The sequence below is a fragment of the Ovis aries genome, chromosome 5 (genome assembly GCF_016772045.2).
Source record: "Ovis aries strain OAR_USU_Benz2616 breed Rambouillet chromosome 5, ARS-UI_Ramb_v3.0, whole genome shotgun sequence".
In the NCBI taxonomy this organism is placed as follows: Eukaryota; Metazoa; Chordata; class Mammalia; order Artiodactyla; family Bovidae; genus Ovis; species Ovis aries.
The window spans coordinates 98,826,011-98,970,189 of NC_056058.1; the positions used below are offsets into that span (position 1 = coordinate 98,826,011).

A 144,179-nucleotide genomic window follows, 5' to 3' on the forward strand; every position below is an offset into this window, starting at 1 on the left:
ACAGCCACTCAGCTCTGCCATTGCAGTGTGCAGATAGACATAGACAACACATAAATGAACAAGTGCCATGGGCCAAAAAACTTTCTTTACAAGACCAGCTGGCAGATGGACTGGGTCTAAGGCCATGGTTTGGATTTCTCTGCTCTAGGGAAAATTTGCATGGGGCCACGCACAACCTGACATGTACGGAATCTAATGTCATTATTAGCAGAGGGAAGCAGAGAGGCTAAGGTGCCCCCTCGTCTGTGAAGGGGCATCAGCTTTGTCTTACCCTGATACAGAGACTCAAAGGACTATCAAAGCATGTGGGACTGGGATCAGAGAAAGCTAAGCATAGACACCTCATGACTGGCGGCAAAAGTGGCAACCATGAACCCCAATAGTAAGTTTCAGCACAGTGCCCTGTTAAATTAATCAAACAAGAGGCTGTTAGACGGAAGGGGCTTAATGCCCTGGCTTCCTGTGTAAGCAAACCAAAATCTAAGCCTAGATGGATAGGGAAGCCTGGCGTGCAGCAATCCATGTGGTCGCAAAGAGTGGGACACAACTGAGCAACTGAACTGAACTGATAAGCGCCTCAAGGTTACAAAATTGAAACTTAAGGACAACCAATCACAAACAGAAAATAGGCTTTAAGCTATAGATAATCAATAATTTCCTTTCTTTGTGTTCACCTTTATAAAAACCTCTCCCCGAAATCCTGTCAGTGGAACACTCCTAACCATTTCTGGTTTGGAACCGCCCAATCGAAATTGATTTTTACTCAAATAAAGTCCTGGAAATTTGCATTATGCCTCCATTTATGTTTTAACACTGAAACATCCATGGATCAACCATGCGTGATGGTCACTAACTCAAGGAATATATAGGACTAGTCACCCCACAAGAACTAGAGAAAGTCAAGAGAAAAATCACCTGATGCCACAGAACTTGTCTCCTAAAAGAATGAAGGGATGGAGCCAAAGCCAAAACAATACCCAGTTGTGGATGTGACTGTGATAGAAGCAAGATCCGATGCTGTAAAGAGCAATATTGCATAGGAACCTGGAATGTCAGGTCCATGAATCAAGGCAAATTGGAAGTGGTCAAACAAGAGATGGCAAGGGTGAACATCGACATTCTAGGAATCAGCGAACTAAAATGGACTGGAATGGCTGAATTTAACTCAGATGACCATTATATCTACTATTGCGGGCAGGAATCCTTCAGAAGAAATGGAGTAGCCATGATGGTCAACAAAAGAGTCCAAAATACAGTACTTGGATGCAATCTCAAAAATGACAGAATGATCTCTGTTCATCTCCAAGGCAAACCATTCAATATCACAGTTATCCAACTCTATGCCCCAACCAGTAACACTGAAGAAGCTGAAGTTGAACAGTTTTATGAAGACCTACAAGACCTTTTAGAACTGACACCCAAAAAAGTTGTCCTTTTCATTATAGGGGACTGGAATGCAAAAGTAGGAAGTCAAGAAACACCTGGAGTAACAGGCAAATGTGGCCTTGGAATGCGGAATGAAGCAGGGCAAAGACTAATAAGAGTTTTGCCAAGAAAATGCACTGGTCATAGCAAACACCCTCTTCCAACAACATAAGAGAAGACTCTACACATGGGCATCACCAGATGGTAAACATCGAAATCAGATTGATTACATTCTTTGCACCCAAAGATGGAGAAGCTCTATACAGTCAACAAAAACAAGACCAGGAGCTGACTGTGGCTCAGATCATGAACTCCTTATCACCAAATTCAGACTCAGATTGAAGAAAGTAGGGAAAACCGCTAGACCATTCAGGTATGACCTAAATTAAATCCCTTGTGATTATACAGTGGAAGTGAGAAATAGATTTAAGGGCCTAGATCTGATAAATAGAGTGCCTGATGAACTACGGACTGACATTGTACAGGAGACAGGGATCAAGACCATCCCCATGGAAAAGAAATGCAAAAAAGCAAAATGGCTGTCTGGGGAGGCCTTACAAATAGCTGGAAAAGAAGAGAGGTGAAAAGCAAAGGAGAAAAGGAAAGGTATAAGCGTCTGAATGCAGAGTTCCAAAGAATAGCAAGAAGAGATAAGAAAGCCTTCTTCAGCAAACAATGCAAAGAAATAGAGGAAAATGATAGAATGGGAAAGATTAGAGATCTCTTTAAGAAAATTAGAGATACCCAAGGGAATATTTCATGCAGGATGGGCTCGATAAATGACAGAAAAGGTATCGACCTAACAGAAGCAGAAGATATTAAGAAGAGGTGGCAAGAATACACGGAAGGACTGTATAAAAAACATCTTCACGATCCAGATAATCATGTTGATGTGATCACTAATCTAGAGCCAGACATCTTGGAAAGTGAAGTCAAGTGGGCCTTAGAAAGCATCACTACGAACAAAGCTAGTGAAGGTGATGGAATTCCAGTTGAGCTATTTCAAATCCTGAAAGATGATGCTGTGAAAGTGCTGCACTCAATTTGCCAGCAAATTTGGAAAACTCAGCAGTGGCCATAGGACTGGAAAAGGTCCATTTTCATTCCAATTCCAAAGAAAAGCAATGCAAAAGAATGCTCAACCTACCGCGCAATTGCACTCATCTCACATGCTAGTAAAGTAATGCTCAAAATTTTCCAAGCCAGGCTTCAGCAATACATGAACCGTGAACTCCCTAATGTTCAAGCTGGTTTTAGAAAAGGCAGAGGAACCAGAGATCAAATTGCCAACATCTGCTGGATCATGGGAAAAGCAAGAGAGTTCCAGAAAAACATCTATTTCTGCTTTATTGACTATGCCAAAGCCTTTGACTGTGTGGATCACAAGAAACTGTGGAAAATTCTGAGAGAGATGGGAATACCAGACCACCTGACCTGCCTCTTGAGAAATCTGTATGCAGGTCAGGAAGCAACAGTTAGAACTGGACATGGAACAACAGACTGGTTCCAAATAGGAAAAGTAGTACATCAAGGCTGTATATTGTCAGTCACCCTGCTTATTTAACTTCTATGCAGAGTACATCATGAGAAACGCTGGACTGGAAGAAACACAAGCTGGAATCAAGATTGCCAGGAGAAATATCAGTAACCTCAGATATGCAGATGACACCACCCTTATGGCAGAAAGTGCAGAGGAACTCAAAAGCCTCTTGATGAAAGTGAAAGAGGAGAGTGAAAAAGTTGGCTTAAAGCTCAACATTCAGAAAACGAAGATCATGGCATCTGGTCCCATCACTTCATGGCAAATAGATGGGGAAACAGTGGAAACAGTGTCAGACTTTATTTTTGGGGGCTCCAGAATCACTGCAGATGGTGACTGTAGCCATGAAATTAAAAGACGCTTACTCCTTGGAAGAAAAATTATGACCAACCTAGATAGCATATTCAAAAGCAGAGACATTACTTTGCCGACTAAGGTCCATCTAGTCAAGGCTATGGTTTTTCCTGTGGTCATGTATGGATGTAAGAGTTGGACTGTGAAGAAGGCTGAGCACCGAAGAATTGATGCTTTTGAACTGTGGTGTTGGAGAAGATTCTTGAGAGTCCCTTGGACTGCAAGGAGATCCAACCAGTCCATTCTGAAGGAGGTCAACCCTGGGATTTCTTTGGAAGGAATGATGCTAAAGCTGAAACTGCAGTACTTTGGCCACCTCATGAGAAGAGTTGACTCATTGGAAAAGACTCTGATGCTGGGAGGGATTGGGGCAGGAGGAGAAGGGGACGACAGAGGATGAGATGGCTGGATGGCATCACGGACTCGATGGATGTAAGTCTGAGTGAACTCCGCGAGATGGTGATGAACAGGGAGGCCTGGCGTGCTGCGATTCATGGGGTCGCAAAGAGTCAGACACGACTGAGTGACTGAACTGAACTGAGCTGTCTCCTGAATCACCATGAGGTCACATAAGCCCAATGTTGGGTGTATCAGAAGGCATCTTGGCAAACAGCTGAAAATGATTTAAAAAAAAAAATTGAAATATCAATTCATCCCAAAGAAAATGTTACCAGATTATATAAAGAAACTGTGGAAGAAGGCGAGGGTGGGATGATTTGAGAGAATAGCATTGAAACATGCATATTACCATACGTGAAATAAATCGCCAGTCCAGGTCCGATGCATGATACAGAATGCTCGGTGACGGTGTATTGGGATTACCCAGAGGGCTGGGATGGGGAGGGAGGTGGGAGGGGGTTTCAGGATGGGGAACACATGTACACCCATGGCTGATTCATGTCAATGTATGGCAAAAACCACCACAATATTATAAAGTAATTAGCCTCCAATTAAAATAAATAAATTATTTTTTTTTTAAAGAAACTTTAAATTGCTGAATTTGAATGAATTTACTGTAAGAGCTTCCCAGGTGGCACTAGTGGTAAAGAATCTGGCTGTCAATGCAGGAAAGGAAAGACATGTGGGCTCAATCCCTGGGTGGGGAATATTCCCTGGAGGAGGAAACAACAGCTCACTCCAGTGTTCTTGCCTGAGAAATCCCATGGACAGAGAAGCCTGGTGAGCAGCCCGTGGAGCCATAAGTGAAAGTGAAAATGTTAGTCACTCAGTCATATCCGACTCTGTGACCCCATAGACTGTAGCCCTCCAGGCTCCTCTGTCCATGGAATTCTCCAGACAAGAATGCTGGAGTGGGTTGTCATTTCCTCCTCCAGGGGATCTTCCTGGCCCAGGGCTTGAACCTAGGTCTCCCACATTACGGACAAGACTCTTTACCAGCCGAGCCACCAGGGAAGACCTATGGAGCCGTAACAGTCAGATACAACTGAGCGACAGCACACAGCACACACACGCACTGTTATTGTAAACTAACACAGTAAGGGAGGAGAGGGCGGACCCGAGGCCTCTGTTCTACCCTACAGCCAAGGCATTGCAAGGAAAGCCAGACAAATTATGGTAAGTAAAGAAACATTGCTAGTTGAGAAGATCAGTATCAAAAATAGTCAACCCTATTACAGAATTTCACACGAGGTATTTCTTATTCCTTGAACATTTATTTTGTGAAAAAAGGATTAGTTCAATGTATATCCTCAAAATTCTGCATCCTTCCTCTGTGTGTGTGTGTGTGTGTGTGTGTGTGTGTGTGTGTGTGCTCAGTCATGTCTGACTCTTTGCAACCCCATGGATTATAGCCCACCAGGCTCATCTGTCCATGGGATTTTCCAGGCAAGAATACTGGAGTGGGTTGCCATTTCCTTCTCCAGGGGGTCTTCCTGACCCAGGGATTGAACCTGTGTCTCTTGCGTCTCCTGCATTGGCAAGCGGACTGTTTACCACTGAGCCACTTGGGAAGCTCCCAAAATAGAAAAATAATCCCTATGTAACTTTTCATCCTTAGGTCAAAGACTGATCAAGGCTTAGACTCTGACAGGAGGAAAAAAATTGAACAAATAATGCGGTCCCAGAGAAAAAGAAAAAAAATATTCAAATAGCTTGATTTACTTTCAAACTTAGGGATCTGCTTTACTTTTAATACTAGCTTCTCTGTTCTAAATTTCCAGCGATAAAATGCAAATTCAGGAATACTGGGAAGGTCAAAAGGATTTTTTAAGCACATGATTCTAATCAAAGCTAGATGATACATTAAACTGAAAGGGAAAGTTTGATTTGACAAAGTAGCTTTTCCATTTGCAGGAGGCTGGTCCTTGCTTTTATGACACTAGTGGGCTTTCTGCTGCACTAAGAAGGCACTTGGTTTCCGCTTTAGATTAAGCAAGTCTGGTCCTTGTTCCTGACGGGTCTCCATGTCATTGTACCACAGTGATGTTATGGAAGAAAACACCAAGTCATATCATTCCAAAGGCAATTTTTCTTTAATTATCCATTGATGGGCCAGTTTCTAACATAGCATAACTGAAAATAGAAATCAAGATCCATTTTCCCGATGACTTGTAAAATGTCAATGATAGAGATAAGCAACAAGAAGTATGCCAATGCTTTACAGCTAGAATTTATTTATTTATTTATTTATTTTTCTTTATTTCTGAAGCTTCTCTATTAAGATGTTCCTTTAGGGCTGCGCTGGTGGCTCCGTGGTAAAGAATCCATCTGCCAACGCAGAAGAAACGGGTCTGATCCCTGGTCCGGGAAGATCCCACACAGATGGAGCGAGGAAGCCATAAGCCTCATCTACTGAGCCTGAGCTCTAGTGCCCGGGAGCCGCAACTGTTGAGCCCACGCTCCGCAGCTAGTGAAACTCAGGAGCCCTGGGGCGCGTGCTCGGCGACAAGAGGAGCCACGGACACGGGAAGTCTGCACATCGCGGCTACAGAGCAGCCCCTGCTCATCACAACTGGAGAAAACCTGCACAGCAACAAAGACCAGCACAGCCGAAAATAAGTGGATACAAGTTTGTCTGTTTTTTAAAAAGGCATTCCTTTAAAGGCTTAGTCAGTAATGTCGCAAACTTTCCAGAAACCCCATACTCTCTTTGCAAAGACTCCTGCTATTTATTTATTTGCTACATGAAGAGAAGGCCTATTCCTGAAAGCAGACATTCTGACTTGATTTTTCTAAGCCATCAGGATATTGTGAAAAATAAAAAGAATAGATCCCTGGGTCCCTTAAGTGACGGGTAACTAATAGTATATGAAGGAAACAGGGCCAAATATTCAAAACAAAAGATCAATACCATATCATTATGGTAATTATTATCATAGACAAAAATTAATAGTGTATTGTTATGATAATACCATATTTAGTTACAAAAATCCATATATTTTCTCATAATTTCACTCTAACTGAAGGGTGAATGGCATGCAAGCATCTAGGCTCTGATCTATGGCTACTCTTAATGAAGCCTTTTAAATCTCACCATTAAATAAAGAATAAAGAATGATTTAAGAATTCATTGTATTTAAGGGCATAGTTAATTAAAAATAAGAGTGCCCTTAATTGAGAACTCAATTTCCTAATATTTATTCCTCTTAACTACCTAATTCCACAGAAAATAATGTATCTCATCACAAGAAAAGAAAGATAAATCATCAGATCTTTCAAGCTTGGAATTTGAAATTTTCAATTAATTTTGTTTTCAGGCATAAGATAAGGAAAAACAGGTCCTTCTCCAGTTTCAAGTTTGCAGGATATTCTTCCTAAGAGATATTTGCAGGGTATGAAAACAGAATCTTGTTCAACTCAAGTCTTTCTTCTTTTCTTTGAAAAATGTCAGCCTATGAAGAGATTCCTAGCTCAGCTGGTAAAGAATCTGCCTGCAATGCAGGAGACCTAGGTTCGATTCCTGGGTCGGAAAGATCCCCTGAAGAAGGAAATGGCAATCCACTCCAGGATTCTTGCCTGGAAAATACCATGGTCAGGGGAGCCTTGCAGGCCACAGTCCACGGGGTTGCAAGAGTCGGACACGACTTAGCAACTAAACCACCAAACCACATGAAGAGATAAACTTAAAGTGAGATGATTGAGGAAAGAGCCAAATCTCCCAGAGGATTACAACCCTCAGTATTGGAAAGTGGTATATTGAGAAGCAAACCTACGGGAAAAGAAGTCAAAATAGTGCCATTTTCTGCTCTGAGAAGACAATGTCCCACAGAGTGAAGGTGAAGGTGAAGTCGCTCAGTTGTGTCTGACTCTGCGACCCCGTGGACTGTAGCTCACCAGGCTCCTCAGTCCATGGAATTTTCCAGGCAAGAGTACTGGAACGGGTTGCCAGTCCCAAGGAGTACCTCTAAGAATTTTCAGCATTTTCCAACTCTTCATATTTGTCATGTGAAGTGAGAATTCAAGAGAATGGATTGAGAGGGTGGGGAGTTCAACTGGAGATTGGGGGAAGATGAAAAGGTTTCTGGCATGGATGCTAGCATTCCTATTTCCATTCTAAGTCCCCTGACTGGGGCCATGCCAGGTTATTTATCTTCAATGACATACAACTTCATTATCGGTTAGTTCTATGAAGAGAACCGAAAGTTACGACAGGCAAATAGTGGTTATAACTGATGCACTTCATGCCGCTGTTTCTTTCAGGTTATCAGGGGTAGGGGGAAGCCAAATGTTGCAAAATAATCTAAATGATTTCCTATATTCTTCTGCTTACCCAGGGTTTCTGTTGGTATGCAGTAAATTTTATGATGTATACTATTATGTCTAAGTATTGAAACTTGTTTCCTGAAACATGCTTAGTTACAGAGCTGACCAGAACTATTATTTACTGGCTCTAAGGCTGCCCCGTAAAAGATACCTTTTATGTGTGTTGTAGGCAAGAAAGAGACAGTGAGGTCTTCATGTTACTCTGCCAACATACCTCTAGAGTGTGTTCATTCATTTCTTTTATAGTGGTTAGTTTGAATAACAGTCATTTAATCTTCTCAAATCTCCATTTCTTCATTTATTAAACCCGTCCCGAAAGGTTGTCTGGACTAAAGAAGTTAATATACAGGAAGACACTTGGTTTCAGGAACATACGGGTTCTGAATTTTTCTAAACTTTACTGAGTCATGAAGTAGCAGCTATGAGATAAGTGACTTGAATCAATGCAAAGATATACATGATGGATTCTCTACCCTACGTTTCTGAGGTACATTCATGACTAGGTCAGTGACAGAACTTAAAGCATGCGACCCCATGGACTGCAGCCCACCAGGCTCCTCCATCCATGGGATTTTCCAGGCAAGAGTACTGCAGTGGGGTGCCATCGCCTTCTCCGAATAAACTGAGCCCACAGTAGCATTCTGTCCCTGACGATGATTTGTAAGGGGTCTCTTCTATACTTCCTGCCGGGGTTATGGGGATACTTTCTGCCAGGAGCTCAGGACTCTTTCAGCACTGACTGGCCAGCGATAACAGCACTCTCTCTGCACAGGACGACCCCAGATCCCCTGGGCGGAGAGTCTATGCAAGGCGCCAGCACTGAGGTTCCCCACGCTTCCCTTCTCTCCACTCGTGGTACTCCTTCATCATTCTAGTCACCACCTGGCCTTCCTGCTTAGGAAAAGATTACTAACCAGCCATAGATAAGCTCTACAGAAAACAGCAAGCTCGTAATAAAGATGTCATGGAACAAAATGACCCGCAGACAACTCCCTGGTATGGGAAGCCGAAGGATAGGTGACCCACACACTGGATCTCTGTGACAAGAAGTGCAATTTTTATGACTGAAGGCAGAACTTTTCACATCTTCTTTAGCAACAATGGATCATATGATCCAAGACATACATATGTTATGCTAGGACTATGAGGATACTTCCGCGTTTCACTTTCTGACAAATATTTTGCAAATTTCTAATATTTCCATAAATTGCTGGCTGAGTATACAAAATTGTGATTATGTAGTCTCTGCAAAATCAAATGAAAGCTTCTTTAGGTGACTAACTTCAGAATTTTCAAAGTATGCATATTCCATATATTTTAGTTTCAATTATAAGCAATCAGTCCCTGGGTACTTCCAGCCTGCTCTATACCTGACTCAGACTTGCTCCATGACCAGCAAGGAAGACAATGGACGGTAGGTAAGCTCCTCCGGGGGTTGAAGGAAGGGGCTGGGTGCTGACTGTATCCTGGCACGGTAAGGTGGAGTCTGTGCCTTAAGATGATTTGAATTTGTGTGATCTGAAGCAAATGATGGAATAAGTATGGTCAGAAAGAAGAGTATGTGTGGACTCTTAACCTTGTTTTGATAGCACCGGGTATGTGATGCTAATGGAACATTTGAAAATGCGTGGATGGGACTTGAGAACTGATGTGGCTGAGTCTGATACAGCGTAAACCAGAAGATAGGCTGGGGGTAACTCCCTGGCAGTCCAGTAGCTATGACTCCATGCTCTCACTGCCAAGGGCTCACGTTCGATCCCTGGTTGAAGAACTAAATATGCCAAATGCCAGGTGGCATAGCCAAAAAAAACCAAATGTCTGGAACAAAAGAAAAGCTGGCATCCAGGAGACAAGAAGGGCCACCTTCCCCCACCCCCAGGAAAAAGAGCAGGCTAAAAGGTTGAGGAGGAACCAGATATTAATGAATTGGCATTGAACTTGTAGTACTATGCCAGTTTTACAATTTTAGAATTTTTTATCCAAGATAATTTGCTTCTAACATTAATTTGGAGAAGTATTGAAAGTTTTGGTTCTACAATATTAAGTTTCATTCATCACTGATGCACAATTATCTATAAGAGGAAATGCACAGACTAATTTTTACAAAAGTGGACATTGTTTCCTGAGACTTCAGTTTTCAAACACTGCTGAATAAATACTTTCTTCAACTCTCAGAAACCATACCCTCAGGAAAGCCTGAGAACAAATGTGAAAAACTCAAGTCAAAACTAGGTTTTATTTTAGTTCATCCCAAGTGATTGTAAATACGGTATTTTGTTGAAAGCTAGTTTGTAAACTTAGTTATTGTATTCATTATCATATACCCCATAATAACAGAGTCATTTTGTCCAAATGACTTTCCCTCTTTTTGGTTTAATAAAAATGCTGCTCCAGTTGTTCCTACTGCAAAACCAGCCTGTATAACATTGCCACGGCAAGGTCAGCCGCTGTTGGGATTGCAAAGTTTGCTCTCCTGGCCAGGATCAAACTTCAGGTCCAGATGTATCTCATTTCTGTGACAGGAAATAGATGACGCCATCAAAGCATGTCAGAAATGTACCCGCAGAGGAAAGAGAAGCAAGACTAGGAGGCTCTTCCAGGGAGATTCTTTAGGCTTACTATCTCTCGTGATCGTGTCTTAACAGCATAATGAACTGTTTTCCTCGTATTAGTTTAATGATAAAACTTCTGATATCTAGATATTACATGAACTCAGTGATGATTTTACTAGACGCTAATTTTCTCAGTGTTATATAGCTTAAGGGTGCTTCTCAGTAACAAAGAAAAATGATTACTTTGATTTTCAGAGTATGTTAAAGTCATACACATTTCTTTTATTAACAAAGCTGCGGGGCACATAACTTTAAGGCACACAGTGGCTAAAATTTACCCCATGTGAGTGAATCACAAAGCTTGCCTTTCTCACCAACCTCTGATTATTTTCATGCCATAAGCTGCCAGTATTAGGTTTTCAATCAATTGAATTTAGAGTTGTGCCTGTAAGCATAAAAATGAAATATTGTATTTATGTGGGCTTATATTACCGTGGTCAAGAAGCATTTTTAAAACTCAGGATTTGACTATGAGAAAAAATGTGTGCGTGTGTGTGTGTGTGTGCACACACACACACACCCACGCATCTGTGTGTGCAGTGCAAAAAAAAAAAAAAAAGCTTGGAGGTCTATTTAACTATTCAATAGCAAATGTATTTAAAACACATTAGTAGAAATGCTGGAAAGCACTACATTGGTATCTATACAAGATGAAAAAAACTTGGCAATGAACCAAGACTTTTCGCATTCCCTTGACTAAATTCTTCCCTTTTTAGCTGATTATTCTGGCATCCTGTGCAGACATAGTGTACCTATTACAAATTTTTAGACAAATAACAAATTTCAGAAAATCTTCACTCCGTGTGTTTTACTTTGAGATCCATCAGTCTCTGCATCTTTTTCATAAAAACATGGGTGAGTAGAATGAAGAAGGATTCACTGTGAAAGGGCTACCAAAGTTTAGGTGATTGTACTGAAGGAAAATGTTAGACCTTCCACTGAAAAACCCACAAAACTCTTTGTAAGTCTATGTTTTTGCAAAAATAATCCATTTTCCTGTTATGAATCAAAAGGCTTTAAACTTTAATCTCTGTATAAATAATATACACAGAGAGTTTGAAATGTCAAATAGGGCTGCAAACTTAATAAAAGCAAGGTTTGTGAAATGTCAGACAAAGACAGAAAATGCATGATTTCAGTTCTATGAGGAAAATAAAAAACAAATGAACAGACATAACAAAATGGAGGCACAGATACAGAGAACAATCAGGAGTTTTGCCAGAGGGGAGGAAGCTGGGACGAGCGGGATTAACTGTAATCTTCCAGTTCCAGAATAAATGAATCATTGGCAGGGAAAAATGCACAGTTGGGGAAGACAGTCAGTAAGTATGTAATACCTTTGTGTGGTGACAGATGATAACTAGCCTTAACATGGTGATCATTTTAAAATATATAGAAATGTCAAATCACTGTGTATAACAGGAATGAACACAGAGTTGTAGGTCAATTATACTTCAAAAACAAACAAGCAAACAAACTCTTAGACAAAGAGATCAGATTTGTGGTTACCAAAGGCTTGGCAGGGTGGCAGGGGGAACCAGAGAAAGGTGGTCAAAAGTACAAGTTGCAAGATGTATCCGTTATAATTGGAATAAATACTAGGGGTGTAATGTACAACAAGGTATATATAATCAGCATACAGATGCATGTTATATTTAAATATTAGGGAATTCTAAGTTCTTAACACAAAGAATTCTTTTCACATTTCTTTATTTCTGTTTCTGTACAAGATGATGCTTGTTTACTAAACAGTGCGATAATCATTTTATGATGTATGTAAGTCAAATCATTATGGAGTCTCATCTATGTAATGTTTTTTAAAATGCTCTGAATTTGGCAAACACCGTCCTGCAAGAGAGTATCTTTCATGCTTTTAAAAAATTAGTATGTTCTTCCATGATTACTGCTGGGTGATTTTCAAAAGCTGCTAGTTCATCTTTATTCCATTGTGATCTCTTCCCCTGAATGTTCTGCTTAAAATTTGTTATTCCTTAGAAATTTTTCTAAGATATTTATCTCAGGTCTATTAAGTTGGACGACATGGTTTCAAAACTATTAAAAATAAAATGTTTTCTCTTCTTTTGATTTCCTTCATTTTCATGTTCTGAAATCACTTTATGTTCTAAAGTATCACATCTACCAGTTTAGGCTGTATTGTATATCTTCAGGTACGATGGTTTATCTCATAATAACTGATAGACTCATAAAATTCATTTCTGACGTCTGATGCATCTTGTATTTCACTCAAACCCATTTAAATATATTGACCTGTCATATTATTTTTTATATTATGGAAAGAAAGAATAAATTAATCATGATAGTCACACACCAAAGTCAATGTCTCGCTAGATAGGTTAGTTAGACAGTTAGACCTATCTAGCGAGACATTGACTTTGGCCATAATATAATTTAAAAAATGGGGGAAAGTAGTATAAGATTTGCTTTAGAGTTTTATAAAATAAAACAGACAAATGAATCAGTAAGAAAACTCTCTGCAAATGTGTGTGTGTGTGACTAGGAAAAAATTTGAAAACCTAATGCATTTTCACAGCAGTTAATTAAGCGAGTTGAATCAAGAGACGTGGGAAGACTGAGCAAAGAATGGTGAAGGGATAAAAAAATTATTGGATTTGTGTCCATAGTCACATAAAAATGTTATAATTTAACCTAATACAGAAAATATAGTCTCCTGAAAAGAAAATTCCAGAAACTTTCTTGAACCTGGCATCACCTACTCAATGGACATGAGTTTGAGTAAGCTCTGGGAGTTGGTGATGGACAGGGAGGTCTGGTGTGCTGCAGTCCATGGGGTCACAAAGAGTAAGACACGACTGTATGACTGAACTGAACTGAGCTTGAACCTGAGTTCTGATGTCTTACATATTTTAACACACAGGAAGATTTTCTTGGTCATAATGTAACCATATATCTTCTTTGCTAGTCATTTAAAAAAAGAACATTCTTTCATGAAGCTGTGGAAAGTATAATGATATATTGAAATTTAGGTATTGAGTTGGACTGTTGGGCAAGCCACATACTCTGAGTTTGTTAAAACAATGTAATAATGTGAAACAATGGTTATCATACTCATCCTAGGTACAAACCTTGTACCTTTTCTGGCAACTAATGTCATCCTTGTTAGATTCCCCTTTGTGTCTAAAATGAATTTTTTTTTAAAGTGTGATATCTCCCTTCTAACTGATAGAAGGTTGTGGTAATGTTATGGGATATGAATTATCTAACATATAAAAAAGTGAAAATGCCTGTAAGTATAAATCGATAATAATAACTTGTAATACTTGAATCAGGTCAACAACGGCAGATTACAAACTTTGCATCTAACTAAGCAAAGAGGAAAAATCTTAGGAAATACAATTAAAAGCAAAATCTCCTCCATACAGGAGGAGACAGAAGGAAGTAACAAGTTCATTTTTCAAAGGCCCAGTGGGATACTTAAAGTTTAAAAGGAGTAAGTCAAGGCTGTCTATTGTCACCCTGCTTATTTAACTTATATGCAGAGTACATCATGAGAAACCCTGGACTGGAAGAAGTACAAGCTGGAATCAAGATTGCCAGGAGAAATATCAATAACCTCAGATATGCAGATGACACCACCCTTATGGCAGAAAGTGAAGAGGAACTCAAAAGCCTCTTGATGAAAGTGAAAGAGGAGAGTGAAAAAGTTGGCTTAAAGCTCAACATTCAGAAAATGAAGATCATGGCATCCGGTCCCACCACTTCATGGGAAACAGATGGGCAAACGGTGGAAACAGTGTCAGACTTTATTCTTTTGGGCTCCAAAATCACTGCAGATGGTGACTGCACCCATGAAATTAAAAGACGCTTACTCCTTGGAAGAAAAGTTATGACCAACCTGGATAGTATATTCAAAAGCAGAGATATTACTTTGCCAACTAGGGTCTGTCTAGTCAAGGCTATGGTTTTTCCTATGATCATGTATGGATATGAGAGTTGGACTGTGAAGAAGGCTGAGCAACGAAGAATTGATGTGTTTGAACTGTGGTGTTGGAGAAGACTCTTGAGAGTCCCTTGGACTGCAAGGAGATCCAACCAGTCCATTCTGAAGGAGATCAACCCTGGGATTTCTTTGGAAGGAATGATGCTAAAGTTGAAGCTCCAGTACTTTGGCCACCTCATGCGAAAAGTTGACTCACTGGAAAAGACTCTGATGCTGGGAGGGATTGGGTGCAGGAAAAGGGGACGACCGAGGATGAGATGGCTGGATGGCATCACAGACTCGATGGACGTGAGTCTGAGTGAACTCCGGGAGATGGTGATGGACAGGGAGGCCTGGTGTGCTGCGATTCACAGGGTGGCAAAGCGTCGGACACGACTGAGCAACTGAACTGAACTGAACTGAACTCAGTATCTGTTGTACTCTGTACAAACTGCTAGCGTGAGAAATTCAAAAAGTCTTAATATTTGATTGTACTATATTCCTTTACATGATGACATATCCTTGCAAAGCCGGGTTTTTAGCAGTCACTATTAAAGTGCAGAGACATCGCTTTGCCCACAAAGGTCTGTACAGTCAAAGCTATGGTTTTTCCAGTAGTATAGATGTGAGAGCTGGACCGTAATGAAGGCTGAGCACCTAGGAATTGATGCTTTCAAACTGTGGTGCTGGAGAAAACTCCCGTGAGTCCTTTGGATAGCAAAGAGATCTAACCAGTCCATCCTAAAGGAAATCAACCATGAATATTCACTGGAAGGGCTGAAACTGAAGCTGAAGCTCCAATACTTTGGCCTCTTGACGCAAAGAGCCGACTCATCAGAAAAGACCCTGATGCTGGGAAAGACTGAGGGCAGGAGGAGAAGGGGACGACAGAGGATGAGATGGTTGGATGGCATCACCGACTCAATGGACATGAGTTTGAGCAAGCTCCAGGAGATGTGAAAGACAGGAAAGCCTGGCGTGCTACAGTCCATGGGGTCCCAAAGAGTCTAAAATGACTGAGCAACCGAACAACAACAACAATGATAATAAAGCAAGTACCTGTGAAAAGCAAAGTAGGAAAGCAAACAAGGATTGCAGTGTCCAATCCAATGCTAAGCTTTAAGGAGATATGCCCAACAGGTGTATATACTAGTAATTCTGATTACTTTTGAAGAATGAAATAAAAATATAATTTTCTTTCAATTTATGTATGCTTTTTTTCAAATAACTATTTTAAAATATCTATTTATTTGGCTGTGCCAGGTCTTAGTTGCAGCACACGGAATCTTTAATCTTCACTGCAGCATGTGGGATCTTTGGTTGAAGCACATGAACTCTTGGTTGAAACACATGAACTCTTTATTGCAGCGGGTGGGATCTAGGTCCTTGATCGGGGACCGAACCCAGGCAACTTACATTTTGAGCATAGCGTCTTAGCTACCGGAACACCAAGGAAGTCCCCAAATAACTGTTAAATTTATAGGAAATAAATATTTATTAAATTTTGAATCTTTCTAGTTAATAAACACAACTGTTAGCTATTTCTCTGGATCTAGATGTGCCATGAAAAATTTACTGAGATACTAAGTTGCTTGTGAACCATGAAAGCTTGGGGCCTTCTGGATCAGCACCCAATCTCTGCAAAACTACTGTGCTATATATAGGAGTACAGTAAAGTCACCTCAGTCTGTGCCTCTTTTCCTGAGACTCAAGTGCATATTCATTAAAATGGGAATAATTCTAAGACTATCTTTTTGGTGTTTTTTTTTTTCCCAGTATTTTTCCAGTAGTCATATATGGATGTGAAAGTTGAACTATAAAGAAAGCTGAGCACTGAAGAATTGTTGCTTTTGAACTGTGGTGTTGGAGAAGACGTCTGAGAGTCCCTTGGACTGCAAGGAGATCCAACCAGTCCATTCTGAAGGAGATCGGTCCATTCTGAAGGAGATAGTGAAGTGAAGAGTTGCCTCATTTGAAAAGGCCCTGATGTTGGGAAAGATTGGAGGCAGGAGGAGAAGGGGACAACAAAGGATGAGATGGCTGGATGGCATCACCGACTCAATGGACATGAGTTTAAGTAAACTCCAGGAGCTGGTGATGGACAGGGAGGTCTGGTGTGCTGCCGTCCACGGGGTCGCAAAGAACCAGACACGACTGAGCAACTGAACTGAACTGAATTGATCTTTCTGTTTAGGTCAGGTAAGAAATGGCACCATATTTAAGTTTTGTTTCCCCTCCCTAATGACCAGGTCCACTGCCATCTTTTTATCTTTTTGTGCATGTGAATTTATATACATATATACATATATCTCCTCTTTTTTGGGGGGAGGGCGGACACTCTGCATCCGCAGCATACAGGATCTTAGTTCCCCAACCAGGGGTCAAACCGATGCTACATGCTGTGGAAGAGCAGAGTCCTAACCACCAAACCACCAGGGAAGTGTCACTGTATCTTTTCATAAGAATAATAAAGCATATTATTCACATTTATATGTGCATGAGAATGAATTAATTAAAAAAAATTATTTTCCACCAAAATTCAGACATCTACCCAACAGAGGGCCTGACTTCCTGGGCCTAACAATTCATTGAATATTGAGAAGACAACCCTGCTCTGACAACCCATCATTTCATTACTTCAGTTCAGTTCAGTCACTCAATCATGTCCGACTCTTTGCAACCGCCAGCCCTCCCGGAGTTCACCCAAACCCATGTCCATCGAGTCGATGATGCCATCCAAACTATCTCATCCTCTGTTGTCCCCTTCTCCTCCTGCCTTCCATCTTTCCCAGCATCAGGGTCTTTCCCAATGAGTCAGCCCTTCGCATCAGGTGGCCAAAGTATTGGAGTTTCAGCTTCAGCGTCAGTCCTTCCAATGAACACCCAGGACTGATCTCCTTCCTTAAATAGTTATTGATGTCCACATCCAGCAGTGTTTTGTTTGGTAAAGAGGACATGACATTGGGCAAGTCGTGTCTTCAGCTCATAGCGTCTCTATTCTTTAAGGCTTCAGTGTACAGAATTGTGTATCTGCAGGTAATTAATTATCTTAAGCATTAAAGAAAACAGAAAAATCAAAGAAACAAAGGCAAAAAAAAAAAAAAAAAGCTCACCTGTATACCACCAATGTGTCTTGTGTTCTCTTATAAATACTGGATTCATGAACCATTGCCAAAGAAGGTCATTCATTTCAACTGGAATGAAGCACACTAGCAATGTAATTTTCTTAATCTCCTGAATGGCTTTCCTTCCACGCGTTGCATTTCCATCCCTCATTTCTTTTGTCTCATTTCATGTCTTCTATTATAGTGGCTTTAATATGCTTACTCCCCAATCTCTTATTGGCCCACATTCAAACCATTTTCTGTAAGTAATTAGCTTTAGTGTGTCTGAGCCTGTGTTATCTCTGCCTGTTCACAGCAGTCTTTTATATGTAGTCTTCTCATATCAGAATTTTAAAGAGTCAGAGTAGGATCAATGTTTGCTGAGGACATTATACAGCTTCGAGGAACTAATTGCTCCACAGCTCTTTGAGTAAAAACACAAATCCATTGACAGATATATCATTTAATTAAAAAGAGGTTAAATTAGACTAGAGTTTATGAAAGGTTATTACTATATTTCAGAGTCCCTAAGTTCAAAATCAAATACCAAGTGTTGAATTTAAAAAAGAAAGTTACAATGTGAGAGCTGGGAGTAAAGTTTTATTTTGGGCAAAATGAAAAGACCCTGACACTGGGAAAGATTGAAGGTGGGAGGAGAAGAGGACGACAGAGGATGAGATGGCTGGATGGCATCACTGACTCAATGGAGATGAGTTTGAGTGAACTCCGGGAGTTGGTGATGGACAGGGAGGCCTGGCGTGCTGCAGTCCATGGGGTCGTAAAGAGTCGGGCAGGACTGAGCGACTGAACTGCACTGAACTGACTGAAGACTACATACAGCCCAGAAGACAGCTCCTCAAACAACTCTGAGAAACTGCTCCAGAGGTGGCAGGGAAAGGTCAGTTCCTATGTGGCTTTGGTGAATGTGGGAGAACATGCCGCCAAGCCTGTTTATTTTTTAGAAGGTGTCTGCTGGTCTCGTGAGGCCTCTGCTAGTCATGAGAAACAGTTGTCGCCATGAAGGACTTTAGTGCTTTTCTAGACCTGAGGAGATTCAAGAATTGGGTTCATAAAATCAGCTCCCGAGAATACCTAACTACCTGAAGACCTGTCCTGCCGGGTTTCCCCCCAACCCTGAACAGGAGGCCGCATTTCTGCTCTCCACTCTGCGCTCCTTTCAGAGGGCGTTGGAGGTCACCAGCTGCAGGGCGCATGACATAATCCTTGTAGAGGTAGACGGCAAGCGCCCAAGGATGGCAAGTACCACTATGTAGCTGGCGCAAGCAACCATAAAAACGCGCTGTATAAAATTGTGCTCAGACAGGGTTAAGGAAGATCGAAATAAAGTCAAGGAAAAAAAAAAAGAATTTGCCTCCTTTTGACAAGGACAGCCTCAACATATCCCTCAGCTTGACTGATCTTAAAAATTAAGCTTCTTCCTAATTCTAGGCCCTACCTTAGAACATTTACTTTTAGAAAATCGGTCACTGTAAATTCTTTCTCTGCTCATTTGAGATGTAAACATTTTCTTTCTTTTTTTTAGTTTTTTTGCCTATTTTACAACCTAGCATTGTCTTTCTCAACGACTTGAGAGATTTCCCCTTAAAATGCGTTATCAAGGAAGAGTCTATTCATAATGAGTTGAAGAGATGAGGTTGGTAGATAACTGTTAGACAGGATCTCTTTCCCACTGAAATGGAATGATAAAATATGGTATTATTCATCCCTCCTTCACCCATTTCTGTATAAGGATTGGAGCCTAACTTCAGTGGGTTCCTTGCTCTGAGTAGTAAAACTATCTCACTCACGAAAAGACTAGAAAGTTTATTCTTCCTTGGGTTAAAGCCAGTTGGCAAACACAGATGGCCTACAATCTTCTCCTCACCCCACCTCTTACAAGCCACCTTTTCTTTATGCAGAGCTGAGTTCATACTGAGTTTGGCATCTCTCCTCGCCAAAAGTTGACAGCAACCTTGGATAAAGTCTTTCTTCTGGTTTAACTTTACTAGAGCAATTTTTGCTTTGATACCCTAATACCACTCCATGGTGACTCAGCTGGTAAAGAATCTGCCTGCGATGCGGGAGACCTGGCTTGATCCCAAGGTTGGGAAGATCCCCTGGAGGAGGACACAGCTACCCACTCTAGTATTCTGGCCTGGAGAATTCCACCTGTTAAAGTTATTTTAAAATATATTCAAAATTTTCGATTTTGTTTGATATTTTTTCCCTATCTCTAGCCAATCAGCCGGGTATTGTAGAGTTGGGAAAGAGGATTCAAGAGAATAACCATTTCCATTGATAATCTATATCAGCAAAGTAATTCATATTTCAGATTATGAAATTATCATATATTCATAAAAGAAATGTTTGAAAATAAAATTGGGGCTAAATTTAGTATTTTATCATTCTTGGTGGTTTAAAAGTCTATTGTCTCTTCACAGTAACAAATATATATGAAGAAATAAAATTTACTCCAGATGTAGATATGGCATTTTGTTTATTCTGCTTTCACAGAGTACGATCCAACACATATTTATTGAAGAAATTTAAAACTGTTTCTAAGTTTATTATACATTTGTATGTTTCAGATCAGTTCAGCCACTCAGTCGTGTCTGACTCTTGGTGACCCCATGGACTGCAGCCCACCAGGCCTCCCTGTCCATCACCAACGCCTGGACTTTACTCAAACCCCTGTCCATTGAGTCAGTGATGCCATCCAACCACCTCATCCTCTGTTGTTCCCTTCTCCTCCCGCCTTCAATCTTTCCCAGCATGAGGGTCTTTTCAACCAGTCCATCAGATGGCCAAGTATTGGAGTTTCAGCTTCAACGTCAGTCCTTCCAATGAATATTCAGGACTGATTTCCTTTAGGATGGACTGGTTGGATCTCCTTGCAGTCCAAGGGACTCTGAAGAGTCTTCTCCAACATCACAGTTCAAAATCATCCATTTTTTGGTGCTTAGCTTTCTTTATGGTCCAACTCTCACATCCATACATGACCACTGGAAAACTATAGCTTTGACTAGATGGACCTTTATCAGCAATGTCTCTGCTTTTTAATATGCTGTCTACGTTGGTCATAGTTTTTCTTCCAAGGAGCAAGCGTCTTTTAATTTCATGGCTGCAATCACAATCTGCAGTGATTTTAGAGCCCAAAAATGTCTCTCACTGTTTCCATTGTTTCCCCATCTATTTGCCATGAAGTAATGGGACTAGATGCCATTTCTTAGTTTTCTGAATGTTGAGTTTTAAGGCAACTTTTTCACTTTCCTCTTTCATCAAGAGGCTCTTTAGTTCTTCCTCACTTTCTGCCTCACTCCTTCTTCCAAGGAGTAAGCGTCTTTTAATTTCATGGCTGTAATCACCATCTGCAATAATTCTGGAGCCCCCAAAAATAAAGTCTGACACTGTTTCCACTGTTTCCCCATCTATTTCCCATGAAGTGATGGGACCAGATGCCATGATCTTCGTTTTCTGAATGTTACACTTGAAGCCAACTTTTTCACTCTCCACTTTTCACTTTCATCAAGAGGCTTTTGAGTTTCTCTTCACTTTCTGCCATAAGGGTGGTGTCGTCTGCATATCTGAGGTGATTGATATTTCTCCTGGCAATCTTGATTCCAGCTTGTGTTTCTTCCAGTGCAGCATTTCTCATGATGTACTCTGCATAGAAGTTAAATAAGCAGGGTGACAATATACAGCCTTGATGTACTCCTTTTCCTATTTGGAACCAGTCTGTTGTTCCATGTCCAGTTCTAACTGTTGCTTCCTGACCTGCATATAGGTTTCTCAAGAGGCAGGTCAGTTGGTCTGGTATTCCCATCTCTTTCAGAACTTTCCACAGTTTATTGTGATCCACACAGTCAAAGGCTTTGGCATAGTCAATAAAGCAGAAATAGATGTTTTTCTGGAACTCTCTTGCTTTTTTCATGATCCAGCGGATGTTGGCAATTTGATCTCTGGTTCCTCTGCCTTTTCTAAAACCAGCTTCAACATCAGGGAGTTCACAGTTCACGTATTGCTGAAGCCTGGCTTGGATAATTTTGAGCATTACTTTACCAGCGTGTGAGATGAGTGCAATTGTGTGGTAATTTGAGCATTCTTTGGCATTGCTTTTCTTTGGGATTGGAATGAAAACTGACCTTTTCCAGTCCTGTGGCCACTGCTGAGTTTTCCAAATTTGCTGGCATAATGAGTGCAGCACTTTCACAGCATCATCTTTCAGGATTTGAAATAGCTCAACTGGAATGCCATCACCTCCACTCGCTTTGTTCGTAGTGATGCTTTCTAAGGCCCACTTGACTTCACATTCCAGGATATCTGGCTCTAGGTGAGTGATCACATCATCGTGATTATCTGGTCATGAAGATCTTTTTTGTTCAGTTCTTCCGTGTATCCTTGCCACCTCTTCTTAATATTTTCTGCTTCTGTTAGGTCCATACCATTTCTGTCCTTTATCGAGCCCATCTTTGCATGAAATGTTCCCTTGGTATCTCTAATTTTCTTGAAGAGATCTCTAGTCTTTCCCATTCTGTTGTTTTCCTCTATTTCTTTGCATTGATCTCTGAGGAAGGCTTTCTTATCTCTCCTTGCTATTCTTTGGAACTCTGCATTCAGATGCATATATCTTTCCTTTTCTCCTTTGCTTTTCACTTCTCTTCTTTTCACAGCTATCTGAAAGGCCTCCTCAGACAGCCATTTTGCTTTTTGTATTTCTTTTCCATGAGGATGGTCTTAATCCCTTTCTCCTGTACAATGTCATGAACCTCCGTCCATAGTTCATCAGGCATTCTCTCTATCAGATCTAGTCCCTTAAATCTATTTCTCACTTGCACTATATAATATTAAGGGATTTGATTTAGGTTTAATAGAAGTATAAAGTATGAGATCATTTTATGTTCTCATATCAGATTTTCTCTTTTTCATTTAATTTTGAAGAGGTCTTATTAACACTGATTGGATGAAATGTCAGCAAAAAGTAAAAAAAAATATTAATTTCAGTATGTACTGAATGCATGCTGACCAATGAAAAGACAACTTGAACAAAATTTTGAAATTTTTTTTTATTTTGGGGTGTTTTTTCTGTTTTTAAAGGATCAAATTTTTTTATGAAAGATAATTCAGATAGCTAGTTGGCATTTTAAAATAAAATATAGAATAATATGAAAAATTCACTCTTGGTCAGTACTTGGATAGAAAACTCATGAAATTAGAAATACGTGACATCCTATTTCTAACCAAGTAAAATCAGCATAATGAAAACTGTTCTGTTGCACTCACCAAATAATTCTTGTTAGCTATTAAATAGTTTCTTTTCTAACTGGAAACCTTTCCAATGATATGCAATGAGAAAATAATTATGTAAAAATTATTAAAAGATAGGAAATGAAAAACTGCAAATGTAATTTTTACCAAATACCCAGAAATACTCCTCCATTAAGAAAAGATCCAAACTGTGGTGTTGGAAAAGACTATTGAGAGTCCCTTGGACTGCAAGGAGATCCAACTAGTCCATCCTAAAGGAAATCAGTCCTGAATATTCATTGGAAGGACTGACGCTGAAGCTGAAACTCCAATACTTTGGCCACCTGATGTGAAGAAATGACTCATTTGAAAAGACCTTAATGCTGGGAAAGATTGAAGGTGGGAGGAGAAGGGGACGACAGAGGATGAGATGGTTGGATGGCATCACCCATTCAATGGACATGTAGGAGCAAACTCTGGGAGATGGTGAAGGACAGGGAAGCCTGGCGTGCTGCAGTCCATAGGTTCATAGAGTTGAACAATACTAAGCGACTGAACAGAACTGAAGAAAATGTTCAGGGACTTCCCTGCTGGGCCAGTAGTTAAGAATGTGCCTGCAAACGCAGGGGACACAGGTTCAGTCACTGGTCCAGGAAGATCCCACAGGCCGCAGAGCAACTAAGCAACTTTCCAGTTGCTCCTGCAGCCCCAGAACCCTAGAATCCATGCTCTGCAAGTAAAAAAAGTCCCCTGTGCAGCAAGGAAAACACCACAGTCAGAAACTTAAAAAAAAATAAAATTCTAAAAGCAACGCACTTTTACTGCAGTAGCCAGGTCAATACTACCACCTGCTGGTACAAACAGAAATTGCAAGCCTGGAAAGGATATGAAAGGGTTTAAACTAAACACTTTTTCTGGAAAGTGAAGCGAAAGCCACCCGATCCAGTCTGACTCTTCCCAACCCCATGGACTATACGGTCCATGGAATTTTCCAGGCCAGAATACTGGAGGTGGTAGCAGTTCCCTTCTCCAGGGGATCTTCCCAACACAGGGATCAAATCTGTCTCCCACATTCTTTACACGCTGAGCTACCAGTGAAGCTCAGTACTGGAGCGGGCAGTCAATCACTTCTCCAGGGGATCTTCCCAACCCAGGAATGCAACCGGTGTCTCCTGCATTGCAGGTGAATTCTTTACCGGCTGAGCCACCAGGGAGACCAAATTATTTTCATGTCTGTGTACCTGATACTTGCTTACCAACAGTAACTTCATAAAAATTTTGGAGCCAAAACTCAAGTTCTAGCTCTGACCACTTACTAGCTTTTCGGCCTTGAAAACTTAATTTCCCTGCATGTTAGTTGTCTCACATGTCAAACAGCAGAACTGTAGTGAGTATAAACCATATGTATGTCCAGCTCATACCCAGGAGATAATAGTAACTGATTTTTTCAGGCAAGAGCAGCCTCATTTTCACTAGAATTATCTGATCTCTGCTATTTTTTTTAAAAAGTGTTTTTATGGGTAGTGTTATCCAACAGATTTTGCTGCTGCTAATTTCAGACCTTGAAATTCCTTGTCAAAGATCCATGATAATCATCATTATACCACTTATAGAAACAGAAAGCTAACAATAGACTGATTTAACCTAACCAAGGCAAAAGAGGGATATATATTAAACAAGGAAAAGAGAGAGGAGAAGGGGAAAACATTCAGACACGTTTGAATCAGCGATTCCATTTTTCTTTATCTTGGACAAGCTTCTGCTTATTTATCTTCTGTGCAGAGTACATCATGAGAAATGCTGGGCTGGAAGAAGCACAAGCTGAAATCAAGATTGCTGGGGAAAATGTCAATAACCTCAGATATGCAGATGACACTACCCTTATGGCAGAAAGTGAAGAGGAACTAAAAAGCATCTTGATGAAAGTGAAAGAGGAGGGTAAAAAAGCTGGCTTAAAGCTCAACATTCAGAAAACGAAGATCATGGCATCCAGTCCCATTACTTCATGGCAAATTAATGGGGAAACAGTGGCTGACTTTATTTTGGGGGGCTCCAAAATCACTGCAGATGGTGATCACAGCCATGAAATTAAAAGACTCTTACTCCTTGGAAGGAAAGTTAGGACTAACCTAGACAGCATATTAAAAAGCAGAGCTATTACTTTGCCAACAAATGTCCGTCTAGTCAAGGCTATGGTTTTTGCAATAGTCATGTATGGATGTGAGAGTTGGACTATAAAGAAAGCTGAGCACCGAAGAATTGATGCTTTTGAACTGTGGTGTTGGAGAAGACTCTTGAGGGTCCCTTGGAATGCAAGGAGATCCAACCAGTCCATCCTAAAGGAAATCAGTCCTGAATGTTCATTGGAAGGACTGATGCTGAAGCTGAAACTCCAATACTTTGGCCACCTGATGTGAAGAACTGACTCATTTGAAAAGACCTTAATGCTGGGAAAGATTGAAGGCAAGAGGAGAAGGGGATGACAGAGGATGAGATGGTTGGATGGCATCACCGACTCAATGGACATGGGTTTGGGTGGACTCTGGGAGTTGGTGTCTTTGGATCTTTTCCTGGGTCAGTGATGTGGGGCAGACGTGCTCTTGCCACATGAACAGCAATGGCAACCGCTCCCAGTCAGTCACCTGGTCACAGAGGTAGACCACTGATACACTTATAATCATGCTAAAATGCTAAGATGTTTTGATCTGCTTCACCAGATCTGATTCTGATTGCTTAGCTATTTTAGATGACTTACATGAAGTCCCAGTACTTTGGCAACCTGATGCAAAGAGCTGCCTCATTCAAGCAAAAGACCCTGATGCTAGGAAAGATTGAACGCAGGAGGAGAAGGCGATGACAGAGAATGAGATAGTTGGATGGCATCACCGACTCAGTGGATATGGGTTTGGGTGGACTCCTGGAGATAGTGAAGGACAGGAAACCCTGGCATGTTGCAGTCATGACATGACTGAGTGACTGAAAAACAAGTTTAACATTCAGCAAACGAAGATCATGGCATCCGGTCCCACCACTTCATGGGAAATAGATGGGAAAACAGTGGAAACAGTGTCAGACTTTATTTTGGGGGGGCTCCAAAATCACTGCAGTGGTGACTGCAGCCATGAAATCAAAAGATGCTTACTCCTTGGAAGAAAAGTTATGAGCAACCTAGATAGCATATTCAAAATCAGAGACATTACTTTGCCGACTAAGGTCCATCTAGTCAAGGCTATGGTTTTTCCTGTGGTCATGTATGGATGTGAGAGCTGGACTGTGAAGAAGGCTGAGCGCTGAAGAACTGATGCTTTTGAACTGTGGTGTTGGAGAAGACTCTTGAGAGTCCCCTGGACTGCAAGGAGATCCAACCAGTCCATTCTGAAGCAGATCAGCCCTGGGATTTCTTTGGAAGGAATGATGCTAAAGCTGAAACTCCAGTACTTTGGCCACCTCATGCAAAGAGTTGACTCATTGAAAAAGACTCTGATGCTGGGAGGGATTGGGGGCAGGAGGAGAAGGGGACGACAGAGGATGAGATGGCTGGATGGCATCACCTACTCGATGGACATGAATCTGAGTGAACTCCGGGAGTGGGTGATGGACAGGAAGGCCTGGTGCGCTGCGATTCATGGGGTTGGAAAGAGTCGGACACGACTGAGCGACTGAACTGAACTGAACTGAATGTTATTGTCTGAAGTACAAATAGGCTAAAGGAACCTGAATGTGTTAAAGTGAAGGGAAAATATCATTACATCTCAAGTTAATGACCAATGCTTTAAAGATATTATACTGAGTATTTTGATAATCCATGATGAATTAAATGTATAACCTTTTGAAGACACATTACTTTTGGTGTCAGATACTTCAAAACAAACCATCTGTAACACATACCCGTATTATATCAATCCTATATATTCATCTGCCTTACATGGAAACTGTTGTGTGAAAGAATCTTAGTATATATTTCACAATGAATGGCTTATACTGAATTAAATACATCCACTGAGACAGCAGAAATCATTGCATTAAATTACATTCGCAAGTTCAACAGGTCAGATTTTCCCTCTCCCAACCAACAAATGTGCGTGTATACATAAACAGAGATAAATCATATTTTAAAATCTGTGACTTTAATAAGATTAAACACTTAAACAAGTACAAACATATTGATATTTAAAAATATATAGATTTTACATAATTATTTATAATAAAAATGGAAAAAATAGAGCTAAAATTTTATTTGCATTTTCCTCCAATTTACACAGCTAAACAATTGTACAGTTCTTTCCATATATAAAGGTTTTACATTTGTATTTTCTACAATTAAGAAAATTCAAATGTTAAATTTTAAGACATACCTTCAATTATGTATAAAAAATTACAAACTTAAAAATCATTATAAATTGTGAAAAATACATATTATAAAAAATTATGTTCTGAAAGTAGCATTACACCAATTCATATAATCTAGGTAACTCCAAAAGAATAAACAATGTTTAAAAATTATAGTAGTGTCTATATTGCCCTAGCGTAAGAGGAGGTATTCTTGGTAAATATGTATGTTATAAATGAGTCTGACTTCTTTCAAGTGCCAAAATTATTTTCACTTTAATCATTTTCATTACAAATTTTGTAAGAATGTTTATCATCCCATAAAATTGAGTATGCTGAACACAGTGAAACCCTTGATAACTAAAAGTCATTGTGAATGCCAATCATTTAGTGACTTATTCATTCAACTATTTCTATGAGTGGCGTGATTTTTTTCTTTTCTCTCAAGTGGCTTTAGACTAATACGTTTTATAGTTTTTGTTTCCACTCTATAAATGAGTTACTGAGGATTTGCTGTTATATTACGTCTAGAAAATGTTTCCACTCAACTCCTAGTTTCCACATATAGGATTGCTGCTGTTTAGCCGCTAAGTCGTGCCCGACTCTTTCGCAACACCCTGGAACTGTAGCCCTCCAGGCTCCTCTGTCCATGGGATTTTCCAGGCAAGCATATTGGAGTGGGCTGCCATTTCCTTCTCCAGGGAATCTGCTCAACCCAGGGATCAAACCCACGTCTCCTGCACTGGCAGGCAGATGCTTTACCACTCAGCCACTGTGGAAGCCCCACACACAGGATATAGAAAGCCTAAAATCTGCCTTTAGCCTTAGCTCTAAGAAACATTTAAAATATGTCTGAGTGGCACTTCCCTGGTGACTCATTATAAAGAATCTGCCTCCCAATGCAGGTGACGTGGGTTCAATCCCTGGTCCGGGAAGACCCTACGTGCCACGGAGCAACTAAGCCCGTCTACCACCACTGTTGAGCCTCTGCTCTAGAGCCCGGGTCTGCAGTATTTCAGTGCATCCAGGAGGCTATGCTCTGCGAGAAGCCACCCCAATGAGAAGCCTGAGTACTGCCACTGCAGAGCGGTTCCTGCCCCCAGCAACCAGGGAAACACCTGAGCAGCCACGGAGACCCACGCAGCCGAACTAAAAATAAACAGTAAGCTAAAATGCGTCTGGCTGGGTAGGAGGGAGGCTGCTTCTGAATTGGGAGTACCACGTGTTTGTACCCCTGTCTACCTTGCACTGTCTCTTTGGTTGTTACACATTTCCTGTTTCTCAAGCACCTGGGTTTTGGCCACCCACTCTGGCTTCAGCCTTTGGTGCTTACGTGTTCCTAGTTTAAGTAGATCTGTCTCTCTGATGAGTGACCCACTGCTCCTCCAATTCCCTAATATTCACGTGTGCTTGCTTGCCTCACTTCAAATTCATTCCTTCTTGCATCTCAATCTATAAATGCTACTCAATTCTTGAATCGCCTCTGGCCACCAATTACTACAAAATATAATTCTTCAAAACTCTGTGAATTACTAGTGCTTCTGATCCTGGTCTCCAATCAGGCCTTTACCCATTTCGTTACTCAATAACGCTGATTGTAAACAGCTACCTGTTTTCTTAATCAGTAAAGTTCTTGACCAGGTAGAAGTTACTTTTATTGATGTTTACCGATGTATTTCCTCCACAATTCTGAGTACACAAAGTTAGCTTAAGTCTGAGCTGAAAAAATGGAATTATAATGCTATATATGTGAAATACTTAATCTTTAAATAAACAGATTAGTTAAAAGTAGAGTTTAATGTTTTAACCAAACAATAATACATGCCTACTATAAGCAAAGCACTGCTTATGTGCTATAAGTAATATATTAGGTGATCTGTTTTTCAAACGAGAAAAGTTGAGCTACTGAGTATATAAACACTGATCATAAGTTCATGAAGAAAGCTTTTTAAAGAAAATCAATACAATGGACATAAGCCATTTTTTTAAAAGAAATATTTTCCTATCTAATTGGCACTTTACTGAAGCTGGCACCATCCTCTGGAAGACATGGAACTGAATAATACTATCACAGAATAATAAAAATGTTAAAAATCAGCAATATCAACAAATCACTTCCTGGAATTCTTGAGTTAAAGTTAAGTTATGTGTATAGAATGCCAATATTTCTGAATGCACTATGTACTGGGACACAAAAAAGATAATTAACCAACATTCTAACAGTTCACTAACTGTCTATAATAAATCAAGGACAGACTAGTACATATAAATTTAAAAACAAATAATATTATTTAGATGGTTTTAAATTCATGTTCTTCCAATAATAGTTCTTGAAACTTAGAACTTAGACTAGATATATTTAAATTTTTACACCATGAATTTTCTTAAAAAGGCCAAACTTTTGACAACGATAATTAAAATAAAATAAGTTGTAAGAGGGATAGAAACATCGCTTTGGTTTTAAAATATAAACTGTTAACTAAACATTGGCTTTTTCTTTCTAGTATTGTTTATTAGCTGAGGATTTCATCTATGTGTGTGTGTGTGTGTGTGTGTGTGTTTTGAGGCTTTTGATGCGCTTTGAAGGCACAGGTCTGTTTCTTATATTAAAACAAAAACAAATTCAGAGTTCACACATACACAGGAAACACATTTAATTATAAAAAAACAATTTCTAAACTATGATTGTCCATATTGGATAGTTAATGCTGCAATGATAACATGCATTCTTACAAATGCAGGCCAATTTTCAATCTTCTCTTTTGCTGTCTCATCCGTCATTCCCTGCTTTGCTGAGATCACATTCTAATGAAACCGTAGTCAAAACTGAATTCTGAGTTTGAAATGCCACATCTTTGACTGATGGTGGCGGTTTATACAAAAAGACTGCAAGTCCATTGAAGAAAACAGTGATAACTTTACAAATAACACCTACATAGAAAAACAATAATTAATCATGGATTTTAGGCTTTAAATATTACAAAAATTGATCCTCATTGAAAATTCTTCATGAATAGAATCTCACTACATAAAGAAACTTTCACTTTCATGTAAAAAAAAAGGAGTATACAGGCAATTAGTTTTATTTTTTTAACTTTTAAAACTTTAGTAAGAAAGGTGATAGTTTTCAATAGAACATTGTCTACAAATCAGTGAATGAGTCTTATTTTTCTAAACAATGAAAATATATAATAACTATTCTATTTTTGGCTATGATTGTACATTCTTCTGGAGAAGGGCATGGCAACCCACTCCACTATTCTTGCCTGGAGAATCCCATGGACAGAGGAACCTGGTGGGCTACAGTTCATGGGGTTGCAGACAGTCGGACACGACTGAAGCCACTCAGCATAGCATAGCATACACAGCATGTGCATTCTTAACCAAGGAAAGATACTGATAGCTTACATCATCATTGCACCTGAATAAACAGTTGCAACATTTTTGTGTCCATGATGAAAAGTAATTCTAAAAATAAAAAAAGCTTCAGAGTTCTTAGGAGAAAGTGTCTTTGGGAATATATAATATTCAATACTTAATATTTACCTTTAAGCATCAACTTAAAATATTAAACATTTAGATTCACATCACAGGCTCCAATTTACTTTCAAAGAACTCTGAGGGTTCTTTGAAAGAATATCACCTTTCTTACCAAAGTTTTAAAAATTTTAAAAGAGGCTCTTTCTCTTTAAAGAAACTAGTTCTGGTCATAGTACAAGCATCTAAGTGCTAACTAAATATATTAAATGACCTCACATTGTAGTTTTTGCAGTAGCTAATTTATATTAATCATTAATATTTTACTCAAACTGGGTATTTGAGAAACAGAAATACTTTGAGCTAAGCATTTCTATATTTAGACTAATTATAGGTACTATTATTGTAATATTTTTGGAATATTTAAAGGTACATATGTTTCTGGTGGAGGAATTCTCATATTTATCACTGAGTAGGTAAAAGAAAAATTAATTATTTACATTTTTGGTCAAAAAGTATAAACATAACCACTTAAATAATTTTTTAACATAAAAATACACTGAATAAAAAATGTTTCTTAACAGGTAAAAGTGATGGGAAGATTAATTTTGCCCATTTTAGTCAATATTTATCATCTCATTGTTTTCCTAGATTTATGTATTTATTTCTTCAGTGGATACTTTATTATTCTGTCATTATAAATTCAGAGAGTATACTCTGAATTTAAACACATGTAGGAGAAATAAGGGGCTTCCCTGGTAGCTTAGTTGGTAAAGAATGCACCTGCAATGCAGGAGACCCCGGTTTAATTCCTGGGCCAGGAAGCTCCCCTGGAGAATGGACAGGCTACCCATTCCAGTATTCATGGGCTTCCCTGGTGGCTCAGACAGTAAATAATCTGCAGTGCAGGAGACCTGGGTTCAATCCCCGGGTTGGGAAATCCGCTTGAGGAGGGCATGGCAACCCCCTCCAGTATTCTTGCCCTGAGAATCCCCATGGACAGAAGAGCCTGGTGGGCTACAGTCCACGGGGTCGCAAGGAGTCGGACATGACCGAGCAACTAAGCACAACTTCTCAGGTTGTTTCTCAAATTTTCTAATTTTATCTACTGAAGGCAAAACGGGTTAAACATCACGGCCAAACTGTTATATCATAAAAAGGTCTCTTAGGAAGTACGTTAGAGCCAAGAATACATCCTGACCTAGGCCCTATGTGCTCTCCAAAGCCCAGGTGCTTAATGACAGTCATTCCACTTTCTCAGAATTCTCTTTTAGCTTTTTGTTATACGTTCCAAAAAAATTGAGAAAAATTGTTAAAAGAAAATTATATAATATATGATGCAAGGACAGCTAAAATGTTACTCCCTCCTATCTTGGGCTGTGCCTCACAGACTCTAGGCATGGCCTTTTAAAACATGCTTTGATAACTAATCTTTGCTTTAGGACTAAAGCACAGTCCAACTGCCTGGACCAAAACATGTCAAAACCTAAGTAAGTAACAATAAGATATCTTTCTCTTGTCATACTCCATTTACTGTAAAGTTATCAAGAAGTCACCACTTACTTATGGCCACTAGCATATAGGCCATCCTGACGTTATTATAAATCCAGCAAGCTCCTTTACTTCCACATTCGTTAATATCCCAGAGAATACATGTGCTGTCTATTGTGCTGCCAAATATAATAGGTCCAGGTATGGTGCCTAAAAGAAATCACATGTAAGATACATGAGTGAAAATTATAGTTTACAGTAACAGGGTTTTCTACATAAGTGGGAAACAGGTATTAATCTGTCTATCCTACAAATCAATCAGTTCATGTGCAAGTGATAGGAATATAAAGAAACACAGATAAAACATTCTAAAATAATTAAATATAATTATTAAATATTTCCATTAAAATTTTTATTTTAATAAACATCTTATTAATCTATATTAATACATCAATAAATATTAATGTATTGGATTAATATTTAGTTAAGGAAATATTTTTGTTCACTGCTTTTCTAATAAATGTCTTTGAAATTAACTATTATATTTTTAAAAAATCAAAATAAATATCTGATGCATGGAATAAGTCTCCTAAACTTCAGCATATGTATTATGTGTACATAAATTGCCAACATCCGCTGGATCATGGGAAAAGCATGAGAGTTCCAGAAAAACATCTATTTCTGCTTTATTGACTATGCCAAAGCCTTTGACTGTGTGGATCACAAGAAACTATGGAAAATTCTGAGAGAGATGGGAATACCAAACCACCTGACCTGCCTCTTGAGAAATCTGTATGCAGGTCAGGAAGCAACAGTTAGAACTGGACATGGAACAACAGACTGGTTCCAAATAGGAAAAGGAGTACGTCAAGGCTGTATATTGTCACCCTGCTTATTTAACTTATATGCAGAGTACATCATGAGAAAGACTGGCTGGAAGAAGCACAAGCTGGAATCAAGATTGCCGGGAGACATATCAATAACCTCAGATATGCAGATGACACCACCCTTATGGCAGAAAGTGAAGAGGAACTCAAAAGCCTCTTGATGAAAGTGAAAGTGGAGAGTGAAAAAGTTGGCTTAAAGCTCAACATTCAGAAAACGAAGATCATGGCATCTGGTCCCATTACTTCATGGGAAATAGATGGGGAAACAGTGGAAACAGTGTCAGACTTGATTTTTTTGGGCTCCAAAATCACGGCAGATGGTGACTGCAGCCATGAAATTAAAAGACACTTACTCCTTGGAAGAAAAGTTATGACCGACCTAGATAGCATATTCAAAAGCAGAGACATTACTTTGCCGACTAAGGTCCGTCTAGTCAAGGCTATGGTTTTTCCTGTGGTCATGTATGGATGTGAGAGCTGGACTGTGAAGAAGGCTGAGCACTGAAGAATTGATGCTTTTGAAGTGTGGTGTTGGAGAAGACTCTTGAGAGTACCTTGGACTGCAAGGAGATCCAACCAGTCCATTCTGAAGGAGATCAGCCCTGGGATTTCTTTGGAAGGAATGATGCTAAAGCTGAAACTCCAGTCCTTTGGCCACCTTATGCGAAGAGTTGACTCATTGGAAAAGACTCTGATGCTGGGAGGGATTGGGGGCAGGAGGAGAAGGGGACAACAGAGGACGAGATGGCTGGATGGCATCACGGACTCAATGGACGTGAGTCTGAGTGAACTCCGGGAGTTGGTGATGGACAGGGAGGCCTGGCGTGCTGTGATTCATGGGGTCACAAAGAGTTGGACACGACTGAGCGACAGAACTGATATGTATGCGTGTGCATGTAAACTAATATGGGTGTGTGAGTATACGTATATATATATATATATATATACTGTATATACATACATACACTGACATGTATGTGCATGGGAGTGTACATGCACAAACACATTCACACTAACATGTTGAGTTCACCATTAATTGTGCAACTATAGGCAAATCCCTGAATCTCTCAGGTCCTTAATTTATTCATCTAAAAAAGGGGAAAATCAGTCTAGGGGATCTCTAATGTTCCCTGCTTTTGGTTTTCATTTTTATAAACAATTGTAATATTATGTGTATAATGTTATATGTAAAATTATACACACAAATAATTATGTGTAAGACATGTTTCTGTCTTATTATTCTTCCTATATCTGGAATCTTAAATTTTGGGGAGCTTAAGTTATTTCTTTCATCAATTTTTAACTAGACACAATATTTACAGTGCAGTTTTTATTGAAACATACAAACTCATTATTTTTCACTGCTAATGCAAGATTATGTCCCAAATGAAGTTAAATACAGGGAGAAAAAGGAATTACAATGGCTATAAATAATATTTTATCATAATTTATGTTGGTAGTAGGTTTTATGTCAATAAACAAAAAGTTTGTCTTTTACTGTGCTCTATTAGAAATGTGCTGGTGATCATATGTTATATTTTAAATAAAGATAATATACCCTTTAGGGTTATATTTGCAACAGAGTTGGAAACAATAGGGAATCAATCAGGTAAAAAGTAAAGTCTATATCTTTTTATGTGATATATAAATAATACATCTTAAATAGTGGAAGATAGTTTTCTTCAAAGACAATCACGTAGTTGTCCATTACAAATAAATTAATTGTTTTATTGGCACATATTATAAGTACATAAATCAATAACAGTAAGGAATAAAAATAGCCCGCAGTTACCAATGCTCTTAGAAAAATGACATACCTAATAATCGAAGCAAGGTACACTGTATTCCCAATGCTAGAGATCGCTGCCTTTGATTAACACACCTGGAGATATTTAATGCATAGGAAACAAAAAATAGTTGTATAGTATATTTACTCTTTGAGAAAATTCATTTTTATATGAGCTTAGCATTTCCAGATTAAAGTAAACATTATACATAAGAAGTAAACAATTATTTATAACAGCTTATATACAGGTCAACCTTTCTGGAACTGTAAGAGCAGAAAAATTTTATCTAAACTAAAATAGTGCAAATAATACCAAAAAGAGTCAAATGAGTTTTAACAAATATACAGAATATGTAGGAATAACACCAAACATAAAGGAGAAAGGACATTCATTAACCAGACTATTTCTTCTTGACTATTTGATTATTCTGTATGTTACAAGTCACATGACTTAAGTTGCAAGCAAATAATTCTTACTCTCTTACTAACACTGAGACAGAAATTACACCTGTGAGTTATAGTTACAAATTAGAGTCAGTGTAAAACAGTTTTTGATACTCGATTTGATTCCACAATAAGTCTTTTCAGTAATAACTCTCAAAGATGGACGAGACGTGATGTTAGCACACAAGAGAGTTAGACAGGATATAAAGGAGATCAAGCAGTCTTTAAAAAACAAATATGTAGGTAAATGGTGATATAGATAAAATAGGTGTAATATTAACAGACAACTTAATGTTTTGAGACAAAATCTCTGAAGTTTCCATTTGTCAAAAAGTATGTGGAAAGGTAGTGACTGAGTATCAAGAAGCAAAGACTGAAGAGGGAAAAAAGCTAGTTTGTTAGGAAATATAAAAGAAAGGCTGACGAGTTTATAAAAGGGCAAACAGGAACTATTTTATAGCTCAGATGATAAAGAATCCACATCCCAATGCAGGAGATTTGGGTTTAATCCCTGGGTTGGGAAGATCCCCTGGAGAAGGGAAAGGCAACACACTCCAGTACTCTTGCCTGGAAAATCCCATGAACAGAGGAGCCTGGGGGGCTACAGTCCATGGGGTCACCAAGAGGAGGTTCAAGACGGAGGGGATATATGTACACCTATGGCTGATTCGTGTTGATGTTCGACAGAAAACAACACAATTCTGTAAAGCAATAATCCTTCAATTAAAAAAGTAAATTAAGTAAAATAAAAGAGTCAGACCCAACTGAATGACTAACTAACACGCACACAAAAAGAAGGAAGAGGCAATGAAACTGTGAAACACTGTGAAGAGCCCGGTGACAGGCAGCGTTTTTACTGTTCATGGGAAGGTTTACTATAACAGCACCTACTGTATAAGGCAGAATGCCCGTCATTCTGATTCTGACATGTGGAACGCACTGCCATTTCCATCATACTCAAATACAATTGATCACAACCCCAGCTTACAACTGAAGCCTCATTACAGGAGCAGAGAAAACAGCATTGAACAGATGTCAAGTAGGTAACATTAAGACACTTTCACAACCACGATCTCATTAAAGCCTCAGACATCTCAGGTTCAATGAGGTAGCTCTTCCAATGCCATAGAACTAATGATCTAGTGAGGGCTGAATTAGTACTGGAACCGAAAGTCAATATAAACCCCAAATGCATCCCTGAGCCCATTTTCTTTTTCATTCAACACGTTGCCTTAGGGATAGCAAATTTCACAATGTAACACATACCTTAGGATGGACACAGTTATAGGAGTACCAGCCATGAAGGTAAAAACTATTGCAGCAAAGAAAATGCCAAGGAATGGGGGCAAGTTTTTACACTGACTTGAACACTTTCCAGCTTGAGCTTCAAGACTAACACTTGATGGAGTAGGTGTTATATCAATTTCCCCTTCAATACATGAACAGTTATAATATACCTAGAAATATGAGACATAAACATATGGAAAGTGCTTATCTTGAAAACATATTTTATCATTGCAAATTAAGTGATTTCTAGATATGGCAAACACTCTTATACAATCTTAATTCAAAAACAAACAGTGATGAGAAACAGTAATCGCCCTTAAGAAATTAAGCAAGTGAAAACAAGGGACCATATTTACAGAGTAGAATACTCTGTATTTGACTATGTGTCTATGATTTTAATTTGTAATCTGGTATTGATTCATGTCTTATAAGACAAATTGACAAGAATATAACTATTAGATGATCTAGGGGGCTTCCCTGGTGGCTCAGATGCTAAAGAATCTGCCTGCAATGCTGGAAACCCAGATTCAATCCCTGGGTCGGGAAGATCCTCTGGAGAGGGAATGGCAACCCACCCCAGTATCCTTCCCTGGAGAATCCCATGGACAGAGAAGCCTGGGGGGCTACAGGATGGGGTCACACAGAGCCAGACACAGTGGGGTGCTCACACACACACGTTCTAGACTGCTTTCAACAGAACGATTCAATTGCTCCAACAGTTTTCCTGCTAATTTTCTTCTTTTCCATTACTATGATACAAAGAAAAGCATGCATTGTGACAATCTCACTATCTATGCTAGCTTGAAAGAATGAACACAATATAATTTTAACCATTGCCACAGTAAAATTAAATAATACATTACAAGAGTTTGGGAAAAAAAATACTGCTTTCAACTGAACTTTTTACTATAATTTTCTGAAAAAAAAAAAAAAAACAAATTGCATCCCTCTTAAGGTGACATATTTACCATAAACAAAAAACAGAAGCTATTATATTATCCTAAAGGCTATTTTACATATAAAAAATTAACTATTTAATATATGTATACACATATACACATGTATATACATGTATACTATAATAGCATGATATGTTGGAAAGTAAAATGTTTTAAAAATCACAAGTATTGCTTTTGTAGGAAAATAATTCAGGTGTATGAAAAGTGAGGCATAATCATTTTGTGCAAAGGCTTTTTACATCTCAACTTTATCCTCACTATAAATCTTTTTCTATGTTTAAGGCCACAGTAAAGTCAGAGCAGAGCTAGAGAAGTCAAGGCGAATCAGCGCTTCTATTGCCCCGAAGGCCAGAAACCCCTGGGACTGATTCAGGAAACCCAGATGTGGAGGTGGCATTCCTAAAATGACTGTTATGGACTCAGCAACCAGATATACCAAATAATGAAATAATGGAACCTTTAGAAATATTTAGAAGAAAAACTGAAAACAGTATTTTCTATCCTAATGAAATTTTACAACTCCCTTATATAAAAAAATATACAGTTGCCTATAACATAGTTAGCTGTTAGTTAACATCTGTTTCTGTCATTTAGACCACTGGTACGAAATATATTCTATTTCTGTGAACAAACGTGTACAGTTCTTTATTACATTATCAATGCATTTTTGCCTATCTAAAATATTTCATTTAAAAAATCCAGTAAAAAAAATGAGTTGTTACATGGATTATCTGGGCGTAAAAAAAAAACCAGGACAAACTGGTGTTTTGGGAAAATAGAAAATTTGGAAGTCAAACTAACTTGCTTTTCTAAAACAATCCCTAGAAGACAATTTACTGTTTAAAACGGTAATGATAATATTTGGTGACAAATACAAATATTGAATTAACCATGTCAAAATGACCAATACCATTTCAGGTGTGCTCAGGGTATTAGAATTTTTTATTTATTTACTTATTTATTTATTCATTTATTTTGGTTTCCTTGTGCAGGATGTTATTTGTGTCTATACATTTTGATATGTGGATAAAACCCTTCCAACAATTTAATTCTTTGTCATAATCTTCTAATTGAAGTTAATCAGTAGCACTTATGGAAATTTTTTGATTATTTTAATATACAGGAAAAAGCTACCTACTTATCTGCTTCTCAAAGGAACATTACCTTCTAGATAGTTCTGAATCTATGATATGTACCATGCTCACTTGCGGAATTTGATTCCTTATAACTGACACAAATACCTAATTTTTTCAACCTGTTTTGAAACTAAAGCCTCCCCAGATGTCCACAGATTTGAAGGTATGATAACCCTCAGTTCTGGGACTTTAAAAATCTTCCTGATGTCTTTCCTAAGTTTTTATAGGAACTTTATTGTAGTGATCTAATTAATTAGTTTTATTCCAAGGATTAAAACTGCACATGTCAATGAAGTCTATTAAATCTGCTATGATTTATCACATTTTTCTGCCACATTTTCAATATTCTTAGACAACTATTTTTAAACCTAGCAAGCAAAATTTAAAATAAAATCTAGTAAGCTCCCGGAGTTGGTGAGGGACAGCGAAGCCTGGCGTGCTGCAGTTCATGGGATTGCAAAGTCGGACACAACTGAGCGACTGAACTGAACTGAAGCTAGATAATATGAAAAAAAATGTATATTCTTTCCCACATTCTAGTTTACTCCCAGCAGAAAAATGAAATCCTACATCTCTGCTGAGATAAATGTTCAATGTATTTATCACACACAAAATCATTAGATATGTACACATATGCACAGACATATTTATGTGTGTGTATATATGAACATATAAATACGTATAATCACACACACAGATATCCATGTTAGTTCTAAAAGAAATATGAATCATTGTTTTGGGGTGAAATGTCCTATAGATATCAATTAGGTCTAACTGGTCTATTGTATCGTAACCTCCAATTAAAATAAATAAATTTATATTTAAAAGAAATATGAAGTAATTTTGTGATCTTAAACTTATCTTCATATAGAAAAAAAAGAATGTCATATCACTAATCCATATTTCAAATAACTAAGATTGTGCTGTTTTGTCATATAATTCTTACGTATCTTATTCATTATAGTCTTTTGTATCATATATTTCCCTCAGATCTTTTCAAAGTTATCACATTATCTGTTAATATATAACATAACCTATTATGTAATACTAGTAATGTGAATATTATTTTTCCCAAGGCTTTTAAATTTAATGAAGATAAAATTTTTAGATTGTAGATGTAGAACAACAAACTTCTATGGAATTTTTTTAAACTATTTAATTGAATTTAAAATAAATCATATTCAGGTAAGTTAATACACATTCTAATCCACTACTAAAAGTAACTTTGCACTTGAGAATGGGTTAGTGATTTGTATATTTTTTAATGTGTCCATCATTTATCAATTAAAAACAACAAATATTTATTCAGTTTTTATCATATACAATGTACTTAGTAAGAATAAGAGAGGTTTCCTGACTTCAAGAGACATATAGTATAGTTGAAAAAAATAAAACAATGTAAAAAGGTAAATAATATTTCGGAAGTGATGTTTAAAGATATATGTGAGGAACTGCCATGACGGTAATTGAATCTGAGGCATAAAACATGGGGGTGGTTGGGGCCTCTTTTAAAAATTAAGGCAAGAACAGCAATGAATTCTAAGTGCATAATGCATTATTGTTGACTGTAGGTACAATGCTGTACAGCAGAGCTCTAGAGCTGACTCATTTCACTCGACTGAAACTTTATGCCTGGCTTCTGAATGGAGGAGGTAGGCCAGGGAGAAGGGACTGGTCGTAGCATAGCTCCACTAGAGGAAGACAGGAGGGCATCCAGAAATACATAAACATACTGCCGCACACGGAAGTAAAGGAGCAAACACAAGTTACCTTCGGCTGTCTTTTGGAAACAGACTGCGTACAACCTGCATAGCAGGGAGAAAAATACTGGACTCCATTTCCTCCACAGACAGGATAATAATACGATCGCAGGCAGTTACAGTCAGCATTACAAGGAGCAGTCAAGTTCCCCAGTTCTCCTGTCCTGTCAGCGTGAAATAAAAGATGGATAAATTATCTACGTTATAACTTTTAATGAACAGATCAGAAGCAAGCATTGCTGTATCCTGCCATTCAGTCATTTATTCATTCACTTAACGCTTATTTAATTAGCGAACAAATAAACAAAATATCTGCCTTTTCACATAGAGCTTAACTTCTTGTGGAAGAGATGGGAAGTAGAAACAACAGCTATATAATAGAATGTCTGTCAATGTTTTAAAAAACATAGGCAGAGTAAACAAAGCGGCTTCTCATTTGGTACCAGATAATTTTTTTTTTTTTTTTTGGTGGGGACTGGGGAGGGCTGGTTCTGGGGATTTTAAGACGTTTCAGCAGCATCCCTGACCTCTACCCAGTGGATGTCAGTAGCATCCCCATAGCTATGACAACCAAAATGGCTCCAGACACTACCGTATTTCCCTAACATGAAAGACAATGAAGTTGCTCAGTCGTGTCTGGCTCTGCGTGGACCAATCAACTGTAGCCTGTCACACTCCCCTGTCCACGGGATTTTCCAGGCAAGAATACTGGAGTGGGTTGCCATTTCCTTCTCCAAGGTATTTCTCTAGGGAACGGGTAAAATGTTAAACCTGGAAGGATGAATACAGTTATAATGTTGGGCATACTCACTTTATCAATGGGAAAACTGAGGCCTAGAGAAATTAATTGACTTAACTTTCTCTGCCATCTAATATTCCTGGTTCCCAGGTTCACTGTTATTCCATCCTGCCTCTTAATAGGAGGCAGCCTCTTTTAAGATATAAAGGGTTACCCTCGGCAAAGCTGGGCTTCCCATGCGGGGCAGTGGTAAAGAATCCATCTGCAGTGCAGGAGACACAAGAAACCGCAGGTTTGATCCCTGGGTTGGGAAGATACCCTGGAGAAGGAAATGGCAACCCAATCCGGTATTTTTGCCTGGAAAATTCCATGGACAGAGGAGCCTGGTGGGCTACAATCTGCACGGTTGCTAAGAGCTGGACATGACTGAGCACACATGCAGAGACAAAGGTCTTTCTCCAATCCCTTATCTATTTATTCATTAAACGAACATATACTGAGCAAGTGCAAGCCGCTATCCTAGGAACTGGGACTATGGAGCTGATAAGGTGGTTGTCATCCTCAAAGATTTCACAGTTCAGGAGAAGAGATGGACCAAATGTATACAATAAGATGGTTATAGACTGTGGTTATAGATGTCAACAACATGCATTTTAGATACCTGCGCTGAGGAATGATGCTTAAAACAAGCCACAGTTTAGGTAAGAGGGTTGAAGGGCTGCTACTCGAGTCTTAAACAATGAGTCAGTTAGCTGGGTAAATGGGGAAGGCGAAAGGTACTTCAGAGAAGCTGATAAAAGGCATAAGGATGGGAAACAGCATTCTACATTCTATATGGAGAAATATGAATGACGTCTAAGGCAGAGAGTAACAGGAAATCCAGTCGGAATATAGTCATGGATCAGATTATTGAGTGCCTCATGAGCCTTGTTGGAAACAAAGGGCTTTAACTTATTTTGAAAAGGTAATCAAGTATTTTAGACTGAAAAATGACACTGTTAAAAGTACATTTTAAAGAAATAACCCTAGGAGTTATACAAAGTTTGCAATTACAATACCCCAGGCAATAAGTTATGACAATGTGTAGTAGAACTGAAACAGAATACTGAGGAAAGAAAACAGATTTGAGAAATATTTTGGATGTAGAATCAGTAATATTCGGTGTTTGGCTGACTGGAGATAGGAACCGAATGGAAGAGTTAAGAATGACTCCTAGTGTCTAACCTGGCATTTTGGCAGAAAAGAACTAGTTTTGGGGAAGAGACGATGGGTGTGGTTTTATAAACGCATATTGAGATTCAGAGTCCCAAATTCGGTGAAGAAATCTGGTCTGGAGCCAGGTATCTTAATATCCATTTGCATATGGATGTAGCTGAAACTACGAGAATGATAAGATCAACCACGTAAAGAGTGGGAAGAGTACAGAGAGGTCCTGGGGGTTCATGTATTTCATGAATACATAACGAGCTCCAATTATGTGCTAGACTTAAGTAGTAGACGTAGATCCAAAATAAATAAAGAGACAGAAATAAAGATAGAGAAAGAGAGAAAGGAAGGAAGGAAATGAATGGAAGTCAGGGGGGAATAAAGTTTCCTGCCACCATAAAGCAAAGTTTTTTGCACTGGGGATGAAAGCTTATGAGTGATTTATCTAACTATTAGCAGAGAGTAACTGCTATACTGCAAAACGGTGACACTTAAAGAGTAGGTGGAAAACACGAAGTTCATACAGGAAATAGATTAAAGAGAAGGACATGAACAGGAAGATCACCAGTGGGGAATCTGAAGGAAAGGGTGATCAAAGAGTCAATTTTAGGTAATCCGTCTCCTGCTTGGAGCCTCTCCTTCAAATCTATTCTACCAGCTGCTGCTAGATTTCTTTATCAAGCATGATTCCATTCATGAAATCAAGCATTACAATCTCTGCTCTCATCTAGTTCATAATATATATGTAGAAATAAGGTGACAGAAAAACTATCCCTGCAACTCTAGAAATAGTCTCTACACAGTAACTTTTAAATTAAAATATTCTTATAATTCCCACATTATTGATAAATGATTACTAAGAACATCAAAGTTTAAGACAGTCATGTAAACTACCATAGAAACAAAGAAATATAGAATATATTCCTTATTATCAAGGATTAGTCACTGTAGCCTATATATTTGTAAACATTTATTTCATGAAGTGAAGGGGGGACTATTATCAGGAAAAAAGCCAATGTTTGTTAAGTTTATGGATTTTTTAAATTTTTAAAATATGTAAAATATTTTATTTTAAAAAATTGAATATTTAAAAATTTTTAATACTAAATATATACAAAATATATTTTAAGCATTTTAAAAATGCACGTAACTGTGTGTTTATACATATACATATGTAGATATAAGAAACATGTTTAATCCAAATAGCTGAATTTAATCATTAATGTTTTATTTGAATCCAAACTATTATTCTACAAATATGCTTCTACAAAAAGCAAAGATTTCCCTAAATCTATTGCAACTCCTTGATGGATATGCCGCTTTAAGGTGCTGTTTCAGATAAGCAATGAAATTACAGCTTTAGGCTATAAAGGGAAAAAATATTGTGCGTACTTACTAAGTATAAAGTAGAATGCAAATCACCATAACCAATACTGATTACCAAAACAGACCCAAAGATCTTACAGATAGATTACCAAGGTGATACAGGACAATGGCAAATTTTAATAACTACCAGAGTTCTGGAAATACTCTTTGACAATCTCCTTTCAACTGAATTTAGTGTTGTACTCGTGTGTGAGTACTCAGGCGTGTCTGACTCTTTGAGATCCCAAGAACTGCAGCCCACCAGACTCCTCTGTCCATGGAATTTTCCAAGCAAGAAAACTACAGTGGGTTTCCCTTTCCTCCTCCAGGGGATCTTCCTGACCCAGGGATCAAACCTGCATCTCCTGTGTCTCCTGAATTGGCAGGCAGATTCTTTATCACTGCCTCACCTGGGAAGCCCAGTGTTGTGCTCATATCAAACATTTAATAACACATTTATTTGAAATATTATGAATATTACAAATATCCCCTGAAATGATCAGTATTACTGATCTTAAACTTTGGATATACTGTTATATAGGACTTTGAATGAACCTTACAATAAGCCTAATTCATTAATTCAGAGTTATAAAAGCTTTTTAATCATCTATGGTTACAGAGCAAAGGGTGGAGATTCTTGGCATCACTCTACTAGAAATCCTGCATCTTGACTACCTCTCTTTCTCTCACTCACTAAGGAGGTATTTCTTGAGCTTCCAAGTCTGTTTTATCCACATACTTTTTCTTATGAGTGAGTTTCTTGCGTAAGGTTATTATGACTAAGCTGTCTACGATATGGACACTTTAATGTGCAGGGTACAGAGGTAAACTAAGAATGTAGGACCACAGAGAAAAATGATCTGACGCTGTCACACCTCTGTTGTGGCTTGGCTTTATCTCTATATTAGTACAATCTACACACACAACACACATCCCATGCGTATGAATGTATGTGTGCATGTACGTATGGGTTTTCCCAGATGGCTCAGTGGTAAAGAACCCACCTGCCAATGCAGGAGATGCAAGGGAAATGGGTTCAATCCCTGGGTTGGGAAGATCTCCTGGAGTAGGAAATGACAACCCACTTCAGTACTCTTGTCTGGAAAATTCCATGGACAGAGGAGCCTGGTGGGCTACTATCCCTGGGATCACAAAGAGTCAGACATGACTGAGCACACATACACACCTGTGTGTGTGTGTGCTCACTTTTAGTCTTTTCATCACTAAGAATGTGTATGTAATTAAGCACAATCTCTACGTCCCAGATCCTGATATCTCTCCATGACCAGTCCCCACAGACACCTCAAACTGATACCACCTCACTTGCCCTCCCTTCTGAGTAAGCTAAGGATAAGTCATTGGGTAGTGACTCTTGTTTAGGTAGAAAACACCAGATGGACTCACATCCACATCATTTGTTTGCCAAGGTGATAGAGTAGTAAGTTTCTGTACTTCTAAAAGGAACATACAAAAAACTGTGGTTTCTTGGAGCACATCTGGGTGAAGTTTATGGGTGTCAATTACCCTCTATCTACCTTTCAACCTTTCCAGGTATTTCCCTCTTATGTCCAGACACATGACCTAAGTCCCATTCAAACCGGTGCCTGAACCTAGCCTTCACTTTCTAGCATTTATGCTTTGGCTTAACATATTCCTCTGCATTCCCTCTCTCCAAATCTTTCTCTCTCAAACTTTTTGTATACTTAAGAGGATATATTAGCCCTATTTCTCTATTGTGCCATGAAGCCTTACCTAAATCTAAATTAAAGAAATTGAAAAGCTCTCTTTTGAATTCCATAGCCCTTTATATCTCTCAACACCTAACACACTTTTCATTCACTGTTCTGTCTCCCAATCTATGCAGCTACCCAGGAAAATCCTTTAGAGTAGGAATTTTGCTGTAAAAGTCTACCAGAGGAAGCAGTCAGTAAATGCTGAATAATGGTAATAAAGCTGAACCAAACACTGCTTTAGAAGATTTGCCATTTTTCATTAATAGAATGACAGACATAAACAGTAGCTACAAATCATGATAAATGTTATTGACAAACTTTTCTCTATATTTATGTTATCTGAATCCATATTAATACAGAATTATAGAGTCCCTGACCTGGTGCACCATCCCCTTCAACAGTCTCAAATACATATATTCAAACAATTAAAGCAGTACTGTTGGCTATAAAACACTCTGCTGAACAATGTCCAGATCCTCTACTTATGGCTTAGGATTTTAAAGCAGAATAAACCAGGCAAAGAAAGATAAAATAGTCAAACCAGTTAAAGGCAGAAACATGTTTATAGGTCAGAAAAACAAGAACTTATGTCTTTAAAACAAACAAACTTCTATAGTAAATACAATGATTACCATCACCTACTTCTAGCTTCATTTTAATTTCTCTCCTGCTCTATGTTCAATCTACCTAATGAAAGAATTTCATTGTAAGGAGTTTCAAAATTTAAATCAACAGGAACATATAACATGAAATTCTCCCTAGGATGTTGAATCCATTATGGACAAAGATTCTGTAATATTGATCTTTGTATCCTTGAGCATAGTACTCAGTACAGAACAGTTGTTCCTTAAATTTTTCCTGAAAATATCCAACTTTTAATATGATATCAATTACTGAAACTAAATAGAAAAACTACATATTCTTACATAGGAAAAGCAGTCTTCCAATTTTTTTATTTTTATTTTTATTTTTTTAGTTTTTATTTTTAAATTTTAAAATCTTTAATTCTTACATGCATTCCCAAACATGAACCCCCTCCCACCTCCCTCCCCATAACATCTTTCTGGGTCATCCCCATGCACCAGCCCCAAGCATGCTGCATCCTGCGTCAGACATAGACTGGCGATTCAATTCACATGATAGTATACATGTTAGAATGTCATTCTCCCAAATCATCCCACCTCTCCTCTCCTCTGAGTCCAAAAGTCCGTTATACACATCTGTGTCTCTTTCCCTGTCTTGCATACAGGGTCGTCATTGCTATCTTCCTAAATTCCATATATATGTGTTAGTATACTGTATTGGTGTTTTTCTTTCTGGCTTACTTCACTCTGTATAATCGGTTCCAATTTTTTTAAAGCCAATTATTCATCATTTTCTTTAAGAAAGCATACACTTAGAAATACACACATGGTTTATTACTCTGATATTAACATCAAAAAGCAACGAAATATATTTACCCATTATATGATTCAGACACACCCGCAAATGGCTCATTTTCACAGTTGGCATAAGCAAACACAAAAGTCAGTACAAGTGAAATCACAGATGTGAGCAAAGCAAACTTCATTATGTTTTTACACGTCATTTTGAATTTCGAAACAAGAATACCACCTAAAATCTGACCAAGAGCAGCTCCAGGAATTAAAACAGTCCCTAATGAGAAAAAAGATACAGACAGTGAGAAAACATACAAGTATACTCGATAATTTATACCAATAATTATACCATTTTAAAACTATAATTTTTATATGTGTGTGTGTTAGTCACTCAGTCGATTTTTATATAATTTTTAATAAAATTTATACCATTTTAACTTAATAGAAAATGGCACCTTCTACTTCCCTCATACCAAAAATTAGAAAACATCAAAAACAAGTACTACTCTGGTTCTAACATATGAAACATTCATGTGATTTAGAAATAACATGCATAAATGAGTTAATAGTCATATTAAAATGAGAAGTTAATAAAATTAATGTTTTGAATATTAAGATCAATATGTATATAGCCTTTGTAGCTCTCAAATTCATACAACAAATTGTCTCATATCAGAAAATCGGAAACATATCAAAATCAGTATAAACTTCAACAAGTGGCTATCCAAAATTTTGCACTTCCCCCCCAAAAAAAATAATAAAAAAAATTAAAAAACAAAATTTTGCACTTCCCTGGTGGCTCAGTGGTAAAGAATCTGCCTGCAGTGCAGGAGACCAGGGTTCAATCCCTGTGCTGGGAAGATCCTCTGGAGAAGACATGGCAACCCACCCTGGTCTTCCTGCCTGGAGAAGTCCATGGACAGAGGAGTCTGGAGGCCTATAGCCCATAGGGTCGCACAGAGTCAGACACAACTGAAGAAACTAAGCCGCAGCAGCACCCAAAATTTTACACACATAAAATTCAATAAACATCTAATGTGGTAAAATAAAATTATTAGATAGAGCTACAACAAAAGAAAATGTTTTACCTGCAAGAGTAGCTGCTGAGCTAGAAGACATTCCAAACTGATTTTCTATAAATTTAGGTAAAAAGGTAGCAAATCCAGTAGTAATTAAGGCTTCTGAACAAGTTGATAGAACTAAACACATAAAGACAGTATTCCTCATCAAATTCTAAAGAAAAAATACAGTTCACCAAATGAATAACTATGATTATACTGCAAAACGTAGCACTAGAATGGTAAGTTCCCTGATGAAATAGCACATTTTAAATAAATACAACATAATTATTTCTAAAATTTCAGCATTTCCATTAGCACAAAAATATATATTGATTATTGATAGCCTTCTACATAAAATGTTGATAAAAAATTATACATAGAGCACCTAGGAAATGGACAGATAATTAATCAGTAGGGTGAACGTGCCCTGATCACAAGCAAGGGACTAGGGAAAGGAGGTGAAAGCTGGTTTGGAAAGCTCCCTTCCCCAGTCTTACTATAAATCTCCATATAATAAATCTATCTCTTACTCAATTTTTTATTGTGCTCTAAATTCCTATATTTAATAAATGAAGAATTGACTGTAAGCAGAGATGAGAATGGTTCCTAAGTACCATACTTGTAGTTTCACTCCACAAGTGACGCAATCAGTAGTTAAGAACCTTAGCTGGGTATAGAGTTAAGCAATTTTAAACAAAGGTCTATATTGCTGGTGTTCTCAGAATCTATTAATCTACCGGAGGAGAGCAGAGAGATTCACTTATGTCACCATATGTAACCATAAAGTGAAAAACTACGAAGTATAGTTCTGGAATATTCAATGCAAAAAAAAAAAAATCCATAACTAAACAACACACACACACAGAGGAGGCACAAAAAGGCAACATAAAAGGTTCAGAAGTCAGAGCCAGATGATGCAACATAAAAATAACAATAATGACAAAAGGAAAAAAGCACCTGAATGAAGAAATGAAATAGTTATTTAGAATAATGACTAGAAAATATTTAAGCTTTCAGATTGAAAAAGATAATGGACTCCTAGTAGGCACTAATGAAAAATGATAGACTCGTAGGACCTAGTAAAGTTCCTGAAATCAAAGAGAAATTCAAAAATTGGCAGATGGAAAGGATAACTAAGAATCACATTAACTTGAAACTTCTCAACTTCAACATATTTAACGTGAAAGGAGCCAAACACTATCTACAGACAATGAAAATTAAAGAAGTATGATCTGAAAGTATTCATCCAGTTAGAAATATCATTCTGACATTCAAGGATACTTAAATGGCATCCTATCTGAGAAGACAGTTATAAAATGCTATATCTATAGAGATTTGAATCAGAATTGAGATATTCAAGCAAGAGAACATAAGGATTAAAAAAAGCATTGGTGAGTAATGAGTCTTGATGGTAATACATGTGAGAATTTATAAAAATAAATTTAAACAGAAACATATGAAATAAAGCAAAACTACTATAAAAAGTTGGAATTTAAAATTATAAACAACCACAGCAAAACACAAGAATGTGCCTATATGGGAGAGGAGGAAGGAGAGTTAAAAGGTAGGATGGATGATGTAAAAATATTTTAAGGCTTTCATTTGAGGAGGAAAATAAATAATGAAAAGTAAATAAGTTCATCCCAGGGACGGGGGAGCCTGGTGAGCTGCCATCTATGGGGTCGCAGAGAGTCGGACACAACTCTAGCGACTTAGCAGCAGCAAATAAGTTCAAATTTTGAAAAGGTAAAATTATAAACTCCCTTATGTACAAAACTTTTATGATGCTAAACAGAATACTCTGTCAAGTTTAATAAAATAGACCATAACACTATTGTTTCTTTAACCTCAAATTCAAAAGAAGTAACCTCTAACTGCCACTTTTTCCACAAAGGAAAAATACTGGCTTGGCATTCTCAAAAACATAGTTACAATTCATTGGTAATTGATCCACCCATCACATAAGAGAAATGGCATGGGATAACTACTGAATATTGATATTGCCAATAAGATAACTCATGTTCTTCTAACCATTCTACTGAGGAATACTTTTCATTTACTCAAAGCACAATACAATTAAATCTGGAGAAGTCTGTATAAGAGCTAGAACTACAGTAAATAAGCAAGCAAGAATGCTTTGTGATAATACTTCTGTGTATGGGTATACTGTTTATTAACATTAGTTGTTTTACATTTTTATCAATAACCTCAGATACGCAGATGACACCACCCTTATGGCAGAAAGTGAAGAAAAACTGAAAAGCCTCTTGATGAAAGTGAAAGAGGAGAGTGAAAAAGTTGGCTTAAAGCTCAACATTCAGAAAATGAAGATCATGGCATCTGGTCCCATCACTTCATGGCAAATAGATGGGGAAACAGTGGAAACAGTGGCTGATTTTATTTGTCTGGGCTCCAAAATCACTGCAGGTGGTGACTGCAGCCATGAAATTAAAAGACGCTTACTCCTTGGAAGGAAAGTTATGACCAACCTAGGCAGTGTATTAAAAAGCAGAGACATTACTTTGTCAACAAAGGTCTGTCTAGTCAAGGCTATGGTTATTCCAGTAGTCATATATGGATGTGAGACTTGGACTATGATGAAAGCTGAGCACCGTAGAATTGATGCTTTTGAACTGTGGTGATGGAGAAGACTCTTGAGAGTTCCTTGGACTGCAAGGAGATCCAACCAGTCCATCCTAAAGGAGATCAGCCCTGGGTGTTCATTGGAAGGACTGATGTTAAAGCTGAAACTCCAATACTTTGGCCACCAGATGTGAAGAGCTGACTCATTTGAAAAGACCCTGACGCTGGGAAAGATTGAAGGCAGGAAGAGAAGGGGATAACAGAGGATGAGATGGTTGGATGGCATCACCAACTCAATGGACGTGGGTTTGGGTAAACTCCAGGAGTTGGTGATGGACAGGGAGGCCTGGAATGCTGCAGTTCATGGGGCTGCAGAGAGTCGGACATGACTAAGTGACTGAACTGATACTGATATTGATAGATATATACATATGTAACTGTGTGTGGAGTACGTGTGTTTGTATGAGTGTGTGTGTGTACACACTGTACCTTTAGAGCAGCTGGAAAATCTTTAAAACTTTGTCCAAAATTACCATCTGTAGCTTGTAAGGAATCACTCTGATGAGTTTGGGAAACTTTTCCTTCTTGAATTTTTGCTGTACCTAAAAAAGTAGTAAATATACTCACTCTGTCTTCTTGCTTTCAAATGATTCTGACTCATCATTTACACATTAAACAAAATGAGTTAGAAGCTTTTTTCTTTTACTCTAATTCTAACATACTTTCTAGATGAAATAATATTTAGTAACTATTATCATGTCCTTTAATTTTTAATAACAGTACTGTGAATAAAGTTGAGAAAAGTCACTATGTGGAATCAGAAGCTGAATGGCCCAGGGTAGAAAAAAAATCAATGAGTCCATCTACTGCTACACTTCCTACTTTTCTTTTGCCTGTTTCCAAAAGTTAATCATCTATTCTTGTACATATAACAATAGAAACAATGAAATGTCTTCAGCCTAGAGAAAAATACTTCTATAGATACGTGTATGAACCACACAATTATAAAGAAGCAAAATCTCACAGAGAAAGAAATGTATATTTTTTCCATTAATCTTTTATTTTTGTACAAATTTTTAGTATTGAAATTTGGTGGAAAATAAGTATACTATAGCATGACTTTGGTGTCAACTGAAAAAAAAAAGTACTTGCATTATCATTAACCAATAACTAACATCAATAATTTAATGTAGATTGGGTCCTGAAGTTACCAATTAAATACAAACTAATAGTTTAAAAGATATTATATCTTGAATAAACATAAAACAAGATTCTGATCTTGTTACAAATTTAGCAAGTATTTAATAAAAAGGCGAATATGTACAGTTTTATTAGGTATTAATGAAAAACCAACAAAAGCCATGAATATTAAGAGTGTTACCCAATATCTCCTAAAATAGAGGCATATTCAAAAGTTTGCATAAGCAGACAACTGAGATTCTATGTAAAAAAAAAAAAACATTGAATTTTCCAGAGTTCTTACTAATTTCCAGGGTTCTTATTAATCATTTAGGAAGCACCACTTGGCCTAGAATTGGAATAAAACTCTGGTTTTAAAGAAGACATTTTTACCTGGTAAATGTTTTGGAAAGCAGGAAAAAGGTATTATCAAAGACCAAGCAAGCAGCCAAGATATAAGAAATCCAATCCACCATGCCCCCAGCCATCGAGGGTCATCCTCAGTGATATCAATGCTGTGTGACAGAAAAACAAGAGGCAGGCGTCAGCTCTCTCTTGTTAGTTAGAACTCAGCCCTGATAACTACATAATTTATAATTCAAATGCATATACAGATAAACTATATTATTCAAAATTTTAAGTGGAGCCATTTTGAAGAATCCCAATGGATAGCAGGCATAAATGGTCTCAGAATAATGGCCTACAAGTATTTCACATGACAAATACAGGATAAAAGTTTTAGCTATTTAATAATAAATATAAGTATGTTAACTATTTGAAGGCATACACAGAATTTCTGAACATTCTTCAATCTTGGCTAACTTTTACTTCTTTACATATTATAATATGTAACATATATATAGAATAATAAATACATCTCACAGCAAATCACCAATTTTTGTTAAAAGCCAATACACTGTGCTTCAATTGTGGCATTCATTTGAATGTGAAAACTCTGCTTAAAGTGATATATATTAAGTTAAGTCACTTGCTCAGTCGTGTCTGACTCTTTGCAACCCCATGGACTGTAGCCCACCAGGTTCCCCACCAGGCTCCTCCGTCCATGGGATTTTCCAGGCAAGAATACTGGAGTGGGTTGCCATAACAGTTTCTTAAAATGGTTGTCACGTTTTTATATCAACAAGCTTTCCCTTAAAATACACTATTCCGATAACTCATTTCACCCCACCAAAATGAAAACCCAGCTCTCTACTGCAGGACTTCCTCTCCAGACCTTTTAGACAGTCTCTAAAAGATTAACCTAGGACTGCATCCAACAGTATCGTTGCATAGTACAACCTCTGAATGCTTTTATTAACCTACAGTCTCTAAAAGATTAACCTTGTCTCTAAAAAGATTAACCTAGGACTCATAGCTAAAGAACAGATCATACGCTGTGACTATGTTTTCTTATTCATTGTTCACAGTGATGCAAAGGACTGTGTAGTTACAGTAAAATGAGAAAACATGCCCTCATCAAAGGTTACTAACTTCTCTTTTCAAGAAAAGGAGAAGGTAACTCAGTGGGTAAGAAGGGGGTTTCAGAGTCAAAAAGACCTACTTCATTTCATGCCTTGGCCACTTACCAGTTCTGTATATCAACTACCTTATAAGATAAGTGAGAGGATTAAATAAAATGGCATGTAAAATAAAGTTTGAGATATACACAAAACCTATATTATACATCTTATACACACAAAAATACCTATATTGTCTGAAACATAGTATGGGATAAATAAACATTATCTGTTATTATCCTCCAGTGTCACAATTGTTAAAGCTGAACAACTGTTATCTCTATGGTATTATCAGAGCTACTACAGCACTTTGTCTGAGAACCATAAACTATTAAGACTCTTTCAGGCTATCCACCCACAGCAACATCTACTGAAAGCACAACTAATTTTAATTAAATTATTATTTTTGAACAATGCATAGCATCTTGGTTGTATATTTTGAAAAATAAGACCAGCTATCAGTCATCCTTATTTATGAATAAATACACTATACCAAGCGATGATGTGGCATTAATTCATGAAGCAATGCAGCCAAAATACTACATAAAAATTGTGTGTATTCAGTTTTTTTTCCAGAAAAATCCCTCATGTTATTCTGAAGAAATACTATAAAAATGCTCTGCCTGTGGTACTAACATGATTAAAATAATATAAATCTAAATAAAAGAAAAATAGATATCGCCTTGCCTGTGTTTCAAATCAACATCAATGTATAGGGTTAGCAATTGTCCTCCCAGCACATAGCCAACAGCAGGGCCTAAAATTGACATGGCATAGCCAATTCCTAGAAAAAAGCAAAGACACTGAACATGATCATCTGTGCAATTTTGCTTTGAATGTCTGACAAGTCAAGAAAGACAAATATTTTACTACAGAAAAACAAAATGATTCAAATTACATCACAATTACACATTTTTAACTAAAAAATGCCATTTGAGTGGTACCACTGTCAAGGAGCTTCAAATAGATGAATCTATATAGAATTTTTTAGACTACAATAACGACTGCAACAAATCCAATAACTATAAATATGTGGAAAGCTATGTCCTGTGAACTCACAGCAGGGGTAGTCTTCATCCACCATTACCCTCTGTGAACAGTGATGGCAATTTCTGTCTGCAAGGCTCATGGAAGAAAGCAAGGTGAAATGAGAAGCCTTTTATCGTCTGTGCATACACGCATGCTAAGTTGCTTCAGTCCTGTCTGACTCTTTGCGGCCCTATGGACTGTAGCCTGCTGTACACATTCCAAATGCATTCTTTATTTTGGACTACGGCAGCTGATTTAAAACCTGGATCTGGTCATTAGTCTGCTTCTTAAAAGTAAACCAGTAAACTCTTGCTCTTAGTGAATCTCGCATTTTAACTGGCAGCAGAATTAAACAGACCTTGTTTTTCTGATATTTAAAATTTTGCCATACACAATTTTTTACTTTTTATTAAAAATTATTCATACAAAAATTATATCTTCTTATGGCACCACCTTCTGAAATGATTATTAACTACTGAAATTCTCGTTCCCATACACGGAAGGAAAGGAATATACCAAACACAAAGTGAAGCATACATCAGTGGCAAAAATGATTTATGTACTAGATTAAGGCTCCAAAGTAGAGGTCATGCAAGATGATCTGAAAACATGTAAGACTTTTATTTATCTGTCCTACCCTAATTTATGGGCTTCCCTGGTGGCTCAGCGGTAAAGAATCCGCATGCCAACGCAGGAGATGTGGGTTCAGTCCCTGTGTAGGAAAGATCCCCTGGAGAAGGAAATAGCAACCCACTCCAGGATTCTCAGCCAGGAAGTCCCATGGATAGAGGAGCCTGGCAGGCTACAGTCCATTGGGTCACCAAAAGAGTTCGGCAGGACTTAGTGACTGACATATATTTTTAAATGTAAAAAATGTGTTAGTAGAAAATTTTAAGTATATCTAAGATTCATGCTCACAAAACCTTTATGGATAGAAATACACGATTTAAAACATTGGAAATCGATGATTCCCAAATTATCTTTAGTGACAGACCTTTTTTATAAATTATATCCAATTGGGTTTATATTGATACATTTATGAGAATGGTAGATGAACTAGGTAGACTGGTGTTTCCAACCAAATTGCCCACTAAGAAAAACTTCTAAAAATTGTAACAATCATTTTTCAATATACACTTGAAGGCAAAGAGATAAAAATAGTGAAGGATCACTGTGTTAAGATTCTGGAGAAGAGAGATGTTTAACAAAAATCGAGACTGATTTCCCCCCCCCCCCCTGAGTACACTGGCTGATTCTACAAGAGGCACTGGAAGGGAAACTGTCCCTTGCTAGGCTTTAGGAAGGAGGGATACAAACGATGAGGCTCAAAGTATATCTTGTAAACTTTCCCTGCCTTACATTTTAAGTTGGCCCCGAGGAGGTTATACTCTAAAAGCAAGGATGAGTTAGAGGTAGACTGGTTCACAGCACAAGTGCAGCTTAGCTTCAAATAAACTCAATCCCTGAAATTAGATAAAGGGCATCCCATTGCAGTGTTCCTGCATATGAGAGAGACTAGCAAGTTATTAAAAGACACGTGGAGTGATTCTCAAAAAAATTCTAGAACTATAGATCTGTCAAAACGAACATGAAACAGATCCACAGTAGATTACTTAGAGCTAAACTGGGTATTATGAAACTGGAAAATATATTATTAAATCAGTAAATATTTATCAGGAAGCAAGAAAAAAATAAAGATAGAAAGTATAGAAAGGACATTAAAGGACAAAGAATACATTAAAAAAAAAAAAAAAAAGGCCTAGCATACATGTAACTGGAATAGGAGAGGAGATAATAAAGCCGAAGTTAATATATTGGAACAGTCTGCTTGTGCTGAATTCTCTTATTTTTCCATCTAAAAATGATTTTTTTTTTACTCTTTTCCCTAATGAGTATTTTCACTGGAAACAGAAGACTAGCTGTCCATTAATGTTCTCTCAGTACTTTAAAAGCACTATTCTACTGTGTTCACTCCTCCTTTCCTATGATTATTAGTATAATTTCAACTTATTGACTTAAGATTGTTCTTCAAGTTAAAGGAAAATGATTTCTTAATAAAGCACTGCTGATGCTGCTGTTGCTAAATCGCTTCAGTTCGTGTCTGAATCTTCACGACCCTATGGGCCATGACCCGCCAGGCTCCTCTGTCCATGGGATGCTCCCAGCAAGAATACTGGAGTAGGGTGCCAGGCCCTCCTCAAGCGGGTCTCCCCAACGCAGGGATCGAACCCACATCTCTTAGGTCTCCTGCACTGGCAGGGTGCCACCTAGGAATCCCAAATAAATCATTAATAATACTTATTTCAGGAGCTTAAATATAGAAGGGATCACAGGACACAGAAATAACTAAATGTTGGGACAAGAGTAAAGTTCAAAGGTTTTAAGATTATGTGATGATCAGGAATGTGATAAAAGTGTCAATTAACATTAGAATTTCATAAAATCAAGTTTGCATATAAGGTAATTAGTAGATGAACAGTAGAAGAGCATATACCTAGGAAGTTAATAGAGGGGAGAAATAAAATAATAAATATTAAACTATCAAAAAGAAAGGGAAAAAGGGCACTAAATAAGAATGTAGAGCAAACAAGAAGTACAGATTAAGGTGAAAGATTTTAACACAAAATAAGATTAAATGAACTTAAAAGTTTAATTAAAGAACAAAAATTGTAAACCCCCAAAAGCATTTAAAGACAAAGACAAAATGAGTGAATGGCATGGAGATGGCTGTGAGGTTAGACATGCTGTGTGACTACAATTTTCCCATCATTCTAATAGGTACCAAATTTTGACTGTTTTCATTTTGCCCATTTTTGCCTTGCTGCCTAAAACTGCTTCACATAGAGGGAGGCATCCTATCAGTAACAGATACTATTGTAAAACAAAGATAGAATAGGGGAAGATTTTGGAAATGAGGAACACAAAAAGCTTAAGAAAGGATTTCACTCAACAAAACCTAATTATCCAATGAAAAGAATCAGTTACCTGACGTTGAAAACAATTAAAATGAGTTTCCAAGTTTTATCACTTTTGGGGTTTTTTTTCCCCCTTTACTCTCAAAAATTACCATTCAGTGAATTCCTACAGTACTGAGAAGAGTTACAGTAGCAGGCTTTGTGGCTGTAATCTTTAGAAAGACCATGCTTGTGAGGCTGACCCTTGGTTTGCATCTGGGATCTTAAATGTCCAGAGGGATGCCACTATTCCCATATAAAGGTGGATCATTGTGCTGAAACTGCTTGTACAAACAATGCGGTTTTTCCCAACACTTGTATTCCTTCTGAGAGTCTAGAACTTTCCTACGTGCAAGGTAGGGGGTTCCTATACGGTCGATTCCCAGTAAAATCCTTGAGCACTGAATCTCTAATGAACTTAGCTGGCAGAAAACATTTCACACATGCTCTTACAACTCCTGGCTGGAGGAATTAATTTTGGCCTCTGTGCCTCCACTAGGAGCAAGTGGGTGCTTGAAGCTTGTGCGTGGCTGTGTATGTACTTTGCCTCAGGCACCTTTTCCCTTTGCTGATTCCCCTTTGTATCCTTCTGCTGTAATAAATTGTAGCCCTGAAAACTGTCAGTCCCGGGGAATATAAAATCTGAGATGGTCTCTTGGGCCTTCACCCCACCCTTCCATTCTTAAACAGTCTTTGAAAAACTCTGTATTCTGTGTGTTACTAAAATATAAAGATTGAAGTTGTTTTATGAGAAGCACTGATTAGAGGAGGACCTCAGAGAGGAAATTTGTGAACTGGAAGACTGAAAAGCAGCACTGGTAGCTAGCTGAAATAAAAGCACAGTTAAATTAGTTACATGGGGTTGTACAGATCAGCCAGAATGCGCGCGAGAGCATCAGATCTTGTGCAAAGACCAAAGCAAAGCAAGCGAACAGGTAGGAGTGTAGTGGTTTCTATATCAGAGATTCAGGGCTACACTGAACACGTGACTTCCAGCGACTATGGCAACAGGTCTCTTTATACACTGAAAGTTGATGTCGCCCCAAAATTCATATGTTGAAACCCAATTCCCAGTGCAGTTGCATTTGGAGGTGGGGCCTCTGGGAAGGGATTAGGTCATAAGAGTGAAGCCCTCAGAACAGGATTAGTGCCCTTAAAAGAAGGCCCGAGCGCTCACTTGTCCCCTCTGCCACAGCTAAAAGGCAGCTGCCCACGAATCAAGAAATGGACCTTCACCAGATACTAAATCTCTGGGCACCATGATCTTGTACTTGCCAACCTCCAGGACTGTGAGAAATAAATTTCTCTTGTTTGTAAGCCAACTAGTCTATAGTATTCTCTTTGAGCAGTCCAAGTGGACAAAATCCCCTACATTTGAGTATACTAGTAAAGTGAAAGTGAAAAGTGAAAGTGTCAGTCACTCAGTTGTGTCTGACTCTTTGAGACCCCATGGACTGTAGCCCACCAGGCTCCTCTGTCCCTGGAATTCTCCAGGCAAGAATACTGGAGTCATTCCAGTAAGAGAATAAGGAGTCATTCCCTTCTCCAGGGGCTCTTCCTGACCAGGAATTGAATCCAGGTCTCCTGCACTGCAGGCAGATTCTTTACCATCTGAGCCACTAGGGAAGCCTCGATAAAGTGAAAACTCACATGCAAATTTATTACACATTAACTTGGATGTAGGCCATCCATGATTTAGTCAGCTCTACCTTCCAGGAACTCCAGGGATGGAATTTAAGAGAAATTTGTGCTGTCAAGAATTAGATCACAAAGGGAAAATATTGAGTCATATGTAAAAAGCATTAATCTGAAACGGACAATTCCACAGAAGTTTCTGAGTACCACTGTGTGGTTTCTTTTGTTGACTTTAGTCAGTTCCATGTAGGATGAAGTAAGTCACACAGAACAGCAAAACTCTACCCCCACATCTGTGTAAATTAGCCTGGGAAACATTCCAGCAATCAAGATGACCTACTTCTTGGATGGCACTTCAAGAAAGGCTTGAAATGCCCAGCACAGGAGAGAAAGGAGGATGTCAATAAAAATCAACCACATTCAACTGGTACTTCAGCAAACAGTTAAACAAAAAAAAAAGTAATATTGCATTTACCTAGTGTAAATACTTATGAAATCACAACTAACTTCTTAAAAATGTATGTTGTACATTACTTATAAATTCAATAAGCAGTAACATGAAATGGCACTGAGACATTTGTATTAGCAGCAAACTTACCTATATAGAGAGAAGATTTGTGGATGGGCACAGAGTCATCAATAAAGGCTGTTCCCAAGGTATACAGAGGAGTTCCCCCTGTTCCCAGCAACAGTTGTCCCAAAATAAAGACATACAAGTAGTAGAAAAGTGGAGAACTTGAAGTGCTACAGCTGTGTTTATTCTTTGCTGTTGAGCAAGTATCTTTAGGGAAAAAAAATAAAATAAGATTGTGAACTTATCAAAATGTTACCTAATACTCTAAATTTCAGAAATTATACTTGCCTAACATAACCTTCCTTCTTCACTTTATTATACTTAAAAAATACTTAGAATATAATTAAGATATTTAAAAGACATATTATTAAAGAAAATACATGAACCATTGGATGCATGCTCAATTGCTCAGGCGTGTCTGACTCCTTTGCAATCCCATGGACTGGCCTGCCAGGCTCCTCTGTCTGTGGGAGTTTTCAGGCAACAATACTAGAGTGGGTTGCCATTGCTTCCTCCAGGGGATCTTCCCAACCCAGGGATAGATCTTGGGTCTTCTGCATCTCCTGCACTGGCAGTGGATCCTTCACCACTGAGCCACCCAGGATGCCCAGATGAAACACTGCAGCTTCAAAACATGACAGCATCAAAGTACGTGGTGCATATATGCAATGACATAGTGCTCAGGCACTGAAAAGAAGGACGTGATGTCATTTGCAGAAACATGGATGGGCCTAGAGACCGCGGTACTGAGTGATGTCAGACAGAGAAGTATCCTATGACATCCCACACATGTGGGACCTAAAAAGAGACAATACCAGTGAACTTACTTACGAAACAGAAAGACACTCACAGACTTAGAAAATGAATTATGGTTGCCGGAGGGAAGGATTGAGTGAAGGTATAGCTATGGCATTTGCGATGGACATGTACAACATTACTACATTTAAAACGGATAACCAAAAAGGGCCTACTATATAGCACAGGGAACTCTGCTCAGTGTTACATGGCAGCCTGGATGGGACAGGAGTTTGGGGGAGAATGGTTACACGTGTATACACGGCTGAATCCCTTTTCTGTTCAACTGAAACTTACCACAGCATTGTTAATCGGCTATACTCCAACACAAAATAAAGTTTAAATATATATATATACTTTTTTTTTACCACGATATTGATTTTACCAATCAACATATGTCATATGGCATTTGGCTTCCCTGGTGGCTCAGAGGTTAAAGCGTCTGCCTGGAATGCGGGAGACCTGGGTTCGATCCCTGGGTCGGGAAGATCCCCTGGAGAAGGAAATGGCAACCCACTCCAGTACTCTTGCCTGGAGAATCCCATGGAGGGAGGAGCCTGGTAAGCTACAGTCCATGGGGTCGCACAGAGTCGGACACGACTGAGCAACTTCACTTTCACTTTCACTTTTCTGAGTTACTCCACTTAGTGTGATAATCTCTAGGTTCATCCATGTTACTACGACAGATAACCATTATTTCTTTCTTTTAATAGTTGAATATTATTCCATTGTATGTATGTGTGTATATATCTATTCATACACACACACCCTGCATCCTCTTTATCTTATTCACCTATTGACAGACATTTAAGTTGCTTCCCTGTCTTGGCTATTACAAATAATGTAGATATCAACATTGGGGAGCAAGTATCTTTTCAAGTTAGCGTCTTCTAGGAATAAATGCCCAGGAGGAGACTCTGGATCATTTTAGTTTTTTATTTTTTTTTGTTTTTTTTTGTGTTTTTTTGGGGGGGCTCGTCCGGGATCATTTTAGTTTTTTAAAGAACCTCCAAACTGTCTCCACCAATTTACACTGGCTGCATCAATTTACATTCCTTCCAGCAGTGTAGGAGGGTTTCCCCCACACTCTCTCCAGCATTTGATACTTGTAGTTTGTTTTTGTTTTTTTTTTAATGATGGCCATTTTGACCAGTATGAGGGGATACTTCATTTTAGTTTTGACTTGTATTTCTCTAGTAATCAGTGATGTTGAGCATATTTCATGTGCCTATTGAACATCTGTATGTTTTCTTCGGAGAAATTTAGGTCTTCTGCCCATTTTTTGATTGGGTTGTTTTTTGTTATTGAGTTGTATGAGCTATTGGTGTATTTTGGAAATTAAGCCTTTGTTGTTCACATCATTTGCAACTATTTTCTCTCAGTCTGTAGGTTGTCTTTCTGTTTTCTTTACGGTTTTCTTTGCTAGGTAAAATTTTATATGCTTGATTAGGCACCATTTGTTTATTTTCACCTTTATTTCAATTGACTTGGAGACTGCCCTAAGAAAACATTGCTGCTGCTGCTGCTGCTGCTGCTGCTGCTGCTGCTGCGTCACTTCAGTCGTGTCTGACTCGGCGCAGCCTCATAGACGGCAGCCCACCAGGCTCCCCCATCCCTGGGATTCTCCAGGCAAGAACACTGGAGTGGGTTGCCATTTCCTTCTCCAATGCATGAAAGTGAAAAGTGAAAGTGAAGCCACTCAGTCGTGTCCAACTCTTCACAACCCCATGGACTGAGGCCCACCAGGCTCCTTCGTCCATTGCCGCACCTTATGTTAAAGAATGTCTTATCTATGTTGTCTTCTAGAAGTTTTATAGTGTCATGTCTTATATTTAACTCCTTAAGCCATTCAGTTTATTTTTGTGTCAGGTGTGAGGGACTGTTCTAATTTCATCGATTTACATGTAACTGTTCAGCTTTCCCAATATCCCCTACTGGAAACATTGTCTTTTTTCCATTATATACCCTTGTCTCCTTTTTAACTGACCCTATATGTGTATGTTTTTTTCTGAGCTCTCTATTCTGTTCCATTAATCCACATCTGCTTTTCTGCTAGTACCACACTGTATTGACCACTGTAGCTTTGCAATATTGTCTGAAATCTGAGAGGGTTATACTTCCAGCTTTGTTCTTTTTCATCAGGATTGCTTTGGAAACTCTGGATCTTTCATGGCTCCATATAAATTTTAGAATTATTTGTTCTAGTTCTGTGAAAAATGTAATAAGGAATTTGATAGGTATCTGCATTAAACCTATAGATTGCTTTGGGTAGTGTGGCCATTTTAACAACATTAATTCTTCCAACCCAAGCCCATAGGATACCTTCCCATTTCTTTAAATTATCTTCTGTTTTCTTTATCGATGTTCATAGTTCTCAAAATACAAGTCTTTTACCTCCTTTGTCAGGTTTATTTTACTTTCGTAATGAAATTTTAAAAGGGATTGTCTTTTTACTTTTCCTTTCTGATACTTCATTGCTAGTGCAAAGAAATACAACAGATTTCTGTGTGTTAAACTGGTATCCTGCTACCTTGCTGAATTCATTTATCAATTTTAGAAGTTTTTGTGTGGACTCTTTTAAGGTCTCCTACACATCATATCATATCATCTGCATAAGATGATAATTTTATCTCTTTCTTTCCATTTTAGATACCTGAAAATGGTTACCTTTAAGTTTGATTAAATAAAACCTTTTATAAAAAATATCATATTTAAAGGCTAGACATAATAAATCCATATTTTCTAACTCCATCATGGGCTTCCCTAGTGGCTCAAACAGTAAAGAACCCACTTACAATGCAGGAGACCTGCGTTCAGTTCCTGAGTCAGAAAGATCCCCTGGAGGAGAGGGAATGGCTACCCACTCCAGTATTTTTGCCTGGGAAGTCCCATGGACAGAGGAGCCTGACAAGCTATGGTGCACAGGGCCACCAAGAGTCAAACATGACTGAGTGACTAAAATACACACACAAACTCATCATATTATATTAATGAACTAAGAGACTTGTTAAAAATATATTCCCAACCCTCTCACTTTAAATCCAGTGTAGCATCCAGGAATTTGTATTTTAACAATGACTTCAACTAATTCTATTTTCATTTTCTTGATATCAGATCAAGATTTACTATTTCCAAATTGATGAGACGTAGGGCCCCTAAAGCACCAATTCTGAATATTCTTTAACTGGTTGATAGTCATCAAATTTTCAGATGCAAATTCAATGCATAAAAATAAGTTAAAATTTTGTATTTAAAATATTCTCTATAATAATATTGTATATATTCATGCTATAAGAGGTTTGCGGATATTTTGGCAGGTAATCTGTATTTATAACGGGACTAAGTCTGCATTATTTGTGATATTTCCCTGGCCATGTCAAACCTTTGAATTATTTTTCCTGATTTTAGTATTCATTTTCCTGGAGGTAGTAGGTTAGACTATCAATCTCTTATTACTTGATACACTGCAAAACTGAACTTATGTATATGCATTATTGCTTTACTGTTTTCTCCTACTTCCTTTTTTATAATAGGTAAATTGCCTTTAGGAAAATATTTTGTTGTAATAATCAGGTTAGACATTTTGATTATATGAGTATTCTATGGGGTTTGGTGTTTTATTGTTTTTCCCAGAGGAAGTAATCAATGAGCTTCAACTTGCTTGTTTAAATAAATTTTCAACATGCTTGAAGAACATCAAGAAAAGTATCCAGGGTTAGGAGAGAAGATGGCTGAGGAATAAAAAGGCGAGATCACCTTCCTCCCCACAAATACATCAAAAATTCATCAGTATATGGACCAACACCTACAGAACGAGTTCTAAATGCTGGCAGAACCACCCAAGCTTTCAAAAAAGCAAGCTAATCTCCTTAGAACAAGGCAAGGCAAAAGATAAAAATAATAAAAGAGACAAAGGATTTCAGGACAGGGACCTGAAGGAAGAAAAGTTTCCGCACAATAGGAAACTCTCTCACGGCTGGGGTCAGGGGAAGCTTCAGAACCACAGAGGGGAGCACAATGGCGGGCGCTCAGAAAGCACAATGGAGGGAATCCACCACAGAGATCATGGCCAATGGCACGCCATGGCCAAGAAGCAGCTTGGATGCCTCCGCCTGCAGCAGAGGTTAGAGCAGGGTGTTGGCTCAGGTGCAGGTGTTGGACCTCAGGGAGAGGACCTGGGCTGGTTTCCATTCTCTAAGGGAGCTGGGATGACACAGTGCAGGGAGTCAGGGGAAAGACTGGGCATCCCAGGGGGGCAAGAGGTCCTTGTCACTGGGACACGCTAACTCTTCACTCACAGACAGCAGCTGAGTGAGCGCTTGCCAATCAAACCAGTCAGGGCCCCAGGCAGAATTACACTTGACTGCAATTTACAATTCCACAGCACAAAATGCAAACTACCAGACTATGGCATCTGGTGTCATCACTTCACTTCAAGGCAAATAGTTGGGGAAAAAATGAAAACATTCACAAACTTTATTTTCTTGGGCTCCAAAATTACTGTGGACGGTGAATGCAGCCATGAAATTAAACGACGCTTGCTCCTTGGGAAAAAAAAAAGCAATAATAAACCTAGACAGTCTATTAAAAAGCAGAGACATCACTTTTCTGACAAAGGTCCTTATAGTCAAAGCTATGGTTTTTCCAGTAGTTATGTACAGATTTGAGAGTTGGATCATAAAGAAGGCTGAGCACTGAAGAACTGATGCTTTTAAATTGTGGTGCTGAAGAAGAATCTTGAGAGTCCCTTGGACTGCAAGGAGATCAAACCAGTTCATCCTAAAGGAAATCAACCCTGAATATTCACAGAAAGGATGGATGCTGACGCCGAAGCCCCAATACTTTAGCCACCTGATATGAAGAGCCAACTCATCGGAATAGACCCTGATGCTGAGAAAGACTGAAGGCAAGAGGACAAGGGGACGACAGAGGATGAGATGGTTGGATGGCATCACCGACTCGATGGACATGAGTTTGAGCAAACTGTGGGAGATGGTGAAGGACAGGGAAGCCTAGCGTGCTGCAGTCCATGGGTCTCAAAGAGTCAGACATGACTGAGTGACTGAACAACAAGCCACTACCAAACCCAGGGAAAGTGCCTGAAGCAGCAGACAAACTGCCACTGATGTGGCCCAGACCCCAGAGGTGGCAATCACCACCAGGTTGTGAGTGGACACATGTTGCTGCCTGCACCCTGCTGAGAGGCTAAGCAGCTTGGTTCTTCCCAGGGACCCACGGTCTGGGGCCAAGCCAATTGCTCTGAGTGCACATGACCCATATCAGGCTGTGAGAACATCCAGCAGGTCTCTATTACCACAGGTAGCCCCTAGACCTTCCCTGATAGCTCAGATGGTATCTTCTGCCTGCAAGGCGGAAGACCTGGGTTCAATCCCTGGGTCAGGAAGATCCCGTGGAGAAGGAAATGGCAACCCACTCCAGTACTCTTGCTTGGAAAATCCTATGGGCAGAGGAGCCTGGTAGGCTACAGTCCATGGGGTCACAAAGAGTCGGATACAACTAAGCGACTTCACTTTCACTTTCATATCCCAATTGTGGCTGCCATACACCCTCCCTCTCCCCAGACAGAGTGAGCAAGTGAATCCTAAAAAGTCTCAGCCTTTGCCTCCTTGTGTCTAGGAGGGAAGTCATGAGAGGGCAACCTACAAGCAGCACATGCGTGCGTCCTCAGTCACTTCAGTCGTGGCTGACTCTGCAACCCGGTGATCTGCCGTCCACCAGGTTCCTCTGTCTATGAGATTTTCCAGACAAGAATACTGGAGTGAGCTGCCATGCCTTCCTCCAGGGGATCTTCCCGACCCAGGGATCAAACCAGTGTCTCCTGCATTGCAGGATTCTTACCCACTGAGCCACCTGGGAAGCCCACCTCCAAGCAGAGCCAGACCCAAAACCAAAGCAGAACACCAGGAGCTGTGTGACCAAAGAAGAAAAAGAGAATTAGCAGCCACAGGTGCAGCGGATCAAATACCCACAATTAGCCTGAGACTGGACTCTAGCGGAGAAGGCGATGTCACCCCACTCCAGTACTCTTGCCTGGGAAATCCCATGGATGGAGGGGCCTGGTGGGCTGCAGTCCATGGGGTCACAAAGAGTCAGACACGACTGAGCGACTTCCCTTTCACTTTTCACTCTCATGCATTGGAGAAGGAAATGGCAACCCAATCCAGTGTTCTTCCCTAGAGGATCCCAAGGATGGGGGAGCCTGGTGGGCTGCCGTCTATGGGGTCACACAGAGTCGGACACAACTGAAGTGACTTAGCAGCAACAGCAGTGTACTCTAGAGACTCTGGACTTTGGGACAAAGTACAAGCTGGAATAAGGCCAGATCTGAGACTGGGTGGACCCCACAGAGCCCACAACAGGTCTAGAGAACTTCCTGGAAATACTGGAGGACTTTGGTGTGTGCTCCTCTGAGTGCTCTGGGCTGTTGAGTGTTACTTTTATCAACAGTCTTGGGGTTGTTGTCTTCTATGCTGTGTGGCTTATGAGGTTTTAGTGCCACAGTAAAGGGCTGGACTTGAACCCCTAAGGTGGAAGAGCTGAGTCCAGGACTTTGAACGACCAGAGAACTCCCAACCCCATGCAATATTAATTGATGAGAGCTCTCCCAAAGGTCTCCATCTCAACACTAAGATCAAACCCTACCCTAAGGTCAGCAAGCTCCAGGGACAGATGCTCCATGGCAATCCTCCAGCAAGACAGGAGTACAGCCCTGCACATTAGCAGAGAGGCCACTCAAAGCATACCAAACCCATAGACACATCAAAAAGCACCGCTGGACATGGCCCTGCCCTTCAGAGAGACAAGACCAACTCCATCCACCAACCAGAAAATCTTCACAAGGCACTGGTCCAACCCTACCCACGGGGGTCAGACTCCACAATAAGAGGAACTATGACCTCCCAGCCTGCAGAAAGGAGACCCTAAACATAGCAAATTAAATGAAATAAAAAGCCAGAGAAACATGCAGCAGATAAAGGAGCATGGTAAAAACCACAAAGACAAAACAAATGAAGAGGAAATGGGCAGTCTACCTGGGAAAAAATTCTGAGTAATAATACTAAAGATGATCCAAAATCTTGAAAATAAAATGGAGGCATGGGTAAATAGACTGGAGGCACAGATAGAGAAGATGAAAGAAATGATCAATAAGGACCCTGAAGAATTAAAGAATGGACAGTTGGCAATGAACAACACAATAACTGAGATGAAAGATACACTGGAGTGAACCAATAGCAGAGTAACTGAGGCAGAGGAATGGATAAATGAGCTGGAAGATATAATGGCGGAAGTGGCTGAGGCAGAGCAGACTAAAGAATAAAGACTAGAAACAAATGAGGACAGTCTCAGAGACCTCTGGGGGCAATATTAATCATAAAAACATTTGAATCATAGGGGTCCCAGAAGACAACAAGAAAGGGCATGAGAAAATATGTGAGGAGATTTTAGCCAAAAACTTCCCTAAAATGGGAAAGGAAATAGCCACCCAGGTCCAGAAAGCTCAGAGATTTTCATACAGGATAAATCCAAGGAGAAACATGCCAAGGCACATATTAATCAATCTAACAAAAATTAAACACAAAAAACAAATATTAAAAGCAGCAAGGCAAAAGCAACAAGTGACATAAAAGGGGATCCCCATAAACCTAACAGCTGATCTTTCAACAGAAACTCTGCAGATCAGAAGGGAATGGCAGGATATACTTAAAAGTGATGAAAAGAAAAAACCTACAACCAAGATCACTCTATCCAGCAAGGATCTCATTCACATTCAAAGGCACAATGAAAAGCTTTACAGACAAGCAAAAGTTAAGAGAAATCAGTACCACCAAACCAGCTTAACAACAAATGTTACAGGGACTTCTCTAGACAGAAAACACAAGAGAAGGAAAAGGTCTACAAAAACAAACCAAAAACAATAAATGATAATAGTATCATACATATCAATAATTACCTTAAATGTAAATGGATGAAACGCTCTAACCAAAACACACAGATTGGCTGAATACATACAAAAACAAGACTGCTATATATGCTGCCTACAAGAGATATGCCTGAGACCTAGGGACACATACAGCTGAAAGTGAGGGAACTAGGAAAAGATATCCCATGCAAACAGAAATCAAAGAAAGCAGAAGTAGCAATACTCATATCAGATAAAATAGACTTTTAAAAAAAGACCATGACAAGAGACAAAGAAGGACACTGCATAATAATCAAGGGATCAATCCAAAAAGAAGATATAATGATTATAAATGCACCCAATATAGGAGCACCTCAATACACAAGGCAAATGCTAACAACTATTCAAGGGGAGATCAACAGTAACAATAATTGTGGGATATTTTAATACCCTATTCACACCAATAGACAGGTCATCCAGACAGAAAATTAATAATGAAACACAAGCTTTAAAAGATACATTGGACCAGCGGGACCTAATTCATATCTACAGGGCAATTCATTCCAAAACAGCAGATTTCACTTTTTTTCTCAAGTGCACATGGAACATTATCCAGGATAGATCACATCTTGGGTCACAAATCAAGGCTTGGCAAATTGTAGAAGACTGAAATCATTCCAAGCATCTTTTCTGACCACAACATTTTAAGATTAGATATCAACTACAGGGGGGAAAAAAACTGTAAAATAACACAAACACATGGAGGCTAAACAATATGCTTCTGAATAGCCAAGAGATCACTGAAGAAATAAAAAAAGAATTAAAAATATACCTAGAAACAAATTACAATAAAAACACAACAATTCAAGGCCTATGGGATGTGCTAAAAGCAATGCTAAGAGGGAAGTTTACAGTAATACAAACCTACCTCAAAAAAGCAAGAAAAACATTGACTAAACAACCTAACCTCACACTTAGAGCAACTAGAAAAAGAAGAAGAACAACAACAACAACAAAAAAAAAAACACCAAAGTTAGCAGAATAAAAGAAATCATAAAGATCAAAGAAAAAATTAATTAAAAGGAAACAAAAGGGACTACAGCAAAGATCAATAAAACCAAAATCTGGTTCTTTGAGAAGATAAACAAAGTTGATAAACCATTAGCCAGATTCATCAAGAAGAAAAGGGAGAAGACTCAAATCAATAAAATGAGAAGTGAAAAAGAAGTTACAACAGACAACACAAAAATACAAAGGATCATAAGAGATTACTATGAGCAACTACATTATATGCCAATAAAATGGACAATCTCGAAGAAATGGACAAATTCTTAGAAAAGTATAACCTTCTAAAACTGAACCAGGAAGAAACAGAAAATATGAACAGACCAATCACAAGCACAGAAATTGAAACTGTAATAAAAAACTAATACAGCCACTATGGAGAACAGTCTGGAGATTCCTTAAAAAACTGGAATTAGAACTGTCCTATGACCCAGCAATCCCACTGCTGGGCATACACACCGAGGAAATCAGAATTGAAAGAGACACGTGTACCCCAATGTTCATCGCAGCACTGTTTGTAATAGCCAGTTCATGGAAGCAACCTAGATGTCCATCAGCAGACGAATGGATAAGAAAGCTGTGGTGGTGCATATACACAATGGAGTATTACTCAGCCATTAAGAAGAATACATTTGAATCAGTTCTAATGAGGTGGATGAAACTGGAGCCTATTATACAGAGCGAAGTAAGCCAGAAAGAAAAACACCAATAGAGTATACTAATGCATATATATGCGTTAGAATTTAGAAAGATGGTAACGATAACCCTGTATGCGAGCAAGCAAAAGAAACACAGATGTATAGAACAGTCTTTGGGACTCTGTGGGAGAGGGAAAGGGTGGGATGATTTGGGAGAATGGCACTGAGACATGTATAATATCATATAAGAAACAAATTGCCAATCCAGGTTTGATGCAGGATACAGGATGCTTGGGGCTTGTGCACTGGGATGACCCAGAGGGATGGTACGGGGAGAGAGGAGGGAGTGGGGGTCAGGATGGGGAACACATGTACACCCGTGGCAGATTCATGTTGATGCACGGCAAAACCAATACAATATTTAAAGTAAAATAATAATAATAAACAAATGATAAATGGTTCAAAAATAAATTATATATGCAATTTAAAGAATTAAAACTTTAAATTAAAAAAGAAAATTCTTCCAACAAACAAAAGCCCAGGACCAGATGGCTTCACAGGTGAATTCTACCAAAAGTTTAGAGGAGAGCTAACACCTATATCACTCAAACTCTTCCATAAAATTGCAGAGGAAGGACAACTCCCAAACTCAATTTACAAGGCCACCATCACCCTGATACCAAAACCAAACAAAGATGCCACAAAAAGAAAATTACAGCCCAATAACACTGATGAACATAGATACAAAAATCCTCAACAAAATTCTAGCAAACAGAACCCAACAACACATTAAAAGGACAACACATCATGATCAAGTGGGCTTCTTTCCAGAGATGCAAGGATTCTTCAGTCTATGCAAAATAATCAATGTAACACACCATATTAACAAATCAAAAGACAAAAGCCATAGATCATCTAAATAGATTCAGAGAAAGATTTCGACAAAATTCAACATTCATTTATAACAAAAACTCTCCAAAGATTAGACACAGAAGGATCATGTGTGCATGTGTATTTAGTTGCTCAGCTGTGTCTGACTTTTTGCCACCCCATGAACTATAGCCTGCCAGGCTCCTCTGTCCATGGAATTCATCAGGCAAGAATACTGGAGTGGATATCCATTACCTTCTCCAAGGGATCTTTCAGATCCAGGGATCAAACCTGGGTCTCCTGCACTGCAGGCAGATAGATTCTTTACAGACTGAGCCACCAGGGAAGCTTCTCACAGGGACCACACCTCAACAGTACAAAAGCCGTACCAGGGAAGCTTCTCATAGGCATCACACCTCAACGGTACAAAAGCCATACCAGGGAAGCTTCTCATAGGGATCACACCTCAACATTATAAAAGCCATACCAGGGAAGTTTCTCATAGGAATCACACCTCAACATTATAAAAGCCATAGAAAACAAACTCACAGCAAGCATTACTCTCAGTGCAGAAAAACTGAAAGCGTTTCCTCTAAGATCAAGGAAACACAAGGAATAAGACAAGGGTGCCCACTCTCACCACTATCATTAAACATAGTTTCGGAAGTCCTAGCCACTGCAATCAGAGAAGAAAAAGAAATAAAAGGAATCCAGATTGGAAAAGAAGTAAAACTCTCACTGTTTGCAGATGACATGATACTATATAGAAAACCCTAAAGATGCCACCAGAAAATTACTAGATCTGCCCAATGAATATAGTAAAGTTGAAGGTATAAAATTAATACACAGAAATCCCTTGCATTCCTACACAGTAACAATGAAAAATCAAAGCACAATTAAGGAAACAGTCCCATTAAATACCTAGGAATAAACCTACCTAAAGAGACAAAAGATTTGCATGCAGCAAAGTACAAGACACTGATGAAATAAATCAAAGATATACAAACAGATGGACACATATACCATGTTCCTGGATTGGAAGAATCATTTTTGTGAAACTCACTATACCACCCAAAGCAACTGACTGATTCAATGCAATTCCTATCAAACTACCAATAGTATTTTTCACAGAACTACAGCAAAAAATTTCACAATTTTCATGGAAACACAAAGTCATCAAATAGCCAAAGTAATCTTGACAAAGGAAAATGGAACTGGAAGAATCAACATTCTTGACTTCAGACTAAACTACAAAACTATAGTCATCAAGACACTATGGTACTGGCACAAAAACAGAAATGCAGACCAATGGAACAAGATAGAAAGCTCAGAAGTAAACCCGCAGACCTATGTGCACCTTATTTGACAAATGGAGAAAAGACAGCCTCTTCAATAAGTGGTGCTGGGAAAACTGGACAGCTATATGTAAAAGGATGAAACTAGAATACCTCCTAATATCATGCACAAAAATAAACCAAAGTGGATTAAAGACTTAAATGTAAAGCCAGAAACTATAAAGCTTCTATAGGATAACATAGGCAGCATACTCTTTGACATAAATCACAGCAAGATCCTCCATAACCCACCTCCTAGAATAATGAAAATAAAAACAAAAATAAACAAGTGGGACCTAACTAAACTTAAAAGCTTTTGCATAGCATAGAAAACTACAAACTAGGTAAAAAGACAACATTCAGAATGGGAGAAAATAACAGCAAAGGAAACAACTGACAAAACATTAATCTCCAAAACATACAAGCAGCTCATACAGCTCAATACTAGAAAAACAAACAATCCAATAAAAAAAAAAAACTGGCAGAAGATCTAAACAGACATTTCTCCAAAGAAGACATACAGATAGTTGATAAACATGAAAAGATGCTCAACATCTCTCATTATTAGATAAATGCAAATTAAAACTACAGTGAGGTATCTCCTCCTAGGGTCAGAATGGCCATCATCAAAAAAATAGACAAACAATGAATGCTGGAGAGGGTATGGAGAAGAGAACCCTCTTGCATTGTTGGTAGGAATGTAAACTGATATAGCCTTTATGGAGCATAGTATGGAGATTCCTTAAAAATCCAGGAACAGAATGACCATACGACCCAACAGTCCCACTACTGGGCATACACTCTGAGAAAACCATAACTGAAAGAGATGCATGTATCCCAATGATAGTTGTCGCACTACTTACAATAGCTAGGACATGGAAGCAGGTTATGTGGTCTGGTATTCCCATCTCTTTCAGAATTTTCCACAGTTTACTGTGATGCACACAGTCAAAGGCTTTGGCATAGTCAATAAAGTAGAAATAGATGTTTTTCTGAAACTCTCTTGCTTTTTCGATGATCCAGCGAACAAAGCTAGTGGAGGTGATGGAATTCCAGATGAGCAGTTTCAAATCCTGAAAGATGATGCTGTGAAAGTGCTGCACTCAATGTGCCAGCAAATTTTGAAAACTCAGCAGTGGCCACAGGACTGGAAAAGGTCAGTTTTCATTCCAATTCCAAAGAAAGGCAATGTCAAAGAATGCTCAAACTACCGCACAATTGCACTCATCTCACATGCTAGTAAAGTAATGTTCAAAATTCTCCAAGCCAGGCTTCAGCAATACATGAACTGTGAACTCCCTGATGTTCAAGCTGGTTTTAGAAAAGGCAGAGGAACAAGAGATCAAATCGCCAACATCCCTGTATGCAGGTCAGGAAGCAACAGTTAGAACTGGACATGGAACAACAGACTGGTTCCAAATAGGAAAAGGAGTACATCAAGGCTGTACATTGTCACCCTGCTTATTTAACTTCTATGCAGAGTACATCATGAGAAACGCTGGACTAGAGGAAACACAAGCTGGAATCAAGATTGCCAGGAGAAATATCAATAACCTCAGATATGCAGATGACACCACCCTTACGGCAGAAAGTGAAGAGGAGCTTAAAAGCCTCTATATGAAAGTGAAAGAGGAGAGTGAAAAAGTTGGCTTAAAGCTCAACATTCAGAAAACGAAGATCATGGCATCCGGTCCCATCATTTCATGGGAAATAGATGGGGAAACAGTGGAAACAGAGTCAGACTTTATTTTTTCAGGCTCCAAAATCACTGCAGATGGTGACTGCAGCCATGAAATTAAAAGACACTTACTCCTTGGAAGAAAAAATATGACCAACCTAGATAGTATATTCAAAAGCACAGACATTACTTTACCGACTAAGGTCCGTCTAGTCAAGGCTATGGGTTTTCCTGTGGTCATGTATGGATGTGAGGGTTGGACTGTGAAGAAGGCTGAGTGACGAAGAATTGATGCTTCTGAACTGTGGTGTTGGAGAAGACTCTTGAGAGTGCCTTCGACTGCAAGGAGATCCAACCAGTCCATTCTGAAGGAGATTAACCCTGGGATTTCTTTGGAAGGAGTGATGCCAAAGCTGAAACTGCAGTACTTTGGCCACCTCATGCAAAGAGTTGACTCATTGGAAAAGACTCTGATGCTGGGAGGGATTGAGGGCAGGAGGAGAAGGGGATGACCGAGGATGAGATGGCTGGATGGCATCACAGACTCGATGGACATGAGTCTGAGTGAACTGGGGGAGATGGTGATGAACAGGGATGCCTGGCGTGCTGCGATTCATGGGGTCGCAAAGAGTCGGACACGACTGAGCGACTGAACTGAACTGAACTGAAGACATGGAAGCAACCCAGATTCCATCTACAGATGAATGGATAAAGAAGCTGTGGTACAAGCATACAATGGAATATTACTCAGCCATGAAAAAGAACCCATTTGATTCAGTCCCAATGAGGTGCCTGAAACTAGAGCCTATTATACAGAGTGAAATAAGTCAGAGAGAGAAAACAAATATCATATATCAGTGCATATATATGGGATCTAAAAGATAGTACTGATGGGTCTATTTGCAGGGCAGCAATGGAGACATAGACATAGAGAACAGACTTCTGGACACAATGGGGGAAGGAGAGGGAGGGATGAATTGAGAGTGACACTGAAACATATACATCACCATGCATAAGACAGATGACCAGTGGGAATTTGCTGTATGATGCAGGGAGCTAAAACCTGATGATCTGTGACAACCTAGAGGGTTGGGATGGGTAGGAGGTTCAAAAGGCGGGGACATATGTATACCCATGGCTGATGTTGCTGTAAGGCAGATACTAACACAATCAGTTCAGTTCAGTTCAGTCACTCAGTCGTGTCCGACTCTGCGACCCCAAGAATCGCAGCACGCCAGGCCTCCCTGTCCATCACCAACTCCCGAAGTTCACTCAGACTCACATCCATCGAGTTCATGATGCCATCCAGCCATCTCATCCTTGGTCGTCCCCTTCTTCTCCTGCCCTCAATCCCTCCCAGCATCAAAGTCTTTTCCAATGAGTCAACTCTTCGCATGAGGTGGCCAAAGTACTGCAGTTTCAGCTTTAGCATCAGTCCTTCCAAAGAAATCCCAGGGTTAATCTCCTTCAGAATGGACTGGTTGGATCTCCTTGCAGTCCGAGGGACTCTCAAGAGTCTTCTCCAACACCACAGTTCAGAAGCATCAATTCTTCGTCACTCAGCCTTCTTCACAGTCCAACTCTCACATCCATACATGACCACAGGAAAAACCATAGCCTTGACTAGATGGATCTTAGTTGACAAAGTATTGTCTCTGCTTTTGAATATGCTATCTAGGTTGGTCAAAACTTTTCTTCCAAGGAGTAAGCGCCTTTTAATTTCATGGCTGCAGTCACCATCTGCAGTGATTTTGGAGCCCAAAAAAATCAAGTCTGACTCTGTTTCCACTGTTTCCCATCTACTTCCCATGGAGTGATGGGACTGGATGCCATGATCTTCGTTTTCTGAATGTTGAGCTTTAAGCCAACGTTCTCACTCTCCTCTTTCACTTTCAACAAGAGGCTTTTTAGTTCCTCTTCACTTTTTGCCATAAGGGTGGTGTCATCTGCATATCTGAGGTTATTGATATGTCTCCCGGCAATCTTGATTCCAGCTTGTGCTACTTCCAGTCCATCGTTTCTCATGATGTACTCTGCATAGAAGTTAAACAAGCAGGGTGACAATATACAGCCTTGACGTACTCCTTTTCCTATTTGGAACCAGTCTGTTGTTCCATATCCAGTTCTAACTGTTGCTTCCTGGCCTGCATACAGATTTTTCAAGAGGCACAATAGTGTAAAGCAATTATCCTGCAATCAAAATTTTTTTTTAAAAAAGGCAATGGAGAAAATGTTAACAATGCAAAAAATAAAAAGATAATAAACTCTTCCGTACCTCTACTTTCCTCCACCTTATGCTCTCCCATGTCACTTAGATGGAGGCAATAACCTCTGTCAACAATTTCTTTGGTCGGTTTTCAGACATTTTCTCAGACATTCACATTGCCTTATCCATTTATTGTTTTAATATAAATTTATTTATTTTAATTGGAGGCTAATTACAATATGGTATTGGTTTTGCCATACACCAACATGAATCTGCCACAGGTGTACACATGTATTTCTATACATGATCATATTAAACATACTATTCTTATATTCAACAGCTTCCAGTTTCCACTTCTTATGTTCTAGACATCCTTGATATTGATATTAAAACCTAAAGCTATAGTTAAATTTCTTTGTTGGCAGTGTTATAATATTCCACAGAATAAATGTCTTGTGACTTATTTACCAAGTCCACAACTACCATTTAATAACTAATAGTATAACATATACGGCTTCACATGTTGTTCAGTGGTAAAGAATTCACCACCTGCAAAGCAGGAGACACGGGTTCGATCCCTGTGTTGAGAAGATCCCCTGGAAAAGGAAACAGCAACACATTCCAGTATTCTTGCCTGGGAAATCCCATGGACAATGTAGTCTGGCAAGCTAGTCCATAGGGGTGCAAAAGAGTTGGACATGATTTAGTGACTAGACAACAACAATATAACATAAATTATTAATGTTATCCTATTATGCATACATTTAGGTCAAAATAATGCCATGATGAATATTTTTAAAATTTATTTTGGCATATCTGTGCAAGCCTATCTATAGGACAAGTTACAGAAGTGGAATTTCTAGGTCAGCATGTGTAAATCTTTATATTTGATTTGCCAAACTGCCTTATCAAAAAGTTATAAAAATATTCAATCCCATTAGCAATGACGGAACACTTTACATAAAAAAAAACTTGAATCACTCCCAACTTCACTGGTTAAATAAATTAAATATATATGGACACACACAATTTTTAAATTTCATTTGAAAAAATCAGCAAAGAAAGTAAGCATTTTTCCATATGTCTATTGTCCTCCTGCATGTTTTTCGGTGAACTAACTTTTCAAATTCACTTCAGAGCTTCTAATTTTGATAGGTAATTTATAAAAGTCTTCCTTTCTCCATGATTACATATAAATTCATTTATGCTAGGTTTTATCCTATCATTTTTACTACTTTAACTTTTAATTCATACATGTAATATATTTTAGTGGGAAAATACCAGGGTACAGCATTCTGTTAATTAATCAAAGAGTAGATCTCATTAAATTTCTTATGCATGGGTTTATTTCTTGACAATCAGTTTTGTCACTGATCTTTGCAGCCCCTCTCCCCAGATCTCTTGTAAGTACTTCATCTGTCCAACGTCTGTGGGTATTAGAAGCTCAGCCCAGCTACAACCCATTTTACATTACTACATTTAAGGCTCTGTAACAGATATTATTTTATCATTTTTCCCAAATAAACAAGGCCTAAGAGTTATTTATAAAACTACTGTATCCAATATACTGGATTGCTTTCCACATTCCTTTTGAATATTTCCTTCTACTACTTTTCCTAAAATTGATAAAAATTGATAGTGACATGTCAAGCCACAGAAAGACAAAGAATCTTAAATGCATATTTCTAAGTGCAAGAATCCAGTCCACAAAGGATACACACGTTATAATTTTAAATATATGACAATCTGGAAAAGCAAAAGCATGACAATAGTTGCCAAGGGAAGAGGGCAGGGAGAGTTGAATACATGAAGCACCACAGGATTTTTTTAGGGTAGTGAAACTATTGTATATGATGGCTTGATTGCAGATACATGGCACTGTGCATTTGAACATCATAGTACAAAGAGTAAACTTTAAATATACAAATTTTAAAAAATCATTTAAAAGGCCAAAAGGTTTCAGGATGAAATATAGAATGTGACCACAGGATTTAACTAATACAAATGCATGAAACACTCTCACTAAAGAGGATGGGTCCTGAATAACTCTGGAAATGAGTGGAGTCTTCAAGACTAAAGGCAAAAGGATCTATATATAATCTCTATACTCTCAATGATAAAGTTATTTCCCATCCTGTAATAAAGAAACCAGGGCCCATGAGAGAAACAGTTGATCCTAGAACTGGAGCAGGAAATATACAGGATGAGCCTGAAGCATCTCAGAGTGCCAGGACATAAGGAAGTTCTCAAAATTAACAAAAACATCTACAATAATGGAGGTAAGTCAAAGGTACACAGAAGCCAAATGGAAAAACTCCAGGTAGACAAAGCTAGAATAATTTGAACAACAAAATAAAGTCGCATTGGATTATAACCAAAAGTATAAGATATATATCCATGTATCCACACTGAAAAGAAGTAGATTTTTTAATTTTTATTTTACTTAAATAAATAAATAAAAGTGGGAGGAGAGACAAATCCTAATCCAGAATAATTCCAAGTAATTTATGCCGTTACTCCATCCTCAAAGAGATGGCACATAACACTCCATTTCTGAAGTGTGGGGTACATTTAGTGACTTTCTTCTGAACCGAATACTAGAGAAAGTAGGAAAAGAGCAACTTCATAGCAAATTAACCTGAAAAATACTACCTGAGTCAAGTAATCAAGGTTATCATCAAGAGTGATAAGTGATGCTTAAATCATATCTTTGATATGATGTGATGAAAATGGCATTTTGCTGCGTGGTCCTCCCCCTGAAAATCCCATAAGCCTAGTCTAATCACGGGAAAAACATCAGACAAATCCTAGTTGAGGGACAGTTTACAAAATATCTGCCTCAAAACTGCTAAGGTTATCAAAAGAAAAGAAAGAAAAATCTGTGAAATTATCAAAGCCAAGAGGAGCCAGAGGGATAATGACAACTAAATGTAATAAGGCATACTGGATGAGATCATAGAATAGAAAAAGCTAGGTAGAACTAAGTTCAGTTCAGTTCAATTCAGTCACTCAGTTGTATCCTACTCTTTGCAACCCCATGAACCGCAGCACACCAGGCCTTCCTGTCCATCACCAACTCCCAGAGTCCACCCAAACCCATATCCATTGAGTTGGTGATGCCATCCAACCATCTCATCCTCTGTCGTCCCCTTCTCCTCCCACGTTCAATCTTTCCCAGCATCAGGGTCTTTTCAAATGAGTCAGCTCCTCACATCAGGTGGCCAAAGTATTAGAGTTTCAACATCAGTCCTACCAATGAACACCCAGGACCGATCTCCTTTAGGAAGGACTGGTTGGATCTCCTTGCAGTCCAAGGGATTAAATCTACATAAAGTTTGTACTTCATTTAACAAGTAGAAATGTTAATAAATGATGTATCAATATTAGTTCATTAATCATAAGAAATGTAGCATACAAAGCAAGATTTTAACAACAGGAAAAAATGGTTGTGGTATAAATGCAAACTATACTATCTTCACAATATTTCTGTAAATCTACATCCACATCCAAATTTATATGCTATAACTAAAGTAGTACCATAGCAAAAGCATCTCATTCAAACAAAAAAGACACACCCCAAAGAAAGAAGTCAAAATAAGAAACATGTTAAAATAAATCACATATTAATATCCATGAATTGCCCCTAGCACTAACACTACTGGCACTAGATGAGTTTATTGTGGAATATCAATGTAGAAAATAATACACAAAAGACTATCCAGGAAAAAGAAATACTGGAAAAAAGCAAGCAATTAAGAAGCATCTCTAATAAAAAGCAATAAAGAATTAACAAATGAATAGACATCTGATTAAAAAAATATAAAATAAGAAAAGTCACACAAAAAAATCATCTGAAATAACCAGCAAAATATATTTACTAACATAATGAAAAAGGAGAAATAACATATATACAAATAATACATGAAAAGAAGGAAATAAACTATAAACAGAAGAAATCTTTTAAAATTCATAAGAGACTACTTAGATAAAAATTCTAGCAAATTAATTTGAACACCTAAAATGGCTAATTCCCAACCCAGTTAGTTTCAGAGATGAATTTTATCAGAACTTTATATATTAATAATAAGTCCAATACTACTTAAACTACTCCAATACATAAAAACAGGATTAAAAATTACCAAAATATTTCTGACTACAAACTGATAATGTGAAAAAGATTAACAATACCAAAGAAAACCACACACCAATCTTATATGTGAATATCAATACAAAAAAGTCATAAAACAAATATTAGCAACAAAATCCAATAACATGTATAAAAAATACAGCATGACTCTATAAAGAAGCACATTCAGTTCAGTTCAGTTCAGTTGCTCAGTCGTGTGGACTATTTGGGACCCCATGAATCGCAGCACGCCAGGCCTCCCTGTCCATTACCAACTCCCAGAGTTCACCCAAACTCACGTCCATCAAATCGATGATGCTATCCAGCCATCTCATCCTGGGTCGTCCCCTTCTCCTCCGGCCCCCAATCCCTCCCAGCATCAGAGTCTTTTCCAATGAGTCAACTCTTCACATGAGGTGGCAAAAGTATCAGAGTTTCAGCTTTAGCATCAGTCCTTCCAAAGAACATCCAGGACTGATCTCCTTTAGAATGGACTGGTTGGATCTCCTTGCAGTCCAAGGGACTCTCAAGAGTCTTCTCCAACACCACAGTTCAAATGCATCAATTCTTCGGTGCTCAGCTTTCTTCACAGTCCAACTCTCACATTGATACATGACTACTGGAAAAACCATAGCCTTGACTAGACGGACCTTTGTTGGCAAAGTAAAGTCTCTGCTTTTGAATATGCCATCTAGGTTGTCATAACTTTCCTTCCAAGGAGTAAGCGTCTTTTAATTTCATGGCTGCAGTCCCCATCTGCAGTGATTTTGGAGCCCAAAAAAATAAAGTCTGACCCTGTTTCCACTGTTTCCCCACCTATTTTCTATGAAGTGATGGGACCAGGTGCCATGATCTTAGTTTTAGAAGTCTACTAAAATTGAACATATTACACCTAATTAGAAAAATCAAGTGACCAGTTTTAATAGACAATTGACAAATGTCAACTAAATCATATTATTCAACATAAAACATGATTAGGTATTTAACATAATTAAATATATAAGTGTGTATACACACACATACAGACTGCTAAAATCAGGAGCTAAGACAAGGATACACACTGCAATTTTTCATATTGTACTAGAGGGAAAGAGAAAAGAACTAGAAGCATATGAACGGGAAATCAAGAGGTAAAGCCACTCATATTTGCAGAAATTATAACTTCTTTTTGAGACACTGAATTCATTCTGGAACCAATGGAAAAACTACTAAAAACAGTAAGGGAATTTAGTAAAGTAGTAAGATACAAAATTAATTTTAAAAAAAAGAATATACAAAACAAAGTAAGCTTCACATGCGTAAGTTAGATGACAAGAGAAAAAATATACCCATAGAAAGAAAAACACTAAGTACACTTAAAAATAAATGTAAACATCTTATAGGAAGAATACTTGTCTGCCTGGCATCACTGAGAAGTCAGAAAGGTGGAACAAAACAAGAAGAATGTGTTATAAAGGTGAGGAGCCAGACAAAAATTCTAAATCTAAACAGCAATCTTTCCATGTGGGAAAGAAAGAAACATTCCATGACTCATTCAGGGGGAACATCCATCTCAGGCAGAAAACAACTCCCATTTGTCCAGAACAGAGATGCAGGCCATCTAATGAGTGCATGTGAAGTGAGGCAGGGTCCTAAAACGATGCCCGGGGCTCCCAATCCTAATTCCTGGGCCTAACTATGACCTGCCTCTTGAGAAACCTATATGCAGGTCAGGAAGCAACAGTTAGAACTGGACATGGAACAACAGACTGGTTCCAAATAGGAAAAGGAGTACGTCAAGGCTGTATATTGTCACCCTGCTTATTTAACTTCTATGCAGAGTACATCATGAGAAAAACTGGGCTGGAAGAAGCACTAGCTGGAATCAAGATTGCCGGGAGAAATATCAATAACCTCAGATATGCAGATGACACCACCCTTATGGCAGAAAGTGAAGAGGAACTAAAAAGCCTCTTGGAGAAAGTGAAAGAAGAGAGTGAGAAAGTTGGCTTAAAGCTCAATATTCAGAAAACGAAGATCATGGCATCTGGTCCCATCACTTCGTGGCAAATAGATGGGGAAACAGTGGAAACAGTGTCAGACTTTATTTTTGGGGGCTCCAAAATCACTGCAGATAGTGACTGCAGCCATGAAATTAAAAGATGCTCACTCCTTGGAAGAAAAGTTATGACCAACCTCGATAGCATATTGAAGAGCAGAGACATTATTTGCCAACAAAGGTCCATCTAGTCAAGGCTATGGTTTTTCCAGTGGTCATGTATGGATGTGAGAGTTGGACTGTGAAGAAGGCTGAGCGCCAAAGAATTGATGCTTTTGAACTGTGGTGTTGGAGAAGACTCTTGAGAGTCCCCTGGATGCAAGGAGATCCAACCAGTCCATTCTGAAGGAGATTAGCCCTGGGATTTCTTTGCAGGCAATAAAGCTGAAGCTGAAACTGCAGTACTCTGGCCACCTCATGTGAAGAGTTGACTCATTGGAAAAGACCCTGATGCTGGGAGGGATTGAGGGCAGGAGGAGAAGGGGACAACAGAGAATGAGATGGCTGGATGGCATCACTGAATCGATGCACATGGGTCTGGGTGGGCTCCAGGAGTTGGTGATGGACAGGGAGGCCTAGCATGCTGCGATTCATGGGTCACAAAGAGTCGGACACGACTGAGCGGCTGAACTGAACTGAACTGAACTGACTATGACAACATCACACCTCTAATTATGTAACAGTGGCAAAGGGAACTCTCAGAGTAAATCCATCTTACTAATTAACTAACTTAAGTTACTAACTTAACTTGATTTTGAATTAGTCTCAGAAGATTAACTGACTGTGTTCAACAATCTAATCGTAAAAGCAGAAGCTTTCTCTGGCGGGAAGAAGCAGTGACAGAGATTTAAATTAGCAAAAAGATTCTGTGAAATTTCGCTGGTTTTGAAGATGGAGAGGACCATGTGCCAAGAAAGGTGAGGAGCTTCTAGAAGCTGAGACAAACCCCCATTGACAATCATCAAGGAAATGCAAGATCCTAGTTCAACAATTCTGAGAAATGGATACTTCACGAAAGTTTAATAGGTCTGCAAAAGAATTCTTGTTTAGAGCCTCAAATGAGAATGCAGCCAGCTGACACCCTGATATGGAGACTTTGGGCAGAGAACTCAGAGATGTGCCAGACTCTTGAACCATGGAGATGGTTTCAGTTTTAGTTTAGTTTAGTCGCTCAGTCGTGTCCGACTCTTTGCGACCCCATAAATTGCAGCACGCCAGGCCTCCCTGTCCATCACCATCACCCAGAGTTCACTCAGACTCACGTCCATCGAGTCAGTGATGCCATCCAGCCATCTCATCCTCGGTCGTCCCCTTCTCCTCCTGCCCCCAATCCCTCCCAGCATTAGAGTCTTTTCCAATGAGTCAATTCTTCACATGAGGTGGCAAAAGTACTGGAGTTTCAGCTTTAGCATCAGTCCTTCCAAAGAAATCCCAGGGCTGATCTCCTTCAGAATGGACTGGTTGGATCTCCTTGCAGTCCAAGGGACTCTCCAACACCACACTTCAAAAGCATCAACTGTTCATCGCTCAGCTTTCTTCACAGTCCAACTCTCACATCCATACATGACCACTGGAAAAACCATAGCCTTGACTAGATGGACCTTAGTTGGCAAAGTAATGTCTCTGCTTTTGAATATGCTATCTAGGTTGGTCAAAATTTTCTTCCAAGGAGTAAGCGCCTTTTAATTTCATGGCTGCAGTCACCATCTGCAGTGATTTTGGAGCCCCCCCAAATAAAGTCTGACACTGTTTCCACTGTTTCCACATCTATTTCCCATGAAGTAATGGGACCAGATGCCATGATCTTCGTTTTCTGAATATTGAGCTTTAAGCCAACTTTTTCACTCTCCTCTTTCACTTTGATCAACAGGCTCTTTAGCTCCTCTTCACTTTCTGCCATAAGGGTGGTGTCATCTGCATATCTGAGGTTATTGATATTTCTCCCGGCAATCTTGATTCCAGCTTGTGTTTCTTCCAGTCCAGCATTTCTCATGATGTACTCTGCATATAAGTTAAATAAGCAGGGTGACAATATACAGCCTTGACATACTCCTTTTCCCATTTGGAACCAGTCTGTTGTTCCATGTCCAGTTCTAACTGTTGCTTCCTGAACTGCATATAGGTTTCTCAACAGGCAGGTTAGGTGATCTGGTATTCCCATCTCTTTCAGAACTTTCCACAGTTTATTGTGATCCACACAGTCAAAGGCTTTGGCATAGTCAATAAAGCAGAAATGGATGTTTTTCTGGAACTCTCTTGCTTTTTCCATGATGTTGGCAATTTGCTCTCTGGTTCCTCTGCCTTTTTGAAAACCAGCTTGAACATCAGGGAGTTCACGGTGCACATATTGCTAAAGCCTGGCTTGGAGAATTTTGAGCATTACTTTACTAGCATGTGAGATGAGTGCAATTGTGAGGTAGTTTGAGCATTCTTTGGCATTGCCTTTCTTTGGGATTGAAATGAAAACTGACCTTTTCCAGTCCTGTGGCCACTGCTGAGTTTTTCAAATTTGCTGGCATACTGAGTGCAGCACTTTCACAGCAGCATCTTTCAGGATTTGAAACAGCTCAACTGGAAATCCATCACCTCCACTAGCTTTGTTCGTAGTGATGCTTTCTAAGGCCCACTTGACTTCACTTTCCAAGATGTCTGGCTCTAGATTAGTGATCACATCATCATGACTATCTGGGTCATGAAGATCTCTTTTGTACAGTTCTTCCGTGTATTCTTGCCACCTCTTCTTAATATCTTCTGCTTCTTTTAGGTCCATACCATTTCTGTCCTTTATCGAGCCCATCCTTGCTTGCAATGTTCCCTTGGTATCTCTAATTTTCTTAAAGAGATCTCTAGTCTTTCCCATTCTGTTGTTTCCCTCTATTTCTTTGCATTGATCGCTGACAAAGGCTTTCTTATCTCTTCTTGCTAATCTTTGGAACTCTGCACTCAGATGCTTATATCTTTCCTTTTCTCCTTTGCTTTTCACCTCTCTTCTTTTCACAGCTATTTGTAAGGCCTCCCCAGACAGCCATTTTGCTTTTTTGCATTTCTTTTCCATGGGGATGGTCTTGATCCCTGTCTCCTGTACAATGTCACGAACCTCATTCCATAGTTCATCAGGCACTCTATCTATCAGATCTAGGCCCTTAAATCTATTTCTCACTTCCACTGTATAATAATAAGGGATTTTATATAGGTCATACCTGAATGGTCTAGCGGTTTTCCCTACTTTCTTCAATCTGAGTCTGAATTTGGTGATAAGGGGTTCATGATCTCAGCCACAGTCAGCTTCTGGTCTTGTTTTTGTTGACTGTATAGAGCTTCTCCATCTTTGGCTGCATAGAATATAATCAATCTGATTTCGGTGTTGACCATCTGGTGATGTCCATGTGTAGAGTCTTCTCTTGTCTTGTTGGAAGAGGGTGTTTGCTATAACCAGTGCATTTTCTTGGCAAAACTCTATTCGTCTTTGCCCTGCTTCATTCCGCATTCCAAGGCCAAATGTGCCTGTTACTCCAGGTGTTTTTTGACTTCCTACTTTTGCATTCCAGTCCCCTATAATGAAAAGGGTATCTTTTTGGGGTGTTAGTTCTAAAAGGTCTTGTAGGTCTTCATAAAACTGTTCAACTTCAGCTTCTTCAACATTACTGGTTGGGGCATAGACTTGTATAACTGTGATATTGCATGGTTTGCCTTGGAGACGAACAGAGATCATTCTGTCGTTTTTGAGATTGCATCCAAGTACTGCATTTCGGACTCTTTTGTTGACCATGACGGCTACTCCATTTCTTCTGAGGGATTCCTGCCTGCAGTAGTAGATATAATGGTCATCTGAGTTAAATTCAGCCATTCCAGTCCATTTTAGTTCGCTGATTCCTAGAATGTTGACGTTCACCCTTGCCATCTCTTGTTTGACCACTTGCAATCTGCCTTGATTCATGGACCTGACATTCCAGGTTCCTATGCAATATTGCTCTTTACAGCATTGGATCTTGCTTCTATCACCAGTCACATCCACAACTGGGTATTGTTTTTGCTTTGGCTCCATCCCTTCATTCTTTCTGGAGTTATTTCTCCACTGATCTCCAGTAGCATATTGGGCACCTAATGACCTGCGGAGTTCCTCTTTGGTATCCTATCATTTTGCCTTTTCATACTGTTCATGGGGTTCTCAAGGCAAGAGGATAATATATTTGTGCTTTATCAAGCTGGTAAATTCGCATAATATGCTATACAACAAAAGAAAGTTAATACAAACTTCATACAAAAAGCTCTCCAACGTAATAATTCACCTCATTCAAAATAATTTCCTCATAACCCAAAAGGAAAAGCAAATACATAATAGAACAATTACCATATTGCTAGCCTTCAAAGTGATGAAAATAATTGGTTCTTAAAATCAAAAGCTGAAAACAGGGATTTAATAAGCTCATCAATGTGGTGAGATATGGGATTTTAAAAAGAGAAAAAGTAGGCTGAAAGCTCTGGAAACACATGAGATACAACTGAAATACACATGAAACCTACCACAGAAATAGAAGTTTCTGCAGTGGGCAAGCGAGAGAGCAGAGACTGTGAGAATTGCAAGGACAGACAGAAAACACTTGAGAAATGCAAAAATAATAATAATAATATTAAATTAAATAAACAAAAACCAAGACTTAAAAGACTAGAGAGAAAATTATAGAAATGATATCCAGACAAAGAAAATCAAACATATGCAGAATCCATAAGAATAGAAAAAAATACATATACTCAAGTAGGAAGCTGTCCTGTAATAATTAAAGAGTAATCTATAATTTTAAAAGGCGTTGAACAGCCCCGGTGATTTTGGTGTAGAACTTTCAACAAGACATTCCCTTGTAAAGCTACTAGATTTTAATGATGAAGAAAGACTTCTATGAACAGTCAGGAAAAAAGACAGTCACTTAGGCAGAGGGAAATTTGAAAAAAAATAAAGCACTTAGCTAGACTCAGACTACTTTAAACAAAAATTAATCTCATAAAGGCAGTAAAGGAATGACATAGAAAATTAGTGAAAGATAATGTGACTCAGAAATCTTACGCTCAAACTGTTATCCAAACATACATAAAATACAAATATTTAACATATTTAAAATCTCATGGAATTAACCTTTCCTTAAAACAAACAAACAAAACCTACTAGAGGATACATTTCAGCCTACCGTGAAACATCAGTATTTCATTCAGAGATGTACTATAGGTCCCTAAAGACCATTCATGTTAAGTAATATCAATTTATAAAATTGCATCTGTTACAACACAGCTTTACAAGATAGCTAGATTTACCTATTACATGACTTCTGTGGTATTAATAATTGAGGGAACTATCTGAACCTTGAATTTCAACTTCTGATGTGAAATCAAAAAGTTTCTGACAAAATATTTTCAACGCTAAATTAAAGGTATGTGATTTGACAAGACACCACAAGAGGGAGCTTCTATGTCGTTTAAGAACATAAGAGGCAGAGGCATGTTGCCAAAAAAATTAAGACTCAAATTTTCTTTAATGAACAAACTGGTACCAAGCTCTGCCCAGCCACACGTGCAGGAACTAAAGGCTAAAGGGCAAAAGGAAATCCATAATCCAGAATATACAGAACTTAAATATGAAGCTCAACGCATCCCTCAGCCTCGCCCAGAGGCCCCCAGCCTGCTCCACCCCACCAGCCCACCTCCACCCTGGTGGGCGTTCACCTTCAACACCTGTTAAATGTAAAGAGACCACCTTTTCCTCTGGCCCATCCTGCTGTCGAGCATTGGGAAGGAGTGCAATCCACTCCCCCAACCACACTTTCCTGACAGTATTTCCAGGAAGTGCCTGAACCTCCTGAGAAGGAGTTTTATGGGGAACCCTGTCTGCTTCAATTACCTGTACTTTGAGGTGGCTGACTTGGATGAAAAGCAACCTCTCTTTCTCCCCAGGGAGTGACTTTAATTTTTTTCCCAAGGCTCCACATCCCATCACCTTAACCCCTGCCCTGAAAAAGGAGAACGAGCTGCTGCTTTTGTTTGAACTTGACCATCCCCAAGTCAAATTCCCAACATTCAGTGGATCACAGAGAAAGCAAGAAAATTAATATATATATACTTCTGCTTCATTGACTATGCTAAAGCCTTTTACTGTGTAGATCACAAGAAACTGGAAAATTCTTAAAGAGATGAGAATACCAGACCATCTTATCTGTCTCCTGACAAACCTGTATGCAGGTCAAGAAGCAACAGTTAGAACCAGACATGAAACAAGTGACTGGTTCCAAACTGGGAAAGGAGTACGACAAAGCCATATACCATATAGCCTATTTAACTTACATGCAGAGTATATCCTGAGAAATGCCAGGCTGGATGAATCACAAGCTGAAATCAAGACTGCCTGGAGAAACATCAACCACCTCAGATATGCAGATGACACCACCCTTATGGCAGAAATTGAAGAGGAACCAAAGAGCCTCCTGATGAGGGTCAAAGAGGAGAGTGAAACAGCCGGCTTGAAACTCAACATTTCAAAAACTTAAGATCATGGCATTTGGTCCCATTATTTCATGGCAAATAGAAAGTGAAAAGGTGGACGCAGTGACAGATTTTATTTTCTTGGGCTCCAAAATCACTGCAGACGGTGACTAAAGCCACAAAATTAAAAGATGTATGCACACTGAAAGGAAAGCTATGACCAACCTAAGACAGTGTATTAAACAGCAGAGACATCACTTTGCTGACAAAGGTCTGTATAAGTCTAAGCTATAGTTTTTCCAGTAGCCATGTACAGATGTGAGAGTTGGACCATAAAGAAGGTTGAGCACTGGAGAACTGATGCTTTGGAATTGTGGTGCAGAAGACTTCAGAGTGCCCCCTAAAGGAGATCAACCCTGAATGTTCATTGGAAGGACTGATGCTAAAGCAGAAGCTCCAATACTTTGGCCACCTGATGTGAAGAACTGACTCCTTGAAGAAGACCCTGATGCTGGGAAAGATTGAGGGCAGGAGGAGAAGGGGATGACAGAAGATGAGATGGTTGGATGGCATCACTGACTCAATGGACATGAGTCTGAGAAAACTCCTGGAAATAGTGAAGGATAGGGCAGCCTGGTGTGCTGCAGTTCATGGGGTCGCAAAGAGTCAGACATGACTTAGCAAATGAACAAGTCCACACAGCATCTTCTGACCTGGAGATGGTAGCTCATCCCTAGCTCCCTCTCCTATAACCTCTGTTCACTTATCTTATTATCACTCTCTCAAAAATCTTTCTTACAAAACTTTAAAGGGAAGGAAAAATTATCTCTGAGTTTCAGTGTCTGTAATATGCATCCCTGTAAGCACAGGGATCAGGGAAGGACCCTTCTTATCCAGGCCCAATGGCAGGCAGCTGGCGGCAGATTTATGTAAGAGGAGGGGGGAAAAAATACTCTTTCTGAAGGTGGGCAGCAACACTCTGAAGCCCAGGCTTCCCGAGAATTCCTGAAACAACTGATAGAGAAACACATGATAAGTCAGGTTGCAGCAGGGTATTCTTGGGCTGCTTTGGTTCATAAAGATAGAGCGAGTGGGTGGGGGAGACATCACAGGGAATCTCACAGATGGTTTAGGGCTCTGCATTTGTGGGAGCTGAAGACCTGGAGAGCCTCTACCTGTTTTTCAACTAACCCACCTGGGATGCTAAGCTGATCACTCATCTCCCATGAGAACCTACCTCAACCAATAAAATGGTTAAAAAAAAAAAAAAAAACTATCACAGCATCCATACAAAAATGCTGTTAAGAAAAAAGAGCAACATACTTTCATTCAAATTAAGATTTGGACATTGACTAAAAAATATATTTTCATGGAGCAGATGAAAAATGTGAGCACATCATAATGGCAAAGCAGAATTGAAATAACTTAGAAAAGAAGTAGTGAGAGAAAGAGGAGATGAAGTTTGCACTGCAAAACTCCAAGAAAAAAGTAAAAGGGAATAACCAAAACTGCGTGGATAGGAAGGTAAAACCATAAGGATGAACAGGTTGAGAAAACACAGCCATGGGCACATAATACAGAAATTAGAAAAGGGAGTAAAATGAAAGATTAAGAAAAAGGCAGAGAAAATGCGAAGGATATAAGGTGGCCAAAGAAGATTATATATACACATAATTGAAGTATCTGGGGCAGGAGGTGGAGAACCAACTAACATCAAGGAACAAAATACTCAGATATGTAGTTTAAGAAAATGTCCCTAAAATGTGAAAATATGCATGTAAACCTATATGCTTCAATCTGCATAAATGGGTGCCAGGGAACTGTGAAATCAATAGTCATCCTAAGACACAGCTTTAACTGGACTTTGAAGAGACTCCAAAGTGCACAGACCATATGGACTCTTGAGAATATTCTTGGTAGAAAATATGAGCATTTATATTGTATATCTGGGGCTTCCTTGGTGACTCAGCTGGTAAAGAATCCGCCTGCAATGAGGGAGACCTGGGTTCGATCCCTCGATTGGGAAGCTCCCCTGGAGAAGGGAATGGCAACCCACTCCAATATTCTTGCCTGGAGAATTCCATAGACAGAGGAGCCTGGAGGGCAACACACCAAGGGATTGCAGGGTTGGACATGACTGAGTGACTAACACTACACTGGACATCCAGTGTCACAGGCAGTTCTAAATGATTTCAGAATACACAGGTGGAAAAGGGCCATTAAGAACTTAAATATATGGATGAGTAAGAAAGTCCCAAAAAGGCAAAGATAAAATTATGAACATTTTTTAAAAAAGAGAAACACTGAAATTACAAATCTGAATTACACCTTGTGCCAAATAACACTCACCTTTAACTACAATGAAATCTATCCTATTTTACTCACAATGTAGTATTCCAAAGGAAAAAACTATAAGCTTTCACATATATTTCTAGCCTAATCTTTACAGCATTCTGCAATCATTCTACAAATGAAGAAATTGAAGACCAAAGTCACATGCTATGCAAAGTCAGATTTTGCAACATGGCCTAAAAATTAGATTTCTAGTCTTCTGATCCTCCAATATATTCTCTGTAATCTTTGGGAGCTATAATTAAATGAGCTGAACCATTATCTAAAGAGATACTAAGCAAGATTTCCTCAAGTATAATTTATGGAATCCTAGGCTTCTGAGAATTTCCATGAATGGAAGGGTGCTATGGTCAAATCAGTGTGGGAAATACTGTATTATAGTGCCTCTCCTCTTAGACTAATAAGCATGCATTTATAAGTAATATGATAAAGTTTTATACATTATCTGTCATACATTCAAGTGTCTCTTTTCTCCATTAATGTCTAACATCTCACAGAACTAGTGTTCCATAAAACACACTTTGGTTTGAAGTATAACAAAGGTGTCAGGTAAAACAAAACAACCCTAGGTAATTAAAAGTTTTAAATTAACTCTTGTATTGACAGATATAATTTTGAAAGGATTAGTGATTACATAATAATCACTTAGTGATTCCTAGTGCCAAAACTCTATTATTTTGGGGGGCTCCAAAATCACTGCAGATGGTGACTGCAGCCACGAAATTAAAAGACACTTGCTCCTTGGAAGAAAAGTTATGACCAACCTAGACAGCTTATTGAAAAGCAGAGACATTACTTTGCCAACAAAGATCCATCTAGTAACAGCTATGGTTTTTCCAGTAGTCATGTATGGATGTGAGAGTTGGACTATAAAGAAAGCTGAGCACCAAAGAATTGATGCTTTTGAACTATGGTGTTGGAAAAGACTCTTGACTCTTGGAGTCTTGGAGTCCATAGAGTTGCAAAGAGTCGGACACAACTGAGAGACTGAACTGAGTGCCAAGGCTCAGGATTTTGCTTCTCATCTTTTGTCTTATAACCCATCTCCTTTGAAATGAACATACAGATGTAGAAACTGTGAGGATGACTCCAAATCTCAATTTGAACTTCCAGTGTTTTATGCTCTAGAATTACACTTTTCTAAAAAGAAGAAATCTATATTTTATTTATTTAGAGAAATCTATATTTTGTTTATTTAGAGTTATACTTCTAATGCCAAGCTTGTACCTCTAAATCTAAAACAAAATTCTTTACCACAAACCAGACTTCTCCACCTGATATTCCAATATCTGTTCATAACATCCATTTTCTAGTCATCAAGTCTGAAACATGAAAAGCATTCATAATATAGTCCCTGGCTATAATGACCATGTCAAGTGCTTTTTCTCCTGATACCACGCCCATTGTTCAAGTCTAGTCACCTGAGTTGCCCTAAGGAGATTTTCATTTACCAGTATTTTTCTTTATTCAGTGACTAGGCCTGTATGACTCACTGGGCTCTTAATTACCATACATTACTTTTATCTTATCATTTATGTTAACAGCAATAAAAATAATACACACTGGGTGCTTATCTTAAGCAAGGTCCTTCAATGGCAAACATTTTCTTATCTAATCCCCAGAAAAATCCTATGAAAGTGATACTATTGCTTTCCTCTTTTACAGATAAGTAAAGTCTGGATTAGATTAACTTCAAAATTTCTTAAGATTTAAGAGCCTATCCTATGTATTTAAGAGATTCATCTCATGCTTAATGGTGACATAAAGTAAAATTAATCAGTTTCTTGAACAGTTTGGGATGTGAATTTAAAACATTTCTATAAGAGCTCCTGACTTTAAGATAAAGAGACAAAAACTTTTTAATAATAAGATTTAAAAGTTGATCTCCTTATCATCTCTAAAGTACAATAGAAACTCTGGACCTAACAGGCCATTAACCCATTAAAAGACAAGAAAACTGGAATTGCATATCATGAATGTAACAGGAATGACTATAAATGCATAAAAGATTTTTTTAAACGTTAGAAAATTATACGTATAAGCATATACCAATAAATTTAAAATCTCTTAAAATAAAAATATTGACTACAAATGATATAAAATTTGGATGAATCTATTGTGGCTCAGCTGATAAAGAATCTGCCTGCAATGCAGGTGACCTGGGTTTGATCCCTGGGTTGGGAACTCACTCCAGTATTCTGGCCTAGAGAAGTCCATGGACTGTATAGTCCATGGGGTCACAAAGAGTTGGACACAACTGAGTGACTTTCACTTTCACAGGATTCAGGAATAAGTTGAAATAGGAATCAAGAGTGTACTTCTAAAATCAACGTATCCAAAACAGTTTCTCTAGAGAATGTATATCAAAGCTCCATCAAGAACAATCAACCCATGTATGCTATTTAAACTGTTCCAATATAGGGGAGAAAATAAAAAGTTTCTCACTTTGTATGAAGTATTAGCACAATTGGGCTTCCCAAGTGGCTCAGCAGTAAAGAATCCACCTGTCAGTGCAGGAGACCTGGGTTCAGTCCCTGGGCAGGGAAGATACTCTGGAGAAGGAAATGGCAACCCACTCCAGTACGCTTGCCTGGGAAATCCCATGGACAGAGAAGTTTGGCAGGCTACAGTCCATGGGGTTGCAAAAGATTCCAGTGTGACTTAGTTGACTAAACGGCAACATTAGCACAATTTCACTTCAAAACAACAGCCATTTGCAAGGAAGAGCTTAAATCAAAATATTTGTTAAGAGTCAAATTAGAATATGTATATATTTTTATATATGATTTAAGGTTGCAGTAGGGCACAGATAAAAGAGATAACAAGCAAATTTAAGATTTTTATATGGATGCTTTATGAGTGATTTTTTTTTTTTTTTTAACAAAGGCAGTTAAAGGAAGAAACACTGGGTATGACTGGGCAGTTACTGAAATTGCAGCAATGTGGCCTTAGGCAGAGACACATAGCAACTTTCACACCAGGAGAATAAGCAGGAGAATCCCTCCTTTCCCACATGCAAACTCCCACTGGCTGAATCCAACTAGAAGCCACATGGCAATATCGTCCATGTGGCTTATTCTAATAAATCAGACAGCTGACAAGCTTGGTAATTCTCCTTTCTGTAATCACGTCTTCTATCATCCAGGCTGTTTCCTTACCACCTGCCTGTCTCTCAGTTGATGAGGGATTTTACAGTATTTATAAGTCTTCAGCTGTTCTGTCTCGATTAGGTTGCCACAGGGCTCCTTTTTTTTTTAATGAAAAGTATCAGTATCTTTTTATTTATTTTATTATAATTAATGTACGCATCTGATGCCAAAGAAGTGAAGGTGATTTTACAAACTCGGAATTTTGGCACATCCATGAAATTTCCATTTTATTTATAGCTTTAAATGACATGAGTTCAAATGCATTTCTCTACAACTATTCCAACATAGCTTCTTCAGAACTATTTCAGTCATCCTTATCATATGACTTTACCAAAGACTTTGAATCTAAAATAAACATAAAATTTTCAATCAGTAACATTTCATTACGAATGGAATAAGTCACAAGTTGATGGCTGGGGCTGTTAATTTCCAACAAGACATTCTTTTGACATGTTTCTTCTGATACCCCTAGTATATAAATGAGAACCTTCAGAAAACCACAGGGCAGAACCAAGGTATGTTAAAGAAGCCTCTGCAGCTTAAGCTTCCCATAGTCCTAGACCTCTGAGAGACACTAGGTAAAGCATCTTTCCAGCACAGTAAATGGGTTTCCAATATTTCCATGTGATCAGGCTTTCAGAGACAGACACTTAAGCATATCATGAGGATATACCATCTTGGCTCTGGTTCCCTTATTTATGCCAGAAGAGGTTAATACCCGTCCAAGTCCAAAGGTGGAAGAACACATAAACAGATATGGTAATCAGCAACAGCTGACGGTAAAAGCACAGGCTGGTGGTGCCAGTGCAGCCCTGGGGGAAGTATTGCTCCACACAGTCCGTAAAACCCCTGCTGAAGATACCAACAGAACAAGGACAGTCAGTGCACGGACAGACAGAAACCTTCTTCCCTGCCACTCTGACCTTTTAAAAGGTAGATGGTACTTAGCATATTGACTTGTGTGTGCTGCTTTTAAATATAATCTAATGCTGCTCCACTTCTTCCTGCTTCTATTCTGATGTGTCATCCTAGCTGCCTGTGGTATCATATTAGGAACCCCATCAGTAATTGCATAGGCTATTCCTAATTCTTCATTCATCAATTCATTAATGCTTCATTGAGCAGCTTATTGGAGAGAGGACACAACAGGAACTGCAGCAACGCCTGGTCCAAGACTCAGGGCTGTTTCTCCATCCTTTCGCCCCTGTCTGTGGAGGGCCCGACCCCTAAGCGAGCAGACACCTCGGGGAGACCACCGCGGACAGCAGCACGTGTCCCTCAGCAGGGCTGCAGAGGCCAGCCAGCCGCACATTCTGCTCAGCAAGGTCTGGCAGCCCGCGAGTGGGCTCTGTGCACAGTGGGCCACACTCCACAGGTTTCCTTTTAACAAGTACTACTGGATACGTGAAAGTTGCACTATAAAGAAAGCTGAGCACCGAAGAATTGATGCTTTTGAACTGTGGTGTTGGAGAAGACTCTTGAGAGTCCCTTGGACTGCAAGGAGATCCAACCAGTCCACCCTAAAGGAGAGCAGTCCTGGGTGTTCATTGGAAGGACTAATGCTGAGGCTGAAACTCCAATACTTTTGCTACCTGATGCGAAGAGCTGACTCTTTTGAAAATACCCTGATGCTGGGAAAGATTGAATGTGGGAGAAGGGGACAACAGAGGATGAGATGGTTGGATGGCATTATCAACTCGATGGACATGAGTTTGAGTAAGCTCCAGGAGTTGGTGATGGGCAGGGAGGGCTGGCATGCTGCACTCCATGAGGTCGCAAAGAGTCGGACACAACTGAGTGACTGAACTGACTGGGTACGGGGATATTAACAGGAACCCTCGGTCCAAAATACACTCTGCCTTGCCAGTGATTAAAAACAACCCAATTTCCCCTTCTTAACAAGGATCCATCACTTCTGCAAATTCAGTGGTCATCTTCTCTACCTGTTGATTATTTAGTATGAAGACTAAGGCTGGAAACAAATTCTGTAAGTAGATTTTTAGGTACAGTACTAAAAGGCTCCAACCCACTGCCACTCCCTGGTTCAGAACCCTATGTATGCTGGCTGTGGAGGTCCCAGCAACACAGAATGCATTCTGCCCCACTTAATAAATATACCATGAGAAGGTATATAGAAGTAGGTATAGAGAAGGAAATCTTATTCTGCAAGTTATAAAAAAACTGACACTATTCTACCAAGTCAGAGACTTCTGGGTGCTGGGGTACATAGTAAGACACACAAGTGAATTTCATGAGCAGAAATCTGTTACCATAATTCTGCTGCAAATGAATTTCTTCATCAGAAATGATGCAACTTCAGAAGTTAGCTATAATAATGAATTGAGTAAGTCAAACAACATTGAGTGTTGCTAGAAGCATCACAGGTGGTAAAAATAAATTCATGTCTAGAATATATATTTGTCTTAGGAAGACAAACTGCAACCAGGATAGATATATTCTGGCTGTCCTGGGGTGTATCGGTTGCCCTAGGGAATGTTACCAAATCATTGCTCTCAGGACTGGACCCTGAAGTTGGTAAATTGGGTAATGCATCTGCAATACAGGAGTTAGACCAGTCTATGAGGAGGGAAATATCATTTTGAACCCATGTTTAGCTTCCTTCTATACTACGTGGTCATTTTTAAAATGGGTCAATTCCACAAAAAGTACAGTGGCTGGGGAAAAACACTGATTGACACTCACTGGACAGACCATATTTTCCTCCTGATTGAGAGAGTCTTCTACAAAGGATGCCCTCAAGTTAACAAATGGCAAAAACACCTTTACATGCTAGGCTTCAGATTCAGCATCAGTCCTTCCAATGAATATTCAGGATTGACTTCCTTTAGGACTGACTGGTTTGAACTCCCTGCAGTCCAAGGGACTCTCAAGAGTCTCCTCCAACCCCACAGTTACAAAGCATCAATTCTTGGGCACTCAGCCTTCTATTTGATCCAACTCTCACATCTGTACATGACTACTGGAGAAACAATAGCTTTGACAAAAGATACCTTTGCCATCAAAGTAATGTCTCTGGTCTTTATTAATAATATGCTGTCTAGGTTTGTCATAGCTTTCCTTCCAAGGAGCAAGCATCTTTTAACTTCATGGCTGCAGTCTACTATACGTATGTATTATCTCATAGCATACTATTAAAATTACCTTGTTAACAACTTTCATTTTTGTTTTTTTTTTTTTGTTTTCAAGCTTCTGACTGGCCAGCTTATCTATTAGAGTGTTGTGCATGGAAGAGTTAGTCGCTCAGTCGTGTCCAACTCTTTTGTGACCCCATGTACTATAGCCCACCAGACTCCTCTGTCCATGGGATTTTCCAGGCAAGAATACTGGAGTGGGTTGCCATTTCCTTCTCCAAGGGATCCTCCTGACCCAGGAATTAAACCTTGGTCTCCCACACTGCAGGAAGATTCTTTACTGTCTGAGCCACGAGAGAAGCCCAGATTATTGAGTGTGAATCAATGAAAATCTGTACCTCAGGCCTTCTCTTCTATCAAAACAGAATTTCCATAGTCGATTGGCTTTTAGGGACATGCCTGAGTGGGGTTTCTCTACAAAATCTTCACTTTTGGTAGGTGCCAGCAAAAACCCTCTGTAAACCAGGCTACACCTTTTCCTGCTCTGTTAGCCAGTCACAAGGAACTCTGTGAGATCCTTGTAATGAGGACATCTAGGGTTTTGTAGTAAAATCATGCTTACTCCTGCCTATAGCAACCTTTCTCCATTGGAAAAAAGGGAAGTGCAAGTCAATAAAAAACAAGTAGGCTAGTAGTATGAGATATATGCCTATAGTTACTTGCACTTTTCAAATTTATTTTCATCTGCCATTTCATTTAACAACAAAATGTCCAACTTTCACATGTCTAATTTCATGATTTGTTCCCTTGTAGCTCAGCTAGTAAAGAATCTGCCTGCAGTGTTGGAGACTCAAGTTCAATCCTGGGTCTGGGAGATCCCCTGGAGAAGGAAATGGCAACCCACTCCAGTATTCTTGCCTGGAGAATCCCATGGACAGAGGGTCCTGGCAGGCTACAGTCCACAGGGTCAGAGTCAGACACGTCTGAGCAACTCAACCACCACCACCACAGTAGTAACATACTTCATGATGAGGAGTTCAGGTTGCACAGTGATCGTTATCCTGTTTATGTCTAACACACCAGCACTGAGGAGCAAACCAATGGTTGCTTTTCAAAAGAATAACGTAGGCAGAAGAGCTCAGCCTTACTAAAAACCCAGGGGTCCTCCCTGTGAAGACTTGCCAGAGGCTTCCTCCATGTTCCCAGTCTGCCATCAGTCCAGTTCAGTTCAGTCGCTCTGTCGTGTCCGACTCTTTGCAACCTCATGGAATGCAACACACCAGGCCTCCCTGTCCATCACCAACTGCCTAAGCTTACTCAAACTCATACCCATTGCATCAGTGATGCCATCCAACCATCTCATCCTCTGTTGTCCCTTCTCCTCCTGCCTTCAATCTTTCCCAGCACCAGGGTCTTTTCTAAGGAATCAGTTCTTCCCATCAGGTGGCCAAAGTATTTGGAGCTTCAGCTTCAGGTATGGCCAATGGGTATGGACAATATTTATGACTGTGTTCTTTGGACAGTCTGCCATAAACAGTCATAAACATTGTCCACACCTGCTTCAAGAACTTTATCATGTTCCAGAACTCAGAAGGCCTTTGAGCAATACAGGTCAATTAAAATGACTATGGAGTAGATAAAACCAAAGCTATGGCCCCACTCGCTGTTAATGGCACTGAGTGGATTAAGGTGACCCCAAGCAAAATACATCCCATGCCACTAACAGGGAGTGGGGCCATAGCCTTGGTGTTATCTACTCCACAGTCTATTTTAATTGACCTGTGTTGCTCAGAAGCCTTCTGAGTTCTGAGTTCTAGAACATGATAAAGTTCTTACAGCAGGTTTGGGCAGTGTTTATGGCAGACTGGGAAGATGTAGGAAGCCTCTGGCTCGTCTCCAAAGGGAAGACCCCTGGGTTTTTGCAGTTAAGACTAAGCTTTTTGGCATACATTATTGTTTTGAAATGCAACTGTTGGTTTGCTCTTAGATGCTGGTATGTTAGACATAAACAGGATTATAGACACTGCAACCTGAACTCTCCGTCATGAAGTATGTGTTACCTACTGTACATGGATGGAAATAGATTTGGAAGGCACAAGTAACCATAGGCATATCTCTCATACTACTAACCTACTTGTTTTTATTGACCAGCACTTCAAGCAAATACTTTTAATTGGAAAATAAGGCTCAGGGAAAAGTGCCAAAGGGTTTGACTCTTCCTTACTCTGAAAAGCTTAACTAAGTCCAAAGAGACAAGACACAGTGCAAAACTTAGAGTGTAATTATTGGCACATACACCTGAATCATGTGAAATGATTTTCTTGGGATCCAAAATCACTGCAGATGGTGACTGTAGCCATGAAATGAAAAGACACTTGCTCCTTGGAAGAAAAGCCATGACAAAACTAGAAACCATATTAAAAAGCAGAGACATTATTTTGCCGACAAAATAATGTATAGTCAAAAGCTATGGTTTTTCCGGTAGTCGTGTATAGATGTGAGTTGGACCATAAAGAAGGCTGAGTGCCGAAGAACTGATGCTTTTGAACTGTGGTGCTGGAGAAGATTTTTGAGAGTCACCTGGACTGCAAGGAGATCAAACCAGTCAATCCTAAAGGAAATCAATCCTGAATAATCATTGAAGGGCCTGATGCTGAAGCTGAAGCTCCAATACTTTGGCCACCTGATCCAAGAGCTGACTCACTGGAAAAGACCCTGATGCTGGGAAAGATTGAAGGCAGGAGGAGAAGGGGACGACAGAGGATGAGATGGTTGGATGGCATCACTGACTCAATGGACATGAGTTTGAGCAAGCTCTGGGAGATGGTGAAGGACAGGAAAGCCTGACGTACTGCAGTCTATGGGGTCACAAACAGTTGGACACGACTGAGGGACTAAACAACAACAATACCTGAATCAATTAGTTTCTGAAACATCTACACTATTAAATGAACCATTAGCCTCTTCTAGGAGAAATTATGACTGAATAAGCATTAAAATGACCCTCAGTTCCCTAATCTTTATAGGCAAGAAACAGGCTAATACAACATTTAAGCATCCAAATATAGCCAGGGATAATTATAAAACAGGACCAACAGAGAAAAATGAATTGTGAAGCCCTTCCCAAGAAGTTGGAAGAGAGTTTACTCAAGGAACAAGCATGACAGCTTCCCAGTGGGATTTCAGGATTTCTCTGAACCAGTGACTCCTGGCGTGCAGTCAACATTGCAGTCTATGGGGTTGCAAAGAATCAGACAGGTCTGAACAACTAAACAATGAACAAAAAGCTGGTAATGATTATTGTGGCAAGTACATTAGTTACACATTTCTCTTTTTAAAATATAAACAGAATGTTAATTGGAAATATAAAGATGAGTCAAAAAAACAAATAATACAAATATAAAGAGTCATATCAACTCAAGATGTATCAGATTTAAATGGAAAATGGAGAACTATAAACAGACTGGTTCCAAATTGGGAAAGGAGTACATCAAGGCTGCATATTGCCACCCTGTTTATTTAACTTATACACAGAGTACATCATGTGAAATGCCAGGCTGGATGAAGCTCAAGCTGGAATCAAGACTGCCGGGAGAAGTATCAATAACCTCAGATATGCAGATGACACCACCCTTATGGCAGAAAGCGAAGAGGAGCTAAAGAGTCATTTGATGAAAGTGAAACAGGAGAGTGAAAAAGCTGGAATAAAGCTCAACATTCAAAAAAATAAGATCATGACATCCAGTCCCATTACTTCATGGCAAATAGAAGGGGAAACAATGGAAACAGAAACCGACTATTTTCTTGGGCTCCAAAATCACTGCAGATGGTGACTGCAGCCATGAAATTAAAAGACACTTGCTCCTTAGAAGAAAAATTATGACCAACCTAGACAGCATATTAAAAACCACAGACATTACTTTGCTGACTAAGGTCCCTCTAGTCAAAGCTATGGTTTTTCCAGTAGTCACGGATGGATGTGAGAGTTGGACTATAAAGAAAGCTGAACACAGACGAATTGATGCTTCTGAACTCTGGTGTTGGAGAAGACTCCTGAGAGTCCCTTATACTGCAAGGAGATCCAACCAGTCCATCCTAAAAGAAATCACCCCTGAATATTCATTGGAAGGACTGATGAAGCTTCAGTACTTTGGCCACCTGAAGCGAAGAACTGACTCCTTAGAAAAGACCCTGATGCTGGGAAAGATTGAAGGCAGGAGGAGGAGAAGGGGACAGAGGATGAGATGGCTGGATGGCATCACCGATGCAATGGACATGAGTTTGAGTAAACTCCAGGAGTTGGCGATGGACAGGGAGGCCTGGCATGCTGCAGTCCACGGGGTCGCAGAGTCGGACACAACTGAGCAACTGAACTGAGTTGAACTGATAAACTTTTTGAAGAAAATAAATAAAAAACCTTTGAGATCAAGGACTAGGAAATGAGTTCTTAGGCTTGACAATAAAAGGAAAAAGAGAAACTGAATTTCACTCAAATTAAAATTTTTTTGCTCTGTGAAAATCTCTGTTAATGATATTGAAAAGGATAAGCTACAGACAAGATGAGAATATTTGCAAACTACCTATGTGACAAAGATCTAGTACTCGGAATACATAAGTAACTTTCAAAACTCTACAGTAAAAAATAAACAATCTAGTTAGAACACGGACAAAAAATTTTTTAAAAGATATTACATGAAGGACAAACAGATGGCAAAAGAGCACAAGCAAAGATGCTCAACATCATTAGCCATTAGGGAAATGCAGATTACAAGCATAACAAGATTTCACTACAACCTATCAAAATGGGTAAAGTAAAAAATACTGAGGGGGAATTCCCTAGTGGTCCGGTGGCTAGGACTTCATGTTCCCAATTCAGGGGGCCTGGTTTCCATCTTTTTTTCATGAACTAGATCCCACATGGCCCAATTAAAGAGATCACATGCTGCAACTAAAAATTACCGCATGTCACAACAAAGATCGAATATCTCGTGTGGAGCAACTAAGATCCAGCACAGACAAATAAATAAAAATAAATACTAGAAAAAAAACTTTTAAAGTAATGACAGCAAGAAATGTTGGCAAGGACGTAGATAAACTGGATCATTCATACCTTGCTAATGGTACTGTCACTCTGGGAAACAGTAATAAACGAAGCAGAGAACTATCTTACGACCCATCAGATTTACTCTGAGGCGTCCATCCCAGAGAACTGAAAAGTATGTCCACACAAAAATCTGTATACAAATGCTTATAATTTAACTTGGGATAGCCGAAAAACTAAGGTCAACTCAAATGCCCTTTAGCAGATGAATGGTTGAACAAAACATGGTAAATCGATACCATGAAAAACTTACTAATTAGCAATAAAAAGGAAAGAGTAATTAATAAACTCAACTCTGATGAGTCTTTACAGAATTATTCTGAATGAAAAAAGTCAATTTCAAAATGTTAAGAACTGTATAACTACCAAAGTATAGTACAATTTTTAAACATAAAAATGTTATGAGATGATTTATTATGGAAAACTTTTAAAATGTAATTATTTAGCTCTGTGAGAATGGTTAATATATATAATTGAATATGGTACAAGAACAAGAATGCTCATATGTTGTAAACTATGAAAAATATTATACTAACTCTATAAGAGACATACACAATAAAAATATTAAGACAATCCCAAAGTTGCTCTCTTGAGGAAAGAATAATAATGAACTTTTCCCCCCTCTTTCTACTATTTAGTATTACTCCAATTGTCTGCCATGGCCAACAGAACTTTTCTAACCAGAAAAATAAAATGCATTAATAAAAATCACAACAAAGAAGGGTCGGTTAAATAGATTATCTATAAAATGAAACATTATAAAAGCATAAATATTCTTCAGTTTTGTCTTTTTTAATATTTACAATATCCCACATATATTCTAAGTTAAAAAATAGATACTCATAAGTTTAAAATATTGTTTCCCTTAAAATGTGCATTGGTATATATATATGAAAATGTGATATAAAGATATATGAATATGTATACAGGTTAGTAAGAAGGCATGAGAATGTACTAATGACTCAGTTCAGCTCAGTCGTCAGTTGTGTCTGACTCTTTGCCACACCATGGACTGCAGCACACCAGGCTTCCCTGTCCATCACCAACTCCTGGAGCTTGCTCAAATTCATGTCCATCGAGTCAGTGATGGCATCCAGCCATCCAACGACTATGGATGGATCCAAGGACTATGATATTAATGACTATGTAATGTAAAAGTGCAATCATGCATAACTACTTGTGAATACACATTTGACTATGTATATACATTAAAAGGCTGAACTACTGGTAGTGTGCTATCTAGGATGTGTTATCATGCAGACTTACTTCCTTTTATTCCATATATTCTAGTTTTTCTCCTTTTATATCATTTTTTTAAATTTTTCTATCTTCTGATTGGCTGCCAAAGGGACATATCATATTCAAAATAAAGAAAAAATTAAAACTATTTAGAAAGAGGCACCTTGGCTATTTAAAAGGTAATATTTCAGTATGTTATATTGAGTAGCCCCAATTAATTTAGCTACAGCAAATCAAGTTTAGCCAGACTTTTGGGATATGCTGATATCAAATGGCACTTACAAAAACATATGTATTAGACTGAAAGATTTTTAGTTGTCCATATTGTTACTACCATTGATAATAACTAAAACAAACCAAGAAAGGCAATTTTTTACATTAAAATAGCTGTTAATTATCATGAACATAATTTTTATTCGTTACTATTATTTGATGCGAACTTATACCCATACCAGGCACTGCCTTAGCACTGTGTGTAATTTCCTATGAAGTAGCAGTTACTACTACCATCATGATTTATAGTTGAAAAACACCTGTGCAGGATCACATAGCTCTATCATCCAGTGCTCAAGCAAAAATTTGAACTATTTTGTCTGACCTTAACATCCCTGTTATACTACTGAAACTTTCATTCAATGTAATGTGCTAATACCACTAAAATAAAAGAAAAAATACAGTAAAACACACTGGCTGATTTGTGCATTTTTAAGAACTAGTGACCAATAAAATTGAATTTCCTCATTTTTTTCTTACCACAATTTTTACCAACCATTCTGAGGAAGCTACAAAAAGCATTGCTTAATCATTACCTCCCATATATTACATCTGGTTAGACACAACTATGCCTATGGTCCGCTTGAATGCCCTATCAGAACATTTCCTTTTATTTCACACACGAAGATAAATACGGATAATCACTACTAAAGTCTATCCAAAAACACTGGACATTTTAGTATCACTTTAGAAGTACAGTAGATAGTGAAATCAATATTTTAGCAAGCAATTAAGATGAAAGCCAAAAATAGAATATCAATGCATTTTGCTTCTATTTCTGAATATGCTTCTCATTTTAGCTTCCTTTTTCATGTTGCAAATTTTTCAGATCCCAAATTTTATCCATAAAGGTCATTTATGGCAAATAATCTTTGACTCTGATAACTTACAATTCTTTCCAAGTCAGTGGCCAAAGAAAGGAAAAGTATTCTTTATGGAGTAATTTTGGGTTCCGTAAGGCCAAGCTAATAGAAAATGTGGACAGAGAATCCCAGACTGCCTTTATCTGCCATTACCTACTCTTACTGCCTTCTGTGAAAGAACAAGTCATCACACTCCTAACATGCCTCTTCTGAAGGGGTCCAGTCATTCATTTACATGTCTGATAACTCAACAAACATTTCTAAGGTACCTACTATCCATCATATGTTGTTATAGGTGCTGGCCATAATGAAGTTTCTAAATTCAATAATCTGGAGGAGAAAATGTAAAGTGAATAGTGGAAGCAGGGTAAAAGGGACAAGCATATCTATGGAGTTCTTTGGTCAATAAGTTCAAAACTGTACATTTCATATCCCCTAACTCATCTTTTCCCAAACTCACTGAACTAGGGGAATCCATTCTTAACATATCCCTGATACCGTCAGAAACTCGGCTTGGTAGATCATATTTTGGTAAATGTAGCAACATTACTTTCTCTTGTTCAAGACCATGAACTTTAAAATGTGTATCTGTCTGCAAATTATAACTGTGGGCAGAAATGAGTTTGTGCTAACATCTCATTGACACATGCCTCCCTCCTTATTTTTCTCTGTGAGTTTCCTCTATTTCAGAAGTTAGATCATGTGAATTTCAACAAAACTGGCTACAGTAAAGTAGGTAGTATTTCCTGATGTTTGTGAAACTCCTGTTTTAAAGGAAAATATAAAGTAAGAATCCTGAAATGAAAAAAAACATTTATTTACATGTCCACAGTTGACGCTACAAAATAAGGAAATTCTAAACTGGACACGCATTTCCCAAAATGGACTTCTAAAATAACCTGGGTGATTTTTAAAAACATAAATTCCTGAGTCTCACTTCTTGAATTAGAATTAGGATCCCCACAGGGCATTAAATAAGGGTACCAACCATCTAGGATAATGCATACTATCAAGACCATGAACTTTAAAATGTGTATCTGTCTGCAAACTATAACTGTGGGCAGAACTGACTTTGTGTTAACATCTCATTGAAACATGCCTCCCTACTTATTTTTCTCTGTGAGTTTCCTCTATTTCAGAAGTTAGGTCATGTGAATTTCAACAAAGCTGGCTACATTAAGGTAGGTAGTCTGGGAAACAGTAAAAACAGTGATATTAAAAACAGTAGTAGTTTCTTCTATGGCACTGAATATCCCTAACAGTTAGCTCTAGCTCTTTCACTATTGTATATTAAATTTAAAGATCATTTTAAATAATTCACTTTATTACACTACTATATATTTTAACCTAAGAAACCACCTCCCCTTTTATTTCATTATAGTAAAATTTAAATCTAAGAAAAATAAAAGTGATTTTCATAAGAAAGAAGCAATATGAAGAAGGAGGAACATTCAGAGGCCAAGCAAAATTAAAGCATCCTGTATTCCACAGGCAAGCATTCCATATTCAAAAAAAAAAAAAAAAGCTTTAAGAACACAAGATAAAGACAAAACAGTAATTAAAAATTAAGTGCAATTTTGACTCCTGCTCTAATCCATTTTCCTAATTCAACATTTTTAGTCAGCCTGCTCAACTAAAGTCCTTTGATGCAAAATGCTCCCTGAAATACCATTTCTAAACATTAGAAATTTAGTGATTAAGCAAATGGGAAGTGTTGAGAGCTATATATATTTTTTTTGTTGTTTTTTGAGAGAGAGAAAAGGATATGAAAGAGAAACAAGAAAATAATACAATTTAAGAAAATGTATCCAACTAACTGATCAATACAGAAAAACTGCTCTACTGGATTTAGTAATTAGTTCTCTATAATTCTTAAGTGTTTACTAACGACTCCTGTCACAAAGTCTCAAAGAGAAGAAAAGATAATTTTATTTATCAACATTAAATTAACACTCATCCAAAGGAAATTAAAAAGTGCTTGGGTGAAAACAAAATGTTATGTGGCAAAGTTTTGATTATTTATTTCAATTTAACAATATTTAAAAGCTATATTAAAATATGTTATGTTCTGTTATTGGTCTGACCCGGGTCTCGCGCGTTGCAGGCAGACTCTTTACCGTCTGAGCCACCAGGGAAGCCCAAAATACAGCAAAAATGAGTGGCAAGTATGATCTGCTTGGAAACGGTTTATGACATTATTCTATTCTCAGGTTAACATATAAGGAAATTAGCCCCTAGAAGCATTTGTTTCCCTGAAATTAATTCTTCCTTTCTTGTGTTTGTCCTTCCTTTTTTGAAAGTAATTCTTCCTTTTTTCTTGTGTTTGTCCAATAACAACAAGCAAAACTTCTCTTTGATAAATGTTATTTTCTCCATTCAAAGTTAGATAATTGCCTCTAAGGCTTATGTCTCCACTAAAATTTTCTTTAAGAAAATAATTCCCAAACCTACTTAAATTTATTTTTTATAGAATAGAAAATTCAAGCTGTTCCCAAACACTTTTCTTCCTTTTTGCTAATTCTTAACCTCCTTTTGTGTTATTCTCACACCTGTGGAAATTATACATGCTTATCATATTTCATATTTTGTTTTCTTCTGCTTACCAATTATATTACATTACTTTAATTTCCTCTTACAGAGAGTATTTCATCCCAACTGATGTTTGGTTTCCCTCAAGTTCAAAACAACAGCAACTAAAAAAGCATACAAAGGAATATATTAATTTTCTCAGTGTCGATTTCAAGTTAACTTAAAATGACATGTATGATTCAAATAATATGATTTCTTAATGTTATGCTCTTTAGGTTATTTATATAAAATTACCTAAGAATATTACACACTTCCTTCTAATTTATTTCCAAAAGCTTTCAAATTCATTTGTTTTCCTTTTCTCACTTAAATCTCCAGTTTTTTTCAACATTCTCCTTAGAGTTGGATAAATAACTCAGATTTGTGGTTACACGATCCTGTATTTACAAAAGTGGATTAATTCAGTTGAGCAGACAAGTTAGTACAGACCATTAAAACTGGCTATCTATTACAGATGGCCCAAAAGCACACAAAAGGATGGTCAACATCACTAATCAGTATACAGATGCAAATTAAATCTACAATGAGGTATTATCACACGCAGTTCAGAATAGTCATCATCAACAAATTTACACACAATAAATACTGGAGAGGGTGTGGAGAAAAGAGAACCCTCCTCCATTGTTCATGGCAATGTAAACTGGTAAAGCCACTACGGAGAACACGGAGGTTCCTTAAGAAACTAACAGAACTACCATATACAGCAATCCTACTCCTGGACATACGTATGGAGAAAACTATAACTCAAAAATAGACATATGCTGCAGTGTTCACAGCAACACTGTTTACAGGAGCGAGGACATGGAAGCAACCTAAATGTCCACTGACAGAGGAACGGGTAAAGAAGGTGCGGTACCTGCGCACAGCGGAATGCACCCAGCCACAAAAAAGAACAAAACACCACCCTCTGCAGCAACATGGACGGACCTAGACATTGCCACACTGAGTGAAGTAAGCCAGAGAAAGAAATTTCATTTGATATTACTTACTTGTGGAATCTAAAACAATGGTACAGATGAGCTTATTTACGAAACAGAAATAGTCACAGGTGTAGAAAACAAACTTATGGTAACCAAGGGGATTCTCTGACAAATTAGTTGGTAAAGAATCCACCTGCAATGAGGGAGACCTGGGTTAGATCCCTGGGTTGGGAAGTTCCCCTGAAGATGGGAAAGGCCACCCACTCCAGTATTCTGGCCCAGAGAATTCCATGGACTGTATAGTTCATGGGGTTGCAAAAAAGTCAGACACAACTGAGCAACTTTCACAAGGGAGAAGGGGGAAGGGATAAGCTTGGAGATTGGAACTGACATATACACACTACATATACAAAATAGGTAACTAATAAGGACCTACTGTATAGCACAGGAAACTCTACTCAATATTCTGTAATGACCTATGTGTATGTGGGAAAAAAATCTAAAATTAAAGAGTGGATAGATGTAAATGTGGGATTCCCTGGTGGCTCAGACGGTGAAGAATCTGCTGGCAACACAGGAAACCTGGGTTCAATCCCTGGGTCGGAAAGACCCCCAGAGAAAGGAATGGCAACCCACTCCGGTATTCTTGCTTGGAGAATTCCATGGGTAGAGGAGCCTGGCGGGCTATAGTCCATGGGGTCGCAAAGAGTCAGACACACTGAAAACTCACACACACATACATGATCCACTTTGATATACAGCAGAAACTAACAACATTGGAAATCAACTACACTACAATAAAAATTAAAATTAAACTGGCTATATGAACTTAGGGAAGAAATGGTTTAATTTCGTAAAAATGTTGAAATTATTTGATACACTTAATTAACCACCAGTAATAAATAAAAAATTTTAAAAACCTAAACAAAGCATCAGTCAGTCAGTCAGTTCAGTCACTCGGTCATGTCTGACTCTTTGCGACCCCATGAATCGCAGCATGCCAGGCATCCCTGTCCATCACCAACTCCCAGAGTTCACCCAAACTCACGTCCATCAAATCGATGATGCTATCCAGCCATCTCATCCTGGGTCGTCCCCTTCTCCTCCTGCCCCCAATCCCTCCCAGCATCAGAGTCTTTTCCAATGAGTCAACTCTTCACATGAGGTGGCAAAAGTATTGGAGTTTCAGCTTTAGCATCAGTCCTTCCAAAGAACATCCAGGACTGATCTCCTTTAGAATGGACTGGCTGGATCTCCCTGCAATCCAAGGGACTCTCAAGAGTCTTTTCCAACACCACAGTTCAAAAGCATCAATTCTTCAGCGCTCAGCTTTCTTCACAGCCCGTAAAAACTAGTATTAATCTTAGCTGTTATTGACCACCTATGAAATCACTATGAAGTCACTTCACCTCTTTTCCTAGGGGGTGTGTGCATATGTGTGTGTGTGTGTGTGTGTGCGCGTTAGTCACTCAGTCGTATCTGACTTTCTGTGACCCCATGGATTGTAGCCCTCCAGGCTCCTCTGTCCATGGAATTCTTCAGGCAAGAATACTGGAGTGGGTTGCCATTTCCTTCTCAACCCAGGGGACTGAGATCTTCAATCCAGGGGATCTTCTCAACCCAGGGATAGAATCCAGGTCTTCTGAATTGCAGGTGGATTCTTTACCATCTGAGACACAAGGGAAGCCCTGTCCTAAGCTTCTTCATGGTAAAAGAAGGGATTCACAACTTCTAACATTCCTTCTATTTGTAAGTGTCCAGTTTCCTTTACATATTTAATGTAATTTCAACCCTGAGTTTTGTATCTGTTACATTGTAAACACCTCCACTTACACACAAACACACCCCAGTGACATTTCTATTAAGGAAAATTTTCAGGAAAAAAGAATGTAAAAATTTCAAAATAGCAACCAGGCATTTTTCATATATTGACTGTGGAAGAGTAACTTGTATATTCTTTCCTAAAAGTCAGTGTGACATTACCTATCAATAATTAGAATAAGGAAGCCCTTCTAACCAGTGTTTTCATTTCTAGGAATGAAGACTAAAGAATGACTTGAACATTTACATAAACATTCATGTCTAGAGATATACATTGCAACACTGGATATACAGCATGCAGTTCATACTTAGGTCCAAACCTGAATTCTTGATTTGCACTCCCAATTCTGTTCTACCCAGTCTTCCACACGAGAGTAAATGGCCCCAGTTGACCAAACCAAATACGAAGGACTCATTATCCATTCTTTCTTCACAATCAACCCACTATAAAGACCCATCTCTTTCTCCTCTAAAACAGATTGAAAATCAATCACTCCTCTCAATTTCTGCTGTTACCAACCCCACCCCAACCACCTTTATCGCTCACCTGAACTATAGTGAAAATCTCCTGGATGACTGCCTCACAGATACTCTTGTCCCTCAGAACAACAGACGCCAAATGATCATTTAAAAACATAAATAAGATCATGTACTCCCCTGTGTAAAACTCTCTCATGAATTCCCATTGCATTTAAAGACAAATCCAAATGACTCACGCTGTGGTCTGCCTGCCTCTCAAGTTCATCTCAGCTACTTTTTCCCTAGCTTTGAGAATGCTGGCCAAAACTGACACTTCCTAAAATCTACCAAGCTGTTTCCTACTCCAAAGCCTGCGATCATTTTCTCTCCTGCCTGGAAATCATCTTTCACGACTGGCTCCTCATTATCCAGTTTTTATCACAATAGCCTTTCCTTGCCCATGTATGTTTCCTGTGTGCACTATCACTTCATACTATTTCTCCCCTTACACACTCCCCTCAATCTTTAGTTATCATGTTTGTTGCTTTATTTTGTATTTCCTCCCACTAGTATATACAATCCAGAGGGCATAAAACTGTTTCATTGCTATTATTTCGGCATCAGGTAGAGTCCATATCAATAAATATTCATCATACCAATGGCAGAATAAGGGCAAACTGAATTTTTATTTTTATTTTCCATAGAGAAATTATTCTTTAAATTATGAGTCACTTTAGAGTAAAAATTTTACAGCTCATCCAATTCCTCTACCTAATCTACTTCAACTAAAATCATGAAAAACATCAACATGAATGTAGTGAAAACCTGCATGATATACAATAATATACTAAAAGTCTATAATCTGGTTTCAAGAACCTTCTTGGCTTCATCTCTGGCCACACACTCCTTAATTTGCGGCAATTTCCCTTTGGGAAATAGAAATTATTCAAACTGGCTGCAATACAACCGGTGTACGGGAGAGAGGAAGGTAAGAAGAAAGCTGAGGGCAGATCAGGCTTTCGCACTTGCAGCAGGTGTTTATGGTTTAGCTCAAAGAGTTAAAGTGGTTTTTTTTGTAAACAAAGTCTGTATACTTTAATAACAGTAGGGTATCTGATCAACTGGAAAAATGAGGGATTAAAATCAGGACAAAGAGCACCACCTAAAGGCTATCGATACAATACTGTTTTTGCTATCTCAGAATCAGTTTTGTATTTCTTGTGACAGACAAAAATTCAGCTTTTCCCTTACCATTAAGATATCAAAGATACTACACTAAATCATGCATGTCTTCTTTCTAAAACTACTCCCAGAGAAAGTATGTGCACTTGACCTAATAAAATTTTATGGAATCTTAGATAATATAGTAGAACCCAGTAACTGTTCTTTCTATAGATAACACATTCACCTTATCTCATTCATTTCAAGCTGTAGCACCTTTTTAAAACATCTTCTCTTGATCCATATACTTGCACATTCTATTTTTATTTCTAAAGTGGAGTCTGCTTACTTAGTATGTGCACCCCTAAAACCATGCTGCATGATAATATACACTTTGTTATTGAAAATACTGTCCTATTTGTTGTCAGTCTACAACTTGGAAATAGATCTTGGGAAATGTTAACACTTTAACATGAATCTTCAGTACTAATACAAATATAAAATCTTAACTTTTAAAAAATAATGACTATCATGCAGCAGGCCCCAGTTCCCCTTTCTTCTTACTATAAGCATTTTTTTCATTTACCTAACCTCTGAAAGCTTCTGATTTTGTAGCTCTCTGATTTTTTTTCGATATATGCTATTAAAAGTCTCAGGAAGGACAAAAGTGTTTAAAAAGTCTACTTTCATTTGCACATTTCTCGGGCTCTACCATAATTGGTTTTCCATTAAAAAAAGATACTTTGGAGGAAAAAAGAAGGAATATAAAAATCAAACTTCCTTTCTGAGCCTTTAAATAATGTACTGAGCAGAGCAACATTTTAGGTAACTCATGAAGTTCTGTGTCTCTAAATCAGAGTCAAAGTGAAGCTAGTTTCAGTACTCAGGAAAAGCCCTACTCCTGTAAGTTTCACCTCTCATTCTCAAATAAGGAGTCAACAGGTCCAGGGTGAAAAGCTGTAAGCACAGCAAACAGAACTAAGAGGAAAAACTAGATCTTAAAGCCCCATCGAAGCCACACCACCAGCAAAGCAAAACAGGTCATGTCTTTTTTTAAGGAAGACTGTGTATAATATGGGGAATGAGTATTAGAAGATTAAAACCTTGGAGATCCACTGAAGCAATGAACAATGCCCAATCTGTCTCTATAATCTCCTGCTCCACACAAATCACATCATAACACAGCAGTGAACACTGGAAGACAGCTAAGCCCTTACCCTACGTACCCATACAAGTGAGGTGCAATACAGAGCCAATACAAGCAAGAAGGGAAGAGAAACTTACCTTCAAAAAGGGACCCAAACTGGTATTTTCCACTAAAAAATTTGGGCAGTGAAAACACAAGCGCTCCCAGCCCTATCATAAAGGATGCAAACGCAAGCCATCTTGGTTTGTGTCCTCTTTCACCAATGAATGATACAAATAAAGACAGCAAACAGAAGGCAATGTCATAACTTGATGATATCAAGCCGGTGAGGGAACTCTGCAATTCATAGCGCTTCTCGATAGTGGAAATGCTAATATTTACTAGGCCATTCACCACAATACCTAAAAGAGAAAAGAGGAAATTTATGTTTACAACTTTACCATATAGAGCATGATCATTAACATGACATTACTAAAGTTTGTTCATTTCTTTTGATATTTTTAAATGTCCAATTTTAAAAATCTCAACGTTTCAAAACTAAGCAAGCCAAACATATTTCCTTTACAGATCAGTTTGCTTTTAAATTATACATTTGTGAATTTTCAGTTGTTACATAAAGTTGATGTTTATCACATACTGAATTACAGTTAACCATGTTTCTTTAAATTACAAAAGAGACTGGTAAAGTCTCATGAAGCTGATTCATTAGAGAGTTTCCAGGTATAGTATATTCCCATGGGCCTCACTTGGAAGACTACAAAACATATAGGTGATTGAGAGGTCAAACGCTAAAACTGTTCAAATCACCGAATCCTTGACTTAGTCTTATGAAAGGTGCAATTGAGTTCTTAAACCTCTATCTTCTTCTAGCACTCTTAGAGTCATTAAAGTCATCATTTAAAAGTTCCTGGGGCAAAAACAAACAAAAAGTCTATTTCAATTACTAGCATTCTAAATCATAGGCAATGTGACAGAAAATAAAAAACAAACAACTTACACTTCATCTGCTCATTATAACTGTGATGAAATAATATAAGATAAACCAGAAAAAGCTGAAAATTCAAATCTGACTAACAACAAAAATGTCCAATTAGGATACTGATTATACAAAAGTTAACATATTACTATGCTGCTGCTGCTGCTGCTAAGTCACTTCAGTCGTATCTGACTCTGTGTGACCCCAGAGACGGCAGCCCATCAGGCTCCCCCATCCCTGGGATTCTCCAGGCAAGAACACTGGAGTGGGTTGCCATTTCCTTCTCCAATGCATGAAAGTAAAAAGTGAAAGTGAAGTTGCTCAGTCATGTCCGACTCTTAGCGACCCCATGGACTGCAGCCCACCAGGCTCCTCCATCTATGGGATTTTCCAGGCAAGAGTACTAGAGTGGGGTGCCATTGCCTTCTCTGAGATATTACTGTAAAGTGAAAATAAAAACCATCTAATCAAATTACAAAGTTTCAAATTGATTATTCTTTTTACTTAAGAGGCTACCATGAATTGTTTTCAATCATTAATGAATAGAAAGAGTATATCCAAGACATTATCTCTGTAATCTCTTCAAATTTTGCTTTATCAAGACTGTAACTGGGAATATATTGCAAGAAACTTTTTACAAATTTTAAAAGTCCTAACATGATTTTTACTTTCATATCAGTTTAATAAATCTATATGCCAATTTATAGCTCTTGATGTTTTAAGATAAAATTTCTAAATAGCTAGGAATGACAGATTTATAAGGAGGTATAGCTTAGTCAGTAAAGAATCTGCCTGCATGGCTGGAGACCTGGGTTCGATTCCTGGGTCAGGCAGATCCCCTGGAGAAGGAAATGGCAATCCACTCCAGTATTCTTGCCTGGAAAATCCCATGGATAGAGGAGCCTGGCAGGCTATAGCCCATGAGGTCGCAAGAATCAACACGACTTGGTGACTAAACCACCACCACCAAGTTTGTCTGAGAATCTGAAAAGTTCCCATCTAAAATCAACTTCCCAACATGTGCTATACTGATTAAAAATCAGTCATTAGAATTCATTGTTTTTACAGTAAAAAAAAATTCTGAGAAAGTAAATTTGTAGACCCTTACGGAAAGATAGCATTTTAAGCCTAGGATCCCAAAGTAAATTCTACACTACATAAACTGCAAGAACTTTGCTTATTTCAAAAAAGAAATTTCATGAAAGACTGCATACTATGTCCACTGTAAATGCAAGAAGCTAGGAGGTACATTAGGAAATTAAGTGCTAAGAGTGAGTGAGTGAATGAAGTCACTCAGTCATGTCCAACTCTTTTCGACCCCATGGACTGTAGCCTACAAGGCTCCTCTGTCCATGGAATTTTCCAGGCAAGAGTACTGGAGTGGGTTGCCATTTCCTTCTCCAGGGGATCTTCCCAGACCAAGGATTGAACCTGGGTCTCCCACATTGCAGGAAGACGCTTTACTGTCTGAGCCACCAGGAAAGCCAGTGCTAAGAGAAATACTGTTTATTTTTGATGAGTGGCTGGGTTGAGTAAACTCATTTGACAAGTTTTGGGTCTTTTTTCACCAATTAATCACCTATTACAATACAATATCTTGGAAACAGTCTTCCTAAGAATCAAGATTGAGAAACATGATAATGTTTTCAGTCATTCAAACTTAAGCTGAAATAAGAATTTATGGAATCATTTTCATCTCAGATTACGCTTCTGAAGTTGGAGATTTCTAGATAGGGTAACTCCAGGTTAAACTTGACACATTTCTCTAAGAATTTCAATTACATTTGATAAAAATTTTAAACAATATTTTATATTAAACATAAAATATATATTCTGGAATAATATTGCAGTTTCAGAATATGTCTTAAAACATAAGATAAATTTTTTACTTGTGAAAGAGTCGGACACGGCTGAGAAACTGAACTGAATTTCTTTGAACTTTACTTTTGACCTTAAGATGCTTGGTAATCACTGATTTTGGACAACTAAGGTTAAGATGCTGAGAGAGGGCCAACTTTGGTTGGGACAAGAAAGGTGGAAAAGGAAGTAACTGGAGCACAAAACTGTCACTAGGAGAAGAGCTGCAGCTGCTTTGCAATCAACAAATATTTACTCAGCACCTAACCTGTGCAAGCGACACTGAGTTGCTTTAAGACAGTGGGGCAGGAATAGAACAGGTAGAATATATTTTGATTCAGTCTTCTGTTAATCTTAAAAAAGAGCTATTTCAAACCCAATTTTTTTTCCAATTACATTTCTTTCCATCAGTACTTAATTGCCTCTTTACAAAAGTTTTAAACTGTGACCCCCTCCCCCAAAAAATCTACATACTATCAAATTGCAGCTAACTTATAGCATGTCCTTGAAGATGTTCCATCTCAATGCTCCCTGTCCTTAATTTGTCACCCTAGCATAAGTTCCATTTCTTTCATTCTCTGCATGCTTTCCTTCATGAGAATCACTGTCCCTCTGCCTATCTACCCCTCCAATCGAGACTTAGATTGCAACTTCCTGAGGGTATAAACCTGGGCTTTTATCAGTAACTCCTGCTGCTGCTGCTGCTGCTGCTAAGTCACTTCAGTCCTGTTCGGCTCTGTGCGAACCCACAGACGGCAGCCCACCACGCTCCACCGTCCCTGGGATTCTCCAGGCAAGAGTACTGGAGTGCGTTGCCATTTCCTTCTCCAATGCATGAAAGTGAAAAGTGAAAGTGAAGTTGCTCAGTCATGTCCGACTCTTAGCGACCCCATGGACTGCAGCCCACCAGGCTCCTCCAGCCATGGGATTCTCCAGGCAAGAGTACTGGAGTGGGTTGCCAGCGCCTTCTCCATCAGTAACTCCTAAGAGAATCTAAGAGAGATCCGTGAACAGATACAGGGTTTGAAGTGCCTTAACAGTTCCCTTGTGGCTCAGCTGGTAAAGAATCTGCCAGCAATGCGGGAGACCTGGGTTCAATTCCTAGGTTGGGAAGATCCCCTGGAGAGGGGAAAGGCTACCCACTTCAGTATTCTGACATGGAGAATTCCACGGACTTCGACTTCTCAGTCCATGGGGGTCGCAAAGACTGAGTGACTTTCACTTCACTTACAGGACTTCCCTGGTGGCTCTGACGGTAAAGCGTCTCTCTACAATGCGGGAGACCAGGGTTCGATCCCTGGATCGGGAACATCTGCTACAGAAGGAAATGGCAATCCACTCCAGTACTATTGCCTGGGAAAATCACATGGACAGAGAGAGGAGCCTGGTAGGCTACAGTCCATGGGGTCGCAAAGAGTTGGACACAACTGAGCGACTTCACTTACACTTACCAGTTAATAACGCCTGAAGCCTCTGCAGATTTATATTCCCTGGACTCACGAGAACATCCAATGCTCTCCAATTACACTCACAAAAACTTGAATGTGTAGATCTGACCAATCGCATGTATATCCAAAAAGTTTCTCCTTAGCGAATCGTCCTACGTTCAGCTGCACATTTATCCACTCTCTTCCAGAAGCGATGTAAAGACAAATCCCTTTAATACTTCTCTCTTTTTTTTTTTTAGCAAAATGCATGCTTTTGTAAAGCAGAGGCGCTCCCCCACCCCACCCCACCTCGAGCACCCAGTTCCCCAAGGAGGGCTCCCCTCATTTCCACCTTCTCTCCAGGAAACTGCTAGGCTGGAGGTAGAACACTTAGAAGAGAAAGAGCTTGCCTGGCAAGTTTTCAATGTTTCGCTATAAGAAAAGCTAAAAATGCAGAAGCGTGAACCTGGTTGGGTGGCGTCTGTGCGAGCGCTAGCGAGTCCCGAGCCCGGGACCACCCCTCTCGGGCGCGCAGACCCCGTCACCCCCGGGGCTGGCGGCGCACCTGCCGCCCCCACTCTCCTCCCCGGCGCCCCTCGACGCCCCTCGACGCCCCCCCTCCCCCGCCCCGCTCGCCCGCCGCCCGCCGGAGCCGGCGCCCGTCCTCACCTTGCGTGAGGGCCAGGAGGCAGTAGTGAAACAGAAAGCCCCGGGGCGTGTTGCAGCGCTGGAGAGCCCGGGGTTGGAAGCTGCCCCAGCCGCAGGGCCCCTCCTCATACTCGGACAGCGAGCCGGGCCCAGAGGCGCCGGGAACCCCCGAGGGCTGAGGCGGCTCGGGGCGCTCCGGGGGCTCCTGAGGCGCGGGCGGCGGCGGCGAGCCCGCGGCCGGGGTGGGCAGGACGGAGATCTCGATGGAAGGCGACGACGCACAGACGCGGCGCGGGGTGTCTGGGCTGGAGGCGACGAAAGCCGGGTTCTCGATGCCTTTGAGGCTCTTCATGATCCGGGCGCGTCCTCCCGACTCCCCGGGACTGCCGGAGCCGCAAAATAATAATAATAATCAAAATAAATAAAACATACGCCCAGGTTCCGCTGGGGCTCCTCCTCCGGGCAGGTGGCAGCGCCCCCGCGCGGGGCGAGTCCCCGCCTCGCCGGCGTCCCTCTCAGGGGGTCTGTCTCCGCGGCCGCCGCCGCCGCCGTCGCCGGGAGCCTCCTCAGCGAGCTGCCGGCCGTCGGCCTCGCCCACCTGTGGCCGCCCGCGCGGAGGGAGTCCCCGCCTCCCGGGCGTCCCCTCAGGGGCTCCCCGGCGTCGTCACCCGGAGCGGCGGTGCGGTCGGGCCTCGGCCTCGCCCGCCTGTGGCCGCCCGCGCGGGGCGAGTCCCCGCCTCCCCGGCGTCCCCCTCAGGGCCTCTCTCGTCGCGCGGCCCGTCAGCCTCCCAGGAGCCTGAGAGGGGGCCCCCGGGTCCCCCCGCGCCCCTTCCCGGGGCCTGGGAACCAACAGGACGTTGTGGGAGTCGTCTGGCCGCTGACGGGAAGGCTGTGAACACACCTGCTTCAGGAGATAATTCCAGAAACTCTCCAGCGGCCTTCTTCCCTTGAACCAGTCGCTCAGTCGTGTCCCCTTCTTTGCGACCCCATAGACTGTATGGCCCACCAGGTTCCTCCGTCCATGGAATTTTCCAGGCAAGACTACAGGAGTGAGTCGCCATTCTCCAGGGGATCTTCCCGACCCAGGGATCGAACCCGGGTCTTCTAGCTTGCGGGCAGACGCTTTACCGGCTGAGCCACCCGGGAAATCTTCCCTTGCCGCTTAGCGAATCAGGCTTCGGTCTGGACTCCCAAGGATCTGAGCCGCCACAGGCACAGTATTTTGGATTCCGTGAGCATCGTGCTAAAAGACTTTGTACCTGTCAGCCTCCCTAGAAACGGAAATACCTACCAGCCCTCACCACTACAGCCATTGGCATGATAACCACCTTTTTTGTAGTTTTCACTTCCCCCAAAGTGAAGGAATACAAATTAGAAAACTTTAAAGCCATGTATCTATATAACATTCTTTCTGCTGTACATTGCATACCTTCAGATGAACAATGCTGATAGCCGTGTAAATAATTTCTATCTGTGGAATAAATAAGAATAACACCTTGAACAACCGAACACCATTATGCTAATTGTAGTTACAATTCATTCAATTGTCCTTTCATTCATTTAACAAAACACATTTCTTTTCCAGACTGCAAACACTGTTTTAAGCCCCAGGGGTGAAAAATTGCACAAAAACGGACAAACACCCCTAGGCCTACTGTGCTTACATTCTGATGGAAGACAGACAATAAGTAATAAATATGCAGTGCGTGTGTTCTCAGACACGTGTGACTGTGACCCTGTGGACTGTGGGATGATTTTCCTCGACAAGAATATTGGAGTGGGTTGCCATTTCCTGGGCCAGGGGATCTTCCTGGCTCAAGGATGGAACCTGCAGTCCCTGTCTCCTGCACAGCAAGTGGGTTCTTTACTACTGAGCCCACCTGGGAAACCCCTGCATATGTAGTGCCTGCAGGCGGGCTCTGAGATCCTCTGGACTTTAGCCTACCAGTCTCTGTCCATGGACTTTTCCAGACAAGAATAATGGAGTACCTCTACAAATGCTGTGGAGAAAAGTACAGCAAGGACAGGCTGGGAAGGGTGTTTTCGGGGAAGGGGGAGAATTTGATGCAATTTTTAATAGGGTGGACAGGAAAGGCCTCAGGTTTTTAAGCAAAAACCTGAAGAAAGTAAAGGAGGGAGTCTGGTATGATGGGGAAGTAGAGTGGGCTCAAATGAGATGATTGGAGAGTACTGGAAGTTCACGGCAGGGGTGTAAAGAGGGCACAGGCGGGGTGGGAGAGAAGTGGCAGGGGCCAGACCCTGTAGGCCATTATAAGGACTTTGGCTTTATTGTGATTAAACAGGAAGGTTTAGAGCTGAGGCGTGACACGATCATGGTATGATTAGGTTTTCAAAGAACCCATTCTCTCTCCCCTTCCGAAGGTAAACTAATGCATCTGAAAGTAATGTATTTTAAACAAAGACATTATGATCTTGGAATGTTTATCTTTCCTAAATGAAATGTTTATTCCAAAAAGGAACATAATAAAACCCACAAATGCTGTCTATTTGCTGCGTAATCAGGGCTACATACGCAAAGCTGTTAGGCTTCATAAGACTGCAGACTGTTAAGGAACCACCTTCTTCAGATCTGACCATTGGCTATGCTGTGCTGTGCTGTGCTTAATCACTCAGTCGTGTCCGACTCTTCGAGACCCCATGGACTGCAGCCCGCCAGGCTTCTCTGTCCATGGCGATTCTCCAGGCAAGAATGCTGGAGTGGGTAGCCTATTCCTTCTCCAGGGGATCTTCCCGACCCAGGAATCAAATTGGGGTCTCCTGAGTGGCAGGTGGATTCTTTACCATTTGAGTACCAGGGAAGCCCCAATTATTGGTTATAAAAATTGTCAAACAATATGTCTGAACTACATTTAGCAAAGTTAATAGAGGTCTCAGATATTACTGGATACTGTATTGCTGTCATTGTTGTTCAGTCTCTCAATCATGTCAGACTCTCTGTGACCCCATGGACTGCAGCACACCAGGCTCCCCTGTCCTTCACTATCTCCCTGAGTTAGCTCAGATTCATGTCAGTTGAGTCGGTGATGCTGTCTAACCATCTTATTCTCTGCCATCTGCTTCTCCTTTCTCTGCCACCACCCCCTGTTCAATCTTTCCCAGCATCAGGGTCTTTTCCAATGAGTCTTTTCCTCTACACTGCTATATGATATCATTTTCAGTGCATTAGTACTATTATTCATTTGTAAGGGCCCTTTTATCGAAAGTTGAATTAGAGTACTTCACTACATATTAATTAATCATGCTATCAAGTTCTGGGCTTCCCCTGTGGCTCAGCTGGTAAAGAATCTGCCCGTAATGTGGGAGATCTGGGTTCGATCCCTGGGTTGGTAAGTTCAGTTCAGTTCAGTTCAGTCGCTCAGTCGTGTCCGACTCTTTGCGACCCCAAGAATCGCAGCACGCCAGGCCTCCCTGTTCATCACCAACTCCCGAAGTTCACTCAGACTCATGTCCATCGAGTCCGTGATGCCATCTAGCCATCTCATCCTCGGTCGTCCCCTTCTCCTCCTGCCCCCAACCCCTCCCAGCATCAGAGTCTTCTCCAATGATTCAACTCTTCGCATGAGGTGGCCAAAGGACTGGAGTTTCAGCTTTAGCATCATTCCTTCCAAAGAAATCCCAGGGTTGATCTCCTTCAGAATGGACTGGTTGGATCTCCTTGCAGTCCAAGGGACTCTCAAGAGTCTTCTCCAACACCACAGTTCAAAAGCATCAATTCTTCGGCGCTCAGCCTTCTTCACCGTCCAACTCTCACATCCATACATGACCACTGGAAAAACCATAGCCTTGACTAGACGGACCTTAGTTGGCAAAGTAATGTCTCTGCTTTTGAATATACAAAAAAGATCCCCTGAAAAGGGGAAAGGCTACCCATTCCAGTATTCTGACCTGGAAAATTCCACGGACTGTATAGTCCATGGGGTTGCAAAGAGTCGGACATGATTGAGAGACTGAACAACAGCAATACCAGCAGTACAGTATCCAGTAATATCTGAGACCTCTACTAACTTTGCTAAATGTAGTTCAGACATATTGTTTGAGAATTTTTATAACCAGTTCTAGAGACAGTTTTCAAGTCTTCCTATCCTCATTTAGGCTAATTGCCTGCCCAAGAAGCTACTTCTAGATTCAGTACTAATGCCGCTCAAACAGCAATAATTCAGTAGTGCATGCTGCCGAATTGGTTATAAAAAGGTTAGTGCATGCTAACCATAAAAAGCACATGCTTTTTATAACCAATTCTAGAGACAGTTTTCAAGTCTTCCTATCCTCATTCAGGCTAATTGCCTGCCCAAGAAGCTACATCTAGATTCAGTGCTGCTGCTGCTGCTGCTAAGTCACTTCAATCATGTCCGACTCTGTGCAACCCCATAGACGGCAGCCCACCAGGCTCCCCCGTCCCTGAGATTCTCCAGGCAAGGACACTGGAGTGGGTTACCATTTCCTTCTCCAATGCATGAAAGTGAAGAGTGAAAGGGAAGTCACTGCAGTCCATGGGGTCATAAAGAGTTCAACACGACTGAAGCAACTGAGCACAAACACACATACATTCTGTTTTTTATCCCCTCACAGTCAAAAAAAGTCTACCCTGGCCTAAAACCTATGGAAAGAGTAGAAGTAAAAACTAGCATTTTTTAAATGTCCCATCATTTAAACCTTATAACAGTAGTATTTACTAGCATCTTCATTCTACATATTAAAGAAACTACACTCCAGAAAGGATTAGCAACTCTTCCAAAGTCATATAACTAATAAACAGTCAACCACTTATTAAGGATTTGAATGTACTTCTTTCAGTTAGATCTCTTCTCTGGCCTCTGCATTTTCTCTCTTGTAATGGCTATAGCCTGTATTTGTGGTTACAACTATTGCATAGCAATTCTGAGAGATCAAAACTCATATTTACTTCATATTGATGAGGTCTAGAAGACTAATGCTGCTCTGAATTCCCCATATTTTGCAAATATTCGAATTAGAATTGAGTTTCGACAAAAATAAGTGGTGTTTAAATGTATAAATAAAAAAAAAGGAAAAAATGTATAAATAGATATGGTCACCATTTTATCTCTGAAATACAAATTAACTTAACCAATAAGCCAAGTTTGCTTGATGAGATCTAAGTACATTCGTAGTTTAAGACTATTTTGCAGCTTTGAATGAACAAACTCAAACTATCAAAATCAAAGAAGCATAATCTTCATGCACTTAAATCCATGCTGGCTAAGGAGAAATCGCCACTCTTGCTGTGAGGAAGAGTAGAATTTTGCTGAAAGATTAGCAAAGTACCATTGCTTCATCTTAAGTTCTTGCTCTTCATGAAAATGCAAGAAGTACTTTCCTGTTCCCTCACATCCTTTATGCTGCAATTTTAAAACGAAGGGGGTTGAAGTTTGCAAAAACCAAACAGTTTCATAGATTTTTGTCTCTGATAATTGTGTGGAACATTGTCATTTGAAAATTCTTTGTTCAACCTAGGGTAAATCTAGTGAGCATATTCAAAATGCCATCTTAATTTTCAGGAAGTAATTAATAAATTGCTATTCTTTTAGCAGATTTTATTTGCTATATTTTTAAACTGTGGAGAATGAGAGAAAGAACAGCATCTAGATTTTAAAGTAGAAACCGCCCCCCAGTGTACACAGGAGCAGAAGTACCTGCCTGTGAGTTCCATTTTCTGGCATGTGGAGTAGTGGATCTTCCATATCAGGAGCTGGGTGAACCCAAGGGAACTGGACTAATGACAGAAGCTTTTGAGATGATCCCACCAACTCCCCTTGCTCTGATCCCATGCTTAAAAGCATTCTAATGATTATATTTTTGTGTTCTATGTAGATACACTTATGGGGTGAAAATGTACTTATCTGCCTATCTAGAATATTTTATGTTCCTTTATTTGCTTGTAATACTCCATCAGTTCCCTTCCACTTTGAGGCAGGATGTGAAATCTTTGGCAGTATAACATTATGAGACTTATAGAATGTTCAAATTGGAGGGAAGCCTGAAGAGAAAGATGGTCAAATGCAGATATTTTTGAAATAACTTAAAATCCTAGCGTTCACATACATACTACTATATAAAATGGGTAACTACTAAGGACCTACTGTATAGCACAGAAAATGCTTCTCAATATTCTGTAATGACCTTTATGGGAAAAGAGTGGATATATGTATATGTAAAACTGATTCACTTTGCTCTACAGCAGAAACTAACACAACACTGTAAATCAACTATACTCCAATAAAATTTTTTTAAAGGACAGAACAAAACAAAGAAGAGTGAAGCAACACCAGAAAAAATTAAGAAAAATTCCCAGAATTAAAGATTTATAACACCACTAGAAGTGAAGTGAAGTCGCTCAGTCGTGTCCAACTCTTTGCGACCCCCGTGGGCTGTAGCCCACCAGGCTCCTCCGTCCATGGGATTCTCCAGGCAAGAGTACTGGAGTGGGATACCATTTCCTTCTCCAGGGGATCTTCCCGACCCAGGGATCGAACACAGGTCTCCCACATTGCAGGCAGACGCTTTACCCTCTGAGCCACCAGGGAGGCCCTGACACCACTAGATCTTATATTAACTAAACAAAAGCAGGAAAGATTGTTTCATTGCCTCTTTCAAGAAGAGTAGTGATTCTCCTAGTATTCTTCACTTTAAGCTCTCTCCAAAATGTATAATTAAAAATTACAAATTATATCCAAGAAAAAATTTAATGCTGACTAGATTTGTAAAATACTGCTTTGAATTGCATTTTCACAGGAAAATATGTTTATATTAATAAGGAAGACAGCTGTACTTTTCATTCAGTATTACAAATCATAAGTCACAATGAAAGTATAAACAGGACTGATCATAATGTTTTAAAATATAAATTTATTTTAATTGGAGGTTAATTACTTTACAATATTGTATTGGTTTTGCCATACATCAACATGAATCCACCACGGGTATCATAATTTTTACAATAAAAAAGGTAAACATTTAGTACAATAAATCTCATAAGAAAGCAAACTCAGAAGTGAAAAATGAACTATTAGTACAAAATTTACTATATAGTATCAAGTTAAGCCTTTCATTGATAAGTGATTGTTATTATAATTCATTCAAAACACTAAATTTCTTAAAAGCATACTTATGGTCGAGTATTACAACATTCAGTTCAGTTCAGTCGCTCTGATCATGGAGAAAGCAAGGGAATTCCAGAAAAACATCTACTTCTGCTTCATTGACTATGCTAAAACCTTTGACTGTGTGGATCACAGCAAACTGGAAAATTCTTAAAGAGATGGAACTATTAGATTACCTTAATTCTTTCCTGAGAAAGCTGTATCCTGGTCAAGAAGTAACAGTTAGAACCAGACATGGAACAATGGACTAGTTCCAAATTAGAAAAGAAGTACAACAAGGCTGTATATTGTCTTATATATTGTATTATTTAACTTCTATGCAGAGTGCATTATGTGAAATGTTGGGCTGGATGAATCATAAACTGGAGTCAAGATTGCCGGGAGAAATACCAACAACCTCAGACTGTACAACAAAACCAAATTAATAATTATGATATTATTTCTATAATACATTGCTTTTATACTCAAGGTCTGATTTTGATCCCTGGAAGCAGTCTTCAACATGCTATGATTCTATCAGTCAATTCGGTTTCTCAGTCGTGTCTAACTCTTTGCGACCCCATGGACTGCAGCACACCTCCCATCACCAACTCCCGAAGCTTGCTCAAACTCATGAGTCGGTGATGCCATCCAGTCATCTCACTCTCTGTCATCCCCTTCTCCTCCTGCTTTCAATCTTTCCCAGCATCAGGGTCTTTTCAAATGAGTCAGTTCTTCAGATCAGGTGGCCAAAGTATTAGAGTTTCAGCTTTAGCATCAACCTTCCAACAAATATTCAGGACTGATTTCCTTTAGGATGGACTGATTTGATCTCCTTGTACTCCAAGGGACCCTCAAGAATCTTCTCCAACACCACGGTTCAAAAGCATCAGTTCTTCAGGGCTCAGCTTTCTTTATAGTCCAACTCTCATATCATACATGACTACTGGAAAAACCATAGCTTTTACTAGACAGGCCTTCATCAGCAAAGTAATATCTCTGCTTTTTAATATGCTGTCTAGGTTGGTCATAGCTTTTCTTCCAAGGAGCAAGCGTCTTTTAATTTCATGGCTGCAGTCACCATGTGCAGGGATTTTGGAGCCCCAAAAAATAAAGTCTCTCACAGTTTCCATTGTTTCCCCATCTATGAAGTGTTGGGACCGGATGCCATGATCTTAGTTTTTTGAATGTTGAGCTTTAAACCAACTTTTTCACTTTCCTCTTTCACTTTCATCAAGAGGCCTTTTAGTTCCTCTTTGCTTTCAGCCATAAATGTGGTGTCATCTGCATATCTGAGGTTATTGATATTTCTCTCAGCAATCTTGATTCCAGCTAGTGCTTCATCCAGCCCAGTGTTTCTCATGATGTACTCTGCATATAAGTTAAATAAGCAGGGTGACAATATACAGCCTTGACTCCTTTTCCAATTTTGAACTAATCCGTTGTTCCATGTCCAGTTCTGTAGGATTTACATAACCACAATGTCATAATCATAACAAAATGCCTTCTTTACTGAATAGAGAAACAGCCATCTTATCACTATTGATAGTACCCATGACACCCACAATTTAACCATTCTCTCACTTTTTAACAAAAGAAAGGAGATAATGAAAGTTAATAGAATTTAGATTTATAAAACTATATGAGACATGATTTTATTTGTTCTAGCAGCCTGCTTCTATCAAGATTAATGTCCAATACACCCAAAATCTCAATGCATTCAGAGGCAGAAATAGGCCAGTAACAGAAAAAGTGATAGTGGTGAGTGAGGAATTTTTATATATTCTTTCACAATAATCTTTTTACAATTCACTGGGAGTTAGGAGACGTCTAGTGTGAGATGAAGGGAGCTAGCAAGATGCTATTAATTAGCATAATAATTTACTTATAAATAAAGCAAGAGCTTTAATAAACAAAGTTCAAGTCAGGAGACACAGGTAAAATAAAACCCTTACATTTCCACTCTACAACCTGTACACTCTGCAAAAAGAGCTATGAAAATAGAGAATTGCTTAAGTGAGTATCCAAAGAAATACACAGAATCAACTGTCAATTGATTGACAGTTTATTTAACAGACAATTTAACTGTCTCTTCAGTTAAAGAGAAGGTACAAGGCTCTCCATACTCCAACTTATGAGGGGAGATGGAAATTTGCTAGACTAGAAGAAGAAAAAAATACTAAAGAACTATAAGAAGTAAAAACTTCTGAGGCAGTTGTGAAACAAAAACATTTTTTAAAAAATATGAAAAATAGAATACAAAAACTGGCATTAAAAGAACAGTCAGTAAAGGGACTTCCGCTTCTAGGCAGGATGGGGTAACAGAGACTAGATTTAATCTCTTCTTGAAACACCTAAAAGAAGAAGACAAAAAAAAAAAAAAAGAATGTTTTCAAGACACCTGATAACAAATTATGAAGGGGAGTAATCTCAAAGAGACGGGAAACAAACTAGGTGAGCAGTTTGCTGCCTTGAGAGAGTTTTCAAGTGATGGTGTGTGTGGGTAGGGTGGGACAGGATATGAGATCCATAGAAAACCCAGCAGACTCTCTTGAGTTGAGGAGACAAAGCTGAAGGTCCAAGACAGCTAGAATATGCAAGACAAAACACTGGAATGGGAAAGCTGGACTGGGTTGAGGGGCAGAGGATTCCCTCTAGTATTTAGCAGAGCCCAGAGAGATGTGTAAATAAACAGTCCTAGTCCAGGAAAAGAACCATCTGAACAGATTAGAAGGACAGTGGCCAGTAAGGCAACATGAATGTGAAACAAGTTTTCAGACATTAAGAAAAGGAAATATTAATAATTTATCTTCCAGAGCACCTGCAGCTATGTTATAGAAGTCCTTCAGGCTAAAGGAACATGATAACAAGTGAAAATAATGATTTGTGCAAAGCCATAAAGAGCACCATAAATGAGGAGATGGAGCTTAAGACCCATGGAGAAATATGTGTGATTTTATTATGTCAGTCTCTTTAAAAGACAATTTATTGTTTAAACAAAAATAAAGAAGTATTGTGGGATTCATAGTTGTGTAGAGGCAAAACATATGCCAACAATAATGCAAAGACCAGATAAAAAGAAATGGAAGTATGCTATTGTAAACGTCATATATGTGAAGTAACAACATGTCAAATGTTTAATATGATGACTTACACCATGAGGCATAGAGCAGCCTTTAAAATAGCAATAATAATAAAAAAGCCAAGGGAAAAAAATTAAGTGGAAATACATTCAATTAATCTAAAAGAAGGCAGAATAAGAGACGAAAGGGGACAGAATGGATAAGACAAAAAGAGAACAAGAAACGAGGTGATGATTTACACCTAAATATATTAATAATCACACTAAATGTAAATAAAGATTAAAATTTAAAGGAAAAGATAATCAGGTCTGATAAAAACACAAGCACCAATTAAATACTGCCCACAAGTAACATACTTTAAATATAAATGCTAAAAGTAGAAGATTGAAAATGATATATTATGCTTATACTAATCAAAAGAAAGCTGGAATGGATACATGAATAACAGTCCAAATAGACTTCACAGAGAAGAATATTATCTGAGATAAATAAGTTTATTTCTTACCGATAAAGGGGTAAATTCATCAATAGCACTTAATCTCAAATAATTATGCACTTAAAATAGTGTCAAAATGCATGAAAATTAAAACTGATATAACTGCAAGGAAAAATACACAAATCTACAGTCATGCTTGCAATAATTAATACGCTGTCAATGATTAATACAACAAATAGAAAACTCAAGAGTATACCAGATTCAAACAACACTATAAGCAATCTTGATCTAATTAACATTTATAGAACTTCTTGCCAATAAAAGTAGGATACACATTCTTTCAAAGTGCACGTGGAATGTTTATCAAGATAGACTTTGAGCCATGAAAAAAGTCTCAGTAATTTTTAAATGATTCAAGCCACACAAAATATGTTCTCTCATCACAATGGAAGCAAATCAGAAATCTGTAACAAAGATATGTAGAAAACCTCCAAATGTGTGAAAACCAAATAACACAGCTCAAATAACCCACAGGTCAAAAACAAAATCAAAATGAAAATAACCGAATGAAAAAAAAAAAAGCATCAGAATGTGCAGAATGCTAGTAAAACAATGCTTAGAACATGCCTATAAGAAGAAAGAGCTTGAGTAGGTGACTTCAGTTCTACCATAAGAAACTGAAAAATAAAGAACAAATTAAATGTAAAGTATCTAATTAAAAACTTGAAATAATAAATACTGGAGAGGAAATTAATGGCATAGATAACAGGAAAACAATAGAGAACTTAACAAGACCAAAACCAACTTTTTTAGAAGATAAAATTGAAAATTTTCTAGTCCAACTGACCAGAAAAAGGGCACAAATCACCAATATCTGGAACAAAAGAGGTGATATCATTATAGACTCTACATGTATAGAAGGATATAGTTATAAATAACCTATGCCTACAAATTTGACAGTTTGGGTGACACGAACAAAAGTCCTATAAGACAAATTACGAAAGAACTCAAGAGGTAACAGATCATCTGAACAAGTCAAGGTCTATTAAAGAAATTGAATTTGTAATTAGAAATCTTCCCACAAAGAAAACTCCAGTCCCATTGACTTTTTTTTTTTAATTGAAAGATAATTGCTTTACAGTGTTACGTTGGTTTCTACCAAACATCAACATAAATCAGACATAGGTTTACCCATGTCCCCTCCCACTTGAACATCCCTCCCACATTCCTCCTGATCCCATCTCTCTAGGTTGTTATCAAGCCCTGGTTTGAGTTCACTGAGAGTAACATGGAAACATACATTACCATATGTAAAACAGATAGCCAATAGGAATTTGCTATATGACCCATCAACTTCTGTAAGGAATTCCACTGAGCATTTAAGGAAGAGCTTTATCAATTCTAGACTTCCCTGGTGGCTCAGCAGTAAAGAATCCTCCTGCAATGTAAGGGACACAGGTTCAATCCCTGGGTCAGGATGAACCCCCTGGAGGAGGAAATGGCAACCCACTCCAGTACTCTTGCCTGGGAAATCTCATGGACAGAGGAGCCTGGTGGGCTACAGTCCGTGGAGCTGCAAGAGTCAGACACAACTTAGCAACTAAACAGCAAAGCAATTCTACATAAACCCTTTCAGAAAATCAAAGATAACGGAACACAACCCAACTTATTCTGAGGCCAGCATCACTTATCATTTATCTAAATTTCACTGTAGCCTCTGCCAACAGTTATCTTATATTCACGTGGATATGATAAACAAATGTGAGGTAAATAACAGTATTGTTAGTCTCCTTAGTATTATTGAGGTATTATGGCCTTTTTTGGTTGAATGACTCTGGCAAAACAGGGAATGAATAACAGACTAATGTCAACCGTAGAGAATTTTAATAGAAGCTGAGAACATGCATTAGGATAGGCTGCCAAATAATTCCATGAACTTAAAGCAGATTCTTTCTGGTTCATAAATAACAGATTTTTTTTCTGGTTCGTGAAAGGTTCAGTGTGACTTTTCCTCTTTAGGAGGCTCTCCTGAATGTTCTCCTTCCAATGAAGAACTCAGGGATCCAAGTTCCTCCCACTTTCTCATTCCCTCTGAAGTCTTTCCTTGCAGTCAGTCAGTTGGAGAGAGAGTACACCTCTGTACTGCATGTTCCTGGCTAGCACTGAAAGAGATCATAGGGAACTTCTGTCCATATGTCACTGATCAAACTCAGACCTATGCTTCAATGCAAAAGGAGCTCAGTGTATAAAACAGTTTGGTGAACATATTGCATTATATCTGCCGTTAATATTATTATGAAAACTTCGTATAACAGCATCAAGATTCACAAACTAAAACCATGATCCATATCTAACAAGATGACATAGGTTTAAAAAAAATTCTATAAATCAACTTAAAACTGGAAAATGAACACTTGACTAAATATCAGCTAGTTAAAGTATGGATCAAATGTGTGTTTTAAGAAACATTAATTGAAGTATGAAATCCAGGTTGAGATTTTCTCTCTGTATCATTCAGACTGACCTGAAATATTGTTTACTACCCTTATTCACGCACCAAGGAAACAACTGACTAATGGGAGCAGGCCCAATGATGTTATAAATAAGATGGAATGAAAAACTGTAATTTTTCACATGATAATTAGTTGAAAAAAGTATGAGAGTTTATCCTGAAGGAAAGATACAGGGATAACTAGCTGTTATACAATATTTGAGTGAGGGGACCATTTGAAACAGAGATCACATTTATTCTTTATGGTTCTTAAGATTAGTAAAAGGACCTTTCATGTAGAAGGAAAACATGAGTTCAAAATAAAGAAAATCCTTTATAAGTAATTGGAACAGTGATTCTCCAAATGTGATCCAGGAACCCCAGGAAAATCTGAGACCTTTTCAAGGGGTCTGCAAGTTCACAGCTATATTTAAATAATAGTAGGATGTTTCTTGCCTTTTAGATTCCCATTGTCTTATAAAGGAGCAGGGAAGTTTTCCAGAGGCTGTTTGACATATCATGTCACAAAAAAGAAGACATAAGAACCCCTTGTTAAGCTAGACATTAAAGAGATTTGAACAGAGATAAAACCATTTCATTCTCCTCGCTATCATTGTTTTCAATATATTTTTAAACTTTATTGAGATATTAGTAACAAATAAAAGTGGTATATATTTAAGGTGTGGTGGTGGTAGTCTAGTCACTAAGTTGTGTCCAACTCTTGCAACCCCATGGACTGTAGCCTGCTAGGCTCCTCTGTCCACGGTATTTCCTTAGGAATAGTTCTGGAGTGGGTTTCCATTTTCTTCTCCAGGGGATCTTCCCAACCCAAGGATAAAACCCAGGTCTCCTGCACTGCAGGTGGATTCTTTACCATCTGTGCCACCAAGGAAGCCCAGGCTAATATACCCATCAATTTATAAAGTTACCTTAGTGTGTGTGTGTGGGTGTGTGTGTGTGTGTGTTGTGTATGAGAACACTTTAGATCTATTCTCTTGGCAAATTTCAAGTATACAATGCATTAACTATAGTCACTGTGGTGTACATTGCTGCTGCTGCTGCTAAGTCGCTTCGGTCGTGTCCGACTCTGTGCGACCCCATAGATGGCAGCCTACCAGGCTCCCCCGTCCCTGGGATTCTCCAGGCAAGAACACTGGAGTGGGTTGCCATTTCCTTCTCCAATGCATGAAAGTGAGAAGTGAAAGTGAAGTCGCTCAGTCGTGTCCGACTCTTCACGACCCCATGGACTGCAGCCTTCCAGGCTCCTCCATCCATGGGATTTTCCAGGCAAGAGTACTGGAGTGGGATGCCATTGCCTTCTCCGTGGTGTACATTAGGTCACCAGAATTTCTTCATCTTATAACTGAAAGCTTATACTCTAACCAATACCTCTTCTATTTCTCCAGGTCTTCCAGTCCCTGGTCCCATTCTACTCTGTCTCCATGAATTCAACTTTAAAATAATGCCGCAGGTAAGTGAGATCAAGCAGCAGTTGCCTTCCTGTGTCTAGCTCATAATTATTAAAATTTTAAAATATTTATGCTAATATTTAATGGGCATATTGTCACTATTTTATATGAACTAATTCTTTAAAAGCCTCATTTTAATTTCTAATATAATAACTATCAATAGATGCATCCCATATAAACAAAAAGCTGTTTGTGATATTCTGTTCAGTAAGTTCTAACAGTATAAATGGACCTGAGACAAAAAGAAAATTTGACCCATTGAAATAGAGGTATACAAAATGGGACAGATTGCCTTAGTAGGTAAAAAATTCTCTGTCACTGAAGGGGCTAGCTGGTTAGTTAATAGGGATGTTGTGGGAATATATTAGCATTCATACTACAGAGATTTGGGTTAGATAACCACTGAAACCCTTTCTAGCAGTCCATTAATTTCATAAAATACTGATAAAATATAAACTTAATTAAAATTTGTTTCATCTAACATCTATTTCACGTCAGGGCCAGACTTAGAATTTTGTCTTTCTACTAGGCTGCTTTTTTCCCGTGATCCTATTCCCATAGCTAGCAACCTTATGTTTACTTCCAGGCCTTGGCCGGGCAAATAAATGTTCTATTCTAACTAGAAGCACTCATGAGCTCACCAGCTAAGATGTTTGCTTATTGTGACCATCTTCCTTTCTTAGCACTCCTTGACTGAATGAACAATAGACTTCTTGATTTCTGGTGTACTGTTTACCGTTTATTCTATTTATGTCTAAGGCATTCAAGGTACATGTTAGCCAAGAAAGAAAGATTCAGTTCTGAGATGTGGGTGGGAAGAAAATAAGAAAGAAGCCAGATGAAATACTACCTAGTTTCGAGGTCATCCATGGAGTGCAATGAGTCATGAAACAGTAAAGCACATTCAATTGTACACCCACAAATCCTTGCCCAAACAATGAACCTGAATATAAAAGATGTATTCAATAAATGTCATATAATACTTTCTAAACTAAGCGTGAAAAATCAGTAAGTATGGTATGGTGTAAGCATGGAGATACCGTAGGCACAAATGTTAATTATATGTGTGTTAATCATATATGTGTCAAAATATTCAAGTATTGTTGGTATCAAAGTTTTGGATCAATTACACATTCCTTTAAAATGGCCATGGTTCAGAAACTTGTGCCTATTATTTCCTTGCCCACCCCCCAAAAAATGTTAAGTGTTAAGGCAAAAATCCTAAGGTGAAATTCAAGCAGTAAAATAAAATTGCCCATAGGATACCTGCAATGATACCAGACTGATCTGAAATATAATTTCCTACCAGTCAATAGGTGTTATTTTATGACTCTCCCAAATTTAAACACTTGAGATAATTTTAATAGTCCCCAAATATTTTTGCATTTACTATCTGAATATTTGAAAAGTGACCTAATTGTGATGGTGCCTGGTATTTATACAGTAGGAATAGAAATCTTATCTTCTTTGAATCCTAGAAAAGGAAAGGCCAGTATACCATTTTAGATGTTTTGAAGACAATAGATTTGATCAGAGAGAACTGACACTGCTGTATTTTTCACCTCTCATGTATGAACTTCCTTACACTATTCTTGTAAGTTTTCTATAATTTGTAGAAATAGAAATTTAGAGTAAAAATTTTAAAAATAAGATCTTTCATAAAACAATCCAATCCTTTCCATCATACTTAGAATAAAATAGCATCCTTCCCACAGCCTACGAGGTCCTATACACTTTAGTCCCTGACTACCTCACCAACGTTATGACACTACCTCTTGCTCAGTCTACTTTGGGCTTCCCAGGCGGTGCTAGTGGGAAAGAAGCCACCTGCCAATGCAGGAGACCTAAGAGATGCTGGTTTGATCCGTAGGTCGAGAAAATCCCCCGGCGGAGGACATGGCAACCCACTCCAGTATTCTTGCCTGGACAATTCGCATGATCAAAGGAGCCTGGTGGGCTACAGTCCACTGGGTCACAAAGAGTCAGACACGACTGAGGGGACTCAGCACACATACACGCAGTGTGCTTTGTTCTTAAGTTCCTCCTGTATTTTCAACATGCCAAACTCTTCTCTGCCTCATTGTCCTGGAACTTGCTAATCTCTCTGCCTACAAGATTACTTTCCAGAATCTTATCAAGCTGATATTTTCTCAATGTTCAATCTCCTCATAAGTACTATATCAAGTAGGCTTTCCCTGTCTGAATTGAAATAGTCATCACACACACACACACACACACACACATGCAATCACCTGCTCTGATTTCTTTCTTTCTATCATTCATCAAAATTCATAAATATTTTCTTTACCTTTTTATTATCATTGCTGCCCTAAACCAAATAATTTTGTATTTCCCGTTCTAGCATTATAAAAGTTGAATAAACTTTTGTCAAATAAATCAATTTGAAACAAAGCCACAAAATAATTATTATAATGATCATTATTGACAGTGACATGCTAAGTCCTTTATGGGCATTATTGTAACCTTATTTTACTGACCACTGTATCCTTACCTTTCTTTTTTATTATTTAACAAAATTTTCATTTTATATTGGATTATAGTTAATTACCAATGATGCATTAGTTATAGGTGTACAGCAAAGTAATTCAATTATACCCATGCTGCTGCTGCTGCTGCTAAGTCACTTCAGTCATGTCTAACTCTGTGCGACCCCATAGACGGCAGCCCACCAGGCTCCCCAGTCCCTGGGATTCTCCAGGCGAGAACACTGGAGTGGGTTGCCATTTCCTCCTCCAATGCATGAGAGTGAAAAGTGAAAGTGAAGTCACTCAGTCGTGTCTGACTCCTAGTGACCCCATGGACCACAGCCTACCAGGCTCCTCCATCCATGGGATTTTCCAGGCAAGAGTACTGGAGTGGAGTGCCATTGCCTTCTCCCCAGTCATACCCATACAAGTATGTATTCTTCAAATTCTTTCCCCACTTAATTTATTACAGAAGAGAGCTGAGTTCTTTGAGCTATACAATAGGGTCTCGTTGGTTATTTATTTTGAACATAATAGAGTGTTCACATCAATCCCAAACTCCTAATTTTTCTCACCTCACCCCTTTCCCCCTGGTAATCATAAGTGTGTTCTCCAAGTCTGTGAGTGTTTCTGTTTTGTAAATAAGTTCATTTGTATCAGTTTTTTTAGATTCTGCATATAAGCCGTATTATGTGATGTTAGTCTTTCTCCAACTTCGCTTAGTATGATAATCTCCAGGTCCATCTATATTGCTGCAAATGGCATTATTCCATTCTTTTAAATGGCTGGATAATATTCCATTGTGTGTATACACGCACACACACACACACCACATCTTCTTTATCCACGCACCTGTTGATGGACATTTACTTTCCTTTCACAGTATCGTGGGCGATTTCTGAAATGACTCACAATGACCCCTACCTCCTGATACTTATGCCATTATGTCATCTCCTCCCCTTGTGTGTCCTGGCTAGACTTAGTGACTTATCTCTAACAAACAGAATATGTCAAAATTGGTGGTAGTGGCAGGATGATATAAAAAATAGCAAATTCCTTGAAGTGAAACCTGATGCATGCTACCTTGACCAAACCATCAGACCTATGGATACTGGCAATATATATTGACATCTTATACCCATGTTATGATAAAATGGAAAGGGATAACACTTTTGTGTTATCTTTCTAATAATACAAAACCTCAACAAAATCATGAGAAAATATCAACAATTCAAAATTGAGGGGCAATCCTACAAAATAACTAGCTCTTCTAAAAATGTTAAGATTACAAAACACAAGGAAAGACTGAGGAATGGTTACTAAGAGATGAAAGGTTACAAAGAGACTAAGGAATTGGACCCTAGGTGGAAAAACTGTTGAAATCTGAATAAAGTTGTAGTTTAGTTTGTTTTTTGTTTTGTTTCTTTTTTTTTTAAGGAATGAGCGGTCAATTCTGAGACTGTGCTACCAAAGACCCTGACTTCCATCTAGCTTGTACTTACTCTTGGACTCTTCCTGCTTGCTGCTCTGATGAAGCAACTTTCATGGTGTAAGCCACATCAAGAGGACCACATGGCAAAGGACTTCTGTTCAAAAGCCAGTGGAGTCACTGAGGCCATTGGTCCAACATACCTTGAGAAGCTGAATCCTACAAACAAAAACAGTATGATTATCATGGTTGAGTTGGGTTCTTCTCTATGTAAGACATGAGTTGACTGCAGCCACAGCTGACACCCTGATTCCACCCCTGTGAGACCCTGAGCCATAGAACACAGGATTCTGTGCTGTGCACTTAGTCTTTCAGTCATGTCCATCTCTCTGTGACCTCATGGACTGTAGGCCACCCACCTCTTCTGTCCATGGGGATTCTCCAGGCAAGAATACTGGAGGGGGTTGCCATCCAGGGGATCTTCCCAAACCAGAGGTTGAACCCAGGTCTCCCGCATTGCAGGGGAATTCTTTACCATCTGAGCCACCAGGGAAGCCCACACAGGCAAACTGCTCCCAGATTCCCGACCCATAGAAACTGGGTGATAAATGTTTTAAATCACTAAATTTTAGATTAATGTATTACACAATAATAGGTAAGACACATGCTTCTATACAATTATTATTCCTGCTTTCTGCAGGAAGAAGAAAAGTTGCTTAAATAAATTAGGTAACTTGCCCAAATTTACATAAATAAGTGAAAAAACTGGAATTCAAACACTGGTCTCTCAGAGACAAAGACTAAGGTCTTCAGTTCAGTTCAGTTCAGTCGCTCAGTCATGTCCGACTCTTTGCGACCCCATGAATCACGGCATGCCAGGCCTCCCTGTCCATCACCAACTTCCGGAGTTCACTCAGACTCACGTCCATCAAGTCAGTGATGTCATCCAGCCATCTCATCCTCTGTCGTCCCCTTCTCCTCCTTCCTCCAATCCCTCCCAGCATCAGAGTCTTTTCCAATGAGTCAACTCTTCGCATGAGGTGGCCAAAGTACTGGAGTTTCAGCTTTAGCATCAGTCCTTCCAAAGAACACCCAGGGCTGATCTCCTTTAGAATGGACTGGTTGGATCTCCTTGCAGTCCAAGGGACTCTCAAGAGTCTTCTCCAACACCACAGTTCAAAAGCATCAATTCGTTGGCACTCAGCTTTCTTCACAGTCCAACTCTCACATCATACATGACTACTGGAAAAACCATAGCCTTGACTAGACGGACCTTTGTTGGCTAAGTATTGTCTCTGCTTTTTAATGCTGTCTAGGTTGGTCATAACTTTTCTTCCAAGGAGCAAGCGTCTTTTAATTTCATGGCTGCAGTCACCATCTGCAGTGATTCTGGAGCCCAGGAAAATAAAGTGATAGTGATAATATTGGAGCCTAAAGCCCTGGGGTAAGTGGTGAAAAGACTATCTAGAGGAAGGAAGGCAAGTGAACTCCAAGGGAGAGGGGGCTCAGGGAGGAGACTTACATGTCTCAGTGACATCCCGCAGGAGCCCAGCAGGGAGGTGGGGTCAGAGAGCTCCAAAGGGTAGCAGCAACTCTGATTTTGTAGCTCTGTGTGTGTGTGTGTGTGTGTGTGTGTGTGTGTGTGTGTGTGTGTGCGCACACGCGCGCGCTCGTGGTCAGCCTTTGCGACTCCATGGACTGTAGCTTGCCAGGCCTCTCTGTCCATGGGATCATCCTGGCAAGAATTCTGGAGTGGGTTTCCATTTCTTCCTCCAGGTTTTTGAAGCTATAGGGTTTATTTTATCTATGACTAGCAGATGTTGGGCATAGCGTCCCAAGATACAGAAAGCAGTCCAACTCAAACTGACTAAAAATCTATTATGTTGAAAACCTATTAATGTGTAAAAATTTTAGTTTGATACCAGTGACCTTTAGGCTAACAGGACCCAGTCTGCTGTGAATAAATAACCTAGGAAACATCTTTGATTACTTTATAAAACAGATTCACACTAAAGTTCTTCTGTTATTAACTGGGTCAAATGGGAACAACTTGCCTTTAAAGATCTCTAGGCTAAGGTGAAACCATAACTTTTAGTTCACAGGAAACAACTGCCACAGAAGTATTATGCAGGCATAAAGTGAAGTCGTTCAGTCATGTCTGACTCTTTGCGACCGCATGGACTGTAGCCCACCAGGCTCCTCCATCCATGGAATTTTCCAGACAAGAGTACTGGAGTGGGTTGCCATTTCCTTCTCCAGGGCATCTTCCTGACCCAGGGATCGAACCCAGGTCTCTCACATTGCAGGCAGATGCTTTACTGTCTGAGCCACCAGGGAAGCCCATTCAGGCATATGAGAGGCTCAAAATTCTTTGAGAAAAATATTGGCTCCTCTCCTAGCATTACTGTAGACTCTGTCCCAGGCACCTTCATGAGAGGTGGGATTACCTCTAAGCAAAAATAAAACCACCTCTTTAATTTGTGTAACTGCATCTTATTCTGCCTATTGACCATCATCCATAAGGAACATATGAACCTTTTCAATAAGATACACAGTCCTTATTCTAGTCACTAGAAGAGACACAAGTTAGATCTGGAAATTTTATGTGCTAAAAGTGTAGATGAGAGGTTACAGTCTAAGGGCAGTGTTAAGTCTTTGGAAATTCTGTAATTTCTATCTTTAAGCCAGAACTCTAGAAATTAAAGAAACTTAGTTCCTGACAGAACTATTTTTACTAAGTTATATTTAGTATCTGCATTTTTTTTTTTAGAATAAAGTATGTCAAATGGTAGTAACAAATGACCACTCCAACTGTGGTGGCTAAACATAATTTTAAAAAATTATTTCTAGCTCCACTACATGTTCAAAGAGGATTTGACAATGTTTTCTCTGTTATACATAGGCCCTCGGGGGCCCACGTTGACTGAGAGGCTGCTGTCTTAGGGCTGTACCACCTAAACCATACAGCGATGGTGCTAACGTGACCCATTTCACTTCTGCTTACATTTCATTGGCCAGAAAGACTAACATCTGACTTCGAGGGGACAGGAAAATGTAAGTGAGGGAAGGGAATATTTGATGAATATTATCTCTGTGACAGTATCATTCCTGTAAATTTTTGAGAACTAAATCTGATAGATAGACTTGTTTGCTATTGCTGTTTTAACAAATTACCACAAACTAGTGACTTAAAAACAACAAGCAATATAATACCTTACAGTCTCTGAAGATCAGAAATCCAGAATGGTCTCACCGGATTAGAATCAAAGTGCTGGCATTCCTTGGCCCATGGTCGCCTTCCATCTCCCATCTTTGAAGCAAGATGTGGGCAGTTTGGATTTTCTCACATCTCTCCATTCTGACACTTATTCTTCTGCTTCCCTCCTCCAAAATCCAGGGTTCTCATGATGACATTTAACCTGGAAAAGCCAGGATACTCTCTCTATTTTTAAGGTCAGCTGATTAGAACCTTAATTCCATCTGCAACCTTAGTTCTCCTTTGCCACGTTCTGAAACATACTGACAGGCCCCAGAGTTAAGAACATGGACATTTTTGAGGGGCTTCATTCTGCCTATCAAAGTAGGGTATGAAAAAATATGTGCAGTTTTGTCATATTTGCTATTAAAGTCCTACTCCAATATTCTTGCCTGGGAAACCCCATGAACATAGGAGCCTGGTGGGCTACAGTCCATGATGTTGCAAGAATCAGACACGACTTAGCAACTACCCCACCGCCACCACCACTAAGGTAAGTACCTTTCTTTTTGGGCTTCCCTGGTGGCACAGAGGTAAAGAATCCACCTGCAATGCAGGAGACGAGGCGACATGGGTTCAATCCCTGGGTCAGGAAGATTCCCTGGAGAAGGAAACAGCAACGCATTCCAGTGTTCTTGCCTGGAGAATCCCATGGACAGAGGAGCCTGGAGAGCTACATTTCATAGGGTTACCAAGAGTTGGACACGACTGAACTGACTGAGCATGCACAATGTTTATTATGTTAAGTAGTGAATTTCATATAAAATTTTCATTTAAAAAACTATGAAAACTTCCTTTTTATCAATTCATAGGAACAAAGTAACACAACATCTTTTCTTTGTAGTCTTAGAGACAAGGAAGAAAACTAAATTCAGTAATGCATTGCCATATGAATTTGTGTCACTGTTTTTAAACAAGCAAATCCTGCATTCCTAGGTAGTTTTATAATTTATTTCTCCTTAAAATAAATGCTTCCTGTTGCTTCCACAGCTTTTAAATAAAAATATTGTGTATTAATAAAAATAGAATAATAATGTTGAATTAAATAATTATAAAATATTGGATGCAAAGTGAAAGGAAAAACACATTTTGAATATTTTCTACAGAATAAAGTTGTTCTTATATTTTATTTTCAGTCATATAAAGATCAAGGCATGCATATTCTCAGGAAAAAGAATATTCAGAGGAATGAAGAAAAATCCCTTCCCTCAAGGAGCATAACATTTATTTGGAGTGATAAAATAATACACATAAAGGTATAACTAGCTACACCTAGCATGAAATAAGCAGAAAAGTGCCTTCTAGTTAAATGCTATGAGAGCCATATCAGAAGGAAAAATGAGTTATTATGTGGAAAAGAAATGTCTGATTGGAGAAGAGTAAGTATTTTTTTTTTAAATAATAGACTTTATTTTTTAGAGCTCTGTTTTCAGTGCAAAGCAAAAATAAGAGGAGATATGGAGATTTCCCATATAAACCCCATCCTCTGTCCTATACATGCAGAGCCTCCTCCATTATCAACTGCCCCCACCAGAGTGGCAGATGGGTTACAACTGGTGAAACTATCTTGGCAAATCATTACCACTTAAAGTTCGTCATTTCCTTTAGGTCTCTCTTTTGATGTACTTTCTATGGATTTAGACAAACTTATTCCCTGGAAAATCCCATGGATGGAGCCTGGTAGGCTGCAGTCCATGGGATCACTAAGAGTCAGACACGACTGATCGACTTCACTTTCACTTTTCACTTACATGCATTGAAGGAAATGGCCAGCCACTCCAGTGTTCCTGCCTGGAGAATCCCAGGGATGGAGGAGCCTGGTGGGCTGCCATCTATGGGGTCGCACAGAGTCGCACACGACTGAAGCGACTTAGCAGCAGCAGCAGCAGCATAATGACATATATCCACCATTATAGTATCATACAGAGCAGGTTCATTGTCCTTAGAATTAATCTGTGTTCTGCCTAAGGATCCTCCTCTCCCCTGGTAACTACTGATCTTTTTACTGTCTCCAAATTTTACCTTTATCAAAATGATATGTAAGCTGGAATCATATAGTATGTAGCTTCTTCAGATCAACTTCTTTCACTTGTAATATGAATTTAAGTTTCCTCCAGCCATTTCACACAGCTTGAAGGCTCATTTCTTTTCAGTGATGCATAATATAACTGTCTGGATATGCCACACTTTATTTATCCACTCACCTAATGAGGAGCATACTGTTTGCTTCCAGGTTTAAGCAATTATGAATAAATCTGCTATAAATATCCATGTGTAGATTTTTATGTGGATGTAAGCTTTCAACTCATTTGAGTAAATACTAAGAAGTGCAATTGCAGAATCTCATGGTAAGCGTATCATTAGTTTTGTAAGAAACTGCCAATCTGCCTTCCAAAGTGGCTGCACCACTCAGAATTCCTATTGGCAATGAATGAGAATTCCTGCTGTTCCACATTCTTCCCAGGACTTCTTGCTGTTGCTATTCCAGATTTCAGCCATTCTAACAGGCTGTAGGGTAGTATCTCATTTTTTTTAATGTATTTTATGGAATCATGGTTGATTTACAATGTTATGTTAATTTATGTTGAACAGCAAAGTGATTTAGTTATACATATCTATATATGTATTGTTTTTCAAATACTTTTCCATTAATGGTTTATTATAGGATAGTAACTGTAGTTCCCTGTTCTATACAGTAGGACATAGTTTATCCATTTTCTATATAATAGATTGCGTTGGCTAATCCCAAACTACCAATCCACACTTCCTCAACCACCACCCTCTTCCCCTGGAAACCACAAGTTTGTTCTCTATCTCCATGATTCTGTTTCATTGTTGTTTTCATTTGCATTTTCTTGATGACATATGATGTTGAGCATCTTTTCACATGCTTATTTGTTGATCGTATATCTTTTTTGGTTACATACCTGTTTAGGTCTTTGACTCATTTTTAAATCAGTTTGTTTTCTACTGTATAGCACATGGAACTCTGCTGCATGTTAAAATGTGCCAGCCTGGATGGGAGGGAGGTTTGGGGGAGAATGGATGCAAGTATATGTATGGCTGAGTCCCTTAGCTATGCACCTGAGACTACCACAACATTGCTAATCAGATATACCCTAATACAAAATAAAAAGTTTAAAAGGTTTGGGAAAAAAATCAGTTTGCTTTCTCATTGAGTTTTAAGAATTCTCTTATATTTTGGAGAACAGCCATTTATCAGATGTGTCTGTTTCAAATATTTTCCTCCAGTTTTTAGCTTGTCTTTTCCTGTTGTTTTGCAGAGCAGAAGTTCTTTATTTTAATGTTTTAGATTTTACTAAATTTAAATCGATAAAGACCCAGAAAAAGGGCTCCTGCCACTTATACAGACCAGGGGTTTGCAGGGGAGGATGGGGCTTCACTTGCAACTCAGCCGGTCTTCCAAAGAATCCACCTGCAATGCAGGAGACCTGGGTTCAACCCCTGGGTTGGGAAGGTCCCTTGGAGAAGGGAACAGCTACCCACTCCAGTATTCTGGCTTGGAGAATTCCCCGGACTGTATATCCATGGGGTTGTAAAGAGTTGGACACAACTGAGTGACTTTCACTTTCAAGAGATGGCTGGGAGTCGAAAAGTACTAAATATTGAGTTAGGATGAAGAAAAATATCTTCAAGACCTTTCAATAATGTGACCTGAGCAGAGGCATCTGAGGGTGGCATTGGCCAAAGTCTCCTGATACAGACATCTCCAAACTGAGGTGTTTGGGCTGGGAATACAGGTACCCATAAGGTACAAAGAAGAGCATGCTGGCCAACCGAGGGGCTGAGTCCTTGAAAGTAACTCCCTCCAGACTTGGTAACAGCCCTGGTGCAGAGGGCAGATTTGACCCATGACACCTTCCAGGTAACGCCTTTTAATTATGAATGGTTGGACCTGAGAGATCACAAGTAGGATTTTGGTGTGGTGCTGGACTCCTCAATTACATATTATCAACATTACCTTTGCCTCATTTGACACCTTCTTTATCCCTTAACACAAATAAGAAACAATGAACTTGACCAATACAATAATTATTAAGAATCGTGTGTGTGTGAGTGTGTGTGTGCGCATTAGTTTCTCAGTTTTGTCTCTTTGCAACCCCATGGACTAGTAGCCCACCAGGTTCCTCTGTCCATGGAATTCTCCAGGCATAACTCTGGAGTTGGTAGCCATGCCCTCCTCCAGGGGATCTTCCTGACCCAGGGATTGAACCTGGGTGTCCCACATTGCAGGCAGATTCTTTACCATCTGAGCCACCAGGGAAGCCCATGTGATCACATGATATATTTAAAAATCCGAAAGTGTTGAAGTGATTGAGTCATAAGCTTCCCTCCATGGTCAACTCCATTCTAGCTTTCTCTGTTCCTTCAATAAACCCAGCTCATCTGCCTTGTATCCTTTGTGTAAATTGTCTGAGACACTCTAATTAGATAGTCCTGGGTCTCACATCTCAGGCTATTTAGATCTCTGCTCAAATGCCACTTCAGAGCAACACTAGTTTAAATCCAGTAAAAGATGGAAGTCGCTTAGTTTTGTCCAACGCTTTGTGACCCCATTCTCGAGGACAGAATACTGGAGTGGGTAGTCTTTCCCTTCTCCAGGGGATCTTCCCAACCCAGGGTTCGAACCCAGATCTCCAGCATTGCAGGCAGATTCTTTACCAGCTAAGCCACAGGGGAAGCCCAAGAATACTGGAGTGGGTAGCCT

General features: G+C 39.0%; 1 protein-coding gene across 1 annotated transcript; it reads right to left on the bottom strand.

The window, feature by feature from the left end:
- Positions 1 to 27,069: 27,069 nt before the first annotated feature.
- SLCO4C1 (solute carrier organic anion transporter family member 4C1) lies at positions 27,070 to 118,258 on the bottom strand. Its single transcript, XM_042250792.2, has 13 exons — positions 117,704 to 118,258; positions 112,912 to 113,175; positions 59,494 to 59,676; positions 53,965 to 54,061; positions 52,154 to 52,275; positions 51,071 to 51,183; positions 48,026 to 48,170; positions 47,019 to 47,214; positions 40,526 to 40,679; positions 36,640 to 36,830; positions 34,961 to 35,025; positions 32,329 to 32,466; positions 27,070 to 30,219 (listed from the first exon to the last, which is right to left on the bottom strand). The coding sequence occupies exons 1-13, from the start codon at positions 118,032 to 118,034 to the stop codon at positions 30,059 to 30,061; spliced, it is 2,160 nt and encodes a 719-aa protein (XP_042106726.1). The 5' UTR covers positions 118,035 to 118,258; the 3' UTR covers positions 27,070 to 30,058.
- Positions 118,259 to 144,179: the final 25,921 nt, after the last annotated feature.

Bases quoted from the DNA above. Each gene is read 5' to 3' on its own strand.
- SLCO4C1 (XM_042250792.2), bottom strand. From the start codon at position 118,034: ATGAAGAGCCTCAAAGGCATCGAGAACCCGGCTTTCGTCGCCTCCAGC. The intron at 51,184-52,153 runs GTAAAAATGTCT...CTACTTTTTTAG, and splicing joins CTTTCCAAAACATTTACCAG to GTACAGCAAAAATTCAAGAA. The intron at 30,220-32,328 runs GTAAGTGGTGAC...TTTTCTATGTAG, and splicing joins CTATATGCTAGTGGCCATAA to GTGTTATTTGTAAAGTTATC.